Source organism: Periophthalmus magnuspinnatus, chromosome 5, assembly GCF_009829125.3.
Source record: "Periophthalmus magnuspinnatus isolate fPerMag1 chromosome 5, fPerMag1.2.pri, whole genome shotgun sequence".
In the NCBI taxonomy this organism is placed as follows: domain Eukaryota; kingdom Metazoa; phylum Chordata; class Actinopteri; order Gobiiformes; family Gobiidae; genus Periophthalmus; species Periophthalmus magnuspinnatus.
Window position 1 is genome coordinate 3,101,436 of NC_047130.1, and position 144,179 is coordinate 3,245,614.

General features: G+C 40.0%; 7 protein-coding genes, 6 non-coding genes and 1 pseudogene across 15 annotated transcripts; 6 read left to right on the plus strand and 8 right to left on the minus strand.

The window, feature by feature from the left end:
- Nucleotides 1-4,859: 4,859 nt before the first annotated feature.
- On the minus strand, nt 4,860-13,427 carry LOC117370814 (inter-alpha-trypsin inhibitor heavy chain H3-like; annotated as a pseudogene).
- Nucleotides 13,428-13,719: 292 nt separating this feature from the next.
- Nucleotides 13,720-14,849, minus strand: mustn1b (musculoskeletal, embryonic nuclear protein 1b). Its single transcript, XM_033965997.2, has 3 exons — nt 14,744-14,849; nt 14,543-14,666; nt 13,720-14,183 (listed from the first exon to the last, which is right to left on the minus strand). Exons 1-3 carry the CDS (start codon nt 14,750-14,752, stop codon nt 14,065-14,067), a joined length of 252 nt encoding a protein of 83 aa, XP_033821888.1. The 5' UTR covers nt 14,753-14,849; the 3' UTR covers nt 13,720-14,064.
- Nucleotides 14,360-14,431, plus strand: trnae-cuc (transfer RNA glutamic acid (anticodon CUC)). Its single transcript has one exon. It is a non-coding gene; the product is annotated as a tRNA-Glu (tRNA).
- Nucleotides 14,850-15,145: 296 nt separating the features above from the next.
- stimate (STIM activating enhance) lies at nt 15,146-23,186 on the minus strand. The gene is made up of 8 exons (XM_033965996.2): nt 22,277-23,186; nt 21,676-21,724; nt 20,876-20,971; nt 20,673-20,794; nt 20,499-20,611; nt 20,264-20,341; nt 19,937-20,080; nt 15,146-16,696 (listed from the first exon to the last, which is right to left on the minus strand). Exons 1-8 carry the CDS (start codon nt 22,479-22,481, stop codon nt 16,583-16,585), a joined length of 921 nt encoding a protein of 306 aa, XP_033821887.1. The 5' UTR covers nt 22,482-23,186; the 3' UTR covers nt 15,146-16,582.
- On the minus strand, nt 17,815-17,887 carry trnar-acg (transfer RNA arginine (anticodon ACG)). The gene has a single exon. It is a non-coding gene; the product is annotated as a tRNA-Arg (tRNA).
- trnar-acg (transfer RNA arginine (anticodon ACG)) lies at nt 18,795-18,867 on the minus strand. Its single transcript has one exon. It is a non-coding gene; the product is annotated as a tRNA-Arg (tRNA).
- A 191-nt stretch (nt 23,187-23,377) lies between the features above and the next one.
- Nucleotides 23,378-34,850, minus strand: sfmbt1 (Scm like with four mbt domains 1). The gene is made up of 21 exons (XM_033965993.2): nt 34,763-34,850; nt 32,619-32,675; nt 32,438-32,532; nt 31,861-32,104; nt 31,463-31,551; nt 30,825-31,077; nt 30,388-30,485; nt 30,211-30,312; nt 29,063-29,222; nt 28,885-28,967; nt 28,536-28,662; nt 28,287-28,400; nt 28,010-28,052; nt 27,871-27,938; nt 27,594-27,733; nt 26,942-27,051; nt 26,664-26,839; nt 26,135-26,313; nt 25,810-26,034; nt 25,545-25,673; nt 23,378-24,301 (listed from the first exon to the last, which is right to left on the minus strand). Exons 2-21 carry the CDS (start codon nt 32,641-32,643, stop codon nt 24,161-24,163), a joined length of 2,601 nt encoding a protein of 866 aa, XP_033821884.1. The 5' UTR covers nt 32,644-32,675; nt 34,763-34,850; the 3' UTR covers nt 23,378-24,160.
- A 1,067-nt stretch (nt 34,851-35,917) lies between these two features.
- Nucleotides 35,918-52,462, minus strand: prkcdb (protein kinase C, delta b). The gene is made up of 17 exons (XM_033965994.2): nt 52,228-52,462; nt 42,637-42,767; nt 42,198-42,470; nt 40,782-40,950; nt 40,386-40,417; nt 40,206-40,291; nt 39,959-40,088; nt 39,739-39,839; nt 39,570-39,660; nt 39,328-39,440; nt 39,084-39,257; nt 38,532-38,623; nt 38,382-38,444; nt 38,168-38,306; nt 37,893-38,081; nt 37,184-37,312; nt 35,918-37,082 (listed from the first exon to the last, which is right to left on the minus strand). The coding sequence occupies exons 2-17, from the start codon at nt 42,743-42,745 to the stop codon at nt 36,924-36,926; spliced, it is 2,049 nt and encodes a 682-aa protein (XP_033821885.1). The 5' UTR covers nt 42,746-42,767; nt 52,228-52,462; the 3' UTR covers nt 35,918-36,923.
- Nucleotides 41,845-41,916, plus strand: trnae-cuc (transfer RNA glutamic acid (anticodon CUC)). The gene has a single exon. It is a non-coding gene; the product is annotated as a tRNA-Glu (tRNA).
- A 2,358-nt stretch (nt 52,463-54,820) lies between the features above and the next one.
- Nucleotides 54,821-97,769, minus strand: fgd5a (FYVE, RhoGEF and PH domain containing 5a). Of its 2 annotated transcripts, none has more exons than XM_033966288.2 (22): nt 97,519-97,769; nt 93,503-96,053; nt 86,142-86,259; nt 84,835-84,893; nt 84,570-84,600; nt 79,192-79,343; nt 78,717-78,873; nt 72,638-72,728; nt 71,849-71,899; nt 71,616-71,674; nt 70,575-70,646; nt 69,448-69,516; nt 63,620-63,703; nt 63,455-63,534; nt 63,246-63,342; nt 63,024-63,161; nt 62,760-62,862; nt 62,541-62,677; nt 62,109-62,210; nt 61,680-61,834; nt 61,036-61,360; nt 54,821-55,402 (listed from the first exon to the last, which is right to left on the minus strand). In XM_033966288.2, the coding sequence occupies exons 1-21, from the start codon at nt 97,526-97,528 to the stop codon at nt 61,324-61,326; spliced, it is 4,353 nt and encodes a 1,450-aa protein (XP_033822179.1). In that variant the 5' UTR covers nt 97,529-97,769; the 3' UTR covers nt 54,821-55,402; nt 61,036-61,323. The 2 variants fall into 2 exon arrangements, with proteins under 2 accessions (XP_033822179.1, XP_033822175.1); XM_033966284.2 differs by having other exon boundaries at nt 62,082-62,210.
- Nucleotides 63,946-64,017, plus strand: trnae-cuc (transfer RNA glutamic acid (anticodon CUC)). Its single transcript has one exon. It is a non-coding gene; the product is annotated as a tRNA-Glu (tRNA).
- A 19,084-nt stretch (nt 97,770-116,853) lies between the features above and the next one.
- On the plus strand, nt 116,854-124,827 carry tmf1 (TATA element modulatory factor 1). Its single transcript, XM_033966011.2, has 17 exons — nt 116,854-117,465; nt 117,539-118,875; nt 119,140-119,243; nt 119,388-119,514; nt 119,594-119,699; nt 120,753-120,895; nt 120,988-121,154; nt 121,230-121,386; nt 121,509-121,601; nt 121,677-121,833; nt 122,062-122,254; nt 122,821-122,890; nt 123,330-123,422; nt 123,609-123,710; nt 123,835-123,993; nt 124,071-124,196; nt 124,280-124,827. Exons 1-17 carry the CDS (start codon nt 117,330-117,332, stop codon nt 124,418-124,420), a joined length of 3,411 nt encoding a protein of 1,136 aa, XP_033821902.1. The 5' UTR covers nt 116,854-117,329; the 3' UTR covers nt 124,421-124,827.
- On the plus strand, nt 122,607-122,679 carry trnar-acg (transfer RNA arginine (anticodon ACG)). Its single transcript has one exon. It is a non-coding gene; the product is annotated as a tRNA-Arg (tRNA).
- A 244-nt stretch (nt 124,828-125,071) lies between the features above and the next one.
- On the plus strand, nt 125,072-136,536 carry eogt (EGF domain-specific O-linked N-acetylglucosamine (GlcNAc) transferase). 2 transcript variants are annotated; one of them, XM_033966012.2, is made up of 16 exons: nt 125,072-125,132; nt 125,985-126,241; nt 126,374-126,471; nt 126,614-126,722; nt 127,001-127,095; nt 127,187-127,291; nt 129,962-130,068; nt 130,152-130,255; nt 131,113-131,205; nt 131,348-131,419; nt 131,696-131,782; nt 132,685-132,753; nt 133,029-133,090; nt 134,039-134,158; nt 134,438-134,540; nt 135,293-136,536. In XM_033966012.2, the coding sequence occupies exons 2-16, from the start codon at nt 126,041-126,043 to the stop codon at nt 135,437-135,439; spliced, it is 1,572 nt and encodes a 523-aa protein (XP_033821903.1). In that variant the 5' UTR covers nt 125,072-125,132; nt 125,985-126,040; the 3' UTR covers nt 135,440-136,536. The 2 variants fall into 2 exon arrangements, with proteins under 2 accessions (XP_033821903.1, XP_055077669.1); XM_055221694.1 differs by having other exon boundaries at nt 125,108-125,132; nt 125,991-126,241; nt 135,293-135,519.
- Nucleotides 136,537-144,179: the final 7,643 nt, after the last annotated feature.

Below are 144,179 nucleotides of genomic sequence, written 5' to 3' on the forward strand. Positions count from 1 at the left end.
CTGACTCCTTTTATCCACAGCAGGTGATGTTGACCAGCGACCTTGACGAGAGTCAAGACGTTTAGCAGATTGAATGTACGAAAGGTTCTTATGATCAGTCTATACCAGAAAGGGTAGCTCCGCCCCCTCCAGCCAGTGACGCCACTCCTCCAGCTGCCTCAGCTGGAGACAAACGTCGAGAGAAGGCACAAGGGAATAAACGATTAAATGGGTCAAACCTCTGAGAGAGCACCGCCCCCACCCCGGTGTCGGAGGCGTCCACTTCCACAATGAACTGCCGGGAGGGGTCAGGCTGGTGTAGGATAGGGGCCGAGGTAAACAAGTCCTTTAACCTCTCAAAGGCCGACTGAGCCTCAAGGGACCAGGTGAACAGTTGGGCAGGAGATGTGAGTCTAGTGAGAGGGGAAATAACTCGGCTAAAGTCTCTGATAAATCTCCTAGAAAAGTTTGCAAAGCCTATGAATCTCTGAAGTCGTTTACGATTGGTAGGGGTTGGCCAGTCCCTCACAGCCTTAATCTTCTCCGGGTCAGCTTTCACCTGGCCCCGTCCCACTATGAACCCCAGGAAACTAACCTGGTTGGCGTGAAACTCACTTTTCAGCTTTTACAAACAGTTTATTCTCCAACAGTCGCTGCAAAACCTGGCGAACATGCCGTCTGTGTTCCTGCAAAGACCTGGAAAAGATTAGCATGTCATCTAGGTACACGAAAACAAACTGATTAAAAAAAAAAATCACGGAGGACATCATTAATGAGGGCTTGGAACACTGTGGGGGCATTAGTGAGTCCAAAGGGCATGACTAAATATTCAAAATGACCAATGGGAGTCTTAAATGCCATTTTCCTCATCCCCCTCCCTCACCCGCACCAGGTGGTAAGCATTGTGCAAGGTCCAATTTGGAAAATATAGTGGCGCCATGGAGAGGGGTAAAAGCAGAGTCAATAAGGGGAAGAGGGTACTTATTCTTAACAGTTATGTCATTGAGGCCTCTAAAGTCTATGCATGGGCACAGGGTTTTGCCTTTCTTGGCCACGAAGAAGAACCCCACCCCCACTGGGGAGGAGGAAGGACGGATTATACCTGCGGCCAATGAGTCCCGAATATACCGTTCCATAGTCTCCCTCAGGCTGAGACAGCTTGTAGAGGCGGCTCGTGGGTAAGGGAGCCCCGGGCAGGAGGTCAATGGCACAATCGTATGGACGATGAGGAGGCAGGGAAAGGGCCCGGTCCTTACTGAAAACGTCCCAAAGGTCGTGGTATTCCTCCGGAACCAGGGATAGGTCAGGTGCCTTCGAGACAGGGTCACTAGACGGGGAAGCTCCCCCGCAGGAGATAGGGCTGACCGCAAGCACCCCGCATGGCAGGCGGAACTCCACCCCGCCATCTCTCCCCGGGCCCAGTCAATGACCGGGTTGTGGGCCCCAAGCCAGAGATAGCCCAGAACCAGTGGCGAGGAAGGGGTGGCGACGACATAGAACCTACGGATTTCACGATGATTCCCAGATAAAAGCATCGTAATAGGTTCAGTAACATGGATGACGCGGGCTAAAAGCAGTCCATTGAGGGCACGAGCAGTGAGGGGGCGATCCAGGGGCTCCAGGCAGATTCCCCACTGCCGGTCAATAAAATCTTCCGCCCCGAAGTCAACAAGGGCCTGGAGAGATAAGGTGTTCGAGCGGAGGCAGAGAGTATTGCTAGTCTATTGCTTTGGGCTGGGATGTGCGTCTGACCCACCAGTACTCCCAGGGCTACTGGTGGGCCCTTCCTTTTGGCCGGGCTGGGCAGGAGGCGACAAAATACCCCCTAATACCACAGTAGAAGCACTCCCCTGCCACGCGGCGTCGCATACGCTCCTCGGCCGAAAGGTGCGCCCTCCCGATTTGCATGGGCTCCTCCGCAGCCGGTGACGGAGGGTGAACCACGGTCCGAACAGGGGAAGGGCGAGTCTCCCGTTGATGCTCCTGTAGCCGATTGTCTATGCGGGTGGCCAGCGTGATCAAAGCTCAGGTTGGAGGGCTTGTCCCGTGAGGCTAATTCATCACTTCAGCAGCTAGTGTCCAAAATTCTATAGTGAAATCCGCCACTGACCTGGACCCCTGGGTTATACCTAGCAGGCGGGAGGCGGCGTCGGCTTGATAGTGGGGATGGCCGAAAACCAACTTAAAATCAGTCAAAAAAGTCTCAGTCTGTACTGTCCAAGTCAGAATTAGAGAATTTGGCCTCCGCCCACTGGAGCGCCCTGCCCCTGAGCAGTCCGCAGACATAGCGTATCCTGGCCGCGTCGGATGGAAAACGGGCTGGGCGCTGCTGGAACATAGACAGGCACTGGAAAAGGAAGCCCCGGCAGAGGCCTGGCTGACCTGCATATGGGTCCGGATCGGTGCTCCTCGATTCTGAAGGACAGAGCGGTGGAGCAGATCCAGCTGCGGCGGCGAAGGGCAGGTGCGCGAGTAGCGTGGCGACCTGATTCCCGAGCTGCGTCTCCTGCTGCGTGAGAGACTGATTGTGCTCCAACAGGGTCCGGATAGTTTGCTCGTGCTGTCCGAGCATGTCACCGTGGTGGGTAAACGCCTGTCGAAGCGTCGAGTCTGGTCTAGAGTCCGCTTGGTCCATTTCTGGCCGGAACGTTCTATCGTAACCAGCAAGACGGAGGGACCAAAACTGCGCGACTCACGAAGGTTTAACAGAGTTTTATTCACAGAAATGTGCAAATAGAAATCAAAGTTCATTAATCCACAAGGCCGGGGAACGAGGATGCTTCACAGAATGGTGCAACAGGTTAGTCACAGTTCATAGATCCAGAGGTGCTGGGGAGCGTGGGTGCGGGTCCGTGACCAGGGAGATACACGAGTGCAAGATGAGGACAACGTGGGATCATACCAGGGTAGATGTGCAGGTGCAGGGGTTCCGGAGCGGGTTCTCAGGCGGAGGTCTGGGGAAGAGCAAAATTTCCAATGAGTCAAAAGGTTTACAAAAATACCAAGAAACTAAGCCAAGCAGTTGTATTCACGTGTAACACATTCCAGCGCCGAGTGTCTGGTCCTGACTCCTTTTATCCACAGCAGGTGATGTTGATTGCGTAGATGGGCTGCAGGTGCGCGAAGGAAGAGCCAGGACTCCGCCCAGCTCCGGAGACAGGCAGGTGAGGGAGGAGGGAGCACAGCACAGGATGACAACAAACAGGGATCACGACATTAGGTCAACAACACGTGCATATCTCAAATTTTGACAACTACGGTGCTATTTTAAGAAAAACGATTACTTTGCTTCCAGAGAGATTTCAAAATTATTCTTTAAAATATATACAACTCATTAAGAAATATTGAATAGATTTGCCTGTAATTCATTTTGTCACCTCTAGATGTTAGTCAATGTTGTAACCCTGAACATTAGTCGTATCTCTCACGCAGGGCTTTAATGCAATGAAAGGAATTCAAGAGTATTTGCATTAGCATAACATTAACATATTTTTATACTATCGAAGACTCAATGTTGGAGGAACTGTTGATTACTAAATAAATAGTACATGTATTACTGGCTATCTGGTGTAACGGCTGCAAACCTTTCGTCAGGACGTATGCGAAACACAGGACACAGGGTGGAGTCACTCAGCTTTACTCCCTCTGGAATCTCCAAAATGCTACTGAGAGGGCGGGAGCTTACCCTTACATACTGGCCATGTTATTACCATGCTATTACGCAGGATTTACAAATTACGTTTACTCACAATTATATAAATCATATCTGAACAATAAAATGATTTTACAGTTAAATTGGTGGTAGTAGCGTAATTAATTGGAGACAAATGAACCATTTACTATGTTTAACATTTATAAAAATAACATCGAACATACGTGACAAACATATACTCCTTAAATATGACTTCACACATGAGGCACACTGGCTCCTTGTAACACTGAGAACAGCACGTGACGTGGCTGCTCATTTTCACGGCATTCAGGAACATGTAAGATTATGAAGCTAACTGAAACATTTTACAGTCCAAATTAAACTTACAAAATTTAGAATTAGCGCTCCAAAATACATTCATTACATGTGAAAGCATAGTCTTATCAACATATGTTCTTGTATTTATGCTAACAGTAAATCATTTTCATAAAATATATTATTTCCAACCGAAACAGAATTTACCCTCTACTACACTCTCCAACATGATACTGAGGGGAAGTGAAGCTACCAAAATAAAATACACGGGAGCAATGTGAACTTCCGTTTTTTTCAAAATAAAACGTCAAAATGATAAAATTCACATGATAAAAAAAAAGATACATAGTAATAAGTGCATTTTGATTCTGTTACGCTGGCATATTAAGTTCATATGTAAAATAAAATGACAACAGAATACTCTTTAAGCTTGTTGACATTATCTTGGCGGACCATGCTTTATTGCTCGTGCATAAATGGCAAAGCCGCATCCTCAATGGTAAGAAGATATTACTGCTACTACTACGGGTGGGTAATGTCGTGCCAAATCAGTCGCATTGCCTATATCTCCTCCCCTGATACCGTAGTTCTTCGTTTTAAAGCCCACGTAATAGTGTTACGTTGAAACATCACCGATTTGTATTAAGTAAGCTCCGGGTTTCTGCTGCTCAAACATCAGTCATTTTTAGACTGTCAAGTCTATTTTCTACATGAAAATATTGAAAAACTTAACAAAAACTTAACAAATAACATTAATAATCAATTTAGACAGCTTTTTAGCAGATGCATTTAGCTTTAGTTTTCATTTTCTATACTACAATGACATAAAATCCTATTCCTGAGGCATATGCAGGCCTCTCCAGTTAGTGTTTCATGTTATTTGTTACTTAGCCCTATGTTCCCAAAAGGTTTCATGTGCCTTTAATGCCATTTAGAAGATAACACTGTCTGTCTTGATGTGTAATTACTGGTGATCTGAATTGCTTTTAAACTGCATTTAAAAAGTCTTGAAAAGACCTGACACAATGTAATCATTTGCTTCTCCATCAATGAGGCCTGTGGCGTTGTTGTGGATGAACCAGCAGGGGATCTTCACTCCATTCTTTATATTATTCCTGAAATCTCTCTGCCAACCTCTGTATAACAAGATGCATATTTTATTAATAATGGAAGAATGAAATTTGTTAAATTGCTGTGAAACCATATTTTACCTGGTCACATTGAGCTGGTGTCCTTTTACAAACATAGTGGCATCTGGTTTCTCTGGGGATTCTCCTGGACGCATGTCGGACACTTCAAACTCAATGCTATGATAAAACTGACCTGAAGACAAAAGTGCAGAGTAGATGTGTATAAAACTGTAAGAATTAACATATTTCATCTGCAGAAGGCATACTCTTCATCAGTCATTGTAATAATGTAATTACCTAGAAGACCATGGACATTAGGGGACAAAAGATGGCTGTCTAGAGTGTAGAAGCCCAGGTAGTCTCTGTTGTATGGGTGCTTCTCCCACACTTTATGTAATAAGATCACAAACTTCACAGAGTCTTTTAAAGTCACTGTCAAGCTGCGGTCTTTGGTCAACAGTAAATCCAGACTAGGGTCAAAAGGCTCATTAAAAGGTGGCAACACATAAAATGTATTAAAACAGAACCAATGTGAAAGTGATAGCAGCATTTTGGAGCAGACACTCACTTGGGTCCCTTAAGGGATGCTGTACCAGACCACAGAAGAGAGACCCATTTGCTGTCCTGGAACACAGAGATGTCCTGAGTGCTCACCTCCAGTTTTACTCCCAATGCTTTATGGACAATTCCAAAGCGACTAAAATATGTGTTGATTTGACCACCAGGGGGGATTGCCTTATCTCCAATTATCTGTCCATTTACGAGAATACCTGAACAAGCATGGGAATAAGGTGTGAGATCTTGCTCTCAATTGTTCAACAAAATGAAAATGTACTTGTATTACAATGAAATAAAAATACAAAACAATACCAGATTCTTGGTCTTTGACTAAAGTAAAGATAGTCCCAGGTTTGTTGTTAATGTTGAAACATAAAGCGTCTTCTCTATCTGGCAGCTCGATCAGGAAGTGAGGGTCCCCATCCACTACAGGATTTGGAAATGTGAATCATATAAGACATAATAACATCAAACTGAAATTATTTGTAAAACTTCAATAACTCTAGAGTTGTTGTTTTTTTTTTTGTTTTTTTTTATCAGAATCTTTTTTGTCGTGGTAAAAAAAGAACAATTTGAATATTGCTGTAACCACTACTCCGGAGCTGCTGTGAGATATATTTTGAAGAGAGTCACACTAAGTCTGCAGGCAATTGAGACATAGCTTTTAAATGCGTCTTCTACATATTTTAATAGTGCACAAATTTCTTGAGTGCAACTGTGACCAAGCATACCATTTTTGGAGTATGTCAATAACAGCTTTTCCTATCAACCAAAATGTCGAAATCTTACCAAGATAAGTAGGATGTGTGTATCTGTGAGGCACATAGCTTCTTGGGATTGCATAGCTTGTATCTATAAGCAATAAATAAATTCAGGTGGGGGGGTTACCGGTTTGCATATGAACAACATTTAAATGCCAAACTTCTCTTACGTTTCGGTATTGTTATGGCATTCTTTAGCATTCTCTCTGCCATTTGACGCTGTTCTGTGAATTAGAAAAGATGCTGTAAGAAACATATTTCAAATAGAGAACAAATATAGGACTTGAGTGTACCCTCCGTCAACTTATCAGCCACTAATGGTGGATCATCAGATTCTGGTTTGGTTACAACCATGGATGTGAGAGGGGTCACAAAATTATATTCCAGGGACATCTCCAGTGCTTTGGCTTTACTGTTCTCCTTTTCTAGACCACTGTCAGTCTTGCTACAAATCAAAAATATAATCATATTAAAAGCATAAAATGTCTTCAAAATGTTCAGAAGAAGTTTCTTTTTATGTGGCTGCTAAGGGTAAAAAGTAGTTAATTGTGCACTAAGTAAGATTTTTGGTGGAGGACTCATGGAGATGTCATTGCGCTGCCCAGATTATTCTACACTACAGCATTAAATGTATCGTTTGTACATGTATAAACTCTCAAAAATACCTTGAAAAACATGTGCTGTTACTATGAGTTGGATCACCTCTCCACAGATCTGACCCGTAACTTGCCCTGTTTGTACCACCTGCTTATCTCCATGGTAATAGTTTCGGCTTGATAAGATACTATGAAACATCCTTGGCAAGGCAATAATCTACATGGAGGCAAGCAGGTGCATGGTGGACCCTCCACCAGAAAAGTTATATTCCCCTTATAATGTATATTGACAAGAACACAAAATGAATTGAGACCTCTTGTCTAGAAGCTGTTGAATGGTGAGGTATGCCCACAGGCGTTCAGTAAAGTCACCAAAGATGTACTCCTCATCTGGATACATCACACCCCAGTCAAGAACACTGGCCTGGCCCTGCACCTGATAGTCTTCATTCTTAATGACAGAAAGACATGGATGCTTTGAGGATCACCATACAAATTTTCAAAATGTCTGTCTGGCTTCCTTCTTGCGTTTCCAATCCTCACCCCAACTCCAAAAACTTCCACAGGAAAGTTATCAATGCTAGCGTCCATCAGTCGACCGGCCACTATGATCTCCGCACCGTTGAACAAATGGTTGAAGTGGTTTGTGGTCAAGAAGTCCACAGTGTTGACAGGATATTTCAAATCAACCTCTAACAGCAGAGGACTGGACACTTCTTCGTAGAAATCCTAGAACAACAAAAAATTTGCAGAAAGTGTGATTTACGAAATGGGATTGAAGGGCCTTACTTGTAGTTGTATAGCTGCGTCGGAATCCTCAAAAATTCTGCGGGCAAATCCCTTGTTCTCTTGGGCCATCACATCAAGGAAAGAGTACTGTACATCATTCCCAAAGCCGAGACAGTACAGAGACATATTTCCGTTGTTAGCTTTTTCAACATTTTTTTGGATAATGGCAGTGTCACTTTCCCCTGAAATTACAAATGCAAAACATTAATTTAAAATTCAATAATCTGAATGATTTGTTCTTCTTTCTTAATGTAGTTTGCTTATCAACTTCACTACATCTTTTGCTTTCTGTCTATGCTGAATGAATGAATAAATTACTAAAATAAATAAATAAATACATACCTGAATTGGGCATGCCATCGGTCAGTAGGATAATTGTATCAGCACTTCTTTGGGGAAGTTTTTCCGATCTCCTTGCTGTATGAATCATCTCAACAGCTTTCAACACCGCATCATTAATATTTGTTGCTAAATATTATGAAATGATGAGTGTAACTGTGTAGTTAGGATTGGTTTTATTTGCACTGTATATAGTCATAATTGTAGAAACTGGCTACCTCCATTGTCACTTATTGTCCTGATGAACCTCTTTGCTTCTTCCACAGTTTGGTTGGTTGCTTGTTGCATTGTTGGTTGCCAGGGCATGATCTGATGATCAAATGTGATGATGCCAAAGTGATCCTGCTCCTGCAGGTCTTGGAGGATTTCTAACATTGCCTCTCTTGTCTAGAATAACAATTTCATATTTTGAATCCAATGCATTAGAGAGAATAAGGAGTCATCTTATATGCAGCGATGGGAAGAATACTTTGAAAATGTATTTAGTCACAGAATACTGATTACCTGAATTAAAATGTATTTTGTAATGTATTCTGTTACCTGGGCCATCAGAGTACTGTATTCTGAATACTCTGAATACTTTATATCATAATGTAAAAAAGTGATATACAATTACAAACAGCTTTATTTTTCTTACACTGTTTGTGATGCATGAATTTTTGTCTGATTAGAGAAAGAAAAAAAGAAATCACACGTGCACACATTGCAAGGGCTGTGTTTTCTTTTTCTTACGAACACTGTCAAAATGTCACACTACAGGTACTCAAAATTAGTATTCAGAATACAGTATGTGTTTCAGGTATATGTAATCAGTTACTTCCCAACACTGCTTATATCTACTTAAGAGATTTGGAATTGCTGTCTTACCTGTGCAATCTTTCTGCCATACATGGAACCGCTCACATCAATGACAAACACCACATTCATTGGGACAGGGCGTAATTTAGAGGGAGCAAAGTAATGCACAAAGTATCCATTGATAATCTGGTGTAAAGAACACTTGGATTAAAAATAAATACATAATAAATAAATGGCTTGGGTACTTTTTATAAAGTCACCCATTCACTTCCAGCTCTCCCACTTAAAAAGATGAGAGGGGCCTGCAATTTTCACCATAGGTACACTTTAACTATGAGAGGCAAAATGAGAAAAAAAAAAAAAAATCTAGAAAATCACACTGTAGGATTTTTAAAGAATTGATTTGCAAATTATGGTGGAAAATAACTATTTGATCAATAACAAAAGTTAATCTCAATACTTTGTTATGTACCCTTTGTTGGCAATGACAGAGGTCAAATGCTTTCTTTAAGTCTCCACAAGGTTTTCCAACACTGTTGCTGGTAGTTTGGTCCATTTCTCCATACAGATCTCTTCTAGAGCAGTGATGTTTTGGGGTTGTTGCTGGGTAGCACAGACTTTCAACTCCCTCCAGAGATTTTCTGTGGGGTTGAGATCTGGAGACTGGCTAAGCCACTCCAGGACCTTAAAATACTTCTTATAAAGCCACTCCCTCGCTACCCAGGCAGTGTTTTTGGGATCACTGTCATGCTGAAAGACCCAGCCATGTTTCATCTCCAATGCCCTTGCTGATAGAAGGAGGTTTTAACTCAAACTCTCACGATACATGGCCTTATTCATTCTTTCCTTTACATGGATCAGTCGTCCTTTTCCCTTTGCAGAAACACAGCCCCAAAGCATGATGTTTCCACCCCCATGTTTCACAGTCAGTATGGTGTTCTTTGGATGCTACTCAGCATTCTTTCTCCTACAAACACGACAAGTTGAGTTTTTACAATAAAGTTCTATTTTGGTTTAATCTGTCCATATGGCATTCTCCCAGTCCTCTTCTGGATCATCCAAATAGTCTCTAGCAAGTTCAGAGGGGCCTGGACATGTACTGGCATAAGCAGGGGATATGTCTGGCACTGCAGGATTTGAGTCCCTGCCGGCGTAGTGTGTTATTGATGGTAACCTTTGTGACTTTGGTTCCAGCTCTCTGCAGGTCATTCACTTGGTCCCCCTGTGTGGTTCTGGGATTTTTGCTCACTGTTCTTGTGATCATTTTGATCCCACGGGGTGAGATCTTGTGTGGAGCCCCAGATCGAGGGAGATTATCAGTGGTCTTGTATTTTGTCCATTTTCTAATATTTGCTCCCACAGTTGATTTCTTCACACCAAGCTGCTTACCTATTACAGATTCAGTCGTCCCAGCCTGGTGCAGGTCTACAATTTTGTTTCTGGTGTCCTTTCACAGCTCTTTGATCTTGGCCATAGTGGAGTTTGGAGTCTGACTATTTGAGGTTGTAGACAGGTGTCTTTTATACTGATAACAAGTTCAAACGAGTGTCATTAATACAGGTAACGACTGGAGGTCAGAGGAACCTCTTATAGAACAAGAGAGCCAGAGCCACTGTACTTTCATTACAACTACAAGCTCAAAATGTGCCTTTTAAGTATATTTTGCCTCTCAACCAGGTAATGTTAAAAACAGTGGTATTTTGATGGGTACCTGTATATCTCCAAGGTCCTTTTCTCTCTTCACGTCATATTTTACAATAAAATCTCCATTAATCAAAGTCCCTTCACAGTCTGGACAACTCCTCTGCTGCTCCAGTGTTGGTGAAAAGGAGATGTGTGCCTAAGCAAAGAAATAATAAAACCAACTGCAATTTCAGTTACTGAATTTAAAACATATTCATCTGACATGTTTGAAATATAACTGATTATACTTTTGTGTCTGTTACAGTTTTTTCCACAAGAGGAAGCAGCTCATTGGATAGGAAAGTGGAGTGGACATCAACTTGTGAAATTCCCTGAGGTTCATAGATGTTTGTAACAATCTGAAAACAAATACAAATCTTGTGTAAGCTTTTTATACATTTATGTATTATTGGAGACAGCTGAAGTATACCTTAAACTCTTGAACGCGCTGTTTGGGCTGAACTCGGGTCAGAATCTCATACTGACCCAATCTTCGCTGTAGCAGCTCTTCGTGTGTCAGCGTGAATGTTACATTAGTTAAGGCAGCAATGTTAACAGACACAGAAAACTTCTCCATCTTTCTTCCTGAAGCCCTTAAATAGACCAGTTAAACTGTGTAAAAGGGAATGTATTTTTATATTGACGAACAGTGCTGTAGCTGTATGGGAATATTATGTGCACAGATTAGATAATAGGTAAAACCTCCAAGATCATTCAGTTATGTTTTTTGTTCTCATCACAATATCTGTCATTTTGGCTCTTAAATATTATGCTATAGGGCAGGGGTGTCAAACATATTTTCACTGGGGGCCACATTAGCAAAATAGCAGTCTTCAAAGGGCCGGATGTAAAATAAATCTGCTTTTTTAATTTGTCAATTAACTGTTTCAGTATTTATTACTTGTTCAAGTTACAAAAATTACATATGCATTAGCCTAGATGTAAAAATGTGGCTGTGTAACTGTGTATCTCCTGATAAAATTACATTTTAAGACAATCATACCTTTGAGTTTACCCTGTCGAGGGCCACATGAAATTAAGTGGAGGCCCGCATTTGGACCCTGGGCCTTGAGTTTGACATATGTGCTATAGGGTGTTAAAATTATGAATTTCAGTGTACTCCAAAGTACTCTGTTGACAATAATTTAGTTTTATTAAATAGTCAAACCTGAGAATAGCCTATTTTGGATTTGTGTGCTAACAAATTGTAAATGTAACAAAATTTTATCCTCAATAAATAAGCTTCATGAAAACCTCTTTTCCAAAGGCTCCCAATTGGTTCTCTATAATAAGCATATTCTTAGTCCATTTTACTTCAAATTCTTTTGATCCAATTCGGTACACTGTTTAAAAATCAGTGCTCCATGGTGAGACTTTCTGCATTCTGCATTTGATTTGTCTGTTTATGCAACCTGTTGAGTAAAGTCTACTTAATTCTAAAATACACAATAGTTAGTACATTGCTATGTAGTAGCTAAGTACAAAGCGCAGTGTTTCACTGCCCTTTGGACTTAGGAGTTCAGTGCTCTTGAGTACAAAGGGCAGTGAAATACAACAAACAAGTGGGTGACTTACTTCACCAGTGCAGCGGTTTGTCCTGCTTTGACAGCAGTCTCGTACTCTTTCTTTGCTTTTTCCTTCTCCTTCACCACACCTACATACACCCGGCCATCAATTTCCCTGTAGCACACAACAATTTTCACAAAATCTGTCAATTTCAAACCAGCAAGAATGTTCATTTGTGTTCCTGATTTGTAGAACTGACATGCTGAAATTGGTGATGAATGCAGTCTTGGGGAGCTCCACCTGAAAGAAGATTTCCTGTGAGCTGTTGGCCTTGTTCATGGCCTTGGATGTCATGACGGTGTGAGCGAAACGTGAGGTAACCGCACAGTCCACCGTCACGCTGTACACCTCCACCTGGACCAATAAAAAAGTTAGCTTATAACAGTCAGTAAGGAGGACACAATTTGACATTTTCTCAACAGCTTCAGTGTTGTATTTGGCAAACTTCAAATGATTGCTGCTCAAGTGAGTATTAAGTCAGTGTTTCCACTTGGGAGTGTATGTTGACACTTGGGTGAGTCGCTGGATGAATAGTGAGCCTTTCAGCTAAAAATCTTACCAGATTGTTGTCAGTGCTTCTTTTCTATGGGTAAACAAACAGATGGTTAGTCCATATTGTTGTTGTCATAACTTTTAAGCAGCCAGTTATATCAGTCAAAATAAAAATGATACAAGTCATCCAAAAGCAATAAATTAAATCAATTTAAAAAGGTGAAACCTGGACAAAATGTATGGCTGACACACCCCTTTTACTTTTTGTCTTTTTAAAACTTTTGAGACAGATAAGTAGGATATATTACTATAAAAACTGATGTGCAACCAAAACCATCAAGAAGAATTAAAAGCAGATAAAGAAAATGGGTAGTCTGAGTGAGTAGTATGGATGAGTAGTGTGGTTCTACTGAGTTTCAAAAATACCTCTGTAGAAAAGTTTACTCTTTAAAAATGGTAAACAATATAAGACTAATTCAAGGTAACGTCCTTGAGTGAATGTAAATCAGCCACTTCTGACTGAGAATAGTGATCACATTTACCTGCAATGATCTTGGGGCTCCATTTGCAAGCTGAAAGTAGAGAAAACGCTTTAAGAGCCAACAGTACCTAGGTTAAGTCAACTATACAAACAGGCCTACCTCTGTGTTGGCTGCTTCCTCCAGAGAAACCAGCACAGCTTCATGGGACAGCCTGGGCAGCATAAGGCAGCCCCAGAGCAGCAGCACACACTGGACACCCAAAAGACCCGACATGACCCAATCTCCACTGAACACTCATGCACTGGGACATCACTAAATAAGTAGAGTGCCCTGGCTGAAGGGTGGGCCGTGTGTGTGCGTGCGTGCGTGTGTAATATTGACCAACAGGAGGAAGGATCAAGAATTAAAAACTATTTGGAAGCTAGCCTATGATTCATGTGAAAGAAAAATAAATAAAGACATAAAGGCAAATGTTAATGTTTTGGTGTTAGAAACAAACAAAAACATTTTAAATGTGGCTAATCATTATAACCCATATAGAAATCAATATAACAAACATGACAAATAAAACATAGCATGTGGCGTTCATTTTTTAATAGGTTAGTCATTGAAAGGATTTTTTTTTTTTTCATAAACCTAATTATCAATACCAATACTGACCTATTTTCAAAGTAAATACAAACTCTGATAGCCCAGTAGTCAGTGTACTTTTACATGAGGCAGATGACTTTCGGTAGCCATAATTTAGTGTCCAAAAGCACGTGTAGGCTACATTCTGAAGTACAGGTAAAATGTAGACGGCCTTGCTACAAATCGTTTGTATAAAGCCTTTTAACAATAGTCATGATTTGCAAACAATTGACAAATATTCGTCCAGAGTGATGCCATCAGCAAGTAAAGTCAATGAGTTCAGTCTGGCTGTGGCTACTTGCTGAACACGCTGGCTCCTGGAGTTTTGGTGGCACTGTCGGCCTTTTCCAGAACAGTTTCAGTCCCTGTCCTCACTCCGCTGAAAACCGACGGGGCAACTTTTCCCATACGCTCTGAAAGACAAAGTAAAGAAGTAAAAGTAAAGAATAGGTGATGTGTGGGCCACGCACAGCACATGAACCGTGGGACTGCTTTCAATCACAGAATTAAAGTCCAATTGATCTCAGTTAAAACTAAATCCTGTGTAGATCAGCACTAAAATCTATACAGCACCACGTCTGCATTATCTTCCCTGGTGGTCTAGTGGTTAGGATTCGGCGCTCTCACCGCCGCGGCCCGGGTTCGATTCCCGGTCAGGGAATGTATTTTTCGTATACACAAACAATTCTTTCCATTTTCAAATTAATTCAGAAGAAGCGCATACACTGATGTATGTATCATCATAAAAATAAACATTACCACACATACTCACCACACTCCACCATCACCTCATAAGTCTTGCTCTTAGCCTCGCCCTTCAACCCCAGTTTACTACGCGCGCCCTTGAGGTCTTCCTCTTTCATCGGGGGACGCTTTTTCTTCTTTACTTCGCCAGTCTATTCCATATCAATTATAATTACCAAGACTGGAAGAGTGAAATGTCAAATTTAGCCAACTTTTAAATCTCACTCACCTGTGACATTGTGCTCGGCTCTGTCCTCCTGCTTCTGTCTTTGTGGCACAAAGTTACGCGTCGTATTTATAGTCCCACTTGTTCCAGACTTCTAGTGTCCCAGCAGTCAGTCTGTTGTCAGAGTATATTATTAGGGGTGACGTAGGGGACCCTAATGGCCCTCTCAGTTTTAATAGGTCAGCAGCTGTGGCTCTTTGATATCCAATCTAAGTTTATTTGTATAGCACATTCTATAAACAAGACAAAGTTTTCAAAGTGCAATAGCAATGTTGTTGTTGTTGTTATTATTATTATTATTATCATCATCCAAGTATTAATTTAAATGTAGCAAGTTACCAACCCTGCCTCAAAGAAAACACAAGATATTCCTGTTATTTGGCAATTATTAGACAAGACAAACTTTGTTACAATGTTTATTGGAAAAGCTTCAATAATAATAATTTATCATTTTAATTGAGTAGTAACACACAATACTAAACCATGATCCTCCTTACAACTTTCATAAATAATCAGTTACTTATTGTACCCAAAATATGGTAATGGGTAATAAGTCGGTTTACTCATTCAGTATTATTGATAGATCTGCCATGCATTCTGTCATCCCAAACACCCAGTTGTAAAAAACAAATGAAAATAAACTGCACTCAAGCCACTAACTATCTCCGGCATGGTCCTGGTCCATAGTCATTAACAGTTTATGGGTCTATGCATGTCACATTCATGAGATCAGAGCCAGCTGAAGTCCCCAAGGCCCTGGTGGAATACATCAACTATAATACAAAAAAAACAGAATAAAACACAAAATAATACACCTGCTGGTAAGTTCACTCAGGCACATTATTTAACACAAATACAAAAAGGGAAAAACAGTTTGTGCAAATTCCTCAACAATAACATAAAATAATCAAACACTTTACCAAAGCTGTTCAAAATTTGGCCCAAAACATGAAAATACAGAATAAGACAAGGCTCAGACAACACAGAGAACACCAAAGCATTTCAAATAAGAGAAAACACTATTCTGTGCTCACTGCGGGACACGTTGGTCTTTTCAACATAGATGATTGATTATTTTGTTATTTGTTTTCTTATAGTCCTGCAAATCAAAGTGATCTTTCACTAATCCATAGGTATTTTAATCATTTCCAAAATTCAAGTATTTCTCAATTATTCTTATCATTATTATCATCATTATTATCATTTCTAAATGGTGAGCTACACATATCTCCATTAGGAATGGATGACATTTTTTTTCCCTCCTCTCTTTCAAACCATCATCCCTTTTTATTGACAATTTTGTTTGTCATTGTTCTAGTGTTCATTTACAGCAATTTCCTTTCTGACCACATGACTTGTACACAAACACACAGATTACAGGACAATGAAGAACGCGTAGTTGAAAGTCAAACAATAACTGTGACCTCGACTCTTGAAAGGCATCTCATTTTTTTTTTTTTTTTTAATTGTTATTAAACATTCCATTACCCAGACATGGATAATGGAATATACATCATACATGATGTGCAACTCAGTAGTTTGATGTAATATGTAAAATGTAATGAGTAATGTAGTAGGAAGAAGTGGTTATAGTAAGAAAAAAAAATCATTATTATACAAAAATGTAACAGACATCCACAGCTGACAGGTTAATGCATATTTGTTCCCTGTAAAAAACAAGCAAAAAAGACAAAAACAAAAAAAAACCCAAAAGTTGAAATGAGTAGCCTTGATGTGTTCCTTTGCGTACCTCTCAAGTCTGTTCAGTAAAGGGGAATGTGGATTCTTTTGTGAGGTGATCTGCTACCGGGTATATTCAAAACAAGTTTTTGGAGGTACAGGTCAAACGGGGATCCCCATACGATGTTTCTTTTTCTTAACAGTCTTCAGGCCGGTGAGACGACGGACATCATCCTCTTCCGATTCATCCATCTCGTCATCAGCTGAGAAGAGGATCTAAACAAGGAGAAGGTGACAAGATTTATTTAGCATAAAAATATATATATATGCTCAAACTTGATCATATGGGTTAATAGACTAGAGCAGCTCCTTCATATTTTAGCATTGTTTTGAGCTCTTGGAGCCAGGGAGATTACATCGTTACTGCCATCCACTGCTGTAAATCTTGTTGTCTTAAAAATGACCAGTGTGAAATATGTTTTGAAATACATTTCAATAGGATTTAGAACTCTGTGAGTACTAGTGGCAGACCATGGCCTTGGGACATGGGCCAGCTGTCCATATTTACAGATATAACTATCCGTCGGCCAACAGATGGCAAAGCGATATAAAGCCTCTGCGTTCACCTGCGGCAGTGTGCTGGAGGAGGCAGGGCTAAGCCAACCTGTTTTGATGCATGTCGAACACACTCACTGCTGATTCTCAACAGCTGATTGACCAACCACGTGAGTACACACACTGAGTCAGAGTGCGCAAGCACATCACCTTCAACAACTGAATACAACTGTGATGGTTATGTTTTCTCATTAGGGTATACATGTATATATTATATATGTAATCCAAGTTCTGCACATAGACCGTATGATAACACCAGCACCTCACTCATCGCTACGGTCTTCAACAGATGAGTACTTTCACACATGTTGTCTATATGTTGCTATCTGATGTGTAATCCAATGATGGAAGTATAAATCCGTGAATCCAACAGTTCATTCATTCTGTGCTCCATGAGGTCCAAGTTTCAGTAAATCCTTAGTAGCCTGGATGTTTCTGATACTCTTCTGAATATTTCAGGACAATTAAGATAACAAACATAAACTACTCCTCTTCGAACAATAATCTCATTACTTGTGTCTGTGATGGAAGGTGTATTCATGTTGAAGAAAATATTTTTATCATACGTCTTTGTGTTAAAGCATTGATTGCGACGCAAGAAGGCTGCCAGGGCAGGCCTGGGCCCTGTCCTGTGCATATCAGTTGTAACAAAGAGTAAACTTTTTTTTTTGTATTTCATAACTTGCCAGGTGTTGGAAATGGATTATTATTCATCCAAAGATCATTTTTCCACAAAATGTCAAAAGATAAAGTCCAAATGAAAGCATATTAAAAAGCGCCGAGCCAGCCAGGAGTCGAACCTAGAATCTTCTGATCCGTAGTCAGACGCGTTATCCATTGCGCCACTGGCCCTGCACAACTGAACATAAAGAATCCCCTCCGCCACCCATTGATGGAACTTCTCCTCTGCAACTAGTATGAGCAAATTTGAACAACGCAAGCCAGAAATAGGAAGTAATATGCAACCTGAGATGACCAGAAACACACCACTAGTAAAATATAAGATAATTAGATGTAGTCAGAACATTAAGCTGGTAAGCTACTAGCAGCAGAGTTAAACTCAACCAAATAGCTCTGATGATTTCTCTTCAAACAGAATGTTGAAAAGATAAAAACCCAACCCAGCCAGGAGTCAAACCTAGAATCTTCTGATTCGTAGTCAGACGCGTTATCCATTGCGCCACTGGCCCCCAGGACACAACCAGAGTCCCTCAACTTGTAGATGAAATCCCCTTTGGCAGGAAGTGGCTAAATCTGCAACATGATTGCTGCTGCTTAGACATATTCATATACAAAATATTGGTGTATTAGCACATGTATTATCACAGAGTACAGGAAGAGCAAGGGACACAACCCAGAAAGTGATTTGTGCCAAAATACATGAGCCACCCAGGACTCAAACTTAAACTCTTCTGATTCATAGTCAACATGTTATCCATCACTCCATTGGTCCAGACAGTCTTGGTCTGACAACCACTTCAAACAAGAGGTTTGGGAAAACAAAAACCAGCCTGAACCTACCCCAGCAGACTTAGGAGTGTAAATACAAGATATGATGGGAGAACCCTCATAATAACTGTCATTACAGGATTTATGGCTACCAAATCAATACTATAGTAGTGTGCGTTATCAGAATTTGAAATAGTTCATATTAATATGTATGTAGTACCATGCAGTAACAACGTAAAGTAAAAACAAGTCTGCAATGAGAAGGAGTTCTACTTTGTATGCAAAAAGAATAAATTAGAAAAAGGAACAGCGAGCCAGCCAGGAGTCGAACCTAGAATCTTCTGATCCGTAGTCAGACGCGTTATCCATTGCGCCACTGGCCCACAACATCTCCCCCATTTGCTGAACTCAATACATGTACTCCCATCCCCCAACACTGACAGAGTCACATGCTAAGAATTTCAGCTGCAGCAAGAAGATTTCAGAGCTTGCATGCACAAAACACTCTTAAGGGAAATAGTACCAGTTTGAATGAAAAATTATCCAATATAACCCACTTGCCCTGTGACTGTAATTAGTGTACGGTCTAAGTTTTTCCTTTTGAACATGAGTCAGTATCCAAAAAGTACAAGGCATGCCAGGCTTAATTTTAATTTGTATTACCAACCTACTATGTGGTTAATTAATATTAGCAAAATGACTATATAGTTACTAGGCCTAGGTGAGGCTATGCCAAAGATAATGATTGCCATTCAGAAGCTAACAGTCAATATATGTAAAATCTAGAATCAGGCCCATTCGAGATAAACTGCGTCTCGCCTGGATGATCAACAATGGTGTCGACAGTCAAGAGACTCCACAGGCAAAGAGCAGCCAAATCACACAGCAAGTGCAAGTGCAGGTCTTGCACTCATTTTTTTGCTGAATAAAACAGGTTTGCGCCCCTTTCTGCATCTTCCAGACTCATCACCAACACACTGACAATTCTAGTGGTCTAACACTGAATAAAGTCTTAACAGGTTACGCATTTAATTGTGATCTGTGCACAAAACTGATATATTTATGTTCTCTCTAACAGACTTTTAGGGCTGGGGCAGAAAGGTTCCCTCACAATTCAATACAACACATTGTACATGGCTCAACAATTAAACAATTTAACAAAAAGAGATGAATGTGCAAATCTATTATATATTGCATATATTATTTTATAATATTGCACTCTTTTATGTGGGGGTCTGCATTGAAGCTTTTATTTATGAGTTGGTTCTTTAAAAAAGTTCATATAATATGCATTTCATTAGAAAAGCCAGCAGATAGTGCCTGGCCTGTCTGTGAGTGCATGCTGAAATTGAAAGTACTTTGTATGAACTAAAAGAAAGCTCGAATAGAAATGACTGAATCTCCACCTCGATTAAAACGTGATCAATTGCGCAGCTGTAAACCAGCACTTGCCTCAGACTCTGAGTCGTCATGTGACATGGCTCTCCTGTAGCGAACTTTGCCATTGCCCCGTGAGTCTTCCTCCCTTTCTTCAATCTTTGCTTTTGTTCTGTGTTTCTTCATGAGAAAGTTATCAACAACCCAAAACATTAGGGCCTGTATCAAAACAAATACTCATATTAAGGTGAAACAAGAAATATACATTTGTGTACACACTCACACACACAAAAAAAACATTCATAAAGAACACTTAGGCTGAGTATCCCTTGCTAAGTTAACTGTCAATATATTGTCAACACAGAAAGATTAAAATCCAAAAATTCCTAGAATAAAACTTACATTGACGAAGAACGGAACAATAAGCATGACAATTGCAAGCTCCAATTCAGGGTTGTTAATGGGGTTGAGCACAGCCAACTGCAACAGAGTAACAATTTTAAGTGTGCATTTTTAAGTATAGTATAGTATAGTTACTACTTTCATTATTAGCTACGAGGTAGAAGTACCATTGTCAACCGATATTTAAACTTAAATTATAGACGATTAATATTTGAGAATTAGGTGTGTACCTGACCTGTTTCCACTGGGGGATGAGAAGAACTAGCATGATGAGAACTTTTTCAAACATCATAATGAGAATGTAGAGGATACACTGACCAAGCCAAGCGGTGCATTGTACAGGCTCCCCTGTGTGTAGAAAAATCATGATGTAAAAAGGCAACAGTATTACATAAAATGTATTACTCACCATATTCTCCAAAACGCAGAAATTCCCACTGTCTCCACTCAACTATTGCACTGACAGCTCGTACACCAGCATAGATTAGCAACATCCCCAAAGAAGCATCCAAAAGAAAGTTAATGAGATATCTAAGACAAAAACAACTAACAAATGAGGATATCCATCTTTAGAATGGTTGGTAAAAAGTTGTTGGTATAAAATGGTCTTACAGTGAGCAGGGATCCTCCTCTGTGAGGTCAGACAAGTAGACATTAGCAAAGTGAATGAATAGCATTCCTATTGCCTGTTTAGAAGTATCAAGAAACCTACAAAAAAAAAAAGTGTGATTAAAATAACATTCATATTGGTCAGCCACTGGTTTATCCTATGTCTGCATCCATGAACACATCATATATGTTTTTTTTTTTTTTCTGAAAGCTTGGAGTCAATAGTCAAGACAAAATTAGTGCATTATTTTATTTATTTATTTATTTATTTATTGCGGACAGTGCACGTTGACCAACAGTAACTAATTAACGCACTTAATTTCTTACTGGCAGCACATTACCTGCATGACTTCATACTATGGAACACTCTCCATAGAGATAGGTTTTATGCAATATAGTGGAACATTATCTAAAGCGTTAAAATGTCCATAGCGACAAGCAGGTGTATGCCCTCCTCCAGGCCACATTTGAATCAGGTTTGCGGAGATGCAAGTCAGCTCACAGTAAGGATACATGTTGTTCAAGGTTTTTTAATAGAATATAAACATCCATGGAAATCCATGAAAATATTAGTCTTTTTTTTTGTTTGTTTGTTTTAAATTTGTATTAAATTATTTTTAAGATCTCTCGATGCCATACTTCTAGTAACACTAACTGTCAATCAGTGTTGACAATGTGGAAGTGTAGCTTCCTTTTGTTCTGGTCCAAACCAGCCTGCCTTCTATTTAGTAGCAAATTGATCGAAGGTAAAAAAAAAAAAAAAGGTCAGACTCTAGTGCAAAAGTCCTCTTAAGCTACCTTACCAGATTTTCCATGGCCGTCTTTCATGTTTGGGCTCCCGAAAACGTTTTACTATAAAACAAATAGAAAAATACTGTAAAAACATCTCCATCTTTCCATAAAAATCTAGCTGTCCCTAACATTAATACATAATTTATCTCATCAATGGCAAAGAGATGGGAAATTCAAGTAAAAAAAGGCCACATTATTTTTCATGTTGACACAAAAGTGGTTTGCCATGATGACCTCATCTTCTGTTTTGAGCAAACTATGACCTCAGAATGTTCACACCCAGTGTCCAGCTGGGCGAGCTTGTGTCAGACACAGTAATGTAACATGAATTGTGGCTTGTGGAATTCTGGATGCGATTTTTTTGTATGAAATGTGTGGATGAATAATATGTTATGATAAAAAGGATAAGTGAAAATAATACAGTAAATACAACTTTATTTAAAGTCATGATGATATAGTTTATTGAAAAGAGATGATTAATCTCAAGGAACTATCAAAAAGGAATAAATATATATGACAAAGAAACAAAAAAAGAAAGCACCAAACTGAAAACAGTTATCCTAAAGGACTAAACAGGTAGTACGACACATTACACAGGTTAAAGATACTCACACATAAGGATGCTGAAGGCCATCACAGCCAGGAGACCTTGTAGGAAAATCCCAAAGGAGTCCATAAGTGCCCCATTCTCGCAGCCCCGGGTATCAGCGGCAGGGTTCGCACTGGGGGCCACCGAGATGTTGGTGAGGGACAGGGCAGGCTGCGCTCCTGCTATCCCGGGACCACTCAACATGCTGGCTCCACTCACACCAGCCATGAGACTCCGATGTCCACCAAAAACACCGGGCACTCGTGGCAGTTGTTAGACCGGGGTGTTGGTCAGCTAATCGACACGCTGAACAGGACAATCTTAAGAGAACGATGAAGGCATCCTTTTTGATGAACACTCACTCTCATTCTCCCGCTTTAATGCTCATTCCAATCATACTAATATGTAATACGGAGCATACAATTCACCTTATTACAGGCAATATTAATGATTAAAAAATACACCACTTACAAACGAAGGAACAGCACTGGACAAATTTTACTTCATGCAGCACGAATTCAGGTTATAACTCGTGCAATTCATGAAATAGTTATAAGATTGAAAGTAAATAACCAGGGTGTCAGTGTTTAGCTAAGGAAATACTCAAAATGCAAATTGATAAATAGATTTCTGAAGCCCCGTTAAAGGTATACAGCTGCTATAATGCTGCCACCACTTGCTAGCTATAAGCTAACAAGCGTTTCAGATGTAAGCTAACCCAGGGCGAACCAACAAGTCTCTAATCTTCAGAGAAAGCGTTTATGTTCATGCATAAAACTGCTTTAGATTCCTCACGGTTACGCGGTTTTTCCTTTGGTCTTTTGTTTAAAAAAATGCATCCAATTAGCATTTGCAGGTCACGGTTTGCGTACTTCCAGCTGCTTCCCCCCTGCACTGTCCACCTATGTTGACATGCGTAATGTTACGTATGACGCAAACAGCCAATTGCTTATTGGGAAATGAAGTTTCAGAATGATAAGATTTAAACATTTGAGAGACACGTTGTATATATGGTCCTATGTTCTGTAGAATGTCCATGTAATTGTTTACAAATATTGTTGTATGTGGATATTTGCAATAGAAAAAAAGACGTTGGCTATCAGAAAAAATACATTACAGTGACGGCGAATGTCAAGTTTTTTTTATTGGATTTTAGTTGTGTTGGGAAAAAAATAGAAAATAAACAACCTAATAAAACTGGAAAAAAGATTTCATTCACACCGCACAATTCAACATAAGTGATCTTGTTCCAGAACAAATTAACAGAACAGTTTACAATGTTTAAAGTTAAAATTGTATTAGAGCTATCACATTTTGTTGCCATTTTAGCTTTTTTTTAAGCATACTATTACACTATAAAATATTTAAATATGTACAATATATACACACAACATACTTGTATAACCATATAGGCTAATGGTTATGCTTGAGCCTGGAGAGCTGTAAACATAGGCCTCTTTTTTAGCAGAAAAACAAAAACAGAATTAGAGCTTCATATACAAAAAAAAAAAAATGTGTTTGGTGTTTATGGCTGTTGTTTCTGACGGTGGTCAATACTGGACAAATTTCATTTTCAGCCTAATATAGCCTTTATCTCACCCGTAAATAAAGCTTCAACAGTCATGAATGAACATTTAAAAATCATAGAAAATGTAATGCGTGTAAATTTTAATATGAAAATCATATCCAATTACTATGTATAATTACTATGAATGTAATTTAACAGAGGGATAGTATCAATAACACATATTTCATCATAGCATATACAAATTATTGCCTTTCAAAAACACCAAGTTGATTTATATTTAGTTATCTTGCTCGCTAGTGTAGATTTGGATTGAAAAGTATTTAATCTACAAACATGCTAAATGTTTACAATGTATACACCAAAAATAGTTTGTAATCAGTTACGTAGCAAACTGCTGATAAAATGCCAGCTTTACTCTCTCAATGTGGTGACAAAGCTTAATGGCTGGTCCCAGCTTTAGATCCATGCACTCCTGAACGGTGGGTAGATTCAGCAAAAGCAAGGCCTGCCCATCAATTTCCTGCAAACATATGAACATTATTATAACATATTCCCCAACTGGGAGGTAGAAAAGAGAAGATGTGAAGCAGAATCTTTAAATCTGAACTCCAGATTAAAGATGTCCAGATTTTACAAAAATCCAGTCTGCCATCCAAGCGCTGCGATGTTGGATTTCCTCACATTCTCGTCTGCCCTTTCTGCCATCAACTTCATTTAATTTTGTAACAAGAATAATCCTATTGTGCCACTTTGGTTAGTTAGCAAAGTTAGTTGCCCATACTATCAGATCTCTGGCTCTGCACGGAGCCAGGAAGAGGGAGACAGGGACAGTGGCACTGGATTGACAGCTCGGTGAGTGGAGAAGAGGATATGCATGTCTCACATATTTGGCAGCAGGGGTCAGAGGAGCTTTGTATTCATTCAGAAATAGTAGGAAAGGTGCTAGAGTGACTATCTTATCATTGCTTTAGACTTGGAAATTTCATTGACTTTTCAAAAAACACTTAATTTAATTGCATTTTACGTAAGGCTTGGTAATGGTTGGCAACCCTCAGCTAACCTGTACAATTACGTAGACATTACCACATGGAGTTGGAGCCTGATATTCGCTTAGACAAACTTTCCTCATACTCACGACTGATTGTGTGCACCATCTGTGTGTTGCTATATAATTTAAATTCCCACATCGTGTAGTGTGACATCCAACAATCTTATAAGATGAAAAAAAATCATGCAGTGGACACCAGGCTTAAGGGATTACATGGGCGACATGCTCAAAATAAAGGAAAAGACAACATATGTCTTATATACAAAGAAAAACACATGCACACTGCTAAGCTTGACACAAAAAATAGCATGTCAGTTCACTGTAGTAACACACTAGAAAGTACAACAGCACTCTTCCATCTTTCTAAGTAATAAGAAAAGCTCATTTGTACAAAAAGATCTGTTTTTGCATGAAATAAGACCAAATATAATTTAACCTGAAAACTTGGAATTACTAAAATACTACATTTCTCATTTACTTATTAGTATAAGAGAAACCAGCATGACTGTAGTAAACAAAAATTGTAATCTAATGCAAGAAAACTTTATGGCATTAATTAAATTCACTATGTCTTCTTTTAGATAACTTTGTGTATTCTTTTTTAAAGACAAAAATGTTTGTTTTTAGCTTGACACAATACAAAGTTATGAAACCTTAAGGTTCATCCTTCCATTTTTGGTTTCATATTAGAATAGAGAAAAGACTTGATCCATACCTGATCCAAGAAAATCCTAGCCAGGGGTGCACAGTCAGTGGTCCTGATGAAGTGCACGACATCAGCGACACTCCATTCCAGGGGGCTGGTGTCCAAGCACAACTTCTGAGAAGGCTCACTCTTGGAGGTCTATAAAAGAGTCAAAAAAAGACTTCTTTGAGTCTTTACATTTTTGTAACATTCACATAATGCTGACAAGTAGCCTACTTATTGGTTAAATAAAGATGACAATAATAATTGATAAAAAAAAAAAAAACACAATTACTTTTGGTGAAGGGGGGTGGTTCTCATCATCAGAGAAAGACGGTGAGCGAGGTTTCCGGCGCCGGCGTGTGGGTCGTGGTGTTGCCGGTGGTGATGGGGATGGAGTTGTTGGCTGAGATTTACCAACTGATTGCTCAGAGTCATCTTGCATGTCATCTTGAAGCTCTGATCCTGAGTCATCACTCAAAGAATCATCTTCATCAAGATCCTCTTCCTCTCCACTTCCCTGTTGCCAAAGAGAACATTGGCTACGTGTAATTTTTTTTGTTTTTTTGTATTTGTTTTCATCAAATGCTGAAAAGCTGAAATGACAGTTCATCCTGTACCTGTGGAGACCCAGCTGGGGTGTTATCAACAGACGCTGAAGAGCGTCTCTTCTTATGAACAAAGAGCTGCTTCCTCCTCTTTCTTCTTCTTCCTCTTCGCTTGACTCCACCCTCCAAGTTGGAATGACCCCCAGGAGGGCGACCGACTCGCTTACTCTTCTTTTTTCCATAGTAATATGCTATTGTATAATTATAAATCAAATGTCAGAATACAAAAAGCATACACATCGCCCTGAAAGGGTTTGATTTAGCTGCAACTGTTATGCTCTTTCTTTAATTGATGCTCTTTTAATAATTGTGATAGTATCATACAAGCCCATGTGGGCTGGTGTATTACACATAAATAAAAACATTTATTCATTCATGCAATTGGAGTAGGTTAATACAGACATTTCATGAGCCCTCAAGTCTCAATGCAGGAATACTTGAACGTGCATGAATCACTCAATATGCAACTCTGAATAAGCTTAGCCCAATTAGAACATGCCTTCTTTATATAAAACCTTGATTTCTGTTGGAAGACACCTACTGTATTTGGTCTTTGTGAGAACTGAGCAGTTCTCCGAGCAGCGTTCTAGAACCATGCGAGGCCCAAACAAGTTTGGACAGCACTCTAGCTTGATACACGTTTTTCTGCAGAAATCAGCCACTCTGTCTGCAGTGCGGACAATTTCCACCGTGGCCCGATAACTCTTGCCCTTGTACCTGACAGTCAAAACATTGAGGCACTTTTAAATTCTGCATGTGTTGATAACAAAGCAGCCTTTTCTGAGTAAAAAATAAATAAATAATTGGTGTATTCCTCACTTGGCTTTAAGTGTCTCTCCATGGCCTTGCCAGCGGCTCTCCTGGTCCAGCTGCAGCTCCCGCAGCACACGGCTCGGCTTGTATGCAGAGTTTATCAGCAGAGTTAATACCTGAATACAAAAAAGGAGCAGTAGACAGAACTGTTATGTTATGACTTTAAATATTGATTATGAGCCTAATCTGACGAGAGCTCCGTACAAACAGCACACATATCTCTGGGTTCTTTCCCCGTTTTTTTCTGTTGCTCAAAGTCAACAATGCATAGATCCTAATTCTACATATGGTGGTAATGTGACATTTTGGAAACCCTACCACTATAAATCCAACAGAAGAAGACTTGAGTGTGGTAACTTACACCTCAAATCTAAGGGAGAAATAGGTTATTTGCAGTTGCGATAATATAAACACAGAAATGTTCATCATCTGCACACAATCTAACACACAGCTCCTCCTCTGGACCAACCCGCACTCAGCACTAGGACCCTGTAAGTATCGCCTTTGATGTGCATGTGTGTAGAGGCATATGCAAGGTTAAGATTGATGCATAGTTTATTATGGTTTACTAACATATTAGTAAGAATTATAGGGCAAAACGGCAACTTTAATTTAATCATTTGAATAAAAGATAGACATTACAGGGCTTCACTCTCACCTCTTTCAAAACAAGGATACAGTTTCCTGGACCAATGAACTGAGGCAACTCAGCAATGCGCCCCTTATTGAGGTATGGCCCGGAGAAGCAGCGATGGTTGAAGTAAATTTTTGGACAACAATACTTTCCATTACCCGGTCCTGTGCATGAAAAAAACAGAAACAAGGACACAACTACATTATCATCTCCTGGCTCATGTTCAAGTAGCTTATCACATACTCTTTGGATAATAGACAAGCTAATAGAAGGGCTGCCCCAGACATAGAAACAGACTCACCTGTTTCTGACTGGTGGGCTATTTGTGGTTTGAAATCATCAGGTGAGGAGGATTTTGGTTGTATTCTTCTGTAAAATTATTCATAACTTAGCCATAGTATATTACAGGGTTTATTCACTAAACTTCTTTCTGTACTTACTGCTTCTCTGGCTGGACCACTGCAATCTTCCTCTCTTTCTCAACTGAAAAAGGAAGAGATTCTTATTATGTCAAAAATCATCACAGATTATAGTCCAGTATGGAAGTTTCCAGTTCATAACATAAAGATCAGATATTGGAGAGGTGATTACATTTGTTTGCTGCTATATAAACAAAACAAAGAATATCTTGTATCTGCATATTTCTAGAAATACTGCCACCTCAGTATTGTTATGCCACATGATTTTAGATCAAATTGGAATGGAAAAGCTAGTTACCTGGGGGCTTAATAGGATGGACGAGTGGGTATCCATTTGTCTCACACCAGCTGACTGGAAAGATGTCGAGGGAGTCAATGTGAACTATCAACTCAGGCATTGGTGTTTTGAGTCCTGAAAAAAACACAAAGACACTTGTTTACTTTTGAAATATTTGATGACAGACAAACAAAATATTATATAAATAATATCAAATTTAACTAAGAATTTACATTCATACATAAATTAACATAAACCAAGTGCCTTCACCTTCCAGGCTGAGCCAAAGGTATTGGCCTTTGACCCTGGTGACTGTAGCCACATGAACATTCTCTGGTGACAGAGGGTTGACTGCCTCTAGTTTCATTCCTTCTTTGAAGCTGTGTTCACACTGTTCCTAGAAGATAAAAAAAAAAAATATGAACAAGAAGAAATTGCCAAGCAGTTCAGAGACAACATCAAAATGAGGTTTTTGTTTTCTATCCAAATTTTTTTGAGAAATGTTGACTTATTCAGTTCCCTGAATGTCACCATGTTAGACACAACAGCATGACATAATCAAAGCTGTACAGCAAGCAGCAGAGCTAAGTGAGCTATGTGAATAGAAATCATAACTTACAGTTGTAAAACATTTCTGAGGTGCAGCTTCTGCCCCACACTGCTTCAGGTAGTCTGCCCAATCGAAGTCTGGACCCTGGTACCCTAAATATGAAAAAAATACAAATGTACAAAATTAAATGTGAGTTCAGAGCACAGTAACATTCCTGAGAGAATGGTTGAAATCAGACAAAACAAACCTGGTGGCGGGCAGAGTGTCAGTCCGTTTTTGAGGCTCCATTGAGCTGGAAAGATCCCTGGACTGCCTCTGTGGCACAGGAAGGAACGTCCAGGACTCTCAGAGTCTTCCATCCCACAAAGATCATCCATTGTCACTAAGAAGTACTGCTCATTACAGACCTACACAACAAAGTGAGAAGTAGGTTCTGGTAAGCATAATTTAATCATTATAATGCAACAAGAAGAGGCAAAAAAAATTTTTATTGACAATTTGAAATATAGTGCTTAAACTATATGCACATTCTGTTACTTTTTATATAACTATTTTATAAATTTATTAGTAATCATAATAAAAGATTATTTATAACTGATAAACACCAGCTTGACTATACAGTAGATTATATATTTTAACTAAAGCAGCATTTTTTCCCCAATAATGATAAAGAATTAGGGGCAAGAGTTGTTTGCAAGGTCAATGCATCTTAAGATGATCACTACAGTGTATAGCAGGGGTGTCCAAACGCGGACCTCAGACCAATTTTTATTGGCCCTCAGGCCTTCAGTTGAACTGGCCCAATTCCTCATAATCAGTATTTTTTACGGCAAATGTGAGTAATCCTAATATAACCTAAATAACATCACATTGCATTGCCATACAGACCTAATAATAATATTTCAAGCCTTATTTCAAGTATGTTAAATGCACCCTTCTGAATTATCCACTGTATTGACCACTTCAATTTTTGAAGCACAATATATTGCTACAAAGAAATACTGTGATAAAAGATCATTTTGAAACTACTTTATGCCATTAATTAAGACTTAAATAATACAACATAATCATAACCATTTTTAAATAGATTGTTTCATTAAAAGACATGATCTGCAACTAAGCATAAAGTACCAATAAATATTAGCCATAGAAGGAACTTATTCTCCCCTCAACAGGTCAAATGTTATCGTATTACAACAAAAATACCACAAATCTCCCACTTTTGCAAAGAAAAATACTAGATAAATACTGAGGCCCAAAATATACTGAATATACATACATATATATTATATATATATATATATATATATATATATATATATATATATATATATATATATATATATATATATATATATAAAACAATAAGTCAACATAATAATTATAGTGACAGGCCTTCGTTACGGTGGCAGGTCGGATTGAAATGGGAGCAACAGGGTCAACAGCCTCCAGTTTCATCCCTTCTTTAAAAGAGTGTGGCACTATGACAGGCTGATCCTAAAGAAAGAAAAAAAAGACATATGCCTTAAAACATATTCTTACTCTTTGAGCAATCAGGGCAAATAATTCTACCTTAGTCAACTCTGCTGTGAGAGCATCATCTTGAGGCAGCTCACTGATTCTCTGTTTCACCTCCTCCCACTCTTCTTCTGTCCGCAACGCCAGCAGCTCTGAAAAGTTACACAAACAATAATATCATACATCAAATATAAACAATGAAATATATGTTGATGCCGATTCACAAATGTAAAATACCAAACAGTAGTGTTGATGTTGGTAGACAAGATGTAACCTATCCCTAGAGCATAGACAATTCAGATTGATAGTATTGAAATCTACATACTACATAAATGGCATGACTTATTTTGTCTGTTCAATAAGGGACCATACTGAAATTTAAGGACCCTCGTGTAAAAGAGATGATGGATACCAAGGGGCAATGCAAAACAAATGAATATTAATAATAATAATAATAATAATCAATTTTAAACTTCATGTGTATGACTGACCAGAGGGTGGCTTGAGAGTGTAGTTGTTCTCCTTTGCCCAGCCAGGAGCATGGATGCGTGGGTGAAGGTAGAACAGCCACAGGGTTGCTGGTGTATCTGGTAAACCCTCAGTGCCCACTAGACGCAGTTTGAGTCTTCCACCGACATTCTCCTCCACCTCTGCTGCCCAGGCCTGGTCCAGCTCAACACTGTCTTGGAGCTCCACATAACAGCCGGCACTCAGCAGCTCCACTGGATCTTTCCCACGCAGGGGCTGAGCACAGAGGAAACGGCAGCCGTTAAAAATGAACACACGGATAATACTGCAGAATATAGGAGTCTGATGGTAAGGAATTTGAATTGGACACAAATGACCAGTATAAGTACAAAAACAAGGCTTAGTTAATGAAGAAATTAAAAATAATTTATGAATGGTTTAATTTCATCTCAGCATAGAAATAGCATTTGAGATATGCAATCACATTGCATTACACTAGTTACACTAGAAGGTATTTTGTCCTACATTTGAACAGAAACTCTTTAGCAAGATTAGCACTACTTTAGTACTAGTACTTCTACTAACATGAGCCTACTCACACAGTTGCTGAAGGACATCTGACTCTTTTTTCACTCTGTGTTTAAGATGTGTAAAGTCTTACCAATTCGAGAAGGTTGGCAGGTGCACCACACTCTTCTGCCAGAGTTTTTTCCAGCAAAAGCTCCCAGTCTCGGTGCTTCTCAGAAACAGCTGTAAGTGGAGAAAAAGATCTCTGTAACGCAGCTCTCTAAATAGATGAATCTAGCCTAAATTATTGCATTCAATGATGTATGAAACAGAGATAATAAGTATTACTAACTATAATAAGTATAATTTGACTACATCTTCTTTGGAAAGCTTTATTACTACACATTTCTCTTATACTAAACAAAGACTATGTCTGGGACCGGGTCTTATCTTCCAGAATTCATTTGAGGGACATGCACTTTAAATACAAGGCTGTAACCAGATCGTGTTGACAGAGTTTAAGTTTGCCAGATGTCTAGATCCAAAACTCACCCTCAGGTGCCCTCATGGTTTTGCCGTGCTGTCGGCTCCATCCCAGTGGGTGTAGGTCAGCAGTCATGATGTCACACCAGAAGTCAGCTCGCCTGTCGTCTTGATAACCCTCATATCGGAGAAGTAATAGTTGCCCACAGGTGGTGATGATGTTTGCCACCCAGTAAGGCTGGTCAGGCTCACTGCGCACACATACCTCTAGTTTCATACCAGGGGCAAGTCCTGTCTGCATGTCCTGGTCCACCTAAGACACACAAAAAAACAATAATATAATAAAAACTGTCTAAAACATCATTTTATTTGAGAACATTTTGAAGATGCTTATGTGTGCAGTCTAATACTAACAGTTTTTGATATTGCCTCTTCTTACCTACAATCTAAAAGCACTGTTGAAGGTCGTGGTAGTAGGGTTTGTTGATAAAGTAAGTTTGAAACCAGGAGTAGAGGTTTCTTTCTTTACAACTAAAGTACACATTTGGGGAAACTTTTATTTTGGCCAATAATTAGGCTGAAGTTACTACATTGTGCATATTTATACAATAAAAGCAGTAAGTGAAAAGGCTTGAACAGCACTTACATGTTTGAAAGCATGATGTGGTACGGACAAAGCCCCTGTCTCTTCAAGGTAATCATCCCAGTTAAAGTCTGGCATATCTTGAGCAGAGTCTCCCTCTAAACACGTACAAACATGTATCAAAAAACACATTCATAAAACAGTGATTTCAACCAATACCATGCAGCTGTCTATCTCCTCTCACCTGATTCCACTGAATCCTGACTCATGCTGGTGCCCCCTCAAGGCCAAACTTCAAGGACTGCAGAGAAACAAAGGCAGTTGTTTAAATGAAAATGGCTGAGTCTTCGAGAACAGCTGCTGCTTAAAAAGCTTCAATAAATGGCACTAGATGTTTATTTAAAGTTGTTCTAGTCTTTGTTCATGAACCTTATTATTAAAAGACAATTTGACAGCTATTCATTAAAAAAAAAATCATGATTAATCAATAGACAGAAAATATGGAGACATTTTTGAGTGGTGGGGACAAATGTCTAAATGTCGTGTTTTGAGGAAAATGTGTAATATTAGACTGTATTGTTGGATATTTTGATTATGTTTTGAGACATAATTTAGAAAGCAGTAGTATTGAAACTATATTCATTTGAACAAGTGAATGCTAAAAAAACCCTTAAAAAATCAAAAACACCTGGTATCGCAGTTGGTATTGAGTATTAAGCCATCGTGACACCTCTATTCATAACACACTGAACCAACCGTAGCTTTGAAAAATGCAGATGAAATTGTATAATGGCCAAAAGAGAGTTAAAGAGCAAAGGCAATGGGCGCCGTGGTAGTGGAGAACTCTAGCCCCATTCAGAACGCCTGTCAAGCTTATCATTGTCACATGTGACGTCTCTATTAAATCCAGGGGCGCAGTCAGAGTGCACCCCACCCCCCAGACCGCCATGCTGCCACAGTGACCTCTGCGACACTCTAGGATCAGTGCTGCCTTTGACCCATCATCCCATCCCAACCTCCTCCTTTCACTCTAGCTTCGCTCAACAATGCTTACACACAGTCCAAGGGGCCTTATTGTGAAACCTGGGGCACACCACAGACCCTGGAGTGAAAAAGAGAACAACTGATGTGGTAGATAAAGAGAATATTTTTAAAAAGAAGGTTTTATTGATGCAGATTACAATAAACACCTGTTACTAAAATTTAAAAAAAGGAAAAAAAAAATAAAATAAACTGCAAAAGCATACTGATACATAACAATGGTATTATTGTTTTCTTTTTTTTCTTTTTCATTCAAAAATCAAGCAAACCACAGAATGTCAGACAACTAAGCAAGTGACAGCTCATATAGGCTAATAGTGTAATAATTACTCTTTTATGTACAATAATGCATAGTTTTTACTGTTGCCAACCTGTTCAATTTTGAGAAATAACCTATAGTGCAAGGGCAGTTACCTTTGAGCACCACAAACAGGAAAACATGCAACTTCCCTAAAGAGTGTATAGTCTGAACAACACCGAGATGCTGAAGGAACATGAATGTGAAAGGCTTCCATTCTGTGATTTTCTCAGCACTTAACATACAAAAAGCCAGAATCTGCAAGAGTGACAGGCTTACTGCTGTCAAGTTATTGATCAGACATACCAAGAGAACCCCAATGATAGGCTACAGCTCCCTATTTCATTTTGATTTGGTGCCACATGGACCGAAGCACGCAGGATAACACATCAGCCTACTGCACATTATAGAAGACAAGGTGTGTTCAAAAAGCAAGCAGGCCTACCTATAAGTTTAGATCTACCAGCCTGCGTATATAGCGTTGCACAGCACTAATTGAGGAAGTTCTAGGGAAGAATGAGGTACGGGCTAAATAATAATAGCCCCAAAAAACTTCCTCACACAAACCCCAGAGCGAGCAGCGGTGCAATTATTTAGACGAGTCAATGACATATCCAGCATGAATCGCGATACACTGCTATTATCAGACAACAGATTTCACGACAGTCAATAACGCAATGGCTTCCCAGCGCCTCTAACTTTCACATTGAGGCTTGGGCGTGCAAATTCAATGAACTACGACAATCTGGATGTTGTTTTCACAGCCAAGACGCGCAGCTGCTGAGTAAGTGTGGTGCTGGATCCTCAGGACGCATGGTAAATTCACCTCTGCCCGAGTCAAGTTACTGAACGTCACGACTTGGCCAAGAGCAGGCTACGAGCACTAAGCACCAAGCAGCAGCAGAACAGGCGCTACAATCGACACCGACTCATCTTCTTGAGAGACGGGAAAAAAGGCGAGCGCGGAGCCACACAACAAAACATCACTTGCAAACACTATGCCACAATACAAGGTAAGTGAATATTTAGTCGCCAATTGTAATACTTACCCTTAAGTAGTTTTTCTAAGTCGATTTTTAGATGCCCGTACTCTCCTGCTCGCACACCACAGCAGTACGAGGCTGGCGCACACACCCGGCGCCTGCCCCGGTTCAACCTTTCATAATAAAAGACGTGCAGTTTTGGAAACCTCCCTCTCAAAGTGAATCTGCGCCGAAACAAACTAAATGATGGGTTTAAATGTGTTATTTGAAGATGATACGCAGCGTGATAATACTTACAGTTGTCTGAGCGTTATCATAAAAAGCAGAGGAAACCTGTAGACCTACACTATAACACCAAACTTATTCAAATAACTTTCTCTTATTGTCATTTATCTCACTGGGTTATCGGGCATGATTTATACACGCAGTCGCAGGATGCCTAAAAATAAATCCTGTTATTTCCGTTGTAGCTTTAGTGAAGTATCATTAACTTGACGCACTTTACGACCTCGTTCCAATATGGCACAAGTGGCAACTGCGCATGTTCTGCCGCCTATGAGCCGGGCTGCATCGCCTCACTTCCATGTTCGCACACAATAAAGAGGGGGGCGGGGGGTTAGAAATAAAATACATCCAGTCTCTAAAAACTGCGCCTTCAGAGAAAAGAAAATTTGCAGTAACTGTCTGATTTGAGCAAAGTTTCACAGTGTTTCATTCCCAAGAAGGCTGGTATATGATTAAAGTCTACTGTAGATCACTGCTTTATATTTGTATTTGCCCATCTCTCACAATGATCATCAAAACAACTGTGTTTCTGACATGATCGCCGCGCATGTTCATTTTACGCACAGAATGAAGATTAAAAAGAGGCGGTGTATCACTGGAAATAAGACCATTAAGTGACTTTATAACGCAACTAAACGTCAGGTGTCTGTGTAAAGTTAAACTGTGTCAATTATCCTAATGTCATATCCTTCAAAAATATGGCATTTGGAGCTGTGTTTGGCGAGGAGCAGTTTGTCTCACCCGGTGGCACAGAGGACGCGGCAGGTCAACCCTTATTCTGCAGGTGTCCTTTGGAGCCTGCGCACTAGATGGCAGTGGATCATGGGTCTTTTCCACCTCACACATTCATGTTTAAGTTATAAAAAAAATAAAATAAAAACATAACTTAAGATATTAAACTCAAACAACCAACAAACACACAGCATACAGCAGCATCTCAGTGTCACACCTTCCAGTTTTTATTCATCATATGTAAAAGGTAATAAAAAAAAGTCTCTTAGACAACAGGAGTGTATAGTATAATTGCTGTGTTAAAATTTCTAGCTTCAAGAAATTGATTTAAATTTGTAAGTATTAATTAAGAGAATTATAGCTCACATCATACAGAATTTTCCAATCAGTGGACAACAAACACAATAAAAAAAAAGATCAGAATAATTGGCAATAGACAATTAGCCTTCTTTTTGTATTATTTTACACTCTCTACAAAATAAATAGGAGTAGGTCTAAAGACAACAGAAAAAAAAAAATGCAGAAGGTGAAAATAATGGAAGGTCACTGTTTTCTACCGTATGTAAGCCAAATAATTAATGTTGTACTAGTAAACAGATAATAAAGAACTACCCTTCTCTTGTCATATCATTATACAGACAAATTTGAAACAGATTCACCTTGTAGTCTCATGACAAAGCATAATTATTAAATAACTACTTTGGTGGACTGTTATAAAGCAACATAAAAAATGCAAATATTAATATCCAGCATTTAATATAGCAACACTGGGTTTTCTGTAGTTTCCCTTACCTTTTATACATATAGCCTACATAGGTATAATTACTTCACATGGATATCCAGTATTGGTTTGTGTTGTCCCTTACGATCAGAAATATAAATTAAAAAATAAAACTGCTCCCACAAGAGGTAATTTTTAAAGAGTTGTACCACTCACTGCCTTAAAAACAAATTTACATGGTATGAGTCATAGTTTTTTCTATTTTGATTTCAGTGACAAACTATGATAGATAATAAATGTACACTTCAAGGTCACTTCAAGTACCTGGCAACTCATCCAACACCTGTTACTTAGATTGTGATCAACTTCACATTAGAAGAATTAACCACATATACATTTATTACAGTGAAGTATAACAATTCAGCCAGAATAACCTGATATCCTTTGGGTGCCGGTATTAAGGTATAACACCAAAATGTGATCCAGTTTCTATTTGTTTATCATTTGCTCCAGTTTGGGGTTGATAAAGGAGAATCCGGCAAAGGCAGCCTGGTCCATGGACTCAATGAGGTTCTTGTCTGCATGGGAGAGGCGTGGCTTCTCGCTCAGGAACTCTCGGTCAAAGTTGCTGCAGTCACTGGGGGACTTCTGTTGCCAGAGAAAGTCATAAATCACAGTTAGTAATCACAGTTATATGTTAATGAAAGTGTATACAGTATGTAAGCAGTATTTACACCACTGAAACGTACCACTTTGGGTTTGAACGGTGGGTCTACTTGTAGTTTTTCTAGTGCCGCCCAGTTGATAGATTTGAAGAATGGATGAGCACGAATGTCCCCCACCACACCCAACCGCCGTGTGGGATCTCGCTCAAACAACTGGTAAAGAGGCATATTCCAGTTAGTCTTGTCACGATACTAATATTTCAGACTCAATACTCAATACCGATTACAATACCACAAGATCAAGATAAAACATGCTCCTTTTTAAGTAATAGAATATAATTTTAAGACACAAAAATATATATTATTATTATTAATAATAATAATAATAAGTAGTAGTACTAGTAGTATTACAGTACTTTCTTTATGAGATCCATGAGGTCTTATGCTAGTTCTGACAAAACTCAAAATTTCAAATCAAATCAAAAACTCAAATTTGTCCTGTTAAAGTAAATTATTGCAGAATCGATACTTGCTCAAATGAGTATCTAGTTTCAGTGTTAGTTTTAGTATCGATTAATATCTGATTTTCAATACCTTTGACAATCCTTGTTCAAATATCAGAATATATTATAAATAAAGTCGTGGCATTTGTTGATCTGTTTATAACATGTATTGTATTTTCATGTATTTAGTTTGGCTAATGTGAAATCAGTTTTCCACTGTATTTGGTAGCAGTTGTGTTGCTAAGCAAATGTGTGGCATTGGGTGTGAATATGCAATATTCAGCAATTACCAGTTCAAGAAGGTTTTTGGACTCCTTTGAGATCCAGCGGGGATAGTGTGGAGTGTCCGTCCGAATGGACTCAAACAGTTCATCCTCGTCATCGCCTTGGAAAGGTGACTGACCGATCAGCATCTCATACACCAGGACACCAAATGACCACCAGTCCACAGAGAAAGTATACTTTTGTCCCAACAGGATCTGGTAATAAACAGCTATATTAGCTATATATATTTCCTATTATTATAAGGAATTAATATAGAATGTCCTATTTATTTTAAGCATACCTCTGGTGCAATGTAGTCTGGTGTTCCACAAAATGTTGTAGCTCTGGTATCTCCAAAAACATTTTCTCGACACATACCAAAGTCTGCAATTTTTATGTGTCCATCTTTGTCTAGCATTACATTGTCCAGCTTCAGATCCCTGTTGGGTTACAATTTACTCACATCAATTATATTTTAACTGCTGATGTTTTGGGTAGGCAGGAAATTTTATTACCTGTAGATGATTCCTTTGGAGTGGAGGAACTGCAGTCCCACTATGATCTCAGCAGCATAAAATCTGAAGATAAACATTTATTAAGCATTAGTTAATCATTGCCATCATGTGATCAGTATGATCTTGAAAGAAAAAGATAATGGGACTTACGTGGCCCTGTTCAAATCAAAGCGGCCTTTGTCTTGGATGTGGAACATAAGATCACCTCCGTTTAGGTATTCCATTACAAAGAACAAGTGTTCCTACAACACATTACTGTCAGCTTTTTCACAAATATTTTTTTTGGTAATGTTACATAAGGCATAAGACATAGACAAATACTATGGGTTTTATTGGCATCTGTCCAAACAAAACTCACCATCATGGAACATTAAATTATCACCTTCATTATCAAGGTTTTTGAACAAACAATCTTGATAATGAATGCATGGTGATGAATCACAGAATACAGTCCGAGTCAAACAAAGGTATTCTAAAAATCTCCAGCGCCATTTATACAAAACAAGGGAGCTGAGCAACGTGAGGGTGAGATGTGCTCTTTCAAATAGTTAAAAAGTTTTTGCTTTTTACAAGTTCCAACACACTAGGTGACACCCATAGCTCAGAGTCTATTAACTTTGATATGCCACTAAAATTGTAGAGTGGAATTTACAGATACAAATTAACTATATATTATTAATTACTGAGGTGCTTCATGCTTACTTTGGACTGGAAAGTGGAGTACAGGTGAGTAAGGAAAGGGTTCTCCCAGGCCAAGGCTAGCACTCTCTTCTCCACCATTGTGCACTCCACATCATCATCCATCAGCACTACGTCTTTCTTTAGTACCTTCACTGCAAAGTACTGCCCTTTGCCCTTCAGCTCAGCCAGCAGCACCTGAAGCACCAGATTTGCAGTTATAATGACTACTTTCAAACCATACTTTAGTAGATGAGTATGGACCTACCTTTCCAAAGCTGCCCTTTCCGAGCACTTTGTGAAACACCAGCTGGTTCAGAGAGAGGCGTATCTGAGAGGCTGGTGCTGGAGTGGGACTTGGAGCCGGGGCCTTGCCATTGGCTGCAGAAAGAAATTTGCACAGATTAAGCATAAATATAAATGTAAAATTGTACCTAAACCTTCACACAGGTTATCCATAAACATACTATAGACACTGCATTTTTTCCCAACATTGTGATCACCACTTACCACTAGGCTCCGGTGTCACGTCCTGGACACCTTGGTAAATTCCAGTGTCAGGCCCATTTGGATCGGGTTTCTTAACTGATGCATCTTTTTTCTGTCAACAAGTGCAAACGCTCAGCTCAAGCAGCCATTTAATTTTAATTCAAACTATAAAATGTTTAAAAGTGCCAACCAAATTGATGTGAAAGAGGGCCTCCGCTAGTAATTTCTGATTGACACCACAGAGATTCCCCACTTTCTTCTGACAGTAACTATGAACATTCATGGTACATTCTGCAAACACACGAAGAAAAAGAACTGAATAGGTTAGACTTCCCAAGGTCCAAGCATACAACAACTCGACGGAGATGTAGAGATGTATAGATTAAAACAACATTTCAAAGAACAATCACCTTCACATTTAAGGCCTTGTCTATACAGCCCCCAGAGCAAGCTGCCACAGTGGTCACAGAAGGTGGGGCTTCTGTAGTTGTAGTATTTGAAGCGATGTGGCATATCGATCTTAAAACGCTCTTTCTGGAACTGCACACAAAATGTTCAAGTCATTGACTAGTGAAATAATAATATATGTGTGACAATTAACGGTGGCAAGTGGCAAAACTTGAATCAGAATTGTGCGTTTCACAGAATTAGGCTCACCATTGTATCCCGACTGTTGGCTGCTGTTCCAGTGCACCTTGCAATCACTAATCCGGTGCATTTTTTGTGAATTGCAGCATTGCATTCTGGGTTGGAAATATAACAAATCATACAAAAATGATCATTTAAATAGAATTATAAAATCATATGTTGATAAATACATTTAAAAAAGGGACTTACGTCTGCATTTGTAACCCTGTTTGTTGAGCCCCCTACATGAACAAAAGGAAATAACTTACATTAACATGAACTTTAAATGATCATATTGGCCTATTCACTGTTGCCATCACATACAACATTTAAAGACAGAATATCAAATCTGTATTTTTTGTTGTTCGAGATATTTTGAATATGATTTATTGATTTATTTGAATAGTGTTATTGGGTATATTCCACACTTCTATAATACATGTTTTTGAGTAGGATGATGAAAAAGCTATAAACTATTATAAAGAAAAAGAAAATATAATTGACTGATGTTTGACCAATACAAGGAGCCATGTTTAAGTGAAATCATGTGACCACAAAGCATCAGAGACCAGGTAAACCTTCATAGTATTTGTGTAGTGATCTCACCAGAGGAACTCCCTGCACACAGAGCAGAAAGTGGGCTGATTGAAGAAAGTGGCGGTGAACTCGTGGCTCTTGATGTCGTGGATTTTGGGCTGTTTAAAAGCTCCTCTCCTTCTGTTGAGGGTCGTGAGTCCTTCCTCAGGAGAGACTTTCATTGAAGTCCTATTAGTGGCTGAAGAGGCATAAAATGAGTTTATAAATCATCCTTGAATGTCCATTAGTAAAATGACATCTAAAAATACAGAATTCATACTAAAAAGTTTGCAATGCATTTCATATATTAAAATATACATATTTTTTTCAGAATGTTTCAATAAGAGGAGCTTGTAAGATGAATGGTGATTATAAGTAATGGTCATGTCAATGCAATGAGCCAACAGCAACGACGCAATCCATCATTCAGATATATCGGAACATGTCATTATTTACATGTTTCATATATTATTTAAATTATAATAGTGTGTTAAACCAATGAGCAGTCAAAAAGTGTGCAGCCATTTAAAAAATGTAGTGGCACTGCTGCTGAAGGGAAAACCTTAGAAATGTACTCTTGAGTAACCCGCTATTATAGCAGCGAGGCCAAAGATCACTTGAAGAGGACAGTTGAGAAGGCATGAGAGAAGTAAACAAAAGGAGGTTGTGCCAAGAGATTAGGAGGGAGTGGGTGGCTGACAAGGATGGAAGCCTTAAAGAGACATTTAGCCGAAGGAAGTGGAAGGTGATAACTTAAGGAAAAACCTTTCCTCTGTAATTTAGACTTTCAGTGCTTCATTAAGGCCCAGTAGAGACAAAGTGAATGACAGCAGCAAGACAGAAGTAGTAGACAGAAATGTTATAAAATGTTTTGTTTCTTTACAGATTAATTTCTAACTGAATGTTCAACTGCATCAGTCTGTCAAAATAGAAATATTCATATTTAAAATGGTAAAGGCCTAAAATAAATTACGGGTGATGTAATACAGACTAAAAGAAGCCAGCAGAGGGCGTTGGTTACAACTCAAGAGAATGGGGGATGGTAACCTCCACAGAACTTTCCCCTGTGTGTCCTGTTACCCCCTTCAGACACTCCCTGGTGGTCTAGTGGTTAGGATTCGGCGCTCTCACCGCCGCGGCCCGGGTTCGATTCCCGGTCAGGGAACATGTTTTATTTTATATGCTTTTCAAGTCATATTTTGGATGTTTTTTCTATATTTTATTCACTTTATATAGGGAAGATTGAATGAGACTCTTTTTCTTGAGTTCCCTATTAAAATAAAAAAAGATAAAAAAACAAAAAAAGATATATAATAGAGTACAGTACATGTGACAGATCAAGAGCTTATGTGAAGGAGACAAGCAACAGACAACACTATAACAAAAATAGGCAATAAAGAATTGTGTTAGTAATAGTAGCACAACTAATAAAAAGTGTGATTTTACCAAGATCTCCATCCTCCAAGAAGTACTGCACTGCCATCTGCACTCGACCTGAAGGTTGCAAGTCGACCCAGAACTCAGCACGACCATTCGTTTTGGATTTTTTACAGCGCTCAGCCAGTACAGACACACCCACTGTAGCTTTGGCCAGAGGCTCCTCCTGGCTCTTCATTAGAACCACTTCAAGGACACGGCCTTCGTAAATGTGAGCATCAAATGTAGATTTCCAGTCAGGATACATTGTGGGCTTCCTCTGGACTAAAGTCTTTCCTCGCTCTGGAAATATAAAAACAATAAAAAATGCTGTTGTTGTGCTAAATTACAAAATAACACTAAAGGTAGAACCCTGTTTGTAGACTTTGGTTGAATGCAGGCACAGTGAATTCTCTCTATCCCACAGTCACTTATGGTAGCTACTGTGAGCATTTGCTTTTGTGCGTACCTGTGCTGACAGACTCCTTCATCTTGATGGCACAAATGGGAGGCTCTGGGACAGGGGGCAGCGCACCCATGTCGTAAATGTTGAAGCCTATTCGCAGGAAGGGTGCCATGGTGACCCCTCACTCAAGCCTCCTGAAACAAACAGGGATAGAAATTATTTAACTGAAGCAAAAAGGAAGACAAGTCAGACAATTTCTCATCAATGAGGAAGTACAAAACTCAATACTGGAAACTACCCACAAATACAGAAACTGAGGAAGATGGTAACCATCTAAAAACAGAATTAGCATTACTGAGAATATAGAAAAGCAGGGAGAACTCTCCAGGGAGAATAATTGATCATTTAGATTTGTAGCAGATTCATGAATACTTGTGTGCCAATTTTTGATGTTTTGGTCATTTCCTTAAATATTATAATTCACATTTTCCCATTTATTCGAAATGTTTAAAGGCTTGTTTCTCAAAAAAGATGATGAGAAACTCAAACATAAATACATTAAGCATTTAGCTTCTTTATGAGGCAAGTTGCGAAGTGTTAACATTAAATATTATATATAATCTCAATACGTGTTGTATAACTCACTCATGTCAATGTTATTCAAGTAATTTTAAAGTCCATATAATCTCTAAATCTCACAGAATTCCCAAAAGAATTTCTACACAGCACTTATTGAGAGAGTTAATCTGTTGTGGCTTTTGTCCTAAACCTAATCTTGGCAATATTTCAACTCATTTACAGTAACAACAGGTTTCACATTCCTTGTCAGTGTGCATTTTGTGAAGCAAAAGAGGATGCAAATACCTCAAAGAGCATAGTATATTATGCGTTAACAACTCACAACATGAAATTACACAGGGCTTAGTCCAAAGAGTACGGTATATCCGCTATTAGCCTTAGCACGCTTTTCATTTCATGCATCAAGTCAGCTGATAAATTGTTGCACCCCATAGCTGTCAAAATACTTTACCATGATCTAGGCAGTTAGACCAAACTTATGTTCGTAAAGATCAAGATCATCAGGTCAGTCTCTAGATCAAGCTTTACTCATCTAGTTTTCTGGCAAGCCATAAATCAGATGTTTCAGTTTTGTGTTTGTTTGTCTTAATCCAAACGGATACCTTTAACTAAACGTGTTAGTCTGAAACTTGGATTTTCTAATTCAATTTGAAGGTAGGTAACAATTTAAGTATTGTGCCCCACAGTCACTTAATAGATAAGACTGTTGTTTATACATTCACATGACATGTTTGTGCAATGAGATCAACAGATGCACAGTGTTTGTCTATCATTCCCCACAGGGCTAGACACCTTCAATCCAAACACAAGAGGCTGTCATATAGTATAATGTATAAAGTGTTTGCCCGACATACACATTATATGGGACAAGGCTAGAATCTATACAGCGATATTGATATATTTCTACACACAAAAATAATCTATAGGCTGGGCTGACACTCCAAACCAGGCATTACTGCAATCAGCTTCACACATCATCTGAAGTAGCATCCAGTTTAGAAAGATCACCCAGGACTGATATGGAATTTTAATGTGGCTGGGCTAGAACTATAATAAACTTAGACCTGAATACTCTCTGAATTATGAGGAATCTGCATTAGTTTGGTAGAAAATATCAACCAGTCACAATATCCATAACCATTTCAGATCACTTCTTAAACAATGTAACGATAACCTTGACTTGCAGATAGACACAAACCCTTACATGAATGCACAAGTGGGGTCAAGAGGCCCTCCCCCATGCATACAAGAATATCTAAACTATATCCAGTTGGATGTCTTTACCCTCTTCTATACCCACATGCACACACATTATAAAAAGGCAGCCTTGTTTCTCTAGAGAGAGTGGAAAAAATGAGCACATGCAATTGGGGAAGGGGTGGGTGTAGGGAAAGGGCAAGACAGCAAAAACACAGACAATGAAGTTAATTCACAAGTGAACCATGGGGCATCCTTTGTAGAGTAGTATTATACCATACATCCCATGTGGTAACATTTTATTTCATTAAAAACATCCAAAGGTCCTTATACAATATTCATCTCATTCTGACCAACTGCATGGCTGCAGAAAGGGTCCTGAGGAAGTTCCTGGTGACACAGTTTAACAACAGAAGAATGTTGCATTGATTTGTGCTTTTTGTAGAAAAATACTCTTTATTTAATATTTATCTTTTCATGAATGGACATGGGACATGATAGAGAGGATTTACATGAATAATAAAAAGTCATTTGTCCCAAAAACAAAAGAGACATTGTCATTTCACCAGTTTTCCTGTCAGTACTGTAATAATGGCTTACACTTGTAATGTGCTGTTTCAAAGCGCTACACTATAGTCATTATTCATTCATTTCCACACTTGGTGATGGTAAGCTATTGTAGCCACAGCTGCCCTGGGGCAGACTGATGCACCATCGGCCCCTCCGACCACCTATCATTCACGCACACACCACTTTCATACTAGTGAAGTGTCTTGCCTAAGGACACAAGAACAGAACTTGGTCCGAGCGGGACTTGATCCTCCGACCTTCGGGTTGGGGGACCAACACTCTAACCACTGAGCCACTGTCACCCCTGTAGAAACCTCTTGGATGAGCAGCGAAACATATACACTCCAAAAGATTTTACAATTTGACAAAATGTTATTCTCTTTTGCTATGGAACCTACCTAGCCAACTGAGACACACATACTTCTGTCTCAATAGCATGAATTCTTTAACTGAAATAATAGCATGGACATATTCAAATCCAGTACATTCTACAGTCATGTGCATTAAGATGTGACTCATAATGCAATTTACTTCGGCACAGCAAGAAATCCAACACTAGTGCAATCCACATTTATCTTTCTTTTTAAGCATAAAACCACTAAAAATGAGCACGTACCACATAATATTACTCATATATTATATTAATAGAATTTAATCAGAAACAATCACATTGAAGTGTATTTATGCTGCCCACACCGTGTAACGAGTACAAGTAAGACCCACAGACAGCATTAGAATATTATTAATCAACAAAAAAACAATAAAAAGTATGATACATTATCTGTAAGGCGTTACACAATAATCAGAGACACGTTAATATTACACAGTGAGGTATGCACCAAACAATACAGAGTATTTAGCTAAAGCGCTAACAGACAGGACAGGTCTGACAGGGAGTACCACATCTGCTCAACTTTCATCTGCAGGTCTTAACTAAGTCTGTCACAGTTATCAGCGTACACTTCACTGCTGTTTCCTGATGGGAATATGCTCACACTCGGTTCGCACAAACTGTACCTTACTACAGCAACAAGATCTCTAAAGGTTTGCTATGTCGACAATATCCTATTACTTATATACAATGGAAGAGCAATGCATTAGGTTCTTTTTTTTTGTTTTTTTTCTCCCAATAGCATCTATTTTTCATAAAAAGTATTCTTTTCAGTCTGAGGTTGAAATGAAAGCCCAGTATAAAGTACTCTTCAACATTGGCTTGGATCATCTATATCCGACATTGTAAAAAAAAATGTAATTCTGTTAACTGGACAAAATCTTTTTTGAGTCTAGTTGACAGAATTAAATTTTTCTTTTACCATTGATCATACCTGGACAAGTGATTACACAGACATGCCTTACATTGGTAAAAAACAAAAAAAAAATGCCCTAGAAACGAGGTCTTATTCCTTTTCAAGCACAAAAAAATCACAAAGTTGATAAGTACCGGTAATGCAAAATTATAATGTGTGGTCAACACTTTTTCATTTTTTAAATTGAGGTGCACTAGGTAACTTTTCTCCATGTAGATATTGTTCTGCCAGGAATGTTCCACAGTATGGTATTAAACTTATTTGTCTTGCATTTATGTAATTACAGGTATTAAAATTGTTCAAAATTTTGCAATTTATGTTTTAATAATAGTATGCTGTTCAAAGTTCACATTTTAAAATCATCCAGGAGAATTGACACAATAAATCTGAAATGACAACAGCAGGAGTCACATGTATTTCAGAACATGTTTTATTCTGAATAAAAAATTGTTACCCTGATCTAGAGATTGTTGTTGTCTGTGGAGGAAATCATGGTGCTTAAAAAGTGCAGACTTTGCAATTTTCTGATTGTGTCTATTCAAATTAATTTTCGATTTTGATTTGATTTTCAATTAATCTTGCAGCCCTGGTGCTCATATGCAAATATGTCATTGTTCTTCATTTACATTTAAATACATTCACTTACAGCAGTGGGACAAACTAGGTCAAAAGTAGAGGACATGGAACATAAGACTGATACTGAAGAAACAAAACACAGCATGAGTAATTTTCTACTATGGGACAACACAAAAATATCACTCATTCAACAAATTTAAATAAGTATTTTTTCAAGCTGTAGGCGACATGCACTTATATAAGAGACATGACTAAGGCACAAATGGAATTTGTACAGAGCTGAGAAATGAATTGCTTGGCGAAAACTGTCAATGATTTGAGCTGCTCTAACTGGTTATGGTATGGAGATGGAGAATGCAGAGAGCAAAGAAAGATGTTCAACTAAGCACAATTATTAACAATTAGAGCAAACTGTAACATCAATGTCCAAGAAAAATGAAGTCAAATGATCAAGGGCGTAAATCGTAATCATTTTTAAAATAATCTTTCCTTCTTCCGAGTTCCTCCAAGAAAATGTTACTTATTAAGCACAAAATAAATGAATGCATTATCAATCTGGGACATGTTGTGGACAGAAATATCACTCTTAAATTATGACTCTATGACATGACTGTATATCACACAATAATCTACTCAAATGCATAATGAAAACAGATCAATATTTTGTAAACTGAAATGAACACAGATGTCAGTTGCATCTTGTAGTGGGGGTCCTGGGTCAATTGCATGGTTATTTATTGTATTTATTTATTTATTTTGAATTTACCCTCATGTTTCAAGATAGTTTCAGCCTTAAAAGTTTGAAACTCCTAAACTAGACGATCATACATCTGCTTAAACTATGACTTAACCTGGACTAGACTAAACCAAGTCTACATCAGACAAGTGTTTTCAGGTTTTTTTTCGTCTTATCATATCTGGTTCATTCTGTTCATAGCAATTAATTTACCGTAAATTTCGGATTATAAGCCGCTACTTTTTTTCCACGCTTTGAACCCTGCGGCTTTTAGAGCAGTGCGGCTTATATATGGAATTTTACTGGATAACGGCCCCTGGGGGGCGCTCTCTAGCTGTAAACATAAAAGTGAGACAGACGTGGGGAAAGATTCTGCTCTGAAGAATTCACTAGTTTTGATTTTGAACGATCATTTTGCGCATCATGAAATGGATATGATGCAGTTTTTAAGATAAAGAAACAGAAACGAAACAGAGCAGGGGTCGGCCTTTAACACGCAAAGAGCCATTTGGACCCACTTTCCACGTAAAATAAAACACTGGGAGCCGCAAATACTTTTTGACATCTAAAATGAAGATAACACTGTATAATAACAATAATGTAACGGAATAATGTAGGTTTTACTTTCACGGACAAGCCTTCTACACGTGGCAGATAAATATGGCAAAAACAACTTAAGTGCATTAAAAAATACAACTCACCAAACCGCTGCATCATGCATCGCGCTGATTATGTGATTATGTCTACTCTACTCCGCAGTTTCTTTAAAAAAACAACAACAAAAAAACTCGTAGCATATCGTTTAATCCCAGGTGCTTATTCTCCATGTGCCAAAGCAGTTTTGAAGGTTTCATTGCCTTATTTGCTTTTCCCGTATGTTACGCAGAGCGGACTGTGCGTGAGAGTCACCTGTAGCGACAAACCCAGATTTTAAGTAGGCATTGTCTGTTAAATTTATCTTTCTTTTTCTTGGAGATCGTAGTCTCCTCTTCTGGCTCCTCAGTTGTCCTTTTCCCCTTTGTTAAAAGCTCTCCAAAGACTTTTGTTTTGGCTCATTTTCACTCGCTTGTGGCTCTACTTTTGTGCGTCGTGTCTGATGTGTTATACGTGATACGTCACCGCGGAGACAAGAGCAGATAATAAACTTGCTACTACATCAAATAGATTTCTGTGGCGATTTCCAGCAGGATTTTCATGATACATCTACGGACGAGCTTATTAGTGTGTCATTAGGGACGGGCCAAAGTTGCTCCTGACCCCTGTGCGCACAACGTCTGAAAATCAGGGCTCTTTACGCAGGACTGTGAGCTGTGTCTGTGTCAGTTCCCAAGCCACGCAGAGCCGCAGTATAAGGCTGAAAGAGGCGCATACGGCTCCGGAGCCGCGAGTTGCCGACCCCTGAAATAGAGCCACTGCACGTAAGCTCGATATCAATGAATCCAACTTGGTCAATGTAAAAAGACGACAAAAGTTTTCAGATGTGTTCATCCCGTGTTGATGTCGTGTTGGTGCCAATTTTCAGGCACAGTTTAAAAAAAAAGCGTGTCGGTGCAGCGTCTTTCTGTGTAAATATCTCATGTTACAATATGAAAACCTGCGGCTTTTATTCAGGTGCGGCTTATATATGTACAAAATTGATTTTCTCTTCAAATTTAGCTGGTGCGGCTTATATCAAGGTGCGCTCTGTAGTCCGAAATTTACGGTACTTATCAGATAGTCGGTGAGGTTTCATAGTCTGTTCCCACATTACATACTGTCCTTTTGTCATTGTGGAAGATTTTCCCATCTATACCATTTATAAAAAACAAAACATCGAAATAAGGCATTACACCGATTTGCTTTAGATTTTCAAAGCATCGGTCTTTTACTAACCATGGTTAATGTCTAACAAAATGTACCACAGCTCCAACTCACTCCGTCAGTAAAGGTTAAGTCAACAAACAGCAAATGCTCCGTCAACTGACAGAGTTAAGCTAACTTCTTTGGGACAACCTGAGTTCTTATGATTGCCAGTCTAAACTTCCGTAGCAGTAGTAGGAATTTTCTCCTTGCTGCAAAGTTGTTTTGCCAAGTCTCAAACCTGCTTTACCGGCATGAATGCTGCTACTGTGTATGTGGCTGCTCTATAGGAGGAGATAGGTGTCCATTTCTGCTACACTTACAATTCTCACAGTTCAGATTGGCTTAGACTGACAAACAGCATCTGAACAGCACGGTGGTACGGCAACGAGGTCGAGGGGAATACTGGGGTATAAAGCACAAGGTCAAAAAAGAGAATTAGCATCATGAACCCGTGTTATAACAATGTCAATAAAGGCTACTCGCTGGCAGTAAAAGAATTCAAATATGTGTAATAGGGTTGTCAAAAGTGTTCAAAATCAGACCTAATCCTAACTAAAACTAGTATCAAAACTAGATACTCATTTGAGCAGATATAGATACTAACAAAGTCACAATCGCAGGACAGAAATGAGCCTATCCTGAATACCTCTGAAACGATCTTGAGCTGTATCAGAAGCAGTATAAAGACTAGTATACACTCATTTAACCCTAGAACCTCCCTGGACGACTGAGGGATTACGCAGACATAAGGCCACACGGGAATATAAAAGAAGGTACTACAATTTAATGCTGACAATGACATTCTAATTAAAGAGTGTTTTTTATTATCAACGTGGTATCGGGATCGGTTTTGAGTATCGAGTCCATTCCATTCCCTATCAAAATCGAGTTTGAAATTTTAGTATCGTGACACAGTGTATAATGGTACCAACATTCCGGTAGACTCACCCACTGCCTCTTAGATAAAGTAAGAAGAAATAATTTATTTTTTCCCCAACTTATATGACCACTAAAAGCGCTCTGTTCTGGGACAAAAAGTCCACTGAAAAATAAATAAAAATACAAATATTAATGCTAAGCTAAATTTTAAACATTCATAATTAAGATTCAAGAAAATATTTACAAACTGGAAATATTTTGAAAAGCTAATGCTGTCTTATAAGAAACCAGCACGATGACGTTTGCCAAGTAACAAGCAAGCTAACAATAGTTTTACATTGCAAGGATTTCTGTGACTTACATAACCTTTCCATTTATCCAAGCCTAAGAAGAATAACCAACAAAGAGCGGCTTGAGGTGGGATTTATTTTGCAGTATAATTAGGTGTAATAGTATTTTTGAATTGTGTTGGGAGAGAAGTGGCAGACACAGTATTACACCGAGCAAGGTTTGTTTTTGGAGCAACAACTCGGTATATTAATTGAAATAAAAACTGTTTGACAAGCTGTATTTGCGCTGTTTTAAGCCTGCCTCATCACATACTGAAAGCACCAGGGTACATGCAGTGTCCTCCAGGCTTCTCCCAATGCCACAAGCCAATATTGACAAACCACTAACTGCAGGCAGATAGTGTTACCTTACCCTCCATACAGCCTCTGCTCTCAAGACAACAACAAGATAGCCACAAGGGTTTGGTAATGTACGGTATTTGTAAGTAAAATATTTCAAAACAAAAGTGGTGACACACACACACACACACACCATGTTAGGGCATTCAGGAAACCAGTGTCTTTACTTCCACAACTGAAGCTTTTCGAAAAGACGAAGGCTCCGCAGATCAACGAGCGTGCAATAGTTCAACACCTTTTCAAACACAGTCACAGCTGGATGGATCGTATGAAAAGGTGAATAAACAAACAACAAACACACCAAACCTGCTTTAGTTGAAGTCGGATCACGGTGAGGCGCGTTGCTATTGGCTGTGCAATGTCAGACATAATGAGAAATGGTGACGGCGACTAAACATGCAGTAAGGGAAGGTTTTATGATTATTACCAGATACAGGATACAAGTTATTGTGTAGGTGTAACAGTCAAAGAAAAAAATGAAACCAAAACTCTACATCATGCAATATTAAAGCTATATCATGGCAATAAATCAAAGTATTTAGTATCTATACCAGTTGTTTTCATATCTGACTGTACCTAGGTTGATGGATACTTTTGGCTTCTAGTGGCACGAAGGAGTAATAGTAGTACTATTCTTCTTCAGCTTGGATTGCTATGGATTTGTTTCTTGTATAGGAGCTTAGTCAGTTGAATTGATTTGGTCCTAGAGTTGACCTGCTCTTTGTTTGGTTTTGCTCCAGATTAAGTCCTGGTTTAGTCTTGTACTGGGGTTTACTGCCATTTGTCCTAATTTAACAATGGAAATAGGCAAATGCTATGATTTTTGCTTTATTTTCCATTAGCAGTAGTTCAAGCTGTTCTGTTTACTGCTGTCATTTCATTTAGCTGAATACAAAAACCCTTTGGATTAAAAAAAAAAAGAAAAAACATTATGCAGTGTAGCCTATATCCTTGGAAAGACAGAAGTTGGGTCACAAGTTAGTTACAACGACCAGGCTTCTGCATTTTCCCCTGACACTTTACAATTGAGTTTTATGGACGTAGATGGCGACAACAGGGCGACGAGAGAGGGAGACATTCCGCGACAACAACCGAAACTCACTTGGAAATGTTGCGCTTTATAGTTGCTTATATCCAAATTTAGCAAGAAAACTACTGAGATGAAAGAAACACGTTCATTATCTGTTTATGAGCATGCATTATTTTGCCTAAAACTAACACTGATTCAAAGTTTTTCCAAGTTAAAAAACCGTCTTTGGAGCAAGTGTGACCGGCTCACCTCTTCCGCCTTGGTTGAAGCGCTCCTTGGGTAAGTTTTGGGTTCTTTTCTCTGTGTTTTCGATCACCTTCTCCTATGTCTCGTTGTAGTTTGAGGAAGTGTTGTGCTGCTGTCAGTTGAAGACGTGCGTGTGGCTCAGTCTGTGCTGTCTTTTCTGCGGCTGTGGAGTGTGGAGGCGCTGCGCATTGAAGCCTTGTGCGTGACGTCAACCAGGTGAATTCCCCAAAGCGCACACAGCGGGAGCGCGCGGACTGCCTGGGTTTCCATCATTTGCCTTGGAGGATCTCGGTCACATGAACCCGCATTGTTAACTTTCCTGGACAGAGCCTGTGCAAACAAACCTGCTGAGCCCATTTGCTCAAACAAACACCTGCATTTCTGTCCATGAACCAGAGAAGTGCCAAGAAGTGGTGCATGGCGCATGGACTGAATTCCCCCTTTAGACATAGGCCTTAATATTTTTTGGTAGTATTATTATCTAAATGCATTAATCTACTCAATTTTACTGCTTAAATAGGTCAAAGTATAAGACACCTGTTGTAAAAGCATGAGTAATGTCTTACACACACAAAAAAAGCTTTTATATCCACACATTAAAACAAACATGTATTTTCCTTGAACCCTTACATATGAAGAACACATAACATCTGATTAGTCTACAAAAGGTTGTCTCAAAAATGCACATATTAACACAGCTCTAATCTTTTCTTCTCAAAACAATCTAACAGTCTGAGTCATCAAACCCCACCCACAAAACCTGTATAAGAATGTACTTGTGATTTAAGAACAAGCGCCTGACCTAAACATCGAAACGTCTAATAATAGTCTAGGGTTGAAAAACACAGCAATGATATACAGCCTGAGTCATTGCTTAGAGTTAGTCAGCTTTTTTCCACTGCCAGACTGTCAGCCAGACATGTAAGGCAGGTACACTGTATGTAGCCTACACATGTTATAGGCACTAGACAGAATTCATTTTTGTATCTTTCTTTTTTTTGTTTTGTTATTATTGTGTTTACTTTTAACAATTTTATAGTCACAGCTTGCTCTTAGATGTTTAGTTTTACTTTACATGACAGTTTTTTCTTTAAATTTTCATAAAAAGGGATTGGAGTATTTGAATATGTAACTTTATATTTCGAAAAAGTAAAAAGAAATGAGTACACATGTCACTTTGAATAGCCATGCATGATATTTGACTGTTATATTTGTAATCAGGGATGTAAATGTGGCAATACCTTTGACTATAATAGTACTTTGCGGTTGCGTTATTGCTCTACTTTAGTTTTTTCCATTACATATTCTGAGGTGACATCATAGGACAGAGTAAAATCCCTGAGCAATAATCTGTGAGTTATGCTCTGCTTCCTTTGACCTGCTCTTTGGCCTTTCCACAGATACTGTCAGCGTGCTAACAACTCAACATTCAGGTTCAGCTGGATTAGAGCCCAAGGAAAATCAAAGTTTACAATCTCCATTTACACACAGGGAATTCCACTGTCTTGAAATAGACTATTTGATGACAGTACTCACTTGTTATGTCATGGCACCTTCATGACATAGCAGCAAATGGTTTTTATTTTTGATGTAGAGCCAATAAAACATTCTCTGTTCAGGTCCTATGAATTTGACATTTTGGTAAAACTCGCAGAAAGTCTTAGTTGTTGCAGGTTGAGTTTATCAAAGTTTATATATAAAATCTGTCATTATATTTTTCTTTTGCTATGGATCAGACTTGGACGACTGAGGGATTTACACAGGTACAAGTGAGTACTGTCATCAAATAGTCTATTTCAAGACAGTGGAATTCCCTGTGTGTAAAAGGAGAATGTGAACTTAGATTTTCTTTGGGCTCTAATCCCACTCTCGACGTAAACAACATTGGTTGAGTGATCAGATCCTCTGACCCACAGGTTGACGGTGCGATTCCAGCTCCGAGATATGAATACTGTTGTTGTGTCTTTGGGCGAGACACTTAACCCACCACAACTCCAGTGTCTGCGTACATAGGTGTGTGAATGTGTGTGTGAATGGGTGAGTAGTGTCTTGATGTAAAGTGCTTTGAGTGCCTTGAAGGTAGAAAAGCGGTAAATATGATAAAAATGTAACCGTTTACCTTTGGTATTCTTTCTCACATTAACCTATTGCTTATTTAGCATCACTAACTCACCCAATGCATAGTTCATTTTGTCTTTTGAAGGTTTTTTTTTCATTATCCCTCAGGAGATACACATGTAAAATGGAACTATTCTTTCATTGGAGGTAAGATGACCAAAGAAGACCAAATGGTGGTACCAGGAAGTGCATGTACTATAAGGTTCGAAGGAAATGACAGCTTCCTCAGATTTTTATGCATTTCTCACTTCTTCTTCTCTCTTTCAGAAACGTATCAGGTCATTTCTGCTCATGGGATGGCGTAATTAGAGCAACCCCAATCTTCTGTTCTATGTCCCAACTGACATACAATCATTAACAATAGGGTATTGAGTATAGACAATGTTGACTTCAGAATTAATTTGCTTAATTGCTTAGATAAATCTAGGAGTGAGATGAAACTGTGAAGAAAATCAAAACAGTAGGTCAGAGTCTCTCTGAAAGATGTTTATTTTATATGCATATATACATAAACATTTATATTTACAGTGCATGGTATGCTAGAGAGGTACAATCCATTATAACACTTTTAAGAGTGGCTCATAAAAGACATTACACAGTGAAAGAGTTCACAAAGGTCTTTAGTGAAGCGTGTTGAGTGTTCTTTCTTTGCAGATTTCTGGCTCTCTGAACAATTAAAGGGAATAAGACTGATGACATGAGCAGCTCATATGCACCAACATTCACAAACAGCAGAACATGTTACATTCTGCATTTACAGCATCTGTAAAATGGAACATATTAAACTGATGATTTATACATGTTCAGCAAAACCAGAGTACAGTACTTTGATAACATAACAATAAAGTCTCAGTCTATGTAATAAGGGGAACTATTTTGGCACTTCAGAAAATATTGACAAGTAAATATGAGGCATTATATCTGACAGTGGACTTCACCAGAAATGTTCCCTGTTGCATTGTGTAATCGTTTTGTTAATTGTAGACAACACTATTAATGATATCTTTACTTAAATATCTGCAGTGTATTAGAAAATATGAATCTTCAAAAACTGTAGATACTTTGTACATGTCATGATGTCAGTTTCCCTGTCCTCCCGTGCTCTCTTCCCCTCCCCTACCTGTGTGTCTGGAGCTGGGTGGAGTGCCTGACTCCTCCCGTGCACACCTGGGGTGCATCAGCCTAATCACCACCACCTGCTGCTGAGTACAAGAAGGCTTGGCAGTCTACACTCGGTGCCAGACCGTCCGCGTGTAAAACGTGAATGTTTCTTGCTAAGCTTTGTTATATGGTACTTTCCGGCAAATGCTCATTTGGATTTATGCACCCTCCAGATTCCTGCCTCTACTCGCCCAGCTCCTGCCGCCACGTTCCAGTCCCGGTATCGCTTCCAGCTCGTCTTGTCTCCTGCTCGTCTCGTCTCCTGCTCGTCTCGTCTCCTGCTCGTCTCGTCTCCTGCTCGTCTCGTCTCCTGTCCGGTCCTGGTCTCTGGTTTGTCACCCGCTCCCCGCTCTGGTCTTCGTCTGATCCGCCTGCCCTGGTACCGCACCTGCTTCTATCCCCGTCCTGGTCCTGTCCTGCCCGCCTCTACCTGCACCGCACCCGCCTGACCCGTCTCCCGCTCCCCGGTTCCTGTACCTGCTCTTGTGACCTGTTTAAAGACTGCATTTTCACCGCTGTAAATAAACACTGTTAAAACTGCTCTGGTCTGCATCCTTTGGTCCTATCCGCACCGTTACGACAGAACGGTCTGGCCACTATGGACCAAGCAGGCTCAGATCCGGACCAGACGCGCCGCCTCACGCACTCTCACCCCGAGGCGGTGCTGGGTCAGCATGAACAATCCATTCGGACTCTATTGGAGCTAAATCAGACATTGTCCCAGCAGGTGGCACAGCTTAACCACCAGGTGGCCGCGCTCCTCGTCACCCCGCCTGCTGCAGCCGGAGCGCCGCCACGCCTCCCGGAGCCGAGAGGCACGGATCCGGAGCCGTATGCTGGACAACCTCACCTCTGTCGCGGATTCCTGTTCCAGTGCGAGTTCATGTTCCAGCAATGCCCTTCTCGTTTCAGCTCGGGGGCCACCAAGATCCGATATATATGTGGATTACTCCGGGGCAGAGCTCTCCAGTGGGCAGAGGCGCGCCTAATGAAGACGTCTGTGGATAGCCTGGATTTTAATGAATTTGTGTCCACGTTTAAGCTGGTGTTTGACCACCCGCACTACCAGGACAATGCTGCCTCCCGGTTATTGACTCTCAGCCAGGGCTCCAGGACGGTAGCGGATTATTCCATTGAATTCTGGACACATGCGGCGGAGCTGGACTGGACGGACAGCGCGCTGCGGGCTGTGTTTGTGCGGGGCCTGAACGAGACTTTGAAAGATGAATTGGTTTCCCGGGACGAACCCCCCGACCTGCGGACCCTCATCTCCCTCACTCACCGTATAGACAACCGCCTACGGGCTCGTCGCCGAGAGAGACGCCGGTCACCGGTCCCGCCGGAGCCACGCGCTGCCCCGCCTCCGCCGGATGAGCCCATGCAACTCGACAGGACCCTTGTGTCGGCCGAGGAGCGTCAACGGAGGCGTCGTCTGGCCGGGGCTTGCCTCTACTGCGGTGAGCGCGGACATTATGTGGTCACTTGCCCAGTTCGGCCAAAAGGGGGGGCCCACCAGTAGCACTGGGAGTACTGGTGGGCGAGCAACACATCCTGGACTCTTCTAATAGACTGCGGCTCAGCGCCACCCTGTGCGTTCGCACAGAGACCTTATGCGTTTCCGCCCTTATCGACTCCGGGGCTGAGAGGGACTTTATTGATGCCCAAGTCGCGGAGCAGCTCGGGGTCTACCTGGAGCCCCTCGAACGCCCCTTAAATGCCCAGGGGCTCAATGGACGTTTTCTGGGGCACATCACTCACATCACAGAACCTGTCACCGTGATTCTGTCCGGCAACCACCAAGAGAACCGTCAGTTTCATGTCCTGTCCTCCTCCGCTTCTCCTCTGGTCCTTGGTTACCCCTGGCTACGCGCCCACAACCCTGTTTTCGATTGGGCCAGGGGCGGAGTTTCGGGCTGGAGTCCCGATTGCCACGCCAAGTGCCTTCGGTCCGCCCTCCCTCCGGCCGGGAGGTCCGTTCCTGTCGCTGATCCGTCCCCAGACACCCCCAATCTGTCCTCGGTGCCTGCTGAATATCACGACCTGGGGGAGGTTTTTAGCAAGAGCAAGGCCCTCTCTTTACCGCCCCACCGTCCATATGACTGCGCCATTGACCTCCTGCCGGGTGCCCCACTACCATCTAGCAGGCTATATAACCTGTCTAAACCTGAACGCGAGTCAATGGAGGACTATATCCGTGGGTCCCTGGCTGCCGGAATCATCCGCCCGTCCACTTCACCCGTGGGAGCGGGGTTCTTCTTTGTGGCTAAGAAGGACAAATCCCTGCGGCCTTGCATTGATTACCGGGGTCTGAACAATATAACTGTAAAGAATAAATACCCGCTTCCCTTACTGGACTCGGCATTTACGCCCCTCCACGGTGCGACCATCTTCTCAAAGTTGGATTTGCGGAATGCGTACCACCTGGTGCGCATCAGGGAGGGAGACGAATGGAAGACGGCCTTCAAGACACCCCTGGGACATTTCGAATACTTGGTTATGCCCTTCGGTCTCACCAACGCCCCTGCCGTATTCCAAGCCCTCATCAACGATGTGCTCCGTGATTTCCTTAACCGATTCGTCTTTGTTTACTTGGATGACATCTTGATTTTCTCGCGGTCCCCCCAGGAGCATCATCAGCACGTTCGCCAGGTTCTCCAGCGCCTCCTCGAGAATAAACTGTTCGTGAAAGCTGAGAAATGCGAGTTTCACGCAGAGGAGGTCAGCTTTTTGGGCTTCATTGTGGGGCGGGGCCAAGTAAGAGCTGACCCTGAAAAGATCCAGGCTGTCACTGAGTGGCCCGTTCCTACCAGCCGGAGACAGCTCCAGAGATTTATCGGCTTTGCCAATTTTTATAGACGTTTCATCCGGGATTTTAGTAGGGTTATCTCGCCCTTAACTAAACTCACCTCTCCTGCTTTGCCGTTTGCCTGGTCTCCTGAGGCGCAGACAGCCTTCGAGAAGCTTAAGAGACTATTTACCTCCGCTCCCATCCTGCACCAGCCCGACCCTTCACGGCAATTCATCGTGGAGGTCGACGCCTCCGACTCGGGAGTGGGGGCCGTGCTTTCGCAGAGGTTCGACCCCCACAACCGCCTCTGTCCCTGCGCCTTCTTTTCCCGGCGATTGTCCTCGGCCGAGGTCAATTATGACGTGGGGGATCGGGAGCTCCTTGCCGTAAAGCTGGCCTTGGAGGAGTGGCGCCACTGGCTCGAAGGGGCGGAGCAACCATTCATCGTCTGGACCGACCATAAAAACTTGGAGTACATCCAGTCCGCCAGGCGCCTCAATCCCCGTCAAGCTCGTTGGTCCCTCTTCTTCAGCCGCTTCAACTTTCTCCTCACCTACCGCCCCGGATCTCGGAACGTCAAACCCGATGCCCTCTCCCGCCAGTTCGCCCTGGAGGATAGCCCGGTCACCGCAGAAACAATTATTCCCTCCTCGTGTGTGGTGGCCGCGGTCCATTGGGATATCGAGGACTCCGTCCGAGAGGCCCAGACCAACGACCCCGACCCAGGTAACGGCCCTCCAGGTAAACTGTTTGTTCCCGATTCTGTCCGGTCTCAGGTGCTCCAGTGGGTCCATGCCTCCCGTTTCGCCTGCCATCCTGGTGCCGGTCGCTCTCTCTCCCTCCTCAGGAGACGCTTCTGGTGGCCCACGATGGACACAGACACCCGGGCTTATGTCGCCGCCTGCCAGGTATGTGCTCGGGCCAAGGCCTCCCACTCACCCCCTTCTGGTCTCTTGCATCCTCTCCCAGTTCCTCGTCGCCCTTGGTCCCACATCGCCTTGGACTTCGTGACGGGCCTTCCCCCTTCCCAGGGGAACACGGTGGTTCTCACCATTGTGGACCGCTTCTCCAAGGCCGCCCATTTCGTTGCCCTGCCTAAGCTCCCCACAGCCAAAGAAACTGCCGACCAGCTGACCAGTCATGTCTTCCGACTCCACGGCATCCCGGTGGACATCGTGTCCGACAGAGGGACCCAATTCACCTCTCAGGTATGGCGGTCTTTCTGCGACGGTTTGGGGGCCACGGTTAGCCTCACGTCCGGGTTCCATCCACAATCTAATGGGCAGACGGAGCGGGCCAACCAAGACCTGGAGTCGGCCCTACGGTGCACAGCCTCCGCCAACCCCGCGACCTGGAGTACTCACCTGCCCTGGATAGAGTATGCTCACAACTCCCTCGTGAGTTCCGCCACTGGTATGTCCCCCTTCGAGGCATCGCTGGGATATCAACCCCCTCTCTTTCCCACGGAGGAGAGGGACCTCGCCGTCCCGTCTGTTCAGCGCCATCTCCAGCGCTGTCGCCGGATCTGGAAGAAGGCCAGGGCGGCCCTTCTTCGGGCTGGAGCGCGCACTAAGGCGACGGCCGATCGCCACCGTGTCCCGGCGCCCGTATACCAACCTGGCCAGATGGTTTGGCTCTCCGCCAAGACGGTCCCGCTGAAGACGGACTCCCGTAAGCTGTCCCCCCGATTCCTGGGACCGTTTAAGATCATGAGGATCATAAATCCATCGGCGGTGCGCCTCCAGTTACCCCCGTCTCTCCGGATTCATCCGACCTTTCACGTCTCCCAGGTTAAACCAGTCCGGACCAGCGACCTGTGCCCTCCGGCCGATCCCCCACCGCCCGCCCGAGTCATTGACGGCCACCCGGCGTTCACCGTCCGCCGCCTGATTGACGTTCGTCGCCGTGGTAGGGGCCTCCAGTACCTCGTCGATTGGGAGGGTTACGGTCCGGAGGAGCGATCCTGGGTGCCCAGGGCACGCATTCTGGACCCCGACATGGTGAGAGACTTCCACCGCGCTCATCCTGACAAGCCTGGGGGTCCACCAGGAGGTGGACCTTAGGGGGGGGGTACTGTCATGATGTCAGTTTCCCTGTCCTCCCGTGCTCTCTTCCCCTCCCCTACCTGTGTGTCTGGAGCTGGGTGGAGTGCCTGACTCCTCCCGTGCACACCTGGGGTGCATCAGCCTAATCACCACCACCTGCTGCTGAGTACAAGAAGGCTTGGCAGTCTACACTCGGTGCCAGACCGTCCGCGTGTAAAACGTGAATGTTTCTTGCTAAGCTTTGTTATATGGTACTTTCCGGCAAATGCTCATTTGGATTTATGCACCCTCCAGATTCCTGCCTCTACTCGCCCAGCTCCTGCCGCCACGTTCCAGTCCCGGTATCGCTTCCAGCTCGTCTTGTCTCCTGCTCGTCTCGTCTCCTGCTCGTCTCGTCTCCTGCTCGTCTCGTCTCCTGCTCGTCTCGTCTCCTGTCCGGTCCTGGTCTCTGGTTTGTCACCCGCTCCCCGCTCTGGTCTTCGTCTGATCCGCCTGCCCTGGTACCGCACCTGCTTCTATCCCCGTCCTGGTCCTGTCCTGCCCGCCTCTACCTGCACCGCACCCGCCTGACCCGTCTCCCGCTCCCCGGTTCCTGTACCTGCTCTTGTGACCTGTTTAAAGACTGCATTTTCACCGCTGTAAATAAACACTGTTAAAACTGCTCTGGTCTGCATCCTTTGGTCCTATCCGCACCGTTACGACAGTACATCTTAAAATGGTTGCAAATAATTTCCCTTTAAAGCTACAAATGTATTTTTGCAGTCAGGAGTCCTGTTAAATATAGAAATTGTTTTCACACATTTTTTTAGGAGTTAAAAGATGTAAAAAATGTACAGCGACAGAAGAATCCGAGTTTATTTGATTTGCGAGGGCTACTGGTTCCTCACAGCTGCCCAGAGTGGCTTGAATACAGCTTGAATACTCTCTCCTCTGCCACAACATAAAAAACATGGCGTCCTCTTGTGGCAGCAGTGCAGAAAGCAAGTGCTATAAAACTGTAGCCTCCTCTATAGCATTGACCCATCTAAAAAAATAAGAGCACATAAGAAATCATCAGTTCACTGCCATATGAGATAATTATAATATTAACAAACCTAAGAGACTTGACGAAATACATTAACAGATTGTTTTTGTTTGTACTTAGCATACTGTATTGGTGAAATATTATGAACACATCAGTTGTCACATGCAGAAGGAACCACATATATCCCCTGTGGTCTAGTGGTCAGAATTCAGCACTCTCACCGCCACAGCTCGGGTTCGGTCAGGGTTGGGTTTTTGTAAGTCTCTATCAACAATATAAATAAAAACTGCACTTATGGACAAATATTGTATTTGCTGACCTGCGTGCTGTGTGCTGGTCATCTGCCCTAAAGGTATAGTACAGTGTCTTCTTGTGGTACAGATGAAAGACATTACTGCTTTCCTCTCCATCTGCTCGCTCGGTCAGTTTGACAGTGAAGCCCTGCAGAGGGAGACTTTCTGAAGCCACTTTATCCTGAGGGAGATAAAGCACCTGCATTAGTATAAGTTCTACTTGTAATGCCAAACAATACTGCATGATATACAAATAAGAGTCATCCCACAAACAGGGACTTTTCACAGTAAGGAGAAAGATCACAGAGAGTCCCTGCCCAAGAGGAAAGTATAAAGACCTGAGATAAAATGTGCTCTAAAGAGACATAATGAAGGAGGAGAGAGCGAGTGTGAGCCTGGGGCTGGTGGGAGACTCTGTGCCCCCTCACCTCACGGGCTGTGAAGGTGTAGAGCACCTTGTCTTTGAGGAGGAACCATAGACGCTTCCACTTCCTCTTGCTTTTCTTTCTGCGCTGCAAGCTTCCACTCATAGTGGAGCCCTCAGCCCCAAGGGACATCTGAAATGCAGATTTCATAAAATAAATGTCTTAGTATGGAAACAGTCTTCTTAATATTCTAATATAAATGCACCATAAACACTGTGGATCTGGAGTGACACTTGGTGACACCTGTGTGTCACCTCCTCACAATATTAGTTGCATAAATGAGAAGTTTTCTACAACAGAGTTGTACAGTGAGCTGGTGGTTAGGCAGATTTTTTTTTTATGGGAAAAAAAAAATATATATATATATTAATTGATGCTCACAGCAGAGCTGGGTTGGGTCTGTCTTGCTTGTAGCTGACTGTATTTGAAAATTGAAGGAAAACGCGTGACAAAAAGAGGTACCTGGTTGAGAGATATGGTGCTCTTTCTGCTCTTCCACAGACTGGGAGGCTGTAGACTCTGAAAGACGGCAGACAGTGGACGACTAGCGCGCTGAGTGCGAGGGCTCGAGTTTCCACATGCTCCAGACACATTTCCTCCTACATTCAAGTCAGCACATACAGTATATCAAGTAGACCACATATATTCTTTTATTAAAACAATTACAATGACCACGCCTACCTCTTTTCCTGAGCTCCATATAGCAGTGGTCGCACACTTTGGCCATTCGGTCCTTGAGGTACTTGAGAGGGTATCTGTTACGGGAACAGGCGCGGCACACCACCTGTAGAGGAAAAAACAAAGGAGTTTCATTTACTGTATTATGTGTAAAAATGTACATGGAAACACAGAATTATAATGAACGTATTATGAGATTAATGTGTGTAACTTGAAAGTACAAGGAAAACTTTTAAGAATGGCATGAAATGGACAAGTATGAGTGACCTTGCCACAGGCATTGCAGTGGTGTCTCCGCAGTGTGAGGCTGAAGTCAGAGGTACAGTTCATGCACATCATTACATGGGACACAGGCACCAAAACAGGAGCCGCTTCTCCCAGAGCCATCCACAGCTTTTCTCGAGCCTTTAAAGATTTAAAACAAATACCATTGTGGATGTCCCTCTCATTTGCATTATAGATTTCTTTACAATAAAGTGTTCTTCTCACCTCACTGCAGGGTCCTCCAAATGTACACAGACCGGCTGCATGATCGGCTATGGCCCGACTGAGTGTATGAAACCAGTCCTCTCTCTCACCAATGGAGCTGGAAAAAGTTGAAATCAGAAGAATGTTACAGTGCTGTTTTATAAATATTATGTTTTGTTCTTCTTCTTTTACTTCTTCTTCTTTTTTTTTGTTAAAATCATTTCCACTACCTGGCAGACAGTGTTATGGTTATGTCCGACACCTCAATCCTTAGACAGTTCTGCACATTGTCCAGTGCTGGTTTACTGACCTGTTTGAATGATAACACAAACACATGATATCATTTACTCCAAAAAAAACACCACTTTGATAAAAGAAGACATGAAATTATTTACCTTCATTCCTGAAAGTGACAAAGTGTTCTTGAGCCTGTATTTACCGTCTTGCTGAGGGTAAGTATACAGCATGATATCATTCATCTGAAAAAAGAAAAATGTACAGAAATGTTACTATCGCATTCATCCCGCTGCCTGCTCTCTCGACCTGCCTGGACACAGAAGCCTGTTTTCACAACTATGGCCATGGACACAACAGCTGTGAAATAACAGGTTTATACTGCACCCTAGTGGTTGTTATATGCCACACGTTGCTATCTAGACACCATTTGTCACAGGATGGGGCATCCCTTGGCCAACCATGTAGTAACATATGTCATGTCAGGTCCCTGGTGGTCTAGTGGTTAGGATTCGGCGCTCTCACCGCCGCGGCCCGGGTTCGATTCCCGGTCAGGGAACAACGTTTTGCTATTATTGATTTTATAAATAGGCCTAATAATAAATAAATAAATTCCGACCAACTGTTGTTGTTAAAGTGTGCACAACATATACTGAAAGACTATCTTCCCCTTCAACAATCACAACATTGCACTAATTATACTTTTCAAAAGTTTTTTACATTAGGCACAAGTAGGCTTTTGAACGTGAGCACCCATAATATTCCACAAGATGGCGATATTGGTCTGAGAGAAAAAGAGCAAATCCTGACTTAGGTTTATGAAGCTCACTGCTTCACTGGTTTCCTTTCACACATTCATGTGAGCTGTCTGCACCAGACGTTTCCCATATGTACACAGAACAAAACAAGGCATTAAACGTGTTTATTTGCTTGTCAGACCAAAAGTATTATAAGTCTTTAAACATACAGAGGGGCTATTGTGTTATGTGAGACATTTCTTTTTTTTCAAAAACAAAAGAAATGACATCATTGGTCACACCTAAAGTGTGTGCTCTAAACATCCGCTGGGTCATAAAGACAGCATCCAGGAATTCTCCACCCTGCTCCGGGTCCAGCTCCCTCGTTCTCTGGGCTTCTCAGGCCAGGGTGCGACCGGGGCCTTCACCACCACAACAACACAAACAGATCACACACACACACACATAGCTTTACTGGAGACTAAACGTGAACTGAACCATAACCTCTGCAGCAACCACAGCTATTCCACTCCACCCAAAGCTACTCATTTACTCAGGATTCTGTCCTCAAAAACCACACTGAGTTCAAACAAATGCACTGTAAGATCCTCCTTGACTGAGCATAGGCCCCCACAGTCCCATGGCAAAAAAGCAATTTTTGGACAATTCCCTCAAGATGCACTATTGCAAGATGCACTCCTTATATTCTAATTCATCATCCTCATTTCATCAGCACCTTCTCTTACTCTGAGCACAGACAAGTGTATTGCGCTTCTGTCTGTCACATTATAGACTTAGAGCGCTCATCTTTGGAGTGTCTTCTATAAAGGCCCATAAATAACAGTTGACCCAGCGAAGACTTCCACTCCATGGGACCAAATAACTGTAATAGCCTCCAAGTATCAGCCAGCTAACCCTCCAAGCTATTGCTCAACTGGGATCTTCAGAGACTGGGAGAGATAAAACAGAGCCAAGTGTTCAACTGTGCAACATATGGGCTAATAATCATATTTTATTGTAACAGCTTAGCAGATACCACACAAGCGTAAAATTATATGTAAGCTAACGCAAACACAGCTCAAGCCCAGGTCTATGTGTAGAAAGTGACAGAAAGTGTAAAATGTCTATATGAAGAGCAATTTATGAATAGCCAAAGACACACCTGAGACACACATGAGACACACATAAGACACACATAAGACACACGAGACACACATGAGACACATGAGACACACATGAGACAAACATGAGACACACATGAGACACATGACACACACATGAGACACACATGAGACAAACATGAGACACACATGAGACAAACATGAGACACACATGAAACAAACATGAGAGACACATGAGACACATGAGACACACATGAGACATATGAGACACACCTGAGACACACATGAGACACACATGAGACACACATAAGACACACGAGACACACATGAGACACATGAGACACACATGAGACACATGAGACACACATGAGACAAACATGAGACACACATGAGACAAACATGAGACACACATGAGACACACATGAGACACACATGAGACATATGAGACACACCTGAGACACACATGAGACACACATAAGACACACATAAGACACACGAGACACACATGAGACACATGAGACACACATGAGACAAACATGAGACACACATGAGACACATGACACACACATGAGACACACATGAGACAAACATGAGACACACATGAGACAAACATGAGACACACATGAAACAAACATGAGAGACACATGAGACACATGAGACACACATGAGACATATGAGACACACCTGAGACACACATGAGACACACATGAGACACACATAAGACACACGAGACACACATGAGACACATGAGACACACATGAGACACATGAGACACACATGAGACAAACATGAGACACACATGAGACAAACATGAGACACACATGAGACACACATGAGACACACATGAGACATATGAGACACACCTGAGACACACATGAGACACACATAAGACACACGAGACACACATGAGACACATGAGACACACATAAGACACACGAGACACACATGAGACACATGAGACACACATGAGACACACATGAGACAAACATGAGACACACATGAGACAAACATGAGACACACATGAGACACATGAGACACACATGAGACACACATGAGACACACATGAGACATATGAGACACACCTGAGACACACATGAGACACACATAAGACACATGAGACACACATGAGACACAGATAAGACACACATGAGACACACATGATACACATGAGACACACATGAGACAAACATGAGACACACATGAGACACATGAGACACACATAAGACACATGAGACACACATGAGACATATGAGACACACCTGAGACACACATGAGACACACATGAGGCACACATGAGACACACATGAGACACACATAAGACACACATGAGGCACACATGAGACACATGAGACACACCTGAGACACACATGAGACACACATAAGACACATGAGACACACATGAGACACACATGAGACACACATGAGACCCACATGAGACACACATGAGACACATGAGACACACATGAGACACAGATAAGACACACATGAGACACACAAGAGACAGATGATGTTCCAGCTTCTCTACTGGCAGTGTTGGGGGAGTTACTTTGAAAACGTAATTAGTTACTCCTTACTAGTTACCTATTAAAAATGTAATATGTAATACTACGTACTTACTGCCTCAAGAAAGCAACTGGGATTACATTATTTGTAGCATTACATACATTAATCAAATATGTGATTTTATGTTATATTTAAGACATTTATATAAAGGTAAACAACAAATTATTATTATTTTTTTTTAAACTGGTCCAAATGGCATCACACCAACAATAGAAATGGTTAACATCTCCAGAGCCCCGCTACAAGCTGATTATCTCTGTCTAACTGACACACCCATGTCTGTGGGTTATTAAGTAAATAAGTATTTTGTAAGTATATATAAATATAAGTATTTTTACAGTAATGTGTTACACTACAAAGTTGCTTAAAAATGTAATGTTTACTGTATTTAAGATTTTAGTGTTAAATTTCATGAACATTACCTGTTCGTGTCCCAGATACAAGGCAGACACGTTCAAATGAAACATATCTCCTGATTGTCACCATTGTAATATTGATTTATTCTTAAGTACAAAAACATTGAATGATGTCTAAGATGTTTATTTTAAAATTTGATGTTTTGGTTGTCAAGATGATTATCAAATCAGAAAGCAGAACGAGTCCCACACTTCGACTTGCCAGACCCTATAACTAAAACCAGTAAGAAGAAAAAGTCTAAAATGACCCACTGATCTGAATCGTCACTACCTCAACTCCAGCACCTGCAGTCAAACATGAATCATCTGCAGCTCAGTGAGAGAAGTTTGGAAGTTCTGAGGCACGTACATGGCCTGTTCACACACAGAGTTAGAAACGTCAGTCCTTTATGCAGGTTAAGACACTGGCAACTAGGGGTGTCTAAATATCAAATATCAACAAATAGTATTGTGTACTGGTAATTTGATGATGCTACAATTTTGTTAATTATTTAGAGGAAGGAAACTTGTTTATGCAACAAGTTTGAATTATTCACTGTTTTGAGAATTAAAATGGGTGTGTTTCATATTAACTTTGCACAGGTAGTGGTTTAACACAGAATTTTTGTACCACAGCCATGATTTAGGAGTTATGATGTGACCCTTTAGAGCAGTTAAGTTAAATGTTGAGTTTGTGTAAGATATGGATGAATAATCCAGTGCAATAATTGAATGTATTATCCTTCTTATTTTTTTATTTTAACTTAATTGTTTAATTGTTTTCAGTGGGACAGTGTAGATTAATAAACTTTAAAACAATGTCAATGTACCATAACATTCATATAAAAGACAGCTTGCTAAAATACAAATACAAGCTGCATTCAAATAAACAGTTACATATTTACATGGTCATAAGATTAAGAGAAAGACAAAAATACGCTAACTTTCATAAAATACATGTTTGTTTGTTTGTTGGGTTTTGTTTTGTTTTGTAAAAATGGGGTTACGTCTTTATTTTTTCTGAATCGTGTCATATCGTTTTGAAATATACCGTATCGGATTGTACTGAATCGAAAAATGATACCTAGCCCTACTGGCAGGTTCTGTTGTAATTGTTGTAATTTTTTTAAACAGTAAGCGCACAGGCTACAGTTTCTTTAAAACACAGCTTAATCTGTTATGCACTTTTAAATCACACCTGTGCTGTACCTTCTACTTCTTTAGTTCACTTTACATTGAACACTACACCTCCTCCCAGCATTCAACAGGGTGCCTGGCCTTCACTTTGCTGTCACTCCCCTCCCAATACACAGGAAGCCAGCATCCACTGACCCACACCAAACATCCTGTGAGGAAGTGGGGCCCTGGAAAACAAATCCTGGGAGGAGAGAGCAGAGGGGCTGGCCGTGCAGGCTGACGGGTGCGGTGCCTGGTGGAGACCTTGGCCCTGTGCCCCTTCGCAACCTCCACTACCTCCCAGACTGACCCACACCCAACATTCTCTCATGTTTTCAAAGTTGCAACACCAGGTATTTTCTGTTGCACCGCACTAATGCAAAAAGAATACATATTTTATAGTGTAAATGAATCAATTTCCTTATTTACAGATACATAGTAAAATAGGACTGCTATGTATTGTCTCCATCTAATTATAAAATGCTTTTAATCAGCAGCGAACCAGGAAGCAATATTGGTGTGTTTTTAGCATGCTAGTTGCTGTTAGCAGTAGTGTGTCGGCAATAGTACGCTCTGGTCTATGAAAGTTGTGAAACGCGCTTTTAAACTAAATAATTAGGATGAATGCATAGGAAAGTGAAGGACAAGCACCTTTAATTAAAAATAAATGCATAAAATGTTTAGTGCAACCACTGAAAATGACACTTTTTTTAACTTTCCCAAATGACTAGTAGAAGAAGTGAACTGCATTTTAACAAATTATCTTGTAAATTATCACTTTGAGGTTGCCGGATAACTGTCTGGCACCTCAACAGAAACACAGGATAGAAACGTATTCAAACACGCAAAATGTGACGATCACACAAATTAGAAGGTGTTAATTAGCAGTACATGCTATTTCCAGCAGTTATCTCCGTTATTCTGCTTTAAATCTTCCTCTGAGTTCTAACAAATGAATTAAAACAAAAATAGAGTCTTAAGTTGAGTCCTGACTTACCAGAAACAGGTGCCGTGGCTGTCTGCTTTTCCTTGAAACTTTCATAAGAGTTCCTTCTTTGACGAACATCTGTCAAAAGAAAAGACATTAAGTGTGTTAACAGAATTCTTTCATTTTCAAGGGGAGATCCTTAACTGCAGCTGTGTAACTCTATAAAGTTACAAATATGATCCATAGTAAAAGAAAAAATTTAATCTGTCAACTGGACTAAAAGTTGCCTACAGAGAAAATGTTTCGCTGCTCATCGAAGCCGCTTAAGTTTTTGTCAGCGGAACATTTTACAGATTTGAATTTTTCTTTTACTTTAAGGTTGTGATTAGAATAGAACAAAAACACTTCATTTTTATAAATTAATATAGCTTGTGAATGCACTCCCAGCTACTTTGCTTATTGGACCAGTTTTGATGGGTCATGGTACCACTAAAAACACTTCATCTGTCATTCTAGTCTGAGAGTTAGATGCAACAACACATTTTAATCTGGGTATATTTACATGACCACTAAAAATCACATATTAGACCAATGACTTCATTAATATGAATCAACATAGTATAGTTAAGAGACACTAGGGTTTAACAGGGTTAATGCCTGAAGTGGATGATGTACTCAATATTTTTATTTAAGTAAAAGTACAGATACAGAGGCAAAAGATTACCCAAGTAAAAGTAAGAGTATCACATGAAACAATCTAATTAAGTAAAAGTATTTACGTACCCATTAAAAATGTACTTTAAGTGTAAAAAGTAAATGTATTTCACACAAGTGTCGTTAATTTGTGTTAAATGGGTCAACAGCCACAATATGAATCAACTTATTATGAATATTGTGTATTTAGTTTTGTTTGTTCAAGGTTGAAGTTTGAACTTGGAACATTTAGACAGGATGTTACTTCATACATGGTAAAAATAACCCCTCAAATCATATAAAAAGTACTTTATACTCATGTCTAATTAAAAAATACAATGGAGTAGAAAGTACAGATACCTGCTCTCAAATATAGTAAAGTAAAAGTAAAAAGTATGCACTGTAAAAGTTACTTAAGTAAAGTACATATACCTAAAAATTCTACTTTACTGCTTTTACACTGTTACCCTCCACCACAGGTTAATACAGTGACTGTCGCTTACCCTTCCCGGTTTCAGCAGGTCCCTTTTGCCTTTTACACTGAACTCAATATGGACCAGGCGCAGCAGATTCTCCTGGTGAGACAGAGCACAGCGCTCATACACAGACAACAATTGAAAGTGCCTCGTTTGTTAGTGAATGAGATGAAGGTTTCCAGATAAAGACGTGACAGTGAGGAATGAAAGACAGCAGAGATACAGAGATGCTGTGTTTTCAATCTCTGTCTGTCTGGTTGTCAGGGCCTGTGCCGTCCGTGGAGAGCAGCACAGGGGGATCTTGGCAGTGAGAGAGGGTGAGGGAGGAGAGGGAGCCAGGGGGGAGTGTGGGGGAGTGCATTATTTCCACAAGCTGCTGGAGTTTGAGTGGAGTCAGAGGCACACACACCCTTACAGTGCTCCCTTTGTAATGATACACCTGGGACTGTCTGATGACATCAACTCCCCGCCCAGTGCATTAATCAACAAGCTGTGGAGGCCGCAGTGGGAGAGGAACAGAGCTCTCTCCTTCAGTGTGCATCTTATCAAGACAAGGAGGGGGCGCAGCTGTCCGACTTTGACGTGCCTCATTTTAGAAATCTAAAATGAGTACTTCATTGCTAAAAAATGGTGACTTGTCTGAATGAGAATAAATTTAAAACATGTGCAAACATCCCCTCATCATTCTGTCTCATATTTGGCTGTCTGACTAAAATGTCCCCTAATTCAAACGGAAGCTGTTTCTGAAACTTGTGGAGTATAAATAAATGGCTGTAGTGTTTGTGTAACCTTTGACAATCAGTAGTTTTGCCCTTTACAGTTACATTTACTCTAATTATAAGTAGTAACACATTATTCACAGGGAAAATTGAAAGTAAAATTTCAAATGCCACTTACTTTTGTTATGTCTTAAAAGTTCCCATTTAAAACTAAATATCACGGAAATATATTGACCAGAACAATTGATTTGACTGAAAATAAGAGGGTAACAGCCTTCTTTTATAACTGATGTGCTGACAAAAGAGAATAATTGAAGAAAAAATCTAAAAGAATATCTTCCACACTCACCCCCTGTTTGAGATTGTCGTTGGCTTGATCGGCCACCTCAGACACGGTCACCAAGGCAGCTGCGACACAAACACACAAATGGAGAGACTAATTTATGCGCAAGCAAACACTTAAGTCACTCTCTGGCTGTAGCTTAACGACTGGAGTCTGAAGAATGCTTTTAGAGCTTGTGTGACAAAGATGAGAAAGAATTTACTTTTACAAAGAAGAAAGTAATCGATTTGACCGGGTACCTTGAGTGTCTTCATATTCTTTTGAGTCAGGAGAAAGGTTGTTAAGATAATCTGCAAACAACAAAGAAGGCAAGGCAAGTTTTTTATTTTGTATAGCACAATTCCTACATAAAGTCATTCAAAGTGCAAAGAATAACATATGGCAATACACTGGTAATCAGAAATGAAATATAATGTGCTTTTTTTGCAATTACGAAGGCCAATTTTGCATAACATTTTACTGTGACATATATAATAGACACAGTAAAACATGAATACCATAACATGTATATAAATCGGATTGGTTTATGCTAACATATAGTATATATAATGCAAATTAAATAGCCACCTGGATGTTACAAGATGCAGTAGTGTAACCAATTAACTAAAAACTACTAAATACATATGTGGTAAATGCATGAATATATGGTAATTTCCACTTTCAAGCCACTCAAAGCACTTTAAATCGAGAAACTACTCACCCATTCACCCACACATTCATACACCAGTGTACGCAGACACTGGGGGCGAGGTGGGTTAAGTGTCTTGCCCAATGACACAACGACAGCATTCATCTGTGGGAGCTAGAATCGCACCGCCAACCTGTGGGTCAGTGGATCTACCCGCTCAACCAATAACGTATGTCGAGAGCAGTCAGTGGACGAACACTACCATCTGAGTTACTGTCGCTCCTATGCATAAACTAAGGAAGCTAAATGTGTTCCTTTCGATTTTGTTTTGTACACATCTCTTTAGTCTTTCATATGATCGTGAAAAATATACAAACATTACAATTTTGAGTGTGATTACCTGTCAGGAGCATACGATACTGAAGCACTCTCACTATAACCTGCAGCAGCTGGTGTTTCAGTGGGACCTCTGCTTCCTCTGCCTCTCGTCTCTGCAAGCAGCATCAACACACACACTATAATTAATCTATCAGTTTAATTAATGGGTACTTTTGACAATATACCCCTCCGCATGCATGTGTCTTTGTAGCCGTGTCACCTATCTGTGCCTTCAATCACCATCAAGGACTTTCACTGAATAGGGACCGTCAAGTCAAGGTCAAATGTGAACAAGGGAGTAGATATCAGAGTGAGCAACCTTTAAACACCTTTCAGTGCACAAAAATAACCCTATTCACCATTATTCTTCTATTGGTAAGTGAAGAGGTTGTAGACATTAGGCCAATCCAAAAGCCCCCTGGAAAATCAATCAGGGTCTAATTGTCTTTGACAGATTTGTATGACTTGAGGTGAAGAAGAAACTGGGGACTAACTGGTACGTCACTCTGAGTATATCACTTGTATATCTAGCACAGAAATCAAATCCTGTTTCTATTCATTTTTGATTTGAAGTATAAAATTAAAATGAACGGATATATGAACCTTTAGGATTAAACAGCAAGGTAACACGGTTTTACCTTGGCACAAGCAAAAAAATGCGTCTCTAATTCATAGCATTACATGATTGAGGTTATTTAGGCCCCCAAAAGTGCAAATACTCTCTGGACCTATGTACACACAAGGTCTCTCTGATCCAATAAAAGTGCCTTTCATTAGAGCAGCACAGATAGCACCCTGCGGGGAACACCACGCTCATCTTATTTACGACACAATCCCCCCTCACACGGACAGGGCTCAGGCTGTGGCTGTGCTGCAGGAGAAGAGCTGCAGTAGAAGAGACACACATTTATTTAAGCCTGAATTACATGATTAGATTTATTGTGACTAATTTTATCTCATTATGTACAATTGATAGTAATAGACAAGTATTTGTTATTTATTTCAAACTCATCTCAAAATGCAGGAGACTAAACAAAGGTATCTGTCTTTTCACTTGCAATATTCAGATAAAAATAGCCAAAAATTGTTACTATTTTTTTAAAGATACAGTATGTAACTTTCTGGAAATGGCACATTGTCTGCATTTCCAAGGGGAGAAAATGTACACATTGGGACATTTTCCACATTGATAGTTTTATGGAATACAGCAGAATATTATAGGGGAACATTTCCATGGAAACAAGCAGGAGGAGGCCCTCCTCCAGGCCAAATAAGAGTGAGCTTTGTGGGGAGGCAAACTTTACGACATATTGCATAGTTCCACTGCAGCCCTGGTTTGAGCTTCAAATGTACAAAATGATGCATAATTATGTCAATATTTACAATGATTTTAGTTACTATACTATGAAAAAACAGCAGCAACAGTTATCCGGCATTTCCTCCTATGAATAAACTTTCTCTTTTATACAATAACATTACACGGTCCATTGTATACAACTGTCCTCCCTATCAGCACTTTGTTATTAAACTATCTTGGCTCACAAACATCTCTGGGGTTGCCTGTGAATTTCCATGCAATTGACACTTGTTCAGCAGAAGCAGCTTTCTGGGGCTTTGTGCCAGAGATGCTAATACTCCATGTGGTATGTAGGGATGAGTGAGCCAAATGAAGTGAGAGATTACAATTGTTTGTAAAATCAACACAAAAATACACAAAAAAAAAAACATTAGCAGAAACGCCTCACTCCTCTAGCCTGCGTCATGGCCAGTTGATTTGCCGCTTCTGTGGGCAACTGATCTAATTGGGGAGTTGTAAAGGAGACTGCTTGTCTAATTAGCTTGTGTCTGCCTCATTGGCCAGCTACCTTGACAAGAAAGTCACTCCTCTGCACTCTCCCCTCCATCACACCCTGACCAAATGCTGTGTCTTCGCTTGGGCTGCACGCACTAGAGACAGCGTACAAACAGCATGAATATCAATGAAGGTTGGCATAATAAGCCTTTTGTAGAGATTAGATAAAACTAGTCATGTTTATATATGGATCTTTTGCTTTGTATTTTTTCACTCCGTTTCACACACTGAACACACACAAGAAACAACACAGAAGCTTGCCGCGATAGACTTTTGAACTAAAATTATTTGACACAGAACACTTTACTTTAGAATTTAGATTACACAGTATTTTCAATTTTAAACACAATTCAATGCACCTGTTTATTTCCCATGTATTTAAGAAAAACGTATCTTGTTCCAGTGCAGATGTATAATCAGGAAATGCTGGTTATCGTTAGCTTTACCGTCACAGAAAAACTTAATAAATTAATTGCGGTGAATAATTAGGATGCTCGAAATATATAAGGTAAAAGAGAGTTTGGACCACTGCAAAACGTTTAAAATGTTTTTCAAGTTATTAAGACAGTACAAAATCAGGTACAGCACCTTTAATTGAGCAGTATGTAACTTTTTTGAGATAACATTGCTTTGCTCCACAGTATGGCATTAACGTTGTGAATCTCAATAGAAACAAGCTCACTTTGACACCGACTACAAGAGAACATCATCTGTCCTGGTCAACTGTTTTTACACCGTGGCAGAGGAACTTAACGTGTTCTATGCCCAGTTTGACAGGGACAATAAGGATGCTGTTTTGCCCTACCTGCCCTTTGGAGGTAGCCCAGTACCAGCCTTGAGCCTACATGAGATGAAACTTTGCCTGAGCAACATTAACCTGAGGAAAACGACTGGACCAGGCTGGACCTTCTGGATGAAGGTGCAGGTCACTTATGGCCAGAACTACTAGAATGGATAACAGCCTCTACCCCCATACTACAAGTTGAGTCAGAGATCAGATCTGTGGAGATGTGAGCCTGCTAAGAATGCATGTTTTTCAAGATAATATTTGAGCAAAAAAAAAAAAAAAAAAAAAAACCCCAAAAAACTACAAAAATGAAAAAAAAAAGTGGGATGAACTTACTCAAATCTTAACATTGGTCAGGGTGATTAGTTCTCGGACTGGCAATAAAAAATAAAATAAAAAAAAAACCAAAAAAAAAACAAACATAAATAATAATAAATCAATAAAAAATAAATAAAGAAAATAAAAAAAATAAATAATACAATTTAATAAATGAAAAATAAAATAAATAAATAAATAAATAAATAGAAACCCAGTTTCTAGTCCCAGTCACTTAATAACAATCAGTATACAGACAGACATGCCTTGACATAATAATAATTAACATTGGTAGTTAAAAGTGCAAATAGGTTTATACCAAATTTGAAAATGAGCCCAGTGTTTTAGAGAGTGTGGTGAAAAAGAGAGTGACTGTGGAGGGAGAAGGTGTTAATACTGTAAGGACCAAGCACTGATCTGATCACGGGCCGCAGCTACTTCATCACTGTCACGAACACATCCACAATGAGATTACAACCACTTTACTGCACAACTACTACGGCTCAAGGCAAAAGATCAGCCGGAGCAGCAGCAGCGGGAAGTAACAGGGATACTTCTAATGGGTGTATTCTAATGTATATTATAAAATTATGTACTATTTGACTAACTGTAACTGTTTTGGGTTGTTGTGCAGGTGCATATAAAAATAATTAAAAAGCAAATCTATTGAGCTTGGGAGTTTCAGTTGGCCTACTGTTAAACCATTGGAGATTTGCTAAATGCTAAACTTAACAACTAGTTTGAAACTACAGTGTGATAATGTATTTACTAGTAGTGATCCAGCATCTTATAAAGTTGTTCCGTGGTTCTTTTGTTTACTTTTTGATCATATAGTTTATGCAAATGGATGTTTTGCACTACTGCTACAAACAAGGTGGTTTTCTCAAGTAATGGTTGTCTTTAGACATCCAAACCTGAGCTCTGAGCCTACAGAACTTCAATTTTAAAGTCACCTCTAAGCAACACAGCAACAGCATCATTATAATTGCATTGCCATCTATAACTTCAAACAAGATTTACATTCACTTTAGTAAAAGAAAATTTCAAATGTGTCTTTTTCTAACTGGACAAGAAGTTGCAGGAGTGAAGAAGTTTCGCTGCTCATCCATGCCGCTTCGTCTTAGATTTTTAGATTACACTATTACACTAGCACATCAGTGGCATTATTGATTGATAATTGTAGAAGATGTTCTGTTCTCAAGGCTTGAATGCTTTAAAAAAATAGGTTTTCAAATACAACCAACTCCACCCACATCTCTGCCCATCAAGTTCTTTAAAAAATTAACTCAAAAAGGGTTAAAAAAGTGTTCTTTTTTTTTGTTTTTTTATGCCATATTACAACCAGTCCATGTGATTGTTGGTTAATAAATATTATAAAACTCACAGTATGTCTTCTTCACACACACTCATTTAACGCACTAGCGCCTCAGGTACAAAGGTGAGTCGAGAATCACCTCAAATAAGCAACTTCAGTGTAAGGCACAGCGTCTTCTATAACCTCTGCTCTGCCCTGACCCTCTCTCTGCCTCATTACAGCAGAGTCACACACACTGGGTTACTCCCAAGACACAGTTCCCTTACTACAGCATCCATCACTCACTATTTGTAAGTCGCAGTAAGCAATGGTGTGGACAGGACCCTTTAAAGGACCTAATAGACCTCTATGCACATGTAACCTATGCTAATTAGCAGCGTGTTCTTAATGCAGTTCATTGAAGATAGACCCAAAGACAGTTATAAATGTTTGAATTGCAAATAGGGGTTAAGTTTACATAGAGAATATTGTTTTGTTTTTTGTTTTTTTCCCCCCAAATTTCTTGCTAATCCTACAGCTCAACTATTGACATCGTTTCTTCCAAAATTAGATATTTCTGAAGTTTTTTTTGGTTTGTTTTTTTGTGGGGTGGAACGGGGCAGCTGCTATTCCATATTCATGAGCGCACACAGTTGGTGCCTTGTCCATTCACTTTTCTTATCAAACCCGAAACGCCTGGAACCGCTGTGTCGGCCTCTCATAGCAAATCAGATTACAGCACGCAACTGATAATAGACGTAATGCCCCAGTATAAATTTGGTTTGACAATATTGAGTAATTACTGTCTTATGATGGCTAAATTACACACAGCAGCCAGGGCACCGTGATCTGAATGCTCTGCAGCTGTTTTGATGCTCAGAATGCATAATCAATGGTGCACACAAGAGGCGGGAAATGAGAAATCTATCGGGTGACCGCTTTGTTCGTATTGGCTTCCGTTAGCGCAGCTTTGTTTGATGGGGTGATCTGTAAACTGGCTTAGACAAGGTGTATTTGGCCTGAGATAATTAGCTGGTGATTAAGAACAGTTTGCGTGACTGAATATATTAGAAGTAACCAGAATAGTTGGATATCAGATGGATTCATCTCTCCAGAGGGGATCAGGAGAAAGAGACCCATGCAGGCAAAGAATGAGTACTTTGGTGTGGAGTGCGAATAAAGTATGTGAGCATGACAGTGGAAAGGTCAGTCCCATGGAGAGGAATAAGATAGAGTGGCTTTACAAAGGCCATTGTCTCTCATGGACGTTGTGTGGCAAAATCTGTGGTAAGTCCTGGTTTGTTAAAAAAAAGAGAAAAAACGAAACTAAAAAAACTAAAAAATAAAAACAGGTTCGATATCTGTAGCCAATTCACTGTTTAAAATATATAGAGGATCTAGCAAAATTAAAAAGCAACATTTTTTTCCAGGTATTTGAGCAAATACCAGTAAAAAATATCACAGCTGTTGAGCTGAAAAATATATCTGTTGCGTGCTGTCTGCGTCTAATTATAAAGCTCTTTATTGTCCGATAATCAGGAAGTGGACTGTTATAGCAGCTAATCGTTGTTGGCAAAACTACACTCTGGCATCTGAAAGTTGTAAAAAGCACGTGTAAGCTAATTGAGGTGAACAATTACTATGATTGCAATACACAAGGAAGTGACAAATAACTTTGGATCACTGCAACCAGTGCCTTTAAGTGACATATGAAGCAAGTTACTCATAATTTCCAAACTGACTAAAAAATAAATGATAAGAAACCTTTAATTGTGGATATTTGGTTTAAATTATGACTTGAACTGTGCATTAACAAAAAGGAAAGTGTTGACTATAGTAAAAGAATGTGTTACCTCAAAGGTCTTGACAATGTTGGCAAAAGCTGGGCTGTTTCTGCGGCTCTCCTCCAGTAGGAACATGCTGCGGTCGTACTCAGAGATGTAGGTGTCAAACACTCGGAAGTCCTCACCATGAGACAAAATCACATCCACCATACGGGGACTCTCCTCCCTGCAGAGACACATGGGGTTCGTAGAAATGATTCAAATATATATCAAATATTATGTAATAGTGTTCTATTTATTTTTCCATTTTAAGAAATAAACTATTTTTCTGTGCGCTAACATAGGTGGATCTAAGGCCACACAGTAAATCAGGCCTTGGGAACCTCAAATTGCCAATAATCTTATGCGGGAATCAAAATATTTAAAAAAAACTAAGAGCAAACCATACACGGATTTATGAAAAAATACATAATTTTCAGATAAATTCAAATACATAAAAGATTTGCTTAGCTTGCATTACAGTGTATAATATTGCACCTCTTACCACTGACTAATGCGCTCCTCCAGCTCGGACAGAAGGCTTTTGTGGAGGTTGTAGACCTGAGGCAGCACTCCTAGTATCTCCCCCAGTCTTTGATCATCCAGCACAGGCTCTCCCTCCTCCCCCACTGCCCCTGCAACGGCTGCTCTGAAGTCCTACACACAGGGAAGAGCAAAATGCAAACTTATTCCAAAACTCTTGAATTGTTAATAACTTGTAATAACAGCAATAACTATGTATAAAAAGTTAAAACATATAGTTAAAAAAGGACAGTGCAGTTATACTCTGGTGGTCTGGTGGAGTGAATAGGCTGGTCTAAACACATGACTTTTGAGTTTGGATTTGAAGTGTGGGATTGAGTCTGTGTTATGGAGGTCAGGAGGGAGGGCTTTCCAGAGCTGAGGAGCACAGCTGCTGAATTGTAAAGTTTTATTGTAATAGAGTATTGTTGATCTCTCTATACATGACCAAAAAGCAGAGTTTTAGCAGTATTACCAAAGTATTATCATTAGTAGTAGTATAGAAGGCAAAGCAAGACAAGTTTTTGTATAGCATAATTCATACACAAAGTAATTCAAAGTGCTTTACAGAATAAGAAAGGCGTTAAAATCACAATACAACAAATTAAAACATAAATAATCATAAATGAATTAAGATTAATAGAGAAGAGCGCAGAATAAAAACCTTTCAGTCGTATACACAGCTAAACAGAACCGTTTTGAGCCTGGATTTAAACATTATCAAAGCAGAGGCCTGTCTCACATCTTCAACTGGTCATGGTTTTAGCTGCATAAAACTGAAACAGATTTTAAATGTAAGGGCCACAGTTGAATTCACAGCCCAAACAGCCTGCTGAATGAAAAGAATTGGAGAGGGATGGAGAAGAAAGAGCTGTAGAAATGAAAGCTCTTGGAGGCGAGGAATGTACAGAGAGAAAAATGGGAGGAAGGAAGGTCAGACGCTCCTAAACATCCTCCCTCCTCCCTTCGTCACCCCCCATGCACTCCCCAGCCCCCCCCCCCCCTCACTCCGGGATCTGTCCAGGCTTTCAGGAAAGGCGGCACTGGTGGCACATGATACATGCACCAGGTGTTGTTGCATAATGGCCTTGATGTTCAATGACACAATCCTGCCTTTTACACACAGACACAGGTGCCCAAATACAAAAGAAAATTACTACTGATGATTTTTAAGAATGCAGTAAAAGTTATGTTTCTTGCAACATAACTGGAAAGAAAGAAACAGTTGTAGTCTACATGGGTGTGCCACTTTTCTTAAGCCAAGATTGCAAAATGTAGGGCCTCTGTTGACTTGAATTGTTCTCAACTGTGAAGAATATTTGGGTATTGAAAAGCAATATATAAGTTTTATGTATTATTAACTATTAAATGTTATATTAGGACTCAGAAGGTTCCTGGTTCAACTCTCAGACCACCCGGGCTTTTCTGTGTGGACTTTGCTTGTGTGGTGTTTCTCCCCTTGTCAATGTGGGTTTGCTCTGGGTACTCTGGTTGCTTCCATCAACCAAAAACATGCACAATACGTGAAATCCTCCAGCTAAGGTAATCCTGACTAAGCCTATAGATCTGGAGATGGGTCCCTGAGTGCCGCACACTGCCCCAGAGGCACTGAAGGGTCAAACGCAGAGGACAAATTTTCCTACGGGGACAATAGAGTACCTTAACCCAAATGCTTTCAAGTATTTTTATTTTTTATAGCATTCTATATCTTATATTTCTGGTCTTTACTGATAAAAACATGTATAATTTGGAGACAACAAAAGCCTGAGTGACTAACATAAATAGCTTCATAGTTGCTCCAAAACGCACTGCATTTACACAGACATAAAAAGAAAGTAAGTGAACCATTAAGAGCTGACACATAAAATAATAATAAAAAAATGACTGTCTGGAAATGCCACACCATATAAATTGTACAGGATACGTGTAAAGGGCCATTTTATTCCGATAATAAGTCAAGCTTAGAGATAAAACAAAGAGAAGAATCCCTGTAGTTTACGACGTAATCGTGGCAACAGTGGTCAGTCCAATCCTCGCCGTTCATCATAGACCACAATCGACCCAATGGGAGCCAGCATTCATCAAACGCAGGGACACAGACATTTTAGTGGCTCGAAATGACCAATACACACTCGCAGTAATAGAGGATCACCACTTTATCTCACCGCCTCTTTCTTCACGTAAGGTCGGGCTGCTGGAGCATTAAGCAGTTGGTTGAGCAGCCAGTCATGCTTGGTCATAACTCAACAGATACAATCCATTCAAAGGTCACAGGTGGCAAACAAGAAGGGACAGTTTGCAGAGAGTCCAGCAAGAGCAGAGAAGCGCTGCCTCCCTTCCGATGTGGAGCAAGAGGCTGGAAATTCTTTGTATTCTTGTTATTCCTTATCAAACAATGGGACAATGGCTCCTGTATTTCTCTCTCACCTAAGATCACTCGAATCTTGCTAATCCACAAATTGTTATTCAGTTCATTGCATGTAGAAAATATCAATAAAATAGATTTCTTTTATTGATAATAATAGTATACGGTGCTGATAACATTGATTTGTAGCCACAGCTGCCCTGGAGTAGACTGATGGAAGTGAGGCTTTCAATCTGCATGTTGTTGGGTTTCAATGTTTTTTGGAGACATTACATTGATTTGAATTACTACTTGTGCAACCTTAACCAAATCTTAACATATTTTAACTCAAGATTTACATCATGGGGGGCAGATTTTCGTCCCCATGAGGTTGGCAGGTTCCTTTGAGTGTGTATACAGATTTTAGTTCCCACAGTATAATAAATATCTACCGTCATACACACATAAGCAAGGTGGGTTAAGTGTCTTGCCCCAGGAAACAATGACAGCAAAGGTTGGAGCTGGGATTGACCTGTTAGCCTTGTAGATTAGATAGATTTAAATTAGGATATATGGTTCTAATGTTAGCATGAGAGTTAGTTGTGCTTACTTTTCTCTTTTCAGCACCTACAAATGGGGGGTAGTTCGGGATCATAGTATAATTATTTAGTATTGGAAAGACGCAATCTCAGCTATGGTTTTCAGTGAGTAAATAAACAATGACTGTGTTTGTTTTAGTGGGACAATTTGTGGACCGCAGACGTGGGTTTTTGACGACAGCAGGTTAGGAGAAGGAGGAGTAGGATTTGAACTTCTCAGTGAATCATATTTTATTGTTTGTAAGAAAATAGTCACACTTCCTCCACCAAACAGATAACACATGTCTGCCTGAATAATGTGACATACAGAGCAGCATAACAAGAGCCGAGTGTGCTTATGAATTATGCAACTCCATGTGAAGCCCCATGTCACCTTCAGAGGTGGGAAAAGGATTTAATTAGGCAGTGTATAGAGGCACCTCAAAACAGAGCAGGCCAAGGGGACAGAGCTATAAAGTTGTGAAAACACATCATTTGCACAAAGAACAGTCAGGTTTAAGACTGCATATCACTGAGAGGTGCAGAGTACAGGGATGTGGCTTCAGTGTGTGTGCTTTGGTTTGCAGCAGTTTATTATTATAATTAACCTGATATGATTTGTGATCGGGAGCAGCGGAATAATATTTGCATTAGTTGATCTTTAATAGACCCAAATTGCACATTAAATATAGAGTGTTCTTTTGTAGTCACAACAGGGCTTCATAAATCATGTTAAGAGGGCACATATTAGACATTCAGGGTGTGACCTTACTCAAGGTTACACAGCAGCTCACTGATGGCTTTCTCTTTCTGTAGTTCTACTTGTCATAACAATCATAACTTCACTGTTTGCAACTGTTCTCTTTCTTTTTGATTCCATGGTATTATCATATAAAGTTTATACTTTTTGAAGGTTACATTTTCTCATGTTTTGACAGATCACTTTGTCATAGCTGAAGTGACAGCAGCAAGAGAGAAATGATGATACTCAGCTGTCTGATGCAGAGCTCACTTCAATATCAATGATTTTAGAACCAAAGCAGCTGCTGGAGACTTTACTTTAGGTCAGTTCCTAATTTTTAAATGTAAAGTGTAATATTTACAATTTCTTGAGAAGACTTATTGTTAATTTGTTGTTAATTTGGAGGGGGAAATAATCTAATTTGTGTGTGTGTTTGTGTGCATATGAATGTGCCTGGATGGAGAGTGGAAGGGGTTAGAGTGGGTGAGAGTGCACATGCTTATGTGTTTTGCTTTTGTGTTGTTTTTAGAATAGTATTTGAATAATGTGGCCCTAGGTAATATCTGTTAAATTTGTGGTCAGTTTATCTGTATTTTCAGTATTTGCACCAACCAGTTCAGGGACTAAAGGTGTAAATTGGCATTCATGATATAATCTGAGACCAGCATCTTTCCTATGACTTTTGTCTTTTGTATTGTTGTGTACTGCCCCTGTACAAATAAAAAGCATACCATTTCACAATCTGAGTGAGCATAGTCACAGAGGAATGCACATTTAAACCGTGTACAACTGAAACTCAATAAGATGAGAACTATTTTAGGGGGATCAAGTTGCATAAAGGTCATATTAAAAACAAATGCATGCAAGGGATGGCTCACAACTGCAAATGCACCAAAAGTGAGTATGGTAATATAGCAAGACATCGTATAGGGTGTCCCATTTTCCAAAACAAAGTCCAAAATAGTGCTAAACTGTCACATTTGTGGCCATTGAGACCCCATGTCATCTTTTCTTCTGTAGTAAACACAACATAATAGCAGAGAAAAGACAAAGGCAACATCAGCACAGCGCCCTCTGTGTCATTTTACAACATTGTCAAGAGCAGGAAGTCCATTTCACTGCAACAACACTGATAATGGTGAAGAGTGTAAACTGGGGAAGGCAAAAGACAGGGGTACAACACAGGCACAGAGTATGAACAGGGATCTTCAACTAAAGGGACTACAAAATGTAAAGCATTCAACTTTTTATTGTAAATGAGAAAATGTTGTGTTTTACATGCTAGTGTATTATTATTGCAGACCCCTGCATGCTCTCTGTTGCTAATAATAAAGTACTTAAATTTCTCGTCAACCTGAAATTAAGTACCAAAAGCAGTGCTCTGATTGGCTGCACTTGAACAGTCCACCCCAGTTTTAATTTGCTGTCTGAAAACAGCTGTTCTAAAACCATGCATGTGCCTGAAAATGATTGCATGTGGATATTAAGGGTTGTTGAGAGCTAGAGATGAGTTTAATCAGGTGTAAAAATCAGGTACCCCATCTTTAATAAATCATTTTAAATGTGGGGAATTAGGTGTATAATTACTATTTAACTAAATAAGTCTAAAGACACTGTGATGATCTATCAAAGGTAAGAGTAAATAAGATGGATGACGGAAAACAAAAGACCAGAAAACTGAAGGGCTTGGGTCTTACCTCCTGAAGATGCTTGAGGGCACTCACATGTCTAAAAAACGATAGAATTCAAAATACAATTAATGAAAGGAATTAAACTCTGACAATAGTTTTCAATTATGCATGATGAGAAACTACTTGGTTAAGTGCAAGGGCAAGGTCATTGCACTTAGACAAGTTAGATATTCATTGCTGCTCTGTAGATTATGCTAAAAGAACCAAAATGCTATCAACAACTTAAGATATACTACTGTACATTTGTGGAAGTATTTACATAGATGCTTACAGTCTCTCGGAGTCCACCAGCTCTTTGGCAATGTAAAAGGCTCTTGATCGTCCATCAATCTGGTAATCAGCGAGGGAGACCAGTGGGAGATAAATGGATATAGTTAATGTTAAAGGACATTCTCTGCACTTAAAGATTCATAGAAATGCCTAAAAAGTCAGGTACAAAAAATATATAATAAAAGGACCACTATGTTGAACTTGTCAAAACAAGACTGATCATTTCATTATGGCTACACGGACATGGAGCTTTTCTCAAATATAAACCATTTAAAGTACAATGCATTATGCATGAGAGTGTGTGGTGCCTGTAACACTGGCCATTGATTATAAGGGTAATCACGGGCCGACCAGCATCCCAATCAAAAGATAACCACTCAGAGCTGGCTTATTTTCCCCCTATGCCATTAAACAAATGATCCAAATTACAGCACAGTTCCAAAGCTAAAGAGCCACACACTTCAAGAATATTTCGAGTGTGCTCTCTTTGAAGAAGAAGAAAACAAGGAAATGCCTGTCACATGATGCTGTATTATATTGGTGGCAGGACGGGTGGGTCCATCTTGTTAGAAAAAGGCTTTTTATGGTATTTCGCATGAGATGGGAAACTTTAGCCTGAGGAAGGTCAGAGGGACTGAAACGTTGTATAAATAAAGTAAACCAAGACTGAGACAGTGTGGAGTCTCACTCGGGAGTCTGCTTAAAACCTTTCAGTTAAAAAACTTTAGCCAAGCCAGACAACACTGCACAAACCTGTGCAGTGATACATTAATACTACTCATGAAACTGACAGGAAAAAAAAATATATATATATAATCATCAACCATTACCTAAGAAAAGCACAAGTTTAAAAAATTATCTCAAAGTTATAAACAGGAGGTAAGATTTCGTCTGTGGTATAGTGCAGTCCATGAGTAGGAAGCACAGTGCTGTTTGCTGGGCAAATGTATGTACTACAGCTTTTCCACTTAAAATAGGTTCTCCTCACACCTCATCATTTATGTCTAAACGCAGATCAAAGTCATCATATAGCGTGTTTTCCTAAACACTGTTGCCGTGGTAACATGGTCCAAGTCTGGCCTAGGACACAGAGGAAGCGGTGACAGAATGTAAGATACTAAATATGCAGAGAGCTCCAGTCTGGCCGCCAGGCAAGGGTGTAGTACAATAGTTTTATATTAAGTAATTGCTACGTCTAATTCATTACAGTATGTAATATTGCAGGTCTGACAACTCAAAACAATATGCAACATATGTAAAAAAAAAAAAAAAGATGAGCTTGATATCTGATGTAGCAGTGATCTTTACCTGTCGATCAAAGCTTGGCTCAGTGACCCCCTCCTCTTCCTCCGAGGTCCTCCCATGATCTTCATCAGCGGACAGCCCAACTGGAGTGGATGCCATTGGGAATGGCTCTGTGTAGGCACTAATGGGGACAAACAAATTTAGTAATTAATGAGTTACCAGTGGGAACATTTGACACATTTCACTCATATCTTTCCAGACATTAATCTAAGTGCCCCTACTTCCTGTCCACTATTGTTGTCCTCCACTGACCTGCTGTAATCTTCTTTATGACTGGTCAGGCTGCAGTGTTCGCTCTATAGTAATCCTTTTGAGCACCTGAGAGGGCCGCGCTGTAGGTCATTTCTCACTGTAATCCTCTTAATACTACCCATGGTAATTATAAACGACCTCTGACCCATTAAGACCTATTGACTCGATGGCAAAATTACACTAGCAGAAAGAGGTTTAGAAGCAAAAATACAGGGAGTTTATGGCCTCATTTTTCGTGTGTGGAAAGTTGTGGTTGTTATGCTTATGCTTCTTTTTTTAATTATTATTAGTTTATTTGATAGGGACAATGTGCAAAAACATTAAAGATGCTTTGTACCAGATAATAGCCAAAGCTAATTTCCATCTGTAGTCCCTGAGCAGGTGAGAAATACAATACATGCACCTAATGTAAATGCACACTGCATACTATCAGTAATAGTATTATTAAATTAATTGGTGAACCTACAATGATCATCCAGGCCCACTTTTATCCCAAAATGATCTGAACAGTATATTGATATTGGAATGGTTAGTATCTGGTGTATGTGTGTATCAGTCAAAGTTTCAGGGATGTGCAGACTTAGCTGAGCACAAACTTCCTGAACTTAAATCAAAATAAAACTGAGATTGTGGTGTTTGGCCAAACTAACCCACTGCCTGAGCATGAAAGTGTGATAGGTGCTCTGTCCTCTTATTGTCACCCTGCAGTGAGGAAACCTGGGGTGATTGTAGACTCTATGTTCAAACTGGACAAGCACAATAGTTCTGTCATAATTCAGCTTCTTGCTAAATTAAAGCCTTACCTCCCACAGACGGATTTTGAAAAAGCAATCCAGGCATTTGTAATATCGCGTCTGGATTATTGTAATTCTTTGTATGTGGGGCTGGACCAGGGCTCCCTGCAGCACTTACAGAATGTCCAGAATGCTGCAGCTTGTCTGCTGACAAAAACTAAGAAACAAGAACACATCATGCCTATGCTGTTCAACCTGCACTGGGTCCCTATTTTGCTTAAATGTCTGCACTCTATGGGTCCTCTTTATCTGAGGGAGTTACTACAGCCCTATACTCCACCCAGATCCCTGAGATCAGCTGACCAGCTCCTGTGGGTTGTGCCCAAAGAGGTGACAGAGCCTTTTCTGGGCTGCGCCCAGACCATTGAACAACCTCCCGCTGCCTGTCAGATCCTCTCAATCTTTAAGACAGTTTAAGACTAGAATAAATAAATAAAATTGAATTAAATGTTGATATTTAAAGGTGCACTCTATAACTATTCTGTGTCCACCACCTGCTTGTCTCCATGGAGATGTTATTGCTTGCCTAGAATATATCAACTCATTTATATCTATGGAGATAAACAGATGACACCACCAGGTCAAGTTACAGGTCAGATCTGTGGAGAGGGAACCATGCTTCTTACAGCCCCAGGCTTCCAGCTCAAAATATTTTTAGTACCTGCAAGAAAGATAAGCCTAACACCATACCATGGAACATGTCAGGCAAAATCATGGTGACATTCAGGTGATGGGTCAAAGCTCCAAAGTGCACATTTAATAACAGTAAAAATACATGCACCATTGGTGCCACTCACATGGACACCAAAATCTGATTATAATCTGATTTCTGGACCTGTAAGATTATCTAAATGACACGTAAACTGCAGAACCATGTGAGTATTCAGAGGACCATGATCAAAAAGAAATCAGGTGCTTTTGCTGTTCACATGCCATTGTAATAGTCTTATAACTCAAAAGATCTGTTAATAATCAGATATTGAGCGTGCATGTAACCAGAGCCACTGTGGTTAAAAACTGAATTTTATGTTCATATTAATACATTTGGCAGAGCATGTTGATGGCTACAACATTGTGAATAGAACCCACGCTGCCTTTGACTAATGGCTCAAAAACACAGCGTACGCGTTGTGTTAGCACAATACTATTAGAAGAGCAAAGGTTAACAGAGCTCCCCACTGCACCACTACATTTTCATTCAGATGCACTCATACTTCATATGGAACTGTACTACATTACAGTTTGTCTCACTGTCAGACATGCTGGGTGGGCTGAGGGGGGCGGTGCACACCATTACTCATCACTGACCCTACAGCTGATAGGGCATACATAACACACAACATAAACTGGACTTCACCGAGTGAACACAACATTCTTATGGGGGTAGCTTTGATTCATGGTCTCATATAGGGGATTTCCAAACTGCATTTAAGAGTGGCTTTGACCTTGACTCTTGGACTTGTACAGTCTATATCGCAAACCCCTATTGTCTTGTCAATGGTGGGCAGACTGATGGATAGGTATAGGCTGATATTCCAGTCTCAATCTGATAGAATGAACAAAAGCTTGATGGTTTAAGGGCCGAAACACTGAAGCTGTACCAATATGCTGGTGCATTTTGATCTTACTGAATATTACCCCAGTACTAATATTTTATTTTTTTATTTACTTAAAACATCTTTGTGAATTTATGTATTGGAATGAATATATCGGAGCTTGATGGGAATTACATGTTGGATACATTTGACTACTAATTTGTCGGGAGCAACCGTATTGCAGTTGTAATTGTGGTAGTGGTAGGAACAGAAGAAGTGTCTGTGTACTGTGCTGCTACTGTTCTGCATATGGACAAGTGCATATTAAAAATGATGCCAATGGTACATTTCACATATATTCAGTTATAATCTATGAAATCCGATCTAAAACAACTTAATAAAGGAGCAAGTCTGCTGATGTTGGCGTTAGATAACTGTGGTGCCCAATGGGAGCTAATGATTCGTAGTGACTAGCTGATTTTTTTCTTTTTCATTTGTACCAAAATGATGAATGGATGCTGCAAAATCCTACACATATCATGAAGAAAATAAAATTAGAGAATGAAGTAAGAACAAAGCAGTGGGTGTATACCTGTGGCAGTGAAAATGGGGGTTAATCAGAAGGGAAACAACTATAACATGATTAAAAGCTCTAAAAAGTCAATTTTGCATAATAGGTACGCTTTAAGTGAGAAGAGGTGAGCAGATACAAGAGTCATACAAGAGTCGTAAATCACCACATAAACAGGAGGAGAGTGTAAACAACCTCCTCCTGACAGCAGCAACACAACAGCCACCGGCTACACGCAGTCATCATTACAGAGAACTACTCATGTCTTCTCATTAGTACCTTAGGCTTTTATAGTTACTTCACAGTTAATGTGTGTTCAAATGTTTGTTTGATTGCAACCATTAAGCACAACTAAATAGGATTTATGTGCAGCCACAGTGAATCAATAATAATAATAATAATAATAATAATAATATTAATAATAATAATAATAATAATAATAATAATAATAATAATAATAATAATAATAATAATAATAATAATAATAATAATAATAATAATGCCTTACACTTGTAATCCGCTTAACAGGCTTGGTCAAAGCCTCTCAAAGCGCTACGATGATCTCATTATACCACAAAAGTAAGCCTGTCACAATAACACATTTTCAAGTACGATATACTGGTGAAGAAAATATAGACAATAAACCATAGTAGTGAATACTAAAGTAGGATTCCCACCTGCAATAAATAAATGAAACACTGAGTCATAGTCAAGTTATTTATTCAGCCCTCTGCAGCTCAAATGTTATCATAGAACAGTGCAACAATTAATAGTTCCCCACTAGTGCAAAGAAAATGCACTGATACCCATAAGTATTGCCAATTTAGTTGTAGCATTTACTGTGACAGGCCTACATAAAAGTATAAGTTGTTCAGTGAAACAGAGAAATATTATAACTAATCTGATTAAAGTGTTGATAGCGGGTACTGAAGTGAAAAAAATACCAATTTATTTTAAAGGGACTCTATGTAAGTTTTATAGGTATGTAAATTTATAGTGTACTGTGGAAAACTAGCAATACAATAACATTTTTATGAGACAAGCAGGTAACAGACATGTGCCAGGGTTGTAGTTTTTTTGTTGTTTAGTCAAATAATCGGTCTGTAGTGTCTTAGTTAAGCAAATATATTAGTACTCTACCATTTTATTAGGCTTCTAAAGATTTATTTGCACAAAAACAGAAAGGAGCAAAAATGGTGAGTTTGCTTGAGTCTCAGGAATGGACTGTTTAATCAGCTTTTTCACTTGATGTTGTTCACTCGTACCTACATAATTGGTTTTGATTCTAATAATTCTCGTCTTAGTTGACTAATCTATGCACAGGGCATTTCTATAGTCCACTACAGACCCACACAGAGCACATTCAAAGGTTAAATGTTGTAATAAAGTAAACTTATTGGATGTTGTAAGAATGTCTACACTATAACTGCAGACCTGGCATTCCTTATGGGACCACACCTCATGCTTTTGTTCCTGAAGGAGTATGTGAAGCTCTAGTCCGTACTCTGAGGTGACCCCCCTTCTCTCTGCCTCATCCTGTCCTCCTCTGTCTCCACCTCAGCTCTTGTCAGCTCTCCACCCTCAGTGCATTTCCTGTAAACAGCCTGTGGGAAGCTCGGAGCAGGCTGCTTCCTCCCCTGGGATGACCTGGCACTGACCTGAGGGCGTCTGGCACCAGGCCCGTCCTGCCAGCCACACGCCCCGCCCCTCACCATGCAGCCACTGCCCAGTACAACAATGCACTTCACATGGCTCCCTCATCACCACTAAGGCTATGTGAGCACCAAGCAGGGAGGTGCTGCAGAGGCCATATCCTTGTCATCACTTTTAACACTCCAGTTCAATCGTTTGGTCACACAACGAGACCAGGGGGTGAGCTTTAGACACAGAAATGACAATCCTTTTCAATAAACTGCACTTTATTAAGTATGCAAAGAAATGGACAAAAGCATAATTGCCTCACTGTTACTCTTTGGCATGACCATTAGGAATGCTGAATGCAGTAAAAGTGGTGCACTTACAAATGCTTGGCTTTTGTTAAAATGTCTTTTCGATGTTTCAGAGCCTCTGCACCACTTGGCTGTGACAGTTCTGCTGAGACTGCTTGCTCAGCAAGAGTCCTGTCTTTGACAAAGCAGCCCTTGGTTGTAATGTAGTATGCACACATGAGCCCACACAGTTTTGAAAAAACAAACATCTTGTTTGGGCCACGAATCACTAGTGTACCTTTTTCTTTCTTCTTTGAACACTTCTGCAGCTGGCTAATGAATGTCTCTTTGCAGAGCCTGCTTAGCTTTTGCTGGAGCAGCGTCTGTGAGGTGCTATACATAAATCAAGGCAGTGGAAACGAGCCAAGCCCGCAGACAGTAGCTTTGTGACTTCTCCAAAAAGTGTGTTTGCCCCTGTAGGCACTGCTCTTTCATGTGACCCCCTCTCTCAAAGCGTTTGGTCATTTTCTGGACCACAAAAACGTGCTGTTCCTCTGTGAAAATACTGTCACATGGACTGAATGAGTTCTGTATAAATCACTGTCATTGTCACATGGGCAGCATGGGACAGCAGCAATGTCAAGGTTTGAAAAGGGTATATTGAAACACTGCATATATTAAAAAGAAACATACGGCTACATAAACGTAAACTGTGAAGATATAAAGTGGTATCCATGGCAACACAGCCCTCTGTGGGCAAATGTTCTGAAGGTGAGTTTGCAGGACAGATGAGAGACCTCTACAATGGAGCACATTGATAACATCACAGCCTATGGTGAGTGCATTGTCTGTGTAATGGCCATGTGTACAGTTGGAAATACATGTTTTCAGAATATACACTAAGGATTCTATAACTGACCTGAAGTGCAAATATATACCTTGCAAAAATTTATCAAACCTCAAAATATCCCCCAAGTACAATTAATGAAATTAGTATGAGATCAAGTAGGACATCCAGCATAAAACGCCTAACAATACCATATAAATCACTGCAAGAGCAGGATGTGCAGCAAAGTAAAAAAATGTGAAATAATCATTTAATGCAACTCTGATAACTCAAAAGACAACCAGATGATTCAATAATTAACCTTAAACTAAATAAACTTGGTGGCGTAAAAATTAAGCAACAAACACGATTCAGAAATAAAATTATTGCAGCATGTGCATTGTGCCTACAGATTATCTCAGGTCTTAGGAGAGCACTTGGCCTGCTGTCTCTTTGGCTTCTCTCAGATCATCAAACACAAGTATTTTATTAAGACTGGTGAGCGCTCCAGTCCATAGTGACAGCGAGTATGCCACACGCCGGCCAGCTGCACTCGTTTGCTACAGTCTGAGAGCGGTGATTCCTCACTCCATCACACACTGCAGTAAATTGCGGGGGCCCTCCAGGCTCCAGAGCACACTGGAGAGGGCCACTTTAATAAAAGCTGTACTAAAGTTAGCCATAAGTGTCAGCTACAGGAGAGCAATTACACCACAACTGCTCGGTTCACTTACAGTTTGTACGTTTTTTACCTATAGCACCTTTATGTTCGGTCTCTTTGTGACCTATTAACACCCCCCCCTCCATTTTCACCCCTTCCTCACGCTTCATCACTTCCTCTTTATATAGAACGGAATGTCTCGCCCCCACACTTTTAATTGCAGTGCATAATGAAGTCTGTAAAGTGAATAACCTGAGCTCGGTGGGTTACCCTATAGCCATTACCTGTCCTATCACTTCAAATGTACTCGAGGAAGACGGCCACCATATGTGACCTCTAAATCTAAAAACGAAAAAAAATGTGTAATCTGTCCCTTAGGCATAGGCATTTTTTTCCAAAGCTGATGATGCCTAACTCTGCAGGCTGCTTCACAACTACTGAATGTCCCCAGTACAAAACCTGAGCTTGTGTCACCCTTAAAATTTTACGAAAACCACCATAAAACATGACATTGCTATTACAATTAGGCATGTATGAATATGAATTATGTGTTTCATAATTCAGATTTTACCATGATAAAATCCAGCAACAAGGGATCAAACAGCAGTACAATGAATGGGTAAATGTGACGGTTATCTTATCAGTAATGGCATCGCAGAAAAGACAAATCCAAAGCTAAATTGAACGCTAGAAGACAGGTAATCCTCATTTATTAACCTGAAATAGCTGATGCCTTGTGTAAAAGTCATGAATAAAATGTTTGAAGAAAAAATAATAATAATATTCATGTACATTACCTTTCCGAGTCCACTTTTGATGTTGTTTTATTCTCAATCCCGGGGAAACTGTTCATATCCACATAACCGTCGTTGTCATTGCACTGCGTTGTTGTCCGGTTTGGATTCTCAAAAAATTCAGTGACGGTGTGCGATCTGATTGGCCTTCCAGGGATTTGAATATTCTCATAGTCTGCGCTCATTGCTGGGATGTTTTCATAGTCGGAAGTGTCTGCGCTGGGAAAGGAGATGGATCGTGGTTTCGTAAGGGGCAGCGGCATCATGGAACGGCGTGAGCGTTCTTCGAAAGACTCTACTCTTGAGACGCCCCTGCCATAAGATTTCAATTCACCTTTCTTCCTCTGCTGGTCTTTATAAAGGACAATGGTGGATGGTAGGTCCGACGAGCGCTGTTGGGAGCTCACTATACGAGAATGAAGTTGAGGAGAACTACCAGTGCTCCGGCGATCAAGTTCAATCACTCTAGATGGCCCGTGATGGCTTGACTCGGAGGACGATCTTGAGGAACGCACACTTCCATCGCTGAAACCCTTTGAATCAGACTTTCTTTTGAACTTCAGTGTCAAAAAGCGTTTGAATGACGTTTTCTTCTTCTTATTTTTGTCATTTGTCGGTTCGTGGTGGATCAATAGGGCGGGCGAACTCTTGGTCACTGGTCTCTTTGTGATGTATGCTAATTCAAATGGTGGCGGGATGTCTACTAAAGATGTCGGTGTGGAGACTCCGCTGGAAGAATGGTAACTCTTTTGGGAGAAGCTGCCTGAAGAAGTTATGACGCATGGAAGAGACATAGAATCATCTTTACGCTTCATCTTCACCTCATCTTTAGTAAATCCCAACTCAGGAGTAGTGGATAAAGTTAGTTCAGGACCTTCAGCTGATTGAGATGATAGCAAGAATCTGCGAGACTTGGTGGTAGGGATAATGGTGTTGACTTTTGACTGCTCTGATTCCTCACTCTTCTCTAAGGCCACAGTGTAATAATCATTATTCTGATATTCTGTTCCTGTCTCTTCTGGGACAGTTTCTGGTACATATCCTGGGACTTTTCCTGAATAAGACCGAGATCTTGTGACTATAGATTTACGATCTAAAATCAAAAAGTTCTCCCCTTCAGAGTCAAAGCCAGCCTCTTCGTAAATATGCTCTTCGCTGTCAGAGTCAGAGTCTTCATAGTAAGGCACAATGTGGCAGTCCAGCTCCTCTATGTCCTCCTCGAAGGCCTCGGTGGTGTGAGCAAACACTACTCTGTTGGTGAGTTCGGGGGTGCGTCCCAGGTCTAAATCGGCTGGTACAGTGATGTTGCAGAGTCTGAGACGAGGCTGGCAGCTTCTTCTTTGACTCTGGAAGGCTTGTTCCCGTTTGGCAGTTCTCTCTTTTGCACTTTTACCTTTTATAGGTTTCTTTTCCGATTCTTCCTCGGTCTCCTCATCACCAATCTCAACATAATCCTCTGATGAGACGCCCTCGAGATGCTCAAAGTCATCTTCATCTTTAGGGCAAAACGATTCATCAATGTCTGCATACTCATCAGCTGACTCACCACCTCTCTCTTTCTGCTGTCTTGAGTGTTCGTTCTCTTCGGTCTCCTCATTTTCTGCAAGGATCTGCTTATCCTCCATTTTGTCCACATCATCGGATGACACATAATAAGGTTCTTGGTTTGAGGTTTCAGACGTTTGCACATTTGTAGGTTCATCATCTACATCGTCCTGCCCCCACTCTGGGTCAGCAGTGTCGCTTGTATCAATTGGGACTGATTGAATGACAGAGTAAGGTCCAAACACATCCTCGGTGCTGGCAGTGAATCGAAAACACCCAGAGAGATCCTTGGTGGCACGTTCTGGTTGCCATACCTCTATGTCTCCTGTCTCAACAGTTTCACAAGACTCGCATGTGTCACTAGCATCATCCGCGGGGCCAATAACATCATATGTATACTCCTCTGCGACTGTGGGGAGCAGGCTGAATCCAAATTCGAAATTACCAGCTCCTACCTCATCACATGGTTCAATATGATTAAGTTCATTGTCAGTATTGTCCAGTTGGTCATCCTGCACGGTTACTCGGTCATCCCCTTCATCCCCGGTGTCCTCCTCTGTGTCAGTAGTGTAAGGTAAAGGCGTAGAGGAATTATCATCATCAGTGAGAGTGCCACTTTCAGGTAGAATCACATCCTGGCTAGTGTTTTCATCTTCAGTAACATCTGCTTTGACTGTATCATCAGAGCCAATACTGTCCCCATCATTGCTCACATTTTCTTCATCTTCCTCTGTACTCTCTTTCGCTCCAGTGTCAATATTGCTATCCTCCACTTCACATGTCTCCAGTTTGTCCTGTTTGTCCTCTGTGAAAAAGTGGAGTGCTTCACTGACCCCGTTACTATGAGTCAGGTCTCCGTTACTCAGGCTGTGTGGTCGTTTAGGCTTGGGCGCCACTGGAGGTTTGGGACCACGCACTGGGACGCAAGATCCTGACATCAGCTTTGACTGCACTGTGATGGTCAGATGACTCCGAGCTTTGGGTTGAGGCACATGCAGTTCTTGAAAGTCTGTGTAGAAAGAAAAGAGGCAAAAGAAATTACAATTAGTGCATGACTTTATCAGTCTTGAAGCAGTGTGTGTGTGGCAAAGGAAGCGCACTCGGCTCGGTAGTCGGTGACCTGCACAGCGCTGCACTGGACATTATCAGCAGGAAAAACAACAGAGCCACAGGGTACTTAGAGTGGGAACAATAACACAGCGCTGTCTGGAAAAATGATACATACACCCTTCATTTTAAATTTAAATTAAGACTAACTGAAATATGACTCATCTGATCCCCAGAGTCATTAACTGCGTTAGCGAGGCAGCATAAATGAGAAGTTTGAAATGTGCAATTGGGCTAATTTATTAAAGCAAAGTCTAGCTGAGTAAGAAGGAGCTGAAGTGTCATTTCTGGAATGGTGGATTAAAGTAACACACCCATACTTCACCACACTGTGTACAGCCCAGGTCTTCCTGTTATTTAGTACCTGCCCTGACGCACATCCTTTTCAACTCACAGTGCACCCTGCTATCTCTAAGGTTTTGTTCTTGTCTCACACTTCAACTTATACATAACTGTATTCAGTATCTTAACATAAAAATGTTATATAAGAATATTAGTGCTTTTAAATGTCTTCTTTAACCCAAGAGGAGGAGCCCTCACTGCTCCAAGAACCCTCAGCTTATAGAAATCACATTTTACAAATAGACTTCCTTCTGGCCATTCTTCCCATCTCATAAAAACACCACACACAAACACACTTTTTCTGCTAAACAGGTCCTTTGAGTGTGTCAAAGAACAATGGAGCTAAAAGGGAAGCACTGGCCTCAGTTTGACAACGCACCGTACTCCAAACAACAGGATATGAATTATGCAACAAGAATTCAATTAAAACATGTGTCTTAAAAACAAAGGAAGGGAATGACACTAGCATTCTGACTGTGCCAGGCATCCAGGATGTGATTTCCAATGGTGTGGGCAGGGAGAAATGTCACCAAGAATTTCAACTCTTTTAGGCTACAACATAAAGTCCAGATTCAGAGACAGAGATGATACCCTAAATAATATTATATTAAACATTTTAATGCAAAGTGGACTGATTGGATTATAATTCTAAATTTAACTAAATTGGTTTCATAGAATTTAACTGAGGAGGATCCCACATACTGCTAATTAAAACAGACTTTAGACTATTAGACCAGATTACAAGTTTGTGTATGAATAGGCCTTCACTTATTACACGTTAGTAAACTATACAGCTATCAAAATGCATTCACATCGTAAAACCTCATGCGGCTGCTATTTTGTAAATGTTTTCTTTTCATCATAACGTTAAAGAAAAGCTAGATATCAAGTAGCGCGTAGGCTATAGTTCAACCAAAAGTGAAGAAAAGATGCGAACTGAGCCAAATTTCACAGAAGTTATCAAAGTTTGCCTGACAGGTAAGTGGTATGTGAACAGATATGAGCGTAAAACACGTGGAACACACCTGCGTTCATTGTGGGGCATCATCATCCACGGTGCCCGTTACTCGTTCTCCTCATTTCGCCTCCGTTCCGCAACCGCTGGGTCCAATTGATGCGTAAAGTTAATCCAAACGCGAGCACATTTCATCGCATAAAGTTACAGAGGGTATTGTTGCCGCTGAACGCTTCATATTTTTTGTTCAACGTCAGTAAAATTCTACCTTTGAGAAGCGCTGGTGGTGCTGGTCGAGCCTGCAAGCATCTCCAGCGCACTGACGCTCACGCGCGCACTGGTGCGCTCCTCTGTGCAAACAGGGAGGTGCTGCTGCGCGTCCAGGGGCTGGACTGGAGCGGGGGCCGTGAGTCCAAAACATAGCCTTTTCTATGTACATAACAAAGGGATTTTTGTCATGTTTGCAAATGGGAAAATATAGTTGTTATAGTTGTTTTTCCCCCCACACATAGGCTATTTATAAAAAATAAATAAAAAAATCTTAAAAACTTCTTGAATCAAACGGAAGATCCAATGTTCTCCAAGCACAGCGAATGGTCTCGCCTTTAACTCGCTTTTAGGAATTAGCTGTGAGTAATTGCGACTATAGGGGTAAATATCTGGACTAATTAATTTGATTGAGCAAACTTCATCTTTCATTGTGACATAATGTAAAAAAAAATAGGTGGCATATTTGTTGAGTGCATAGCATTCACATAAGCCTTTTCCCCCTTTCCTGTTCTGTCTCCTGTGCTGATTGTGCAATGAATCGTTTAACAAAACAAATTAAGTCTAATCTTACAATAACACACACAGAGAATTGTGTTCTTCTGCCTATTGTTATGATGTGATCCCAAATATGCTGTGGTTTTGCCAATAACTAAACTGCTCTCAAATGTCCCTTATACCTTTCTTCCTGATTCTAAAATTAAAGCAGCAAATAGAAATGTCAAATGTACCCACAGTGCATCTTGTTGTTTTCCCACCATATTTTGAGCCCAGTTTACTTCCTGCTACTAGCACATAGAAAATGTTCCTAAAGGCTCTTTCCAAAACAGTTTCTCGGACACCAAAAGTGCTCGCTATTGGCTGGGTTTCCTGGCCAGGCATCTGTTGCAGCACTGAATGAATGCAAACCCCTTAAAAAAACTCTCTTCATAACAGGAAACTGCTCTCCCTGCTTCCTGCACGACCGGCTACACTTCCTTAGCAACAGATGGGAAAGGTTTTAACCCCTTGTAGGTAACCCCTAATGGATGAATGACTGGTACAGAGATAGCCTCAGGAACAAATTTTGGCCAGCGGGATTCATGGTGCTTTCAAGGACACACGCACTTTGTGGAGGGTGTGATCCTATTGGCCACATAGGATCTGGTTTGACAGCTTTCGATGCTGGTTAAACGCCCACATATTGGGATGGGAATACCTCTTGAGTTCTACCCACGTGAAGGTCAAATAACACAGCACACCTTGGGGTATAGTAGAGGGTAGAAGCATGATTAAGTGTTGTACGATATAAGAATGAGTTACTTTGCATCACCACTGGGCATCAGTTATAAACTCACATACATGGTTGTACTTAGATGTTGGAGGTTGGCTCATGTTTGTGAGTTACATTTTCTTGATTGCAATATTTTTACTGTAAGTTAAACCTTTATAGTCCCCACAGGGAAATTTGGCTGCATATAGTCAATCCATACAGCAGTGCACCGGGGCAACCTGCCAGGAGCAAAGAAGGGCGCCTCTCCAGCGCATCTTTCTGCTTATTAGTCTTATTGTTCGGGAGTCCCTACCTATTATAATACTGTGTATATTTCATTGTTCAGGTAAACTCTAGTACCCAGTGCAAACACCACAAAGTCTTGCTTTAATGGAATTCGTCAAGGACATTCTTACAATGAGGTGACAGTGCTAACCATTTTGACACAGCACTACTACTCTAATTCCTGTGGACACCTCAATGAGTAATATTATTTTGAAATAGGACTTCTGTGTGCTATTTACAAGTCCAGCTATCCAACTCTTAAACCCCTCAGTGGCAGGCACTGAGGGGTTTAAGAAAAACAGACTTGAATGTGACTTCAGTTATTATCTTTTATTATAAATATTTGTACTTTTTGGTCTACATAAATAGATTTTTTTGGTGGCTCTGTAGAACTATAGATAGCTTTTCTCTTCACTGCCATATTTTCCCCATTACAGTTTCCAACCCACAATGGCCTTTCTTTTTAAAGTTGCCATTTGTGCAAAATATGTTTTGATTTTCCTGAGTGTTAACATGAGCTGTGATATTGTGTTGTCATGCTGCAGCAGTGAAGAATGGCTCCAGGAGTAAATATCCCCCCAGATGTGGCACAGACAGTGAAAACATGTTTTTTTTGGATGGAGAACACAAATTTCCTGGAGCGACTGCAACTGTGCTCTGTCACAGCACCTGCAACACAACTGGACTGGAGTGAGAGAGCGAAAGGGGGGGCTGTGAAGAAAAACAGGTTGTGGTACCAAAAGGACAAGTGGACCCTATCTCCCGCTGTCAGCTCCGTGTGCATACACTACAGCAAACAGGAAAGTGTCCAGAGCCTGTTCCCAAAGCTGAAACTAACCACAACACCTTCTCATACAGTGAGGGAACTCTAAGGTTATTGAAAATATAATTCACGCTATCAAATAATGTGCAAAGTGATGTTTTTATAGTATTACAGACCTTTGAGTGGTAACCTTTGACAAACTTGGACAGTGCATTGTCATTGGATGTACCATTTTACAAGTTACTATTTAATAATAATGCGTCAGATTTATAAAGAGATTTTTTAGACACTCAAAGATGCCTTAAACATATGATAAGATGAGTCTTGAACTGTTCCAGTCCTTATATAGACAAAGTAAATTATGATGATTAATGATGACATGGAAACAGAATTATTTGTTAACTAGTTGTGTAAGTTCAGCTATTGATCTGTGCGATCCCCCAGGTCCAAAAAGGTACTGGTCCTTCACTCCTTAGAATGACCTGAACACCTTTGTAATTGCAAGCCATAGCACTTAAGACTGCAGTAATGGATTGCATCACTATTGACAGGCTTTATTGATCCGTGTGCTACAAAAACACTGGGAGTCACCATGCTTCGGACGATCAAGAGGCTGTGGAGACTAGAACACGATAAATAACCAGGAAGGAACGTTTTAAATTCACTTATGTCACTGAAAAATATGTGTTATATCTCTCTCTTTCAACAGCAGTGACCAACACATTTTATTGACAGAATATGTTGATCTAAAAAAGTCATGTTATATTTACAGTAGTATTAATCTCTCTTCTTTTCTCCTACAGTGGTTGTGTATGTCTGAAGAGGAAAAAGCCCCATACCATTTACAGGCTGTAAAAGCAGAGAGAGCTCAGAGAAAATCTTCTCAGACTTCTCATGAGCCGCAGAGGTCCAACAAGAGACAGAGGATCTCTGACCACATCTAAACAGACAACACCATCTTTGACAAACTACTAGCATTAAAAAAACAATTTAAAAAAATTTAAAACATGTTGGTCTCTACTTTTGTATGAGGTATGTTATATTATATTATATTATATTATATTATATTATATTATATTATATTATATTATATTATATTATATTATATTATATTATATTATATTATATTATATTATATTATATTATATTATATTATATTATATTATATTATATTATATTATATTATATTATATTATATTATATTATATTATATTATATTATATTATATTATATTATATTATATTATATTATATTATATTATATTATATTATATTATATTATAATCCACTTCACAGTAGGTCTATTTTGGTGATTAAAACTAAATGGCATAGGGCTAAAATGGCAAAAGAGTTGGTGCTGCATAAAACTACTGTTAGTCCTTGTTTACTTAAAAGTACACTATGTAACTTTTGTGGTGGAGTTTCTATCACCTGCTTGTCTCCATCGAGGTTATTGCTTTAACAGGAATATTCCAAATCATGGGATTTAATTTGTCTGTCTTGATGGAGATAAGCATGTGATGCCATGGGGCTCCAGTGGGACTAGGGCTCCCCTGAAAAAAAGATTCTTAATCTCATTGAGACTATCCTGATTGAGTAAAGGTCAGTAACATTAACTCCAGGTCAGATCAGTGGAGGCATGAGCTCACTCGTAGAAAGATGTTTTTTTTTTTTTTCCTTTGCAATAAATACATCTGTTATTCAAAGATGTGTGTCATGATGCGTGTATTTCTGTTCCTGTTGTGCCTCCCTGTGTGCTCTTCCCCCTCCCTCACCTGTCTGTACCTGGAGCTGGGCGGAGCTCTCGGCTCCTCCCACGCGCACCTGTTTTCCATCTGGCTAATCACCACACCTGCCGTGGATAAGAGGAGCTGGGAGAAGACACTCAGTGCCAGACCGTCCGAGTGTCAACGTTCCGGTTCTCCTGACCTCCACAGCTCCCGGCTTCTGGCCCTGTTCCTGACTCCGCGCTCCACCTCTGGTATTGTCTACTCCTTACCTTCACCTCCCTGTCTCGTCCTGGACCCCGACAGTACCACGCCCCGGTTCCCGCTCTCCTGTCTGCTCTGGCTCGGCTTCCTCTGGTTCTGACCACAGTCTGGTCTGCGTCCCGCTCCCGGCGGATTCCTGTTCCCGTCTCGACTTTTCCCCGATGCGCCCCTGGCTCTTGCTCACGCCCTGCCCGCGGCTCTTGTTGGATTATTGAACTATTATTTGTACTTTTCACTAACTGTAAATAAAACACTGTAAACCTGTCCTGAGTCCTGCACGTCTTTGGTCCACCCCAACCCTGCCGTTATAACAATGTGCTTTCTTTGTGGCAGAAAAGTGGCCAGGTCAATAAATAAAAGGGGAGAATCCAGGGGCCAGGGGGACACAGAGGGTAGCAGGAAAAACCCTGGGTCCTTTTACCCAGAGGGTAATGTGAGGGTTAAATAACACACCAGTGCCTCCACTGCTGCAAATGCTGTTTTAAGCACAGGAAATATTTGTATAGTATAGTGAGTGAAAATAAGATGTCAGCATTGTAAACTTTCTTATCTACACACATATGCCGTAAACAGGTGCACCATACAAGTCAGCACTTCATCAAAATGTGGCCAAACCGGATTTCATTCCCCAAAGGGCTATGGAGAATCAATGGAGCAGGCCTGGACTACTGCAGATATTTGAATAGCAATTGCACATTATTTCATTACATTTCATGAGTGCTGCTCTGCTGCTGTCATCAGTATGTAAGGTTTCTCACATGCAAGCATCTTCCTACGGCAGTATAAGAAATTCTTGATATGTTTATTTAATAATCCAACAGTTTATACATATATACACTGTGCAGAGAGTAATAGTAAAAAAGTGAGCAACATGCAAATTGGAGTAGCAATATTTACAAGGAATGATAAAATAAGTTAAGATATACTATTATAAAAACATGGATCTTAAAATGTAGTGCGAAAACAGTATATAGACAGTTTTGCATTTATTTACTTTTGGTGGAGGTGATTTAAAAAATGGAATACAGGAGACTCTGCATTCAGTTTCTAGTTTCCTATATATTCATGATTGTCAGGTAACTCGTCTACAGAGATAACATCGTGTTCAACAGCCAAGATATAAAAGCTCTATATTTTCTGAGACAAGTTGTTTATGTTTTAACAATAAACAGTTGCCATATAAAATATAATCCTTAAAAGTCTGTCACATTAACCAAATCCACATGACACCATTGACAGGACATTCATAATCAGGCCAAATCATTAGTCATACAGCAAATCCTGTCCATTCACCCAAAATACTCTGGAAAAAAACAATAGTGCTCTATCACCAAAAGGAAAAAAAAAAAATACCTGGGGATTTCCAATATTTTGTGACAATGCTCCTTAAGATATGTGAACGAATGTGAGCTGGGGTACTATTTAACCCTGGATTATTATTTATAGATTATTAAAGGTCTTATATTACACAAAATTGACTCTTGTGAGCTTTAAGTAATTTTATAATGCTGAAACCTCCTCAAAGAAATCATACCTGGAGTTGTGTTTTGTTTCATTGATGCATGTTTGTGTAACCCTTTATTATAACGCTAGTCTATTTACATCTAGAAGGTCAAAACGCTCTGGCCCTTTAAACCAACAATCACAATCAACACCAGAACACATACAGCCTCCTACTGTAATATCTCAGGCTTTTGTTTTGCTACAATTAAGTCTTGTCTAATCAAGGTGGCTCCCTGACAGACAGGAAATGAATAAGAGGATTTGAGATGGTGTGAACTCACTAGCCATTTTTGTAGAGATAATACAAAAAAAATAAAAATACATCAATTGTATTAAGGCAGCAAAGAAGAAAAGGGTATGTTATAGGACTAAACAGTTTGTGTATTCACATATTTTATAATTCCCGACTCAAGAACAGTGTATTAAAATCATCTTTTTGTTCAGACCGAGCATTAGGTTCACAAGGACTACAATACAATAAGGAAATAGGAATAAGGATAGTGTGAGAGTTAATGAAATGGGAGACACATAAATGAGCAATGATGGTTTACTTAGGTAGAAATTATGAAATAAAATGGGAAGTTGTACAGTTTAACAGACGGCAATTTATGTTACATTCAGATTGTGTACAATAAATCAAAAAACCTACTGAGCTCAGTGATATTTCAGGTGTTTCAAAGTCATTTGTTTAGAGAGGTTTCTTGTTGTGGCAGTTTGAGTAGTTACCACACGATGAAAACAACAAGAAGAATAGAGAAAGTTTCCATTCTTCATTCACAGTTTAGCGTTCTGGGACAGGCTCACCATCTCCTCTAAGACTATGATGAATAATCACCAACCATAAAAAGTCTGGCCTGCGTAACAATAATGTATACGGCTAGTTAAAAGTCTATTTACATTCTCTAATCTTTGTAGTAATAGTAGGTATAGCATTGTTTTTTTTTGTTTTTTTTGTTTTTTTTAACCTCAAATGATCAAATATGTTATAATTTACAATATCAGTAACATATATGCATGTTTTAAACTCAAAATAGCATTGTTGCACATGAAATTGTTTTTAACAGATGCAATAATAAAATGAATTGCTCCTTTAATCTTTTGTGATTTGTGATTAATATTTGTATCCAATTGAATGAGCAACTTTTAATCCTTAATAGAAAAATAAGACACGTTTTTTTCTGCTGGTTTACAATTTAGTAGCATATCTAGCTATCATAAAATGGCTGAGGGGTAAAGCTTTCAGTTATCATGTCCTACAGAAAGCAGTCAAGATCATTCTCATCAGACTTCAAATTATAAACTTAAATTCTTCCAACAGCACTGAAGAAAATCTTATATAGCTTTTTTTTTTTTTTTTTTTTTTTTTTTACAAGTACCTTGGAGCATATGAATTATCACCAGTTCAATCATTTCTGAAATACGTTTGAAAAAAAAAAAAAATGTGAGTCTTACTTTTTTTCCTCCAGGTTATTGTAAATTTCCCTTGAGATCACATCGGCTCTGCGTACACGAGGTGCTCGCTTTGTGTGATGACACTATCAGGACCATATGCATCTTTATGTTGGCTGTACTCTATTCTAACTCCTGTTCTACTTTTCATTTCCCTTCTAACTGTCACAATACCACATTCTGCTACATAGATAGGTCTTATAATGCATTTGACAGGTTTTCATGTTTTTCTAATTATTACTTTGTTTGGTAGGATAGTGCCCGTAATAAATATTAATCATAGTTTACAGTTAAAGAGCTCATATTATGCGTCTTTCTAATCTATGTTATAGTGTTGTTTCCTCATTACAAACATACTGGGAGTTGTGTTTTGTTTCATTCACACATTTAAAACACAAACCCTGCATATTTAGACTGAGTTCTTCTTTCCAACTAGAAACACTCTGTTTCACCTTGTGATGTCATGTGGTGATACAGGAAGTGCTCCACTGTGTTTTTAAACTCTATGCACCTTTACTTGAATCAGCATTTTGAGGTTTGGAGATGTAGATAAATAATGAATTATTGCTCAAACATGTGTGAATGAAACGAAATACAACTCCAGGTATGTTTTTTTTTAAGGAGGTAACAACATTATAACATAAGGCTCACAAGAGTCAGATTTGTGAAATATGGGACCTTTAAGTTGAAGTCTGTGGAAAAACGTGTAATTTATAAAAAAAAAAAAAACATTTAACAAGATAAAGGTTTTATCTTTTATATTTATTAATCTAATCATAGCTGTGCAATTTAAAAAATTTTTGGCCTTTGTTAACGTCATGATTGCTAGTTATGGAATTACCTAGGCCTATACATTTGTCATATCTGCCGCCCATTTTATACCATGAAAAAAGTGAATTCTTAAATATAATGATGTTAAGTCTGACCTGTCATACGCACTTTATACTGTCTGGTCTGTGATTTTGTTGGAGGTGGTCTAAGCAGGGCTCCTGTGTATTCTCCTGTACGTTAAGCCCCTAGGGGACACTTGCAGGGTGTGGTAAAGGGGGGGTCACACTGCAATGAAGAGGGACCACGGTTTTCTCCCTTTGTCAGCACAAATGCAGCGGTCAATTTTCAGGTGCGTGGCTGCAAAAATCACCAAAGTGTGTAATCCTATGTGCTGTGTATGTTGGACAATGTGATTTATGATGAACAGTGTTAGCTATTGGTGAAAGCGCTTTGACTCAAAAATCTTAAAATTGTGTGCTCAGCTGTTTTTGTTATCATTCTCTCTCACATGTCCTCTTGCACTACACTCATTAGTATCTTTACTCTAAAAATATCTGTTTCCCTCCTCACGCATACATATCCAGACCATATCATTTTGGACACATTTGACACCAGCATATCTGCTTTTTTTCAGCCTTGTCTATCATGGGTTTCACACTGATGAAGAAGTCTTACTCTTTATAAGAACTGATTCATTCTGTAATGAAATAAATAGTTGAAGTAGTTGGACGATGCCCTTCCTTTTTTCCTGTTGTAATTGTTTTCCTCCTATAAGGCTAAGGCATAAGGCTTTCAGCACATTGTGTCAATCAAAAAGATATCATGTCAAGAAGGTTTTGGCTTGACAACCCTGGAGTTCAAAAGGTCAGGTTTGATACAGCCAATCGTTACCATTGTCTCAACACAATAGCAGCAGGGCGATATTGCTTGAGACGTCGTTATTTGCAGCGGTGAAAATCTCTTCTGCTGTGTCCCATGGGGCTCACTCTGACTCCTCGGTCATCATTGGCCCTTACGTTAGTGCACTATACACCCCTGTTCATCTCGACACAGGGATTTCATTCGGATCTATTTTTGAATAAATATCATGGTGACCCAAGATCATAGTGCTATGATCAAGATTGAAGTGTCAGTAATCTTGAATTTATATGTATAATAGATACATGGATTGATTATAATGCTTGGATCTATTTGGCAACATATGTATTTTATGTATCTCATTTTAGCATTAATGTTTGTGGCGGTCCGCTTGGGATGGTACCCACTGGATAAAGACGTGAGTTCACAGACAGTGCACCACACAAAATTTATTTTCATAATATTTTATTCTATTGAACAAACAGATATTGAGACTGTAGCAAAACATTTATTGAGAATTACATGTTGCAATAAAATTATAATTTTGAAAATGAAAGGATTAACGTTCATTCAATTGGCTGTGCTGTATGACAGATGCACAAGGGAATGTTATGAAGAATAACTGCCATTACCATCATTTAGGTGTCTCCTGAATCCACACGTGCAATAACAATTTACTATCATGTTTCCTTAGCAATGCAACAATACAACAACAATGAAAACTGGAATTGATAAGTTGATTTGATATATTGATCGTTTGATTGGCACATACATGCTTACAAATTAAAATTGAGTGTTATAAATGGTATACAAATGGTGCCATTTTGTTGTGATATGAAAGTCAAAGAGAAGCATTTGCAGAGAAGCACATCATTGGTCTTTCAATCGTAGTAGCCCGAGGTCCCTGCTGTGGAAAAGATCAGCACCTTCAAGCGGCACATTTTATGAGCTCCATTACAAAGTTTGTGCTAACACACACATAAACAGGCCATAAACTACAGATACCATCCTAAGGCCAGCTCTATTGGATTTCCCTTTCCTCTGGATGGACACAAGCTTATTGCGCTAAACATAGAACCCTCTCAGTTCAGTTTATATAGATAACAATTAGTTATTTATTTCTGCATAATCTGTTAACACTTTGTTCAGTTACTTTTAGGCCTACCTAATTAGTTAAATGCAAAAACTGTAAAGACGTTGAGAAATGTCATCCATTATTACTGTCCCTAGTGAAACCTATTTAAATACTTTACTAGATTTGCACGCAGCTTCAAAATTAACTGCACAGGGATAAGAAATCAACTTTTGTAGCAGTATATTTTTCATTACCAGTAAGTTTTTGATTTGTTAGTCACACTGGAGAGGATAAACGTGTCAGGTCTGGTGTATTGTGTAAGTAGATGATATGTAATACAGAGTGTCTTTTATCAAAGCGTGTGTCCTTGTGGCAGACAGACAGGGCTGGGCACTGACAGGTGGGGGGAAATGAAGCTGTGGGTGGCTGCTCAGATGGAACAGAAGATGTCTCACTCAGATAGATATCAACAGGCTAACAGCAGTGCCGTGCGCTCCCTGCCGCGTATCACAGCGGACGGCACATCTCATTTGCACCAGGTAGGACGGCTCCGCTTCACTAAGTCCTGGCTGGAAAAAAGGACATAAATAGTTTAGATGAGATGAAAACTACACTGTGGGGATAAAACTAAATTAGCGTTGAGATATGTATTTTTATTCCCAAAGTTTATGATAAATGTAATACAGCAAGTCCCATAGAAATTACTTAAAAATATGATAATTAATATAATGCACCATGCAAATTATACATTTGTCCTACCCAACACCTCTTCTAAAGCAAATCTTTGGTAAAGTAAACGTAATTGTCCTCATAAGGAAGCCGAAGCCTATCCTCAGATATTGTGCGAGGCTTATAATCAGGACTACCTCAGCTCTAAGATTTTACCTGTTGTGTGTGTTTTTGGGCTGATGGGGGAAAACAAGAGTATCTGAAGTTAACCCCCCCATAGACGGGGAGAAACATGCAAAGAAAGGTCCAAGTCGCTTGCAAATCTAGCCCGAAACCTTCTTGTTTGGTGTGGCTACGATCCTGATCTCAAAAGGATGAGACTGTCACAAACTCATTGGGAGCGTGCATCCATTACTGGCCTGAATTATAATGGGCCCATGTCACTTCAAGGGCAGAGCCGAAAGAGTAACATGATTATGGAAATGACCACCAACAGATACCCCTGTAAGCGTCATGTGGAGACGGACAAAGCAATACCTACCAATTAATCAAAACACATAAATAAGGCTAATGTCATTGGCATTCACTCTTGGCAGACACGCAGTTGTGAGTGCTGCAATACGGCTAAAGCTATTCAATCAGGGTGATGGATGGTGCTGGAAGTGGAGAGCAAAGACTGGCTGTACAATACATCATGTCAACACATTTTTTTACACTTTGTCAACAAGCGTAATTAGCCAGATCTGTAATTTTACAAGCATAAGAACAGAGGCTTCATTTGACAGTACAAAATACACTGCACTTGAATGGTTTGCTATGGGATGGTTTGCTATGAGAGAGGACATGTGGGGAATTTTAATGTGAATCAAAAGGTGTAAATGACAGTGTGTGTAATGGAAGTCAGTGTGAACCACGTTGGAGTCACTCTATTCTTCAGATTATATCAAGCGAGCAGCAGCATGGTGTGAATGCTCAAAGACAAACACCTCGGCTCAGCACATATGAAAGACGCCAGCAGTGACACCAGTGGAGTATGTGCCTGAGCACTGAGACAAGACAGATGTTGCCAACTACAACCTGCAGCTCCTTTTGACTCTATGTCTATAGCTCAATTTAACAATAGAGGTCAGGGTTATGTCGTCACACATCAAAGAATTTTCATTTAACCTAGTGTTAAAGCATGATTTTAAGATGCTAGAGGCACTGTACCTGATTTTTTCCGATCTAGTCCATTTTAAGCGGTTTGCAGTGCAGTTACATCCTACTTATTCACTACATTGAGTTTACAAGCGCTTTTCACAACTCAGAACTCAGAACTGCGTACAATAAATCTGTGCTGGGGCTCAAATACCTGGGAAATCATGGGTACAGGGCCTTTGAATACTAAACTTAGTGTTCATTTAAAAGTATTGCAACATTTGTTTGATAAATGCATTTACCAGTAATGACCCAGCAGCTTATCAGGTTTGTTCCACATCGCTTTTGTTTACTTTTTCATTGTTTTTGCTAATGAATCTTTATGGCATTTGGCACATCTGGCCAGTATCATAAAGTTTTTGACATTGATCCTGAGCTCTATACACTGCTGACGTTTATCTTAACAGAACTTAAGGTCACACTTTATTTTACACCATACACTGTTCCTATCTTAAGCAAAAGAGATTATATATGTTATCTTATGTTTTTACAGGTTAAACATTGTGTTAAATCTGAATTACATGTTTAACTACAGGTTGTTACATAGTGCGGTAAAATTAAATGCTACAGAGTTTTTATTTTCCATACTCACTGTGCCTTCAAAAAACATCTATATCTATCTATATCTATATCTGATTGTGTTTAGGTGTTTGAATTAGTGATGGATGAACAATGTACTGGCATGTTTTGCAGAGAGCAGCACGGAGACAATAATAAAACTATCCAAATACCTCAATATTACAAAATAAATAAACACTACCACCACTGCTATGCTACTACTGATATAGTCAGCTCACAGTGACCTCATAAATTCTGATCTGGGTCACATGGGGACCTGTAGTGTTTCTCTCTAAGATGCTGCAGTGTGCATCTCCAGGCTCAGAAACCTTAAGAGCCCACAATAAAGCCTTTCTACTGACCCACCTGAGACCAGCCCTGCAGACACAGCTGGCTTACCACCGCCACGATTATATATACCTTTCATATGGATTCTCTGAAGAGCTTTTGCCTCCTCATTTAAGGCCATATGAAACCCCCGAGTGACTGCAACTTTTTTTTTCATACGTTTTACAGCTCTTGTTATTTTTATCACAATCTATGTAGCATGATTTTTCAAACCTAGCATCGCCAAGGGACAAATATACCCAAATCAAATATATGGTTCTTATCAAACAGTAGCTTAGGGCCAATCATATTTCATAAAGGGCCAGCATGCACTCTCACTCGGTATTATCACACGATGAATAATATTCCAATGGCTGTTTCTTTTGCTGTAAAATTGACAAACGTTTCTTCTAGTGTAAGGTCCACAACACTTCCTGAATTAGTATTGGTCATTATGTGGTGGATTATGATTGGCTGTGGTTGCTGTCATAAAGAAGTGAATGGTGTCTTGTTACTGGGTGTGAGGAGATGGCTTAGCAGGGACGGAGCTGCATTGATCACCCATCAGCGGCCTGCCTGTTAAGTCCTTCTGCTGACAAATGTGATCGAGGGCTTTGAAATTATTTGCCTTTGGGTTTTTCAACACTCATTATGAAGAAATGAAGGGTTGAGAGCTATAAAGTGATGAATGCACATTGACATAGAATAACAAGAGTAGAGTGATAGAGAACAAAATCTACATATCAATAGCGCGATGCTAAGTTGGAAAAATAAAAAAAATGTGAGGGTTTAATTCAGAAATTCTGCGGCAATTATGTTTTTACATTACATTCATTATATTATAGGGCCATGGGACTGTGCAATTAATACAATTTGTATTACTATTATGATTATTGTTCTAATCGATTACAAAAATGTGTAACAAAAAACATTATAATTCTCACACATGCACATTTCCTGGAGTGGATCAAGTTGTTTATAGATTGTATACCTTTCTACTTACAGAGTACATTTAAAACAGTTTATTTCTCTGAGATATACACCACCTACTTTCATTTCATCTATTCTCTTCATGATGCTGCAGTTTCTCCCTAAGCAAACAATCGCTTGACTATTTGTGATTTTAATTATGATTTAAATAATTAGCAGCTCTATTACATTATCACAAATGCACTGACATCACACGACAGTATAGCAAATGTTAGATACCACCTCCACTGACATGTTGCCCATAAAACAGGGGCAGTCTCCAGACCATGGTGCATTCAAGAGCCTCATTTATTACCCAACATTCTGGTTCTTTTGTGCCCACTATAATGATCACAGCCAGAACAATTATGCTCTACTACTGAGAGCTGTAAACTTAACGACTCAGCATAATCTCATTTTCTACTTTATTATTAATCTGTTTCTCCGCAGCTGTCATCAGGAGGGAAAACCTGTTCAGAATAAATGCTTTTCAGTGAACTCAAGCTGTCCAACTTCTGGATACTTTCAGTGGCATGGAAAATATGCATGTTTCTGTATAAGCCACAATGTAGTATCGCTTTAGAAATTGTTTATGCATTGTATAATTGTCTGTTAATGGCACAATCTGTCTTTGTTAAGATGTGTTTACCATCCATTTATATTGACTAATGTTTCTTGTACCGTCTTATTATGAGTGTAAACACATCACAGTCCCTAGAGACTATAGCTTCATTAAGAATAATTACTTTACAGTTCACAAGAGAATCACTTAAACGTAACCAATAGCATGTGAAATAATATAGCTTCTCAACTAAAACACATATCATCAAATAAGCTGTGATAAATCATTACAAAACTGTGCTAAGAATAAGTTTATAGACCATATTTTTAACATATGATTAGTGGTTTGGCTCAGTGCGGTTTAAAGGCACTGTACCTGATTGATAGTGTCTTAAAAATGTGAAAAAAACAGAACTAGTTTCCTTTTAAATTGTTTGCAGTGGTCCAAAGTTATTCCTCATTTACCTTATGCATTCCAAGCATCCTAATTATTCACCATGATGAGTTTATTTGTACTTTTCACAATTCTTAGACCAGTGTAGAGTTGCAGTAACAGTAAAACTAATAAAAACTAGCATGCTAACACATACTTCTTGATTATCAGTACAATGCTTTCTAATTAGCTGACTTATTTTGACCTCAAGAGCTGCTTATACAGTAAGACACACTGGGGCAAGACACACTTTATGCAAATAGAGAGGGAAAAAAATCAAGTATGGGCCCTTTAATATGGTAAAAACTGCACCAGAACCTCCCAGGTCAAAGATGGCGATTACACTGACACAATATACTGTTTTTACTAACCCACAAAGTGTCTGGTTTCATGAGATTTGCTTGTGATTGCTGTAAACTGTGAGCGTAGGAAGTAGTAATCCCTCAGAGTGATTCCAGGTGACAGTGACATATGATGGAGGCAGTAATACCTGAGCAAAAGCTGTTGCTCAGAGCTCAATAAGCATAAAGCTGTTCTGAGTAGAGTGCATTATTGTATTATAAAAAATTATATGTCAAAAATAAAATCAACCCACAAAATTGACTTGTGGATTTGAGTTATGCGACAGATCACGATGACTAATTATCATACCATAAATTAATTCATGGGAGGAATTATGATTCTTTTAAATCTGTGCTCTTATGTTCCATGAGACAACATTAATAATGAACAAGCTTTCACTAACAGCACCTGTTTTTATGGCTTGCATCAAAAAGCCTATAAAAATGCTAATAATTCTTTTTGTAACCCAAGAGAGCCTGGCTGCAGACCTCCACCCAGAGGACCTTACTCCACAGACCTCCACCAGGATGCACCTTTACCTCATGCAACTCACTATTTTTTCATTAGTTTACCTCATAAATGACTTCATTACACTTTCTATCAGCTGAACCTGCATTCCTTGTCTATTAAAGGTCATTAAAGGTGGTCAAGTTGATTTCAACTTGTGGAGCAAAGCACTTGAGACATTTAATCACCAATAGATTTCATTACTAGTTTGAAATTAACTAGCTTCATGTTCATAAAGAATGTGGTTTCATTGACTCTATATGCCATTATTGTGGAGAAATATCAGGCCAGGAAGCTCAACCATATTTCTCTAAGGAATTCTCATGTTTAATAGGAATGTGCACAGGGAACAGGGACTAAACAAGAATTAAACTAAATTAAGCCTATCTTTCAGGCTTTAAAGCTACCATCTGTAATTAGATTGGCCAACCTGGCTCTGCTGTATTCTCACAAATCACCACTAGAAGCTATCTATGTTACTGCAGTCTGATGGTGCGCCAGCTTGCCATCTACTGCTGAAAAAAAAAAATGCTGGAGAGAGTTTAAAGGTGCACTATGTCAATTTTCTGATGGGGGTCCATTACCTGTTTGTCTCCATGGAAATGTTTTTGCTGGAATGTTTCAGTGTAAGGTGTTTTATTCCTCAAAAAAACATGGTCTTACTGTGAGCAGGGTTCCCTCTCCACAGATCCAACTTGTAAATTGGCCTGGCCCTGGTGGCGCCACCATCCTCCTAAAAGACAAGAGTGGAAAGCAGTAGGGACACCACCCCAACAGTGGAGAGATGAAGGGTGCTGTTCAACTCCTGGGTTAAGGAAATACAAATCAGATGTAAAAGGTGACGGGTAAGTGAAGGAACAAATCACACAAAGATTGACACTGGGGCCAGACTAGCTGCTTTTAAGTTTCACAATCACATGTTTGGTCAACATGCTAAAAAATGTGCAGGCTACAATGCAGGCTGTCATTTCAAGAACATATTCAAAGATACACTGCCCATTGGTGACACTCAGTTTTGATACAAATCTTCAATGAGAGACGATGTAAGAGACTGTAGACTATAAATAATCTGATGCAGTCCTATTTTCGAGGATAGTTTGACTTCGGGAGCTATATCTCCATAATCACAGACTATAATTCAATAATGTAAGAAGAAGATGAGCTCAAGTGTGCACACAAACTCGTTGGCATCATCCGGCATGACAACAGTTTTGTGTGCGCATGTTCCAAAGTCTAATTACATTGTGAGCTGTGGCGATAAATCATTTGAGTCTTAATCAAAGCGGTTCAGACGAGAGAGTCATCAATCATATGCCGAAGAAAACCGTTGCCTCTCCACTGCACACCGCTGTCTCCGAGCTAGCAGTGCTCTGATGGGGGACATATAGTTCTGACGCATTATCATTAGCACGATCAGCGGCCTTTTGCACGTTCCGACAGAAAGCCATCAAAAACTAAATGGAATGAGTTATATGGGCCAGTACAACTAGTGTAGGCTGGTGTTTGTCCAGAAGAAAGTATAAGCTATAGCATTCTTATTGAAAGTGACCTCTACAGATATTGCCTGTGCTGGTTTGTTTCTGGAGACCTAATTCAAGACCCTTATAACTACAAAGTTTGGTGGTTTTATCCCAGCTCCAGTATCATGTCCTTAGGCAAAACGCTGCAGCCAACTTGCTTGTAGAATGTGGTGTGTCGTAGTGCGTAATAGATTGTGGTCCCACACATAGGCCTAGATGTCATAGATGTCACATAGGCTCAAATCTAAGTGATATATTTCATCTTAATTGGTAAGCAGGTATATAAAATAATAACTCAACAAAAACATGTACGATAGGTAAAATCCTCCTAGCTCAAGATCTGGAGATCAACCCCCAAGTGCAGTGGTCAACCAGCGGCTCCAGTGGCATTGAAGGTTGGGTCAAATGCAGAATTTCCCTACTTGGACTGTAAAATGTGTCTTCATATTTTTGCTCATTCTAAAACAATAAAATGTGTTATTAATGCTTGTTTGTTTGCTTTCTTTAATTTGTCAATGATACCATCAAAACTGATACTCTTTTTGAATTGTTTATCTCTTACGGACACCAGCAGCTCCTTGTGATGGATTGCTCAGATCAAGGTGACCTCAAAGGCATGGTAACGACATCACAAAGTCCATGTTGATGGTGGGGGAATGACAGATGGCATTTCAGTCAAATCTATAAAAATGTGTCAGCACTGACAGATATTTGGGCTTGGAGTCCTGGCTTGGCCTAGTTTAGTGTGTATTCAGCTTGTTTACCAGCAATGTTTGGACCGCTCAAAGAAAATGAAAAATCACAACATGATCCTTAGACAGAAGTGTGCCTGCTTGCTCCAAAGTAAAGATCTACACTTCAGCTTAGTGTTGTTTATCCAGAGGGGAGCATCAGTCTTCAAGAGGATTGAGAATGGAGTTATGATTTTGGATGCAGTATCATGCCTCTGATATCAAATTCAAATACATTTAGAAGACATTACCCAAAGTCTATTTTCTATTTCATTGACAATCTGGTTTTGTTCTGTCCAACTCTTTTGAAAGACTTACAGATTTTACCTCAGAGAGTAATATGCTAATAGAATGCTATAGTCCTAGTGTTATAGGATGACAAGCACACAGCTATGAAGGACATGGGGACTCTTGAGTTTTGGGTGCTGTCAATTGGAACGTTTCATTAGAAAGAAAACTTAACGCTCCATCAATCCATTTGCACACCAGTCTTCCATGCTTGTTTTTAGGAGGACAATGTGCAGAGGATAAGTTTCAATTTTACAACAGTCAAACCAGTGGGTCAAGCATTTACAAAGGCATTAAAACATATGCAAAAATGAGTGATAGCAGCAGTTACAGCAGTTTTGACAGTAAGTAGACTAGTTGTAAATGTGCTATAAACATCACCTTGGCTTTGACCTAAAGAAACTATTAGTGTTAAGCCTATTTTAGTAAAAACACACCTTTTGAAACCAAGTATCAGAAAAGTACCTTTATTTACACAACAGTAAAGGCATATCTTCTGTAGTTGTGCTCAAGAGCCCTGATCCTTAATGATAATTTGCATAAAGCCCTAGCCCTACAAGCCTCTTTAGGCTAAGATAAGGAGTTAAATTGTACTAACTTGATAGGACTCATTAACGCGATATCCAAGAGCAGCTTACACATTTATTTGTAAATGCTGCCACCCAGAGGATGTTATGTGCAGTAGAAAATTACTCAAGGTGAAATGTTGAGTGTTATGTATTTTTGCAGCATTTAAAAAACGCTAAGTAATTTTGTTCTTTTAAAACTAGGATTATGAAGTTCTAGGAAAGACACGAGCTTGCTGTTGTCACACCTCACAGCTCTATAATGGTGTTCAGACTCTGTTTTCCATTTAAAGAACATTAGACTCTGTAATGTCAAATAGCTGGAGTCTTGGGCTACGCTTAAATTGATTAAACTCTGTGTTAAATGTTGATCTGTACGCTTTCTGTAGCTTTTAAATATTTATCACAGCATCCAAGATTTTGAAGGCAAAAATGACGAAAGTATATTCTAATAATACTTATTAATATGGGTACTATTTACACTCGTATTATGTGTTTTATTACCTGCACCTGAAGACGCACGAGCTGCTCTTACGTGATCATGCTACGTGGACCGGAAATAGCATTCTTCTGGCTAAAGCTAGCAGCGCTAACAAGTACAGCGACCAAAACAAACGATGATGGCCTGCAAAGACACCGAAAACTGTTGGATTTAACGATACGAATGCTATTATACTGATACGTATTGTGCAATTTTGACAGTGTTCACAATTTTAGACGTAGACATGGCTTAGGCAGTTGTTATAAACCGGTTGTAAACATAAGCTTTCTTTTGCTAGCTGAGGATTTGCCTTTAATGTTTTTTTCTAGCTAGATGGCGTTTAGTTTATGGTTTAAACGCGGACATTTCCCGGATCTGTTTATGGGACCCTGATGTGCTCTAGCAGAAGGTTATGATATTATTTCAAATATATTAGCTTAGGCAGAAAGTATGTTTCATGATAAAGGTGCAAACACTCGGATGATAGTTTGATTTTGGACACGTCTGACAATAGTTAAAATGAGTTGGTTCAATGCGTCACATCTTTCAAGCTTCGCTAAGCAAGCTTTAACAACAGCCCAAAAGTCAATAGACCGGGTTTTGGATATTAAAGAGGAAGATCAATGGGGTGATACAACTGTAATGCCGTATAATGGTACGTATTTGTGTTTTACAATGGTAATATAACCTACATCCTGGTGATTATTAATGTTTGTCTTTCGTGTCAGATGTTACACTGCCTGAGAAGTTGTCATTAAGTGGGGGCTGGGGAATGACCCAGTGGGAAGCTCCCCCAGAGGAAAAGACACCTACACCTCCTCCTTCATCAGAGGCCATTACTACACCTGTCACCAGAACTGTTGTGGATGAATCGGAAAACTTTTTCAGTGCCTTCCTGTCACCTGGAGATGTACCGAGTCTCACCAAAAGTCATGTTGTCTCTGTACCTCCTGCTAAGTCACAAACAAGGCTACAAGAGAAAGAAGAGAAAGACTCAGAGATAGAAAATGTCACTAATCTCCAAAAACCTAGAACTACTGACACTGTTAAAGAAAGTGTGGAATTTCCTGAAAGCCAACCAGCTGAGCCTTCACCGCCAGCTCAGTTTCCTGACACCATTCTGCTGCAGCCTGTTTCTCCAGTTTCTTTATGTGCAACTCTTGAACCCTTGAACTCAGATAATGATGAGACCAAAACAAATGAAGTAGAAGTGGACAGTGGCCTTCCAGAGGTTGCAAAGTCAGAAGAACCTAAAACTCAGGACACAGAAAATTCAGAAGAACCGTCCCAAACTCCAACTATTACTGCTGATTCTACTGACTCTACTCCACCCCCGAAGGAAGCGTCAGTCGAGCAAAAGGACCCAAAGACCGAAGACCGCCAAAATGACACCCCCTCTCCTCCAGTCAGTGCGTTTTCCTCAGGAACTTCCACCACCAGTGACATTGAGGTTTTGGACCACGAGAGTGTTCTGAGTGAAAGCTCGGCCAGCTCCAGACAAGAGACTGCTGAAGGGAAGGCTGGGCTTCACTTAATGCAGGGCTCATTTCAGCTTCTCACTGCCTCGACTTGTGGAGATTTCCCTCGTCTGGAAGATTACACCAAATTAACAGAAAGCTGCGGTTCTTCTTCAGATGCTTTTGAGCGAATTGATTCTTTCAGTGTGCAGTCCCTGGACAGCCGGAGTGTCAGTGAGGTGAACTCTGACGATGAAATTCCAGGCAGTCGGACATTGGCGTCTGTAACAGCTGCTCCGCTAACTGTTGTGGAATCATCTGTTTGTCAAAAAGAGGAGGATGAAGCAGTGGAGAGCAAGGCACAGAGTGAGGATGAAGCAGAGGGCTTTGGTGAGACACTGAAGGAGCAGGCTGTGGATGAGATGGAGGAAAGTGGCCGCAGTGCCACTCCTGTGAATAGTGAACAACCTGAAGATTTGTTGGACCAAGAGTCTGAGGCGAATTTGACACTTGTTGAGTCTTTTTCCCAAGAAACCCCCAAATTCATTCCACCAATCACAGTTGAGATGAAGAGTGCATCTACATTTGAGATACTGGAGCTTCAAAAGGTACTGAATTTTATTATAGAACTATAGATTGAAAACTAAAGCCAAGTCTGTAGTAGTTTGAATGTGATTTGTTTAGTAAATGTTTTGCTCTGCTGCATAATTCTGGCCTTGTTAAACAATTAAACCTTCAGTTTAGTTTTGTTAGAGACTAGTCCATATCATTAATATTGTTATCACTTTAATTTTTGTTAAAATGCATATGTTTTTAGGAAAGTTAAATTTTATTGGTTGGTAGGGCTCTTTTTCACTCCAATATTGTTGTAGGTTATTCATGAGCTGACTGGTCGTCTTGAGAAGAGAGAGTGTCAGTTGCTGGCTGTCAGTAAAGACAAGGCTCGACTTGAGGAGGAGTGTGACAACCTCCGAGAGTAAGTACACTGACACACACACACCGACACACACACACAGACACACACACACACACACTGGTTCAATGTATAACATCAACAATTCCCGAAAGACTCAAAATATTGACATATAAATTATTGAATCATTGTTTTTTTATTTATTAGTGAGGTTATAACTCTTAAAGAAGAGAGCTCTACGGTCCAGTCCTTAAAGGATGAGTTCACACAACGCATAGCAGATACAGAGAGGAAGGCCCAACTGGCTTGTAAAGAGAGGGACATAGCCAAGAAGGTAGGCTTATTGATCCAGTGTTCTGTTTATTCATGGGTGTGAACTACATGGTTGTTACTGATGTATTTTACTGTATCAGGAGATAAAGGGCTTGAGAGAAGAGCTTTCTACAAGGTTAAATTCTGTCAATACCATGGAGATAATAAAGGAGAAAGAGGAGCAGATTAGGGGTCTGCTAGAAGAAGGTGGGTGTTTCTACATAATTTTGTTTCTCTTTGGACCTACTTTATTACACATATGCTCATATGCTAAAACGGTAACCATGCTAAAAGTAGAGCAAAAACCTGACAGTTTCTCACAGAGATGCCAAACTGTTAATGTGCCAATCCCTTTTTATATGGGATAGATGTTGCAATTTGTGCACCGCTAGGGCGTTTGATTGTGATTTTAACAGTTTTTAAAAAGCAAACGACAAAGTTAAATCTGTCAACTGGACAAAAGTGAAGATGTTTCGCTGCTCATCCAAGCTGCTTCTTCAGTTCTGGTCAGAATGCTGGTGGCCACTGCCTTAAATCTATCTGAGGGGAGGGGCTAACCACACTGAAACTGTAAACAGCTTTTGTTTCCAGTTTCAGCTGAGACTACCCTATTCACCCTATACCCTATTGAAATTCTGACCAGAACTGAAGAAGCGGCTTGGATGAGCAACGAAACGTCTTCACTCCTACAACGATTTGTCCAGTTGACAGATTTAACGTTGTCGTTTGCTATGGATCAGACCTGGACGACTGAGGGTCTACACAGACAGTTTTAAAAAAGAACCAACAAGTACAGATGAAATAATAACATGTTATTTTCAAAGCAGCGGTAATAAAATATACACTTAACCTGCAACACTTTGTTCCTGACACGACAAGTATTCCACTAATCCGGACCGTTCCACAGCTGTCCCAGTCACTGTGTTTGAGTCCAAAGGATTCACCGGCGCTGGTTAACCTGCTGTTAAAAGTTTTCATGGGTCCCAGTCAGATGCTCCTTGATCCAAATGACTGAAGTAGGGGCAATTGGCATTGCAATTGCCCATATAGTAGGAACAGAGTAAATGTTTGCTCTTGATGTATGTCCTCATTTACATATCAGTGTTGTGACAGAAATAACATGCGCACTTCTCAATCGTAAATCACTGGCAACATGTCCAAAAATTGAACATGCTATTTTATACTCACAATTTAGAGCATGGACTTATAACTGAGGCCCTACAAAGTGCAGACTATTCACCTTACACTCTCCTCACACAGGTGAAAAACTATCCAAACAACAACTGCAGCATAGCAACATCATCAAAAAACTACGTGCCAAAGAAAAAGAGAGTGACTCCAGGATCATAAAGCAGGAGAAGAAAATCAAAGAGCTGGAGGAAGAGCTTAAACTTCTGCAGCAGGTTCGGTTTAGTGCTAAATCTACATCAAAACATTTTAACCTTTCATTATAGCTTATTGTTTAAGATGTTAAGCATATGGTTTGACTGTTAAGGTTCTCGATGGAAAGGAAGAGGTGGAGAAACAGCATCGGGAAAACATCAAAAAACTAAATACAGTAGTTGAAAGGCAGGAGAAGGAGATGGGTAGACTGGAGGCTAACGATGATGATCTACAAGAGAAAAATCGAAGCCTACAATCTGCTCTTGACAACGCTTACAAGTAAAACCATTTCTTGTTTCTTTATATAAACTCTGCATTAAAAGCTTCATAGCTAATGTTGTTTGCTGTTCACAGAGAACTGGCTGAACTTCATAAGGCAAATGCCAGCAGAGCAAGTGAGGCTGAAGAAGCAGCTCTGAGCCGGGAAATTCAAGCTAAAGAACAGCTGAGTCTGGCTCTTGAAAAAGCCCAAGAAGAGGCCAGAGTGCAACAGGAAGCTCTGGCCAGCCAGGTACCTAAACGTAACGCCATTCATTTGTGCATTAATGTTAATGGTTAAAGGTGTACTTGTGTAATTAAACAGGTATCTCTATTTTTAAATTTGTAGTTTAATCAAGTTATGTTGGTTTATAGGTGGCTGACCTCAGACTGACTTTACAAAGAGCAGAGCAACAGCAAGCAAGAAAGGAAGATTATTTACGGGAAGAGATCAGTGAGCTGCAGCAGGTATAATACAACCCTCTAAGTTACTTCTCTTCTCCAGAAAATCATGTATTCATTCTCGATTGTCGTTGTTTATAGCGCCTCCAGGAGGCTGAGACCAGGAATCACGAGCTCAGTCAGAGTGTGACCTCCGCTACCAGACCTTTACTGCGTCAGATAGAGAACCTACAGGCTTCATTAGGCGGACAAACTGCATCCTGGGAAAAACTGGAGAAGAACATTTCTGATAGGCTTGGTAAGTCACACACACAAATCACATCTTTATTTTTACTGTGTTAAACGTCCAACTTCTTTCTACTATTACTTAAATTGGTCTTGTAGTAAATTTAAAAAGATGAGAAGACAAAATTATTAAATATTGGTTTTATTAGCATACTAAAGGCAAATAAAACAGAAAGACATAAACAAAAAATAAAACATTTTAGTGGCTAATATTCGCTGTTTCCATTTGTCTTTGTTAAAGTGGATGCTCAGGCACAGCTGGCTGTTGCTGTTGAAAAAGAGCGTGCAGCCTCAGAAGAACTGTTGTCTATCAAATCCCAGCTTGCTTCTCTGGAGTCCCAGAATTCTTTGCTTCGCCAAGAAAAGGCCAGAGTTCTGGCACAGCTGGATGCTGAGAAAAGCAAAAGGGAAAAACTAGAGGATGAAAGTAGCAGGTAAAAATACTAACTTGGAAAATCTATGACATTCTGCTTTGCGCCCTGTTTACAAATGGAAAATGCAATTAAACTGTTAAAAAACTTTAGTCAAAATTATTTTTATAATTATTACACAGTCACATAACTGTCTAGTGATCAGGAGCTTTTCTATGATTCACCTCCAACTAAATATCTGCAAAAGGTTTGTCAGACTGCTCTGTGGAAACAAGAGCAGCACTTCCCCTTTAAACTGAGAAAGAGGCCAGTGATGTAGAATGTTTGTCGGGGGAAGGGAGGAACCTCTGAGTCATTCAGGCCTCACACTCTTTTTGTGTTACAAAAGAGTGCGGGAAACCCCCACACTGTCAGTGGGCCAGTGGCGCAATGGATAACGCGTCTGACTACGGATCAGAAGATTCTAGGTTCGACTCCTGGCTGGCTCGTAACATTTTTGAAATAAGGCCTAAAGAAGATGCATGCATACCCATAGAATTTAAACACAGCTTAAGAAATGCTGTGCATGGTATATATCTGTGCTGGTATTTATTTTTAATGACTTCCTTGTAATGTGTTTTCAACTTCAGGCATCTTGTGGAGTTGGAAAATCTGCAAGGAGAGCACACCCGTGTATTAGAGGAGACAAAAAAAGAAAAGGTAAAGGTCATATTCTAAGTGTAAAAGAAATACTTCAGGGTTTTGTCGTCTGTTGATTTCTTATTTTAAAATAAAAATAAATATATTTCTATTCAATTAAAATAGTTTTATCTGGCAATTAAAAGGCACACAGAACAGTGGACATTCACACCCACGCACGCACACACACGCACGCACACACAGACACACCCCGACACACAGACGTTGTTTAAATCCGGGGTGCTGGAATTAAGGTGCATAGCTGCATGTTGAGCACTAGGGGGCTCTCTACTACCATTGCTAATAATACTTCTTGGGTCCTACATACAGTCCAGTATGTAGGACTGTGTCGTCCTGTATTTATATAACAATTGCACAACATTTGGATGTTAAAAATCTATACTATTAGACACTGTTTAAATATCCTTGGAATATGGTCTTATTTTGTTGTTCTCCCAAGCTGCTGCTGAACAATCAGCTTGAGATGGAGAAAATGAAGGTGGAGCAGGAAAAGAAGAAATGCTATTTGGCACAGGAAGCACTCAGAGAAAAGGTTGGTGTCGATATAATTAACAATGTGTTCTGATACCCCATAAAGTGTTACAATACACCGGATACATTTGAACTGCCTTTTTTTTTTTTTTTTTACATTGTTACTTGGGAGATGGTTATAAAAATAGACCATCTGATATAATTATTTTCCTGCATGCTATTGAATATGAATACATTTTATTCTCAGGAACGTAGAGAGCCTCCAGCGTCCTCAACACCATCCCTGTCCCGCTCTAGCTCTATCAGTGGGGTGGATAATGCTGGGCTGCATACCTCAGTTCTTTCCCAGGTAATGACCACACAGTTGGTGAACAATTATCAAAATAAGTAAACTTTAAATATGAACAGAAAATATTTTAGGCTAATTATTACACCTGTTGAATATTAATTTACTGAGCAATTCTCTTCCTCAGGATGACTCTTTAGACCATTCTCTTGGAAACATGTCTTTGTCAGTATCTATGAGTGGGACCAATCTGTACGAAGCTGCCCGGCTGTCTGGGGGCTCCAGCATTATAGAGAACCTCCAGTCTCAGCTCAAACTCAGAGAGGGGGAGATCGCACAACTACAGGTAAAAAAAAACAAACACAAAATAATAAAACAAAAAAATAAATAAAAGAATAATGTGTGGTCGTTTTGTGCTTTTAGCTTGAGATTGCCGGTCTTGAGAGGAGTCGTTCAGTGATGGCAGAAGAGCTTGTTCGACTCACCAATCAAAATGACGACATGGAGGAAAAAGTGAAGGAGATCCCCAAGCTCAAAGTTCAACTAAAGGTGAGTTATCTTGAGAAGTGGCAATTTTAGTCATTATCATTATTTCAGTAATGACACAGTAATATTTCTTATATTAATTACAGGATTTGGAACAGCGGCACAACACCATTTTACAGATGTATGGAGAAAAGGCAGAGGAAGCAGAAGAGCTAAGGTTGGACCTAGAAGATGTGAAGAACATGTACAAAACACAAATTGATGAACTTCTACGAAACCAGAAATAAATGAGATACTTCTTGATTGGTTAATTTTTCCTAAATGCCATTTACAAATTAAACTGCACACAAAATGTTTAATCACTGTATCATGTGTAAAATTAGGTCTGAAGGCTACAATCTGTACATTATTTGAAGTCTATTGAATTTAATGATGTTCATATTTTAATGATTTACGTAGGTTTTTTGACATTTAACTTTAGGATATGGTGATGGATTTTGCACTATACAAATATTTTATTGTTATAACACAGATGCAAAGATAGAAAGAATGAATAGGTTGCACAGAAGATTGTTATTGTTTTGTTCAATACACTCTTAATTAATATGTGAAAGGATGTTGTGCAATCAGATTTACAAGATTTAAATTAAAATATGTTCAACTGTATAGACAAAGAAATAAACATTTATTTGGATGGTGAGGTGCTTATTATGAACCAATTTGAAGCCTTTGGTTTTTTATTTTATTTTATATAATTTTTTTTTTTTTTTTTTTTAATTTGTTTTATTTTATATATATATATATATATATATATATATACATATATATAAACTATTTTGTCCTTAAATTAGGCTCACTCAGGTGTAGAAATAAGTAATGAACAGCGCCCTCTTGTGGACCTTCTTCCCATAAATGTTTCCGGTGTCATGGCGACCACCACCGGCGTCTGTGCTGCTTCAGTCTGGAGGATCTGAGCAGAGGAGCAAGAGCGTGGACAAGGTTTGTGTTAAAAGTTCATTTCTACACTTGGTCAGACTGTAGGATCTTTATTCTTGGTTCAGTTTAAATGTATCCTGCATCTGTAAGCGTTCATTATGATTGTTATGGGAAGAAGCACGCATCATTTTGTTACTTTGTCAATAACAAAGCGCACAACCATTAAAAGGCTCTAGCTGCACCAACACGAAATGCAAAATGATTCTTATAAATAATTGATTGCTTTCAATTTGCTGTGTGATATTTCATGTTTTGTTTTCTGTTTACTTCAGCACTTGCAGGTTTGCACGTGTAACGCTACAGTTATTGATTATCATCGAGGATCAGTCAAGCTTTAATGAACATTGATCACAGATTACATGCTATTGATTATATGGAATAACACATTATATCTGGACTTCTTTTCTTTGTGTGGTTTGGTTTGTAGGCTATACAGAGGTGCATGTCCACAGTCAGCCTACAAGAAATCTTCTATCATTTGCATAAAGCACTTTTCTTAGAATTTAGGGTAAATTAATTTTCCCTATCCAAAGAAAACTTCACCTATTCATCTGCAAAAGAAGTGGCTTTTATTGAGCCTATATTATCATTTTAACAGTCTAATTAATGTGAGTCAGGCTATTTTTTATTACCCATTAATAACACACCCCATAGTAACTTTGTGCGTATGTGTTTAGTTTCTTTTCACACACCTGTTTCTATTTTTGGTTTGTTGATATCATTTCTCACACAGTTGGAACCTGTGAGAAATGCTTCCTGTGTTGGATTTTGTCTGCTCCCACATAATGACTTAAGCAAAGCAAAAAATGCAAGGCTAAATCTATGTATGACTAGACTCTCCATTTTTCCTCACAGTCACAGAGGTCCACCAGGAGAGAGTGACTGTGTCCCATGTTGTTCTGGGTCTGACTATGCGGCTCTTGGTTGTGGGCATAGTTTCTTGTATGATTGTGCTTTCGTCTGAGGTGACTGAGGACCACAGCCACATAAAAGTAGCAGAGCAGCTGGACTACAGCAGGATTTCCCTGCCACCAGAGCACATACCCTACTTCCTCAACAACAACAAGAGGGTCACCAAGATATGCCGCAAGGACGCCCTTTGCCCTTTTAAAGTAAGATTAGTTATAATGATGGTACAGTGACTCTTTCTGAAATGTACAGCACATATCATTTAAAGCACAAATACTCTAAAATGATTTGAAGGTCTACTTTAAAATGTTTTTTTGTTCCCGTTTCCACAATAGGAAGCTCTGGGCAAATCAGCATGTTGGGGTTATGAAAAGAACTGCGATCCAAAGAAGCACTTTGGCTATCCTGTTTGCACCAAAGTCGACACAGGATGGTAATTACCTCCATGCACAGAGACATCTATCTAGACTCTGATCATTAAAGTGACTATTACAACTAGTAGCAATATGGGGAAACATCTTTGATTGCAGGATAAGGACGTGTTCAGTCTAAACAAATCTCGCCTTTTCTGTCAGGGCACGTACACTGGAAGCAGCCCAGAAGGTTTTCTGGAAGCAGGCTGATTTTGGCTATGTGAAAGAGCGCCTCTCTGAGCTCAAAGTATTGTGCAAGCCCACCAAGCCGGTGAGTACAAACGCTCCCTTCCCTTGTTCCCACAGTTTGCAGTCAACAGGAAGGCAGCTGGCATTCAACCCGTTAAAGGATATTGTCATTGTGTGCTATATGCTTAATGTACACTACACACAACCTAAAAGCACCAGTCAAGCAACCTCTGATTTTTATTCTTTGTAGCTTTTTTATGTAGAAGAAGAATAAAATAACAATGGTCTGTCAGCTGTGTGTCCAAGCTAAAGTACTAAACAAAATTACACAGATATTAGATCTGTCATTTATCTACCTAGGGAGATTCCACATTGAAATGCAGCAGCCACACTCGATTCTGTAAGGCAACAAACCTTTATTTGGACTTGCGTAACCCTCGGCGAAGCCATGAGAGGTCAGTGGATTTGAATTTGACCCATGTCTCTGTAGGCAAAAGTAATACATGGTTTCTTGTGTTTTGAAAAGCGTTTATGTTTACTCTGCAGATACAAGGATGATTTCATTCAGAGAGGTGAGATTGGCGGCAGCTGTCGACTGAACAAGCGTGCACTAGCTGCTGCTGGAGAGCATAAGAGCCCTTTACAATCCTGGTGAGACAAGAGACAAGCATGTCCTGTCCTGATTCACTGTCTAACTAATGCAGTTTTACTGTTAGGAAATCCACCTTCACATTTTTTGGTTAACTGTGTTATTCTGATAGAAGTCACAACTATCTACCATATGCAGTACAATGCAACAACACTGTTTAACCTTCTTATTACATGTTGTTACCGTGTAGACTAAAATAAAGCATCACCTAAGTTATTATTTGCTGCATAAGTGCGTAACTTTTCAACATAAATTTGAGAGAGAGTTGTTAATTAATTTGTTTTAAATGTAAAATTATCTAAAATTATAGGATTGATAAAATATAAAGAAAATCTATCAAAATGCTTGAATGATCTTATGACATGCTAAACTACTAATTTGACTAAAACAACATAGTTAAAACATAAAAGAGTGTACATTGTTTTCTTTAGTCTAGATAATTTCGGGAAAGGACATGAAAAGAAGATGTGGCATAGATAGATAATCCTTAAACTGTTACCTAGCAACCATACTTTAAAGCTTATCCAAGTTAATATCCATTAGAATAGAATGCATTTATTGTCACTATACATATGTACAACACCATACATATGCACAGCGAGATTAAAAACAACTCACCCTTCAATACAAACAGACATGGAACACTCTAACACAATATAACTAAGATAGCTAGACATTAAAACATTAAAGCATTAAAACATTAAAACACCCCAGACTACAACTCTCAACAAGATTTACAGTAAATACTGCAGAGTCACATACTGCACTGAGCAAGTATTGCACTATATTAACTATTGCACTGATAAATATTGCACTATGTTAAATATTGCACTACATTAAATATTGCACTGTATCAAATATTGCACTCAGACATATTGCACTGAATCAAATATTGCACTATATTAAATATTGCACACAAACGACCTTATTGCACTCAATAAAAATATTGCACTATTTTAAACATTGCACAAGTCGGAGGTCAGTGCATACGTTTATTTTACTATAAATCAAATGCTAGCACCGTGATTCGATTTGCAATGAATATTTAAACCTTCAGGAAAAAAAATATATATCCTTGCTTGTTAATTGTCCCTGCATTTTGGATATAACTCTTTTTATTGATGACCTACACTCACCTGAACGTTTATTAGGAACACCATACTAATACGGTGTTTGACCCCCTTTCGCCTTCAGAACTGCCTTAATTCTACGTGGCATTGATTCAACAAAGTGCTGAAAACATTCTTTAGAAATGTTGGCCCATATTGATAGGAGCATCTTGCAGTTGATGGAGATTTGTGGGATGCACATCCAGGGCACGAAGCTCCCGTTCCACCACATCCCAAAGATGCTCTATGGGGTTGAGATCTGGTGACTGTGGGGGCCATTGTAGTACAGTGAACTCATTGTCATGTTCAAGAAACCAATTTGAAATGATTCGAGCTTTATGACATGGTGCATTATCCTGCTGGAAGTAGCCATCAGAGGATGGGTACATGGTGGTCATGAAGGGATGGACATGGTCAGAAACAATGTTCAGGTAGCCCGTGGCATTTAAACGATGCCCAATTGGCACTAAGGGACCTAAAGTGTGCCAAGAAAACATCCCCCACACCATTACACCACCACCAGCCTGCACAGTGGGAACAAGGCATGATGGATCCATGTTCTCATTCTGTTTACGCCAAATTCTGACTCTACCATTTGAATGTCTCAACAGAAATCGAGACTCATCAGACCAGGCAACATTTTTCCAGTCAACTGTCCAATTTTTGGTGAGCTCGTGCAAATTGTAGCATTGTAGTCAACCATGCCACGCTCAAAATTGCTTAAATCACCTTTCTTTCCCAGTCTGACATTCAGTTTGGAGTTCAGGAGATTGTCTTGACCAGGACCACAGCCCTAAATGCATTGAAGCAACTGCCATGTGATTGGTTGATTAGATAATTGCATTAAGGAGAAATTGAACAGGTGTTCCTAATAATCCTTTAGGTGAGTGTAGACAGAGGCCTTCCTTTTAAAGAGCCCATATTACGCTATTTTCTGATCTATACCTGGGGTTGGGTTTTGTTTTGTTTAATTCACACATTTAGCACATAAACCCTGCATATTTAGGCTGAGTTCTTCTCTCAAATAGAAAACACTCTGTTCCACCTTGTGATGTCATGTGGTAGTAGGAAGTGCTCCACTGTGTTTTTAAACTCCACACACCTTCACTAGAATCATTTGGATGATATCAGCCCTGGAATGGCCAATCTCTACTGAACTAAAGATAAAAAGTTCCACCTTGTGATGCTTCATGACATCACAAGGTGGAACAGAGCATTTTGAGCTGAAGATGTAGGCAACACAAACACGTGTGAATGAAACAAAATACAATGTCAGGTATGTTTTTGATGAGGTAACACAATTATAACATGGCTTAAAGCTCACCAGTGTCAATTTTGTGTAATATAGGACCTTTAAGAACTTTACAGCTTGACATCTTCAGCTTTTTCCAGTTTTTCTTCACAAACAGCCTTTTGACTGTGAAACGATGATAAATATTACATCACGTACTATCCTCCTAAAACAAATAATTAATTGAACTTGAACATATAATTATTCTGAGGGTTTACAGAATGAATCACCTCAGTATTGTGCATAAACAGTCTCATATTCATTTTTTGCAGGTATGCTGAGCTTCAAACATACACAGAGTTAAACTTTCAACCCACTGATGACCAACACTGTGACATGATAATAGACAAACCTACTATTTTCATGAAACTGGATGCAGGTCAGTAAAACACAATACATATCTGATGCAAGGACTGCAGAAGCCGAGTAATATTGTGTAAAGATGTTCTATTGTTGTTGAAGGTGTGAACATGTATCATCACTTCTGCGACTTTGTCAACCTTTACATTTCCCAGCACATCAACAACTCCTTCAGCTCAGACGTCAACATCGTTATGTGGGATACGGTAGGCATCTGATCACACGCTTAATATGGAGGTGGGGTACTAGGAAAAATAAACAAAATGTGATTGTTTGCAAAGTTAATACAAGTTTACGGTAATCTCAAAGGCGTAGCAAATTAACGCAGAAAGCTGGGTCACTAAGTAAATACACATTTTTTGAATAAACTCAGTGAGACCGTTTAAATGTTTGCGAACAAATTCTTTCTAAATTTTGAAATAGAGGCAACTGGAGGCAAAAGTGAAGTGAAACATAATGTGACTTCAATGGAGAAATTAGGATTAACCACAGAATGTCACAAAATATAGCAATTCAAGGGGCTTTGGCAAATGAAAACCACTCTGCTAGATGTAGATTATATACTTTCCTGGTTTTAAGGACATTTACAATTGTATCCTTTGTGCCGTTTGTTTATTTTATTTGAGAGTTTGCCTTTTGGCATTTTGATAAAGGCAAAATCAGGAGTTTTAGGTTTTACTTGGCAGAAATGTTGACCCCAGAATATGTGGATACAGATATATTACATACTATACCTCAAATACCGTTTTATGCAAAAAAGATATATATTTTTTAATCCACAGTAAAGAAGCAAATCCCGGGAAAATTATAAAGACTTCATATCATTCGTGTTTAGATCTGATGTCAGTTAATCATTTAAGATGTACTATTTCTTCATTTTGCCTCCAGTTATCTCCTTTCTTCACATTCGGATGACGTGCATTTTAATGGGTGTAATGGGGAAGATTTTGATGGCACTGACTAAAACCCATCAAACTGACTATTACCCAGTTTACTTTTATGTTTGCTTTTTGCGCAAATACTTTCTATTCTTTCATTAACATGTTTTTGTCTTTTGTTCCAGAGTAACTACAGCTATGGGGATCTTTTCAGTGAAACATGGCAGGCCTTCACAGATTTTGATATCATCCACCTGAAGACCTATGACTCTAAACAAGTACGTATCATAGCACCATTTAAGACCAGACTAAACCTATATGTAAATAAAATCATCGTATAAATTAAGAGTGAATATCTAGCTTGAACTGAGCATTATTACTATTTATGTTTATTGTTCATATATTCACTTCTGTCCGTAGGTATGCTTCAAAGATGTTGTCTTTTCCCTCCTTCCAAGAATGAGATACGGGCTTTTTTACAACACTCCTCTAGTGAGTTTTATTTACTGTATGCAATATCTGTTGTAGATGATAAAACATAGATTTATTTAGTTTTGGGCCCAATAGAAATCAGACTGGTGGGGGTGGACTAGGAAACACAGGACTATTTTGTCTTCATGGATGCATTAGAGGTCACTTGCCGAAGTATCTAATGCTGTTTTCAGAGAGAGGGGTGATTCTTGTCAGGTGGTTATGAAAATAAACAGTGTAGCAGGTAATAAGGTTTTATAATGTGTATAATCTTTTATTCTTGTTTGTGTTTGTCAGATTTCCGACTGCTCCAGTGAAGGGCTGTTCAGGGCTTTCTCTCAACATGTCCTCCACAGACTGCACATTGCTCAGACTGGACCAAAGGTATGAAAAGCCCAAGTAAACGCAAAACGAATGATTATTTTAAAGGAGGCATTGTATATAAAATTGACTTAATAAGTGGTGTTCATGCATGTTTGAGTAATCTGGCATTGTTGAGCATTGCTGAGACTTGATTCCTCATAAAATATCAATTTTCACGTACCTCCTATCTCCCTCAAGGTGTTAGAATTATTTTACTTACATTTATAAAAAAAAAAAAAAAAATCACACTCTGAGTCATACATGTTGGGTTCAGAAAGTTATGTAGGTGTTTTTCAACAATAAAATCAAGTAAATTAATTAAATGCTGCTTACTACGGTAAAATACTGCTCTGAAGAGGTGGGGCCTTTTAGCTGTGCAGTTTTAAACAGTAATTTAATGGACTTTCTATTATTAACCTGATTGTGATTGATATTGTGGTTTACAATGACAAAATGTAAAATAATGATCTACATGTTATAGGCCTGTACCTGTTTTTTCCATGTATTTTAGCAAAATTTGGCTTGCCCGAGTAGAGATAATGTGCAAGCAGCTTTTGAGGGCAAAATGCGTCCTCTGCACACCCTCTCTGACTCTGAATTATCCGAATTATAATGCGTTTTATTTTCCACTAGTTCTTGTTAGCTTGACCCTCATGGCAAAAATCTGCTCTAGCCTCTGAACGTTGTCAAAAGCGGTTATAAACTCAACACTGTGAATAATTAGAACGCTCAGAATGCACAAGGTAAATGAGAAGTAACTGCAAACTGTTTAAAATGAACTAGCTCTGTTTTTTCACATGTTCAAGACAGTCAAAATCAGGTAAAACTAAAGACCATAAAAAGCATAATGTGTCTTCTTTAATTTAATCACACATTTACCTTATTGTGCTGTGTTTGATTATTGGCTGCGCTGCACTTTCCAGGAGGGGGCAGTTCGCGTCACCCTGCTGGCACGTAGCACCGAGCACAGGAGAATTTTAAACCAAGTTGAGGTGAGCCATCCAGCTTCCCCCCACCCGTCTAGCCCACCGCCGAAGCCCAGCCGCCGTCTTCTATCTCCCTGTCGCTCTCTCTCCTGGCTTCTCCATCGTCCGTCTCAGCCTCTCAGACAGACATTGATTTACTGCCAGCCTGTGTTAAATGCCTATTTAAAATCTTATTCGCTATAAACAATACAAGTAAAGGAGGCCCGTGATTTATACTGCCGACAGCTATATTTGTTTGCTCTCTCATTGATCAGGGAATGTGTTGGGCCTTTGTTTTACAGCTGGTAAATGCCCTGAAGACGGTGCCATTACTGGAGGTCAATGTGGTTGACTACAAATACAAGTGAGTTATAGCTTAGCCACTATATTACTACACAGCACTTCCACACAACAAATTGACCATCATAAAAAACTCATGGGCCACTTTATTTCTTTTGTATTGCACATATCGTTTTTATTACACAGATCTATCAAGAACAGTTGATTTAAAATGAAGAGGGAGAGTCAAACAATTACTGCACTTTATTTTTGGGGGTACATGTCAAAGTGACTTTCTAAAATGAAGGAAAAAGTAGATGAATGCGTATTAAAATTCCTTGTTATTCCTCTTATTTTTTCAGTTGTGCGTTATGTAACATTTCAGGAGAAGTATTCGACACCCAGAAATGTTGTCTGAGTGAAATTGTTATTGTTTTCCCAAGAATGTTCCGCAGAATAAACTTTAAAGTCATTTGTCTTTGTAGAGACAAGTAACTGGCAAAAGCAATAAAACTAAATTTCGTGGAACATTCCAGGTGAAGTGATAACATCTCCGTGGAGACAGGCAGGTGGCGCATCCTACACCAGCAAACCTGTTTCTGATAAAGATAACAAAAAAACACTCTTTGTTTAGACAATAGAATGTTTTTCAGCATTAAATCGTGTACTTTTGTTTATATTACCATGTGGTCTTTTATCTGTGTAGTCTCTTAGTCTTCCAGATAGGTCCTATTGTGTTCCATGGGTGTATACTAGTCTGTGTGGTCTTATACTTGTTCTGATACAGCTTGACATCATTCTAAAGCTATTCAGGAAAGGTTCATCTCTGTCCTGTGAATGTGACTTTTTTTGTATTGATACCTGCTCAAATGATTATCTAGTTTGACCACCGTAAACCACAAGTCCCCTATAAGCCGTAGTCACAGACAGACTTCACCGTCTTTATCAGCACTAAGTTTGATCATTTAATTGAAGAAAAACTAACATTCTTTTTGTGATCAATGAATGACTGGTACATATTTCTGCTTTATAGGGACATTTCTTTCCTGGAGCAACTGAGGATCACCCATAACTCTGATGTGTTCATAGGAATGCACGGGGCAGGCCTCACACATCTGCTCTTCCTCCCTGACTGGGCTGTCATATTTGAGCTGTAAGTGAAACTTCACCTGTGTACCTGATCAAGTGTAGAGTAGAAATAGACAATGTGTGACTGAGACTAAGAAAAATGTATTAAAGCATAAAGCTACCAGTGCTTCCTTGAACCACACTGCTGTAAAATATGACCTTATTAAACCGGCATTGGTCACACCTGGCTGCTGTGTAAGAAACTGATTGGAAAGTATGTTTAAGTGTCTGTGTGTGTTTGGTGGCGTGTGGTACAGAGCAAAGAGTGCACAAAAGTTAACGTGTGTTCGTCTGTCCCTCTCAGATATAATTGTGAGGATGAGAGCTGCTATCGGGATTTGGCGCGTCTGCGGGGCGTCCGATACGTGACTTGGCAGAAAATTGACAAAGTGTTCCCCCAGGACAAGGTAGGAGGGGAGAAGTCCCATATCAACTATTAGCGTTCTGGCACCTGCACACTTTTGGTTTACACCACCTGGCTTTTAGACTCGCACACCTGCTGCATGTCCACGTCCAATTAATGAACAGTGATTTTGGCTCATTTTTCTCTGTTTATGTTTTATTGCTTGTCTGTATCGGTGCAATAAGAAGTGCACCTGAGAGGCAGCTATAAACGACTATAACTGCTGTATTTATTTTTATGACTGTAATCTTTGCTCCACACACTACACACTTGAAACATAGATTAGCTTTTACTTGAGGAAGCATGTTGATAAGCCTTTTTGTTTTTAAAGGAGCACTATGTAACTTTTTTTTGCTATAAAAACATCTGGAATTGATTAAATGCAACATGTGTTTAATGCTAAATGGTGGAGTAACATCTCTACTGAATTACACACTTCACCTTAAAATAAAATGCAATACATTTAAAGGGAAAAAAGTTTGTTATTGTTCAGATGTTTCTGTAATTTTATTTATTCATTTATTTTATTAGTTTTATATTTTTTTTTACTGTTTCACACAGGCTGGAACCAGACATACTTTTCACAGTCAATGTCAGCTCCTCTCATAGACACTCACTTACTCACTAAATTGATTTCCATCTTTAAACAATGATTTTTCATTTATCCGAGATTTTCATATGTTTATTTCTGAGACTAACTACCATCAATCTTCAACAGTCTAATCTTATCTTTTCACTTCTTATGTAACATTTTAGGGGCACCACCCGACTCTAGGAGACCATCCAAAGTTTACCAACTACACTTTTGATGTGGAGGAGTTTATGCGGATTGTGTTGGAGGCAGTGGATTATGTCACTGAACATCCCAAATGGAAACGTCCCACACTACATGAAGAACTATGAGGGAGAGGCTGCTGTTTACTCTGGAGGCTCACAGGAGTTTGAACGAAATTGATACCTCAGTTTTTACCAGCAACCTGACACTAGATTACTATTTTCTAGTAAGTTTTATTTTTTGAGTGAAGGAAATGAAGGCACTACACCAGTTTATGTTCATCCCATGAGGACAGTATTAACCAAAATGCAGTAACCACAAGATTGCTTCATATGTGACACGTTGTCATGTTTTATCAATGTTAGTGCCTCTTTAAGCTTATGTGGAGGAACAGATGTCTCTAAACACTGACATACCGTTACACAGCTAATAGAAATGAAGCGGTCTAGGTTATCAATTACTTTAATATGACATAACCAATTGAGTTGCATATATTCATATTGTCGATTGCACATTTACCACTGACTGGATCATTTGTCCAGATTTTTTACACAAATATCTTTTTAAAACTGGAAAACGGTGTATAATATGATAACTGATTTCAAATGTGTCTAATGTTTACCCAAAAAGATCTATTTTGGCTCTCATGATAAAACACTAATAACAAGCTAAACCAACGCTGCTACATACCACACCAAACCAGTGTTCTTGTAAATTTAGTGTCCTGAACATTTCAAACTACTTTGTGAAACAAAGAAATACTGACTAATTATTTATTTGTTGACCCAGTCTTTATGGTTTAAAAATGTTTTGTTGTTTTCTAATTCTTGCACAGTTTTTTACACATTTTTGTTCTTTGGCTTAAAATGTTTTATTCAATGCTTTGCTATTTGCTACTGAAACTTTTAACATTTTTAATCAAAAGATGAACACAGCAGTTATGGTCAGTTCTATACTACGACAAAGCTGTTTTGTTTTTTTGTTTTTTGGGGTTTTTTTTGTTTTGTTTGAGTCCAGGAAGTGTTAAGTTACCCAAAAATATAAGCACAATTTTGCTGCCTGATGCAATGGTGGGGAATATTTGTTTCTGCTCAGAATACTGCTTTTGTGGCATTTTGTATTATGTTTTATTTATGGATAAAATTGTGTTCAACTGACTCAGAGTTTTTTGGTTATTTCTAGCCTTTATAACAGTGTGATATTTTCAAATAAATAATTCTGAAATCGCTGAAACGAACCTTGTTGTCTGTGTCAGCCACATCAAAGATTTAATTCCCTCAACTTCAATTTTATGACTCATGGGGTGAATTATGGCTTTGCAGAGTGGCTTTGATGCCGCTGTCTCTCGCTTCTTGCTGATGTCAGACGACTCTTTGCTGTAGCTTTCATTATTTCACCAAGTCCGGGTGTAGGAGGGGAGCAGCCTCTCTGCAAAAGGGCACTCCTTCAGCTTTTACTGTCGCTGTAATAAATCTGGATGACCTCAAGTAGTTTTACGCACAGTGCTGGATTGTGACCACGTGGGGGCAGTACAACACCACGCATGAGTCTGGATTTCAACCAAGAGCAGCGTGATCACCCGTGACAGACCTATTCCAAAAAGCGGGGCGCACTGCTGCTTAATGCTTTCAGGAATATTTTCAAAGCATAATGTTGAACAAAGTGTTATATGTCACAAACTATTACCTCACATGGCAAGCACTCAGCAGGGATTCATTCATAGCTCACTGCAAATGTTGTGTCTGAACTTTCTGGTTATTGACAGGCACGAGGCATGTCTGGGATGGACACTATTTATGGCCCTTCTCGGGTTACTGCTACTGACCTCCTAAAGAAATGAAGGATCTCTATGCGTGGGGTAGGATCAAAAGCAGAGGAACCGAGATGTCTGTTCTCATTAACCTTCGTGGCGCTTACAGATCGATAGGAAGACGAGTCCTGTTTTTTGGTTGCTCGTTCTGCCAGAATGGAGAACTGGGTACCATACAAATATAAGAGTGTAGCTGAACCACAGTATTCAGCAAATAAATCAAGGTTTTTCTTTCGTCTTCTGTGCGTGTGGTGAGTGTGAAGAAGCCGCTCCTCTCTTGCTCCAGTGGCCACCAGGGACAGCGAGATTTGGTTAATGAGGGCGCACACCAAACTCGCATTACGCACGGCTCTATATCCACTCCGGCTCAGATGATCTGGAAGTCCTTCACCAGTTGCAGTAGTAAACTCTGCCTGGGTGGCCTTGTTTTGTCAGGCCGTAAGTAATTGTGCGCTTTCCCCCTGAAAATGTGAAATTACATATCTCTGTCGCCCTTAATACGGGCCCTGTGGACTGAAGAAACGTCTCTAGACGCGTCAGGACGTAAAGTTATTGCTGCCTGCTTTTATCCACTGCGCCACGAGCTGTGAGTAGAGTCATTAAGCCACACTGAACTGTGACTCACACTTTCAAATGAGGTGGGGGCTGTTGTTTTACGAGTTTAGATTACAAAAGCACAGGTTTATTTCCTCGTGGCGTCCCCTCAAAAGCAAGTATTGGCAGCTAAACCCGCACGCCATGATTTACAAACCTAAAGCACCCGTTCATTAGCCTCACATGTCTCAAACTAATTTAAACTCCCGCCCCATGATCATTAGTACGAATCCATAAATACATTTAAAGACAGAATTCAAGACAAATCACTCCTGGTGTTTTCATTATTTCTGTGCGTTAAAAGGTACGCCCACGCTGATCACATGATTCAGTGGTTTCATTGTGGAAGTATTGATTGAGGAAAAGGACGTATCCATTTGGTTAAGCTCAGGATATGCCCCTAATGTTGTTTTGGCCCATATGGGAGATCCAATAACTTATGTCTTCTGATATATGACACTGAAACATCCATTCCCCATGTTACCTGCGCCACAAAACCACACAACGCAAGAGCAATACCGAGCTGTACACTGTCATTACAGTCAAGGGCCTTTAAATCCAAACTGAGTAGGCTATAGTTTCACTTGAGTGCATTTTACAAGCGACACGTAAATATTTGTATCAGTCGCACCACGTGAGAAGTCTGAACAAATGCAAACAAAGTGCTGCATCAATTAGCTCATCCACTTAAAGATAAAACCTCTCTGATCACCATGTGGCTTGAGGGCTGAAAACACTGATCTGACACACACTTTGAGCCTGATCTCACTTCACTTTAAGCTCCCCAGTCTCGTGCAGGATGCAAGACGTTGGTCTATGGATAGGTCCCAAGCTCCACATACTACTGGTCCGTTTGTTTTGCCATGTGGGTTGCCAACTGAAACATTGAAACGTTTTGACACTGAACCTTCATAAAGACACATCTCTGTTCTTCTTAGTATTACAACTTCTATTTACCACAAACTTAAACGTTGTACATTTTGGAACAGAGTGTCTAAAAATACCCGCAAAATCTGGAGAGATGAATCTACAATTGGAACTGTCCATGGTGCTGAACTTCAAAACTTTGCCAAATAGACAGTTGTCTTTATTTCTTATTATTTATTATTAACACATCAAAGCACTGTTGGATTTTTTATTTGATTTTTTTTAGAATTTCAAGATTTTGGGGGATCTTTAGAATTTGAGGGGTCGGTGACAAGTTTTCATTAGACAGGAGTCTAAGAAGTTTTTACGCAGTGGTGTTCCAAGTATATATGTCCTCCAAAATGTTTCTTTACAAGGTTCTGAATCTGAAATGATCAGCCAACTGCCTCACTATAGGAACAAATATACAGCCAAAAGGGATGTGCTTCTGTCAATCCCGGGAACATACCCAGCAGTCAAGCCCTGAGTCTTATCGGATCCTCTTCACCTTGAGTCGTTAGCAGACATCGACCTCCTGTTAGTCTTAACGACGGTGAATAAAGCGCGAAACAATCAATGACCATCAACACACTGGAATATTCTGGGGATGTGATAATTGATAGGCTGTCTCCTGGTGCGCTACAGAGAAGCGGTGGTGATTCTGTTTAACATCACGGTGGGAGGTTCAGGTTTACAGCACGCGCAGCGCTCACAGCCAGGGGAAGGCGCGCAATCAACTATTGATATGCAAGCACTGCATCTGTAATATGATCGAAGACCGCGGCGAAGGCCACAGCTCATGAGGTGGGTCATCCAGTCTCACACACCACTACCTGTCAATCAGCAAGTAATCACACTTCCTCACTTAAAAGCGTTTAATGAAATGATGGATAGTGAGTGGCTTAGCTCCTGATCAATGAGCAATAAAAAGTCATGTATCAGGGAATATCCACACTTTTCCTTTTAACCTTGAGCGAAGAAATGCAACTCGAATGACAAGGTTATAGTAGAGTTTAAACTTTGTGCGTTTTTGTACGTAACGGGTTGGGCTTTCAGCTTAGAGATTTGTTTCCTTGTGACATTGTCGATTCCGTGAATTGTCCTGGCGTTCTACAGCCTCCACTCCTGTCCTTTCCTGTACGAGATCGTTTGCAGCTGCCATGAAGTAGGACACGTGTAGAGTCAGGGGAAGGGACGGAGCGCGCACTTCTCTCTCACGCCTCTTTGTACTCAAAGAATAACTGTCAAGTCATACAACCCTGCTGGGTTTTATCGGCATTAACTCGCCCCTTCCTCGCCAACAGTCCTCTGGTAAAGTGCATATGACATCATGACACCAGGGGAGAATAGGGATGTAGGTGGGAGACAGTGAGCTGGGCGGGCGCTGGTGTAGCGTGTTCTGAATGGGGAAGACAGGGTCGCATCGCATTCCTCATGTCCAATCGATCCGTGCTTCGGGAGGAGCGAATGGAGCGCAACTATCGCCTGTGCATCACCGTACTATCACTCTCATCAGCCCCGCCACAAGAGGCGGCCGGAGACGCCTGTCTGTGTGACCGCGGAAAGTGGGCTGTGTGAAGCGACTCTCCAAAGGGACTTACGCACTTTTGACGACTTTTCCTCTCCTCAGTGATTATGGAGATGGGACGGGGAGATATGACGGCACACTGGACCGCGCTGCTGTGAATAGACTCATACTGCTTTTTAATGCGTTCTTTCAAATTCTCATTAAGTGGATTGGAAAACTGGAGACTTCCCTCGAAAGAGTGGATTTGAAGCAGCACCAAGATATAATAACATCTACAGCTGGACTACTGCTCCTTAAGAATCCATGTGGTCACGCGGACAGATTTGGGTAAGGTCACGTTTTTACTCTTGGGCAAAATGGTTTTCTGTGTATCCCATGACTGTCAGTATCGTGGGGAAATGGGGATAGGGTCAATAGGGACTCTAATTAAACAGAGTGGACAACATTGAAGACATAATGTGGCTTTTCTTTGAGATAGGAGAAACCAAAACCAACTTCTCCAAATGTTTCTGTCAAAACGGCGTGACTCTTTCATGACTCACTGAGCCAGAACTGCTGGCCAAAACGCACCCCTAAAGCGCAGTTCGTTCCTGTCTGAAAGATTGACGCGAGACCAGCAGAGTCTTCACTAAGAGGTTAAATAAGCGATCCCTCTCCGCTTAACATTTATCGAATGATCCATGAGGCTTATCCGCTGACCGGGCGCCTTTTGGAAACCGCTTTGAATGGATCGACTGGGTGGGGGGGGATACGGTGGAGACGGGCAGAGTGCAGAGAGCGCGGGAACGCACTGACATATGAGAGAGGAATGAGCTGCTGCTGCTGCTGCTGCTGCTGCCGCCGGCTTCTCTTGGGCAGACTGCGCTCAACCAGAAGAAGGAGGGTGTTGAGCGGGCGCTGAGTGGGTGGGTGCGCAATTACTTCATGCATGTTAATAGGCACAGTAATGGGAGCCAGCCCCTATCGTGTTGTAACTGTTAAGTCGTCTTTGTGCGTAAAGCCCTCCCCCTTTTTCCCAACGCGTGCCCTCCCTCTTATAACCCCCTCCTCTCTCTTTCTCCCTCTCTTTCTCTCCTATCCGTCGATGTCCCGCTGCTCGAATCTGCAATTTGTACAGTATTGTAAAAGCCTGATTATTCCCACATTATTTTTGTCCCTCTAAGCGCACTCCACAGAAAGAAGTACCATTAGCGTGTGACAAAGCGCGCAGGAGGCCAGAGGAGGCAGCGCACTGGTCCAGGGACTTAATTCTCATTGACAGTCACATTAACACAGGAGCAGCAGTCTTAATCCTTGGGAGATTACGCTGTCTCACCTGACCCCCATCACCCAGCTGTCCTACACACACATTTGGACAGGCACTTAACTCTGGACGTACACGTTGTGCTTATTAAAACAGGACAGATAGGCTTTATGCGTTTGAATGTCATAATCTGGTGTTACCTGTTGATATTGGTGCGTAAAACTGTTAAACTATATCCTCACACACTATTAAAACCCATATATTCACTTTATGTTTTAATATTTCTAGTTTAGGTTCATGTTAAATGCATGGATGAAGCTTGATCCTTGGAAAGTAACTATAAAAAATGTCCGGAGTTGACCCCACCATAGGCTCATACCCGAATTAAACCTAATGTGTGAATTATAAATGATATAAAATCCATGTCATTTATGTTGGGTATTACAGTTTAAATACCCAAATAATAGCCAATCAAGTCCAGAGAATAACCTTGAAGATTCTTCCCCTGATATTTGAATATTATAGAGTCATTTACGCTTCTTTGATTAGCTTCATAAAAGTTAAAAGTTTGACCTCATTTTTAGACGTTAGGGTCACGGCTGCAGACAAGGACCAGATTTCAACACACGTAACATTGAAATACCCATTGTTATATTAGAGAAATGGCTTTTTAACAACTGTATTTCTTATTTATTTCATTCTGTTTTTGGTTTGTTGGTTTTACCGGGCAACCCATGTACGTAACGTGAATTTGTGGTGAAGAATGCACCAAATAAAACCGAGTAATGTTACTGTAATCCTCTTGGCAAAAGCAGCACAGCTCCACTTTTCACCCAAAAGCAACTGCATTTCCAGTCAAATTTCTACTCCTCTTTCAATGAACTTTGCTCTTCATCTCTCCGTACACTTAGCACCCAGCTCTCCTCCTTCTCCACCGCTCCACCGCCCCCCCTCCAGCATCCCCTCACATCGCACCAAAGCAGATCAGCAGCGTTCCCGTATCCTCAGAGGGCCCATTCAGCTCGACATGTCTCAACAGCCTCCTATCTGCTTACCCCTTCCTTGATCGCTGTCTCCGTTCGGGATGACTGGCTCGTGAATGAGCACGGTGCGGTGGATAGATTGCGTGTGCATTTGTGATTCTTGCACGGGGCAGCTGGGATAGCGGAAAGAAAAGAATAGCCGGAGCAAATGAGACGTAAAGCCATGGAGCGGATAGAGGGAGTAGGGAAAAATGTGTTAAATGACCAGTGGTGTGGCTAAAAACGAAAGAAAGTCCCAGTAGAATTTTCACTTTAGTGTTGGCGTGAGAGAAAGAGAGAGAGAAAGTGAGAGAAAGGAACAGAGAGAGAGAAAAAAGAGAAAGTGAAGAAAAGAGAGAGGAGGGTTAAGAGAGAGAGAGAGAGGGGGGGGAGAAAGAGAGAGAAAGAAAGTGGGAGAAAAGAGAGCGAGAAATAAAGAGAGTGAGGAAAAGAGAGAGGTGGATTAAGAGAGAGTGATAGAGAGAGACAGAAAGATAGTGAGGGAGAAAGAGGTGAAGACAGAGAGTGTGATAAAGAGAGGGAAACAGAGAGAAAGAAAGAGAGTGAAAGAAAGTGAGGGAAAGGAAGAGTGAGAAAAAGGAGTGAGGAAAAGAGAGAGGAGGATTAAGAGAGAGAGAAAGGGAGAGAAAGGTAGTGAGGGAGAAAGAGGTGAAGAGAGAGTGATAATGAGAGGGAAACAGAGAAAGAAAGAAAGAAAAAAAGAAAGAGAAAGTACCAGTAGAAGAGAAAGAGAGAGGTGGAGGATTAAGAGAGAGAGACAGAGAGAAAAGGAGAGAAAGATAGTGAGGGAGAGAGAGGTAAAAAAAGAGAGAGGCAAAGAGAGTGAGGAAAAGAGAGTGGAGGATTAAGATTGAGGGAGAGGGAGAGAGAGACAGAAAGATAGTGAGGAAGAGAGAGGTGAAGAGAGAGAGAGTGATAAAGATAGGGACACAGAGAGAAAGAAAGAGAGACAAAGAAAGAGAGTGTGAAGAAAAGAGAGAGTACCAGAAAGTACCAGTAGAAGCGAAAGAGAGGGGGGTTAAGAGAGAAGAGAGAGAGAGAAAGATAGTGAGGGAGAGAGAAGTAAAGAGACAGAGAGCTAAAAAGAGGGAAAGAGAGAGAAAAGAGAGAAAGTCCCAATAAAGTGTTTCACTTTTGTGTTGGTGTGAGAGAGAAAGAGAGAGATAAAGAGGGAGATAGATAAAGAGAGAGAGTGAAAAATAGGGAGAGAGATAAAATTAGAGAGACAGAAAGATAGCGAGAGAAAGATAGTGAGGGAGAGAAAGGTAAAGAGAGAGAGAAAGATACAGAGGAAGAGAGAAATAGAGGGAGATAAAATGAGAGAGACACAAAGAAAACAAGAGAAAGATAGTGAGGGAGAGATAGGTAAAGAGAGAGAGAGAAAGAGAGAGAGGAGACAGGAAGTCCCAATAAAATGTTCCACTTTGTGTTGGTGTGAGAGAGAAAAAGAAAGAGAGAAAGTGGAGGATGAATAAGAAGGGATCAGGCGTGTAGGACTGGTGAGGTGACAGCCTCATGACACATTGGAGATCACCTACACGCAGGCTGGCATTAACAGATTGACTGTGATGAATGGCTGCTTCAAGACCAGGAGAAAGAGGAAGAAGAGGAGGAGGAGGAGGGGGTGGAGGAGAGGCACATGTCTTCTTTCATGTCAAAAGATGAGGAAAAAACTCTCTCCATTTATAAATCACACTGCCCTCTCCATCTTTTCATCCGGGGCGTATATATAGTGCATTGTAGT

Coding starts and splice junctions, on each gene's coding strand:
- sfmbt1 (XM_033965993.2), bottom strand. CDS start 32,643: ATGAGTCAGGATTCAGTGGAATCAG. Junction 28,401..28,535: donor CCTTTGGCTCAGCCTGGAAG/GTGAAGGCACTT, acceptor TGTTTTTTTCAG/GACTCAAAACACCAATGCCT. Junction 26,840..26,941: donor GGAGAGACACTTAAAGCCAA/GTGAGGAATACA, acceptor TTTGACTGTCAG/GTACAAGGGCAAGAGTTATC.
- fgd5a (XM_033966284.2), bottom strand. Junction 63,343..63,454: donor ACCATAACACTGTCTGCCAG/GTAGTGGAAATG, acceptor AACTTTTTCCAG/CTCCATTGGTGAGAGAGAGG. Junction 62,211..62,540: donor GCACCATATCTCTCAACCAG/GTACCTCTTTTT, acceptor TCTGCATTTCAG/ATGTCCCTTGGGGCTGAGGG.
- prkcdb (XM_033965994.2), bottom strand. CDS start 42,745: ATGGCACCCTTCCTGCGAATAGGCTTCAACATTTACGACATGGGTGCG. Junction 39,840..39,958: donor ACAAGGCCTTAAATGTGAAG/GTGATTGTTCTT, acceptor GTGTGTTTGCAG/AATGTACCATGAATGTTCAT. Junction 39,661..39,738: donor CCCTCTTTCACATCAATTTG/GTTGGCACTTTT, acceptor ACTTGTTGACAG/AAAAAAGATGCATCAGTTAA.
- eogt (XM_033966012.2), top strand. CDS start 126,041: ATGCGGCTCTTGGTTGTGGGCATAGTTTCTTGTATGATTGTGCTTTCG. Junction 127,292..129,961: donor AAGAGCCCTTTACAATCCTG/GTGAGACAAGAG, acceptor CATTTTTTGCAG/GTATGCTGAGCTTCAAACAT. Junction 130,069..130,151: donor TTTCATGAAACTGGATGCAG/GTCAGTAAAACA, acceptor TTGTTGTTGAAG/GTGTGAACATGTATCATCAC.
- tmf1 (XM_033966011.2), top strand. CDS start 117,330: ATGAGTTGGTTCAATGCGTCACATCTTTCAAGCTTCGCTAAGCAAGCT. Junction 121,155..121,229: donor GCTCTTGACAACGCTTACAA/GTAAAACCATTT, acceptor TGCTGTTCACAG/AGAACTGGCTGAACTTCATA. Junction 122,891..123,329: donor AGGAGACAAAAAAAGAAAAG/GTAAAGGTCATA, acceptor TGTTCTCCCAAG/CTGCTGCTGAACAATCAGCT.
- stimate (XM_033965996.2), bottom strand. CDS start 22,481: ATGGCTGGTGTGAGTGGAGCCAGCATGTTGAGTGGTCCCGGGATAGCA. Junction 20,795..20,875: donor GAGGAGGATCCCTGCTCACT/GTAAGACCATTT, acceptor TTTTTGTCTTAG/ATATCTCATTAACTTTCTTT. Junction 16,697..19,936: donor ATGACGACTCAGAGTCTGAG/GCAAGTGCTGGT, acceptor CTCCTTGTTTAG/ATCCTCTTCTCAGCTGATGA.
- mustn1b (XM_033965997.2), bottom strand. Junction 14,184..14,542: donor TGAGGTGATGGTGGAGTGTG/GTGAGTATGTGT, acceptor TTTGTCTTTCAG/AGCGTATGGGAAAAGTTGCC.